The sequence below is a fragment of the Aythya marila genome (genome assembly GCF_965140915.1).
Source record: "Aythya marila genome assembly, chromosome: 1".
Taxonomy (NCBI): Eukaryota; Metazoa; Chordata; class Aves; order Anseriformes; family Anatidae; genus Aythya; species Aythya marila.
This window is the reverse complement of record NC_139042.1, coordinates 94,593,219-94,737,397: the sequence shown is the minus strand read 5'-3', so window position 1 is coordinate 94,737,397 and position 144,179 is coordinate 94,593,219. Positions and strand designations below refer to the sequence as shown.

Below are 144,179 nucleotides of genomic sequence, written 5' to 3'. Positions count from 1 at the left end.
AACTTATTACCCTGTACTTCTTATGAGATGCGAAATAATTAGGTGCATTACTGGAAAAAATAATCAGGACTTGCTCATTTTGTGGACAAAACCTTAAACAGACTTGGTTAAAGTTAATAATATCATTACATTAGTAGAATTCAATGATTAATTGTTGCTAGCTTTCAAGTAACATTTTTTGTACAGGCCTCCAGTGATGATCCTTGCACCATATGTCATGATGAGCTAAGCAGAGACTCATGTGAACTGGAATGTGGGCATCATTTTCACAGAGAGGTAAGGATTCTTGTTCTTATCACTTAGATGCAAATGTTTACTCTTTGTTCAGTTGTACAGTCAGTTTACTTCTTACTTTTTTTCCCCTCATCCTCTAGTACCTGAAGTTAAAAACAACAATACATAGTTTTCTGTTACGTACTTTGTGCATGTTGAAAAGTTTCAAGTTTTAGATCTCAACTATGATAATTCATCAGAATGAATTGAAGCTCTTTAAGCTGATCTCTTGATACCAGACTTGGACTGTTTCCTCAACATAATCTTCCTGTTCTTGCAGTGCATTAGAAAATGGCTAAAGGAACATTCGAGTACCTGCCCTATCTGCCGCAATCATGTTCTGTTACCTGAAGACTTTCCTGAGCTTCCTGCAAGAAAAAAATATACCTAAATCTTGTTTTATTTAATGCATAGTAAGATGTAAAGTGGCTGCAGATAAATAACCGTCATGACAAGGAATGGAAATGTGATGCCTAGGAAGAGGCTGATCCCTGGTTTTGCTGGAAAGGACAGCAGAACTCATTCTCGTCCAGTATTTAACGTGTGGCTGGAAGCCACGAGATCCAGGCACTGCCACGGCACCTACGCTATCAAGTTAGTATACTCCAAAATCCAGCACTTCTCCTGGTTGCTGCCTGAATGCGTGCAGCTGATGTAGTTCAGAGGCCAGAATCACACAAAGCTGGTAGTTTTTTTTGGCTAAGGGGTTTAAACTACCATATCTACTTTTCTCAAAGGATGGTTATGCCTATGAACAATTACTGTAAAAAGTGCATGTGGGGTCCTTCAGAGCTGATTCTACACTGAAAATAAATTCTAATATCAAATAAATAGGTGAGCTGAATGACAGACTAGATCTTGGAATAACCATTCCACTACCTTTTCATGGTATAAACAATAACAACTTAACTGCAGGATTCAAATCGGGATTTTTGTGATCATTTTGAATACGGTTCATACAATTTCAACTCCTTTTTTCCACATAAATCTACACCTCATAATTCAGATTGTTTAAATAATGACTTCTAACAACAGTTTGAAGCAAGAAGTTTATTCTTGTCATTCCTTCTGTTTGTGCATCACTGATTTGGAATAATATGACTCAATTTTTTAACGTGAAAATGTCTTAAATATCCCTCATAGTTGAGCTGATCTGTCTAAACTGGAATTAAACATTTTTTATTTTTGATGAAGCAATAGAGTGCATTTGTATTCTGTGTGTGAATGCTGGTTTATGAGCAGTGTGAGGTACGCAATACAAACAGCTCAAAGAATAGCTACCTTACTGCTGCAAAAGTTGGAACCTGCCAGAATAAGTACCCTTTTCACTGTAAAAATTTGTTTCAGATGGCCAGAAGACCAGGGCTAGATAGTGTACACTGGTAGCGTAAACACTGAAAATACAGTGAGTATGACTGTTTGGGTACAAGCAGTATTAAGCTGATTATTTGAGATTAGGTAAGTCTAATGGATCATTTGTTTCCCCAAGTGGAGTATGTATACTACAGAGGAAGTTTTAAACTATCTCGAGATGCATCAATATACTAATTGGAACTTGGATCAGAAATAAAATTACTGCTGCAGCTCACATGGTGTTCTTTTAATGTTTTTGCTAGGTATGAGTTACTGATGAGTAAACTACTATTTGCTATAGGGCTAAGGCACTGTATAGCCAAAGAATTTGGTACTGTGCTGCTCAGCACTACACCACTTGCATCCTTTTCAGCTTCCATTATTTTTTCAGTGGGGGGACAATATATTAATTAGACTTCATCAGTTGTTCACAGAAGCAGCCCAGGTCCTCGCCCCTTAGGCCACTTTTCCAGGGCAGAGGGATCCTTGACCTGCTAAGCAGTGGCAAAGCAGTCCCGTAAGCCATGGTCAACTATTTGGTGTTTTCCAAATAGAATATAACTTAAAATGGGTAAGTTGGCTGTGAAAACAGGTAAGGCAACACTTAGTGTTAACGCAGAGTTAATGAATTGATATTTTTATATGTTCATGCTTGTTATCAGCCAGTCTTGTTTTTTCCCTATACTCACAGCACCAATAGGAGCCCGGGTTGCTAAGCAAGCAGGGTGATTTTTAATCTGTGCTCCTTTTCTCTTCCCTGACTCGCAGAAACCACAAGAATTATTACTGATAGGCAGAAATGGTTTATTCACATCTTTAATAAGGAGGCCTTAGAGCAGACAAAAAAAAAAAAAGAAACATGATCTATTTCTAAGACGTTTAAGACTAAGTTTTTATGGAGATGAGAAGTCTCCAACTCTTTAATGGTAAGTATGTGTAGATAAGGCTACTTCATTTCCAGACTAGGACAAGGTACAGCCTTGCTCTGCCTACAATTCCCAACTTAAGGATATACACTGTGTGCTAAATGATTATTGCTGCAGTGTCAGGATGCTGCTGACCTTTTTTCTTTATACATGAAAGGTCTGTGAAATGCTCCATAATTACATTCGAAGTAATCTGGACTCCTCTCACACATTGATACCAATTTCTAATCTGCAATGACCACTTCTAGGCAGCTTAGCACAGATACTGTAACATTAATCCTTGGCTTCCTGTCAAAGCTGCTTCTGGGAGACCAAGAGCGTTTCAGGGAGCAATTGGAGCACTCACTCCAGACTAGGATTTTTCAGCTGTCCCTGCTGGATTTCTGACCCATCAGGCCCCTGGGATCATCATGGTGGAGGCAGAGAGGCGATTGAGTAGGGTGTAGGTAAGAGATCTGCTGCTGCGGATGCTATGGCCAGAGGCAGGATCAAACACCAGTGCATTTTCAAGTAACCTCTGTGTGAAGTGCTACTGCTGCCTCAGCTGTGAGCAGCAGGTGGCACTCCTTTAATATCGTGCAGACTAGAAGCAGGAACTTGTTTTCCAGTAATCATCCTGTGCTGGTTCTTGATCTTGCACAAGTGTTTATTTCCAGTAAATGGGGGGTGGGGCACAGTAGTCAGGGAGTTGGTTTTTTTTTTTTTTTAGTATACATTAGACTGTTGTAAGACATTAAAGTAACACCTTAATTGTTTTCCTGAAGTATAGCTGATACCAAATCACGGCCAAAGCCAGAATTACATTTTCATGCTTGGCAATGCTGCTAGATAAAGCTATAGGAAGTTGGTTTGGACAGTTTTCTTAATTCTTTTTAGGTTGTCATCTTGACACTCAAACTTGATGTAATTCTATATACTCAGCCTACCTCTGTTCCACACAAAAAAATTATGAAAAAATGACAGAAGAACATTGTGGCTGTTCTGTTGACTAACGAACACCAAAATCCACAACCTGTTCTTGGGAAGGTTAATTCTTGCTGAAATGGTTTTCCCATCTAGTGCCTGCCTTGACAGTTTCCATGTACCTTTAAGATGTAGTATTAGAAATGTTGTAATGTCTTTCTCAACATGAAACTGTATCTTACCTTCACAAATGCCTCTCCTGGTGTTTACAGTTCTATGTTGATCAGGTGACAATATTAACCTACCTATTTAAAGACTGAATCGCCTGTCTCCCTTGGAACGGTAACTTACATCACGAGGAATCATATCCTAAAGGCACAAGGGCCACAGCACAGAAGTTTATGGAGTTTTTCCCTTACTTGGTACAGTCTGCCCTCTGAATGGGATGGGTCTGCAACAACACAGTGATGCTGTTTGTCATCTAAGTCATTCCTTTTTCACCTCATTCCTTTTTTAAAGCTGAAACATCATTAAGTCTAATAAGAGGAAAGATGGCAAAATGCCAAGAATAAGCATGTTCTTAAGCTAAAACCTATGACTGATCTTTCTTGATGCTATATTTTACATATATAGCAAAGGTGAGATAAGGCCACGTTTTTCTAATCCAGGGAAGATCCAGTGCAGTGGAGGTAGAAGTCAGCTGCGAAGCACTAACTTCTATTGTAAGCTTTCCTGCAATACAAACTCATTCCCAGTTTGACCAAAATACATTTGGTGTTACTTCATATTATTCATTTCATATCTCTTATTTCAGTCATTTTGTGGTATTCATCCCATGACACTACTATGCGTTGTTGTAGCACAATTTATTATAATTTCAAAGATATATATTATTCAGTATTATATCACCCTACCCTACCCTCCCCCACCATCTCTATACAGTATATGGAACAGGCCTAAGTTTAAGAGGCTGTTAAAAGACTTTAGAACAAGTGTTGCATTATGAAATAAGCAGTGAAATTTATTACAGATTTCTGCAAGTTGTAGAAATATCCAGAAATCATTCTTACATAATTTTGCAGGCAGAAATGGGGGAAGAGGTGGCTGTTGAAGTCAGAAAGATACTTGATGAGGCCCTTTAGATAGATTCATCCACACAGTCTGTTGGAAGATGAGCACAGTCTTTGGGAAGATCTATAGACTGAAAGCCCAAGAACTATCTTCCAGGAGTTTTCAGTTAAAAAAAAAAAAAAAAAAAAAAAAAAAAGATAACGTATCACTTGGTCTCTGAATAATTTCATCCTTTTTCAATAAATCGTTAAGTGAATCTTCCTCTGGCTATTTACATCCTGCAGAGCTTCAGAGGGAAGTTCTCTGTGATAAGATGATCATCGTGCAGAAGGACAACAATGTTCACTTCAAACTCTGAGGGAAGGGGAAAAAAACAGAGTTCCATTTAGTAATCCCATAACCTGCACTGTCACAGTAGGGTCAGGGCAGACAGTTCCTGCTCTCAGATGGTCACTTCACTGGACTCCCCCGAGCTATTTCAATACTCTACGTTTTTCTGTGGCCAAGTAATACAGGAAGGCAGGGCTGAACCAGGTGCTCCAGACAGAACATAGTCACCGGCACCTGAGACCTTGGGTCATTCCCCGAGAGCCCTGGCTGGTTCTCATCTTTGGGATTCCTCCAGATTCAGTCCCATGTCACTGAGAAACTGCCTGATGACCAGGAGGCGGCATGTCAAAGTTCAGACATCTGCTAAAACGGACTTTGGTGTGAGATACCTTACCCAGAAAAATATGTATTGTTTAAAAGCATGTAAAGTGTAAGAGGTAGGGAGCAGACTCCTCTCCATGCTGTCTGCATGTAACAGAAGGTTCTAAGGCATTACAGAAAATGAAATTAAACACCAGAAGACAACATACCTGCAACCTATGAAAACAATTCTCAAAAATTCTCTACTCTTTAAATATTATATTGTGTTGTTCAGAAACAAAATTGGTATCGGATCTATAAAGAATTCTAAGTGGAGACAGAATTCAAAGACTGTTAATGAGTGATGGAAACCAAAGATAAAAGAGTTATTTCTGGTTTAGTTCTATTTATGAAAAGTTTTAATACAGATATGAAGATGCTCAAGAAATAGGGACTACTCTAACAGTAGCCATTTGTCACTGTACGTTACTATTTAATTGCTAAAGATAGCAAAAGTAGAGTACAGTATCATTTTGTGAATAATCACCGTACATAAGTGCAAAAATGCTCTTGGGGGAACAGATAATCAGGTAGCCAAAACTGAAAAATTACCCATGCATATTTGTGCAGGATGCACAGCAGAAAATTAAGAGGAGCTTCAGCTGGGAAAGATCCTCAAGGTAGGGACTTACACTGTAGGGACAGCTACTTCTATAGCAGCAACTTCAATCTGATGCAATGCAATACAAAAAGGAGAACCAACACACTCCAAGAAGATGAAGAGAAGCAGAACAGGTGGGCAAGGAGAATTTCTGAAGTACTTGCTTGAGCAAATGAGAAGAATCCTAAATTTAATGTGTTTGTTAATGAAAATGCTGGATTTAGGATAGAGTAAGCAGGAAGAAGTGGCCTGTGTAGGTCAAGAAAGCCAAGTCTGCCTCACTGTTTCTATTTGAGTCTGTGAATTAGGAGAATGGGAAACAAAAAGAAAGAGAGGCCATGGAAAGAGGGATTGTCACTGGTGATGAAAAGGAGGAAATTATTATCTTTGCAATTTACTCTTCTTATTCAACATTTGATTAACACCTGATTTTTTGGCAGAAAAAAATTACTTACTGCTACTATGTTTCTTCTGTCCCTATACCATGTAATTCTGTTAGTCAGAACTAGCATAATAGTTTCAGAACTGATTTTAATCGGAAGTATTTGGTCTCCAATTTCTCAATCTATATGAAACACAGCAAAAGAGATGTCCTTGGTTTTCTTCCACAGCATTTTGTCCATGGTGCAAGTTTCACCTGCCAGAAGCTAAAGTGAAACTAAAAACATTTCTAATGGAAGATGTAAATACAGCTCAAGATCCTACCCACTTACCAACTTTGAAGTTTGTTGTTTCCAGCGTGGGGCAGGTGAACAACCTGGGGAACACCATGTATATAGGAATGGGCAGGCCCCTGCAGACATCCCCATCAGCGATTTGGATGTTCTGTATCTCTGTGGCATCTCTGGCGTAACCTTCTGCACACCCTGGTGAAAAAGCAGGGAATTTAGAGGGGGAGGAAGGGAAGGCAGGAAGGCAAAGCAGTGTCCAAAATTCAAACGTAGAGATTTACCAAGGAGGACAATGGGGGCACACAGACAAACACCACAGGGAATGGAATGGGACGTGACCTTTTGCCCTCTAACCTGTGAGTTTTCACATTAGCACTCCAGACTAGAGGTCATAGAGGTTTAACTGAAATTAATGTTTGGACTGTGCCACCTGAAGTGCAAAACGATTTTTTGCCAGTGTTTTCAATCTTCTCAATTGTATGGCTCTTGACAGTCTTGCATATTTAGGGTGAAAGTGCAGTTGGTAATTGCTGCAGTCTGCTGTACACGCTCCGTTTACAGAGAAACTTACCACAGGTTTCCACGCGTACTAACTGCAGCTCAATACTTTTCACTGCAGCTTCTGCATTCTCCACTACCAGCTCCCCTGTTAGCGGCTGTGTAATGATGCAGTTTGTAGAGTTGAGGTGACCTCTGATGAGAAATTTTGGAAGTGAGGCTCTCTGGGAAGAGGGGGAGAAAAACAAACAGAACTGTAAGCGCAGGCCAGGAAAATGACTCCTTGTCTTTCTGTCTGTAAGGTAGTTATCAAAATACATAGGAAGGCCCAAGAAGCTGCAAAATTAAGAACTAAAAAAATCAGAAATGCCTCAAATACTTGGTTAATTTAACTCTTCAAATATGCATCCTTATGGATATGCCTTATGATATGTCCTACTACCCTCCCCCTGACATGCACCCCTACTCCTTCCGTACACAGGAGCATTTTTCTTGGGACGAGCTTACAAAACTTGGCTAATTACAATATAAGAAGTCAGGAAACATGTGAAGGAGGCATACTGGCAGGCATTACCAAGATGGTTCGGTCAAGTCACTTTACCATGCTCTAAAGAACTGCATTCTCGTCCCATTTCAATACAAATTATAATACAGTCTATGGTTTCAGTAATTTTCTCTGCCTTTTAAATTTCTCTCTCAATGCCACTACTGTGGGAGAAGACAGGCATTTAAAATGTTCATTTAACACAAGATGTACCATACTGCTGTGTATCAAGACACCAACTAAGAGACTGGACAGTCAATGAGGAGCTTAACTTCAATGCAGGATCACGCTGAACCCTGAACAGCAAGCACATTTCCTACTCTTTATGCAGTGAGTTGTTAGAACAGCTGATTGAGGATGACAGTCTAGAAACTACTTTCCATAGAAAAACAAAGTGGGTTTCTGCCCCCTTGTGCCCCGTGTTTTAGGCCAGCAGGCATCACATATTCTCTGCCAGCAGAGTGACTCCTCATATGCCAGAAGCTCCCGTTACACTTCAAGTTCTGGCAGGAAGCATACTGAAACAGTCATGTACTCTACCCACATCCTCAGCTCGTATCTCACCATCCAGTTTTCTTCAATCTCTTTCATCATGCTGCTCTAACCTTCCCCTTCTTTTGGAAGTGTTATCCTCTCCCTCCTTCATTTTCTGCTATCGACATCTTCGATGTTCGCCCCTACCTTCCAACCATCTGTTTACGCGTGTTTGTGGTGTCCTTGCCCATGTAACTGATTTTCCCTTTTTTCTCCCAATCTTTTTGCTTCTTAGTCCTGACTGCCAGAAGCAATGGCAGAATAGTTCTCATCAGCTATTGTTTAGGCTGTTTCACTCACAGCCAGCACCTCTGCAGAATTCAGCTGTTCCACTCGAAACAAATCTTTGGGTGAAGGAAAGAGGAATTTTCACGTGCTTTGTAAATGTAACTTCATCTGGGTGTTATCTCCTAATGGAAATAGCAGAAATTACATCCCTGACAAAACCTCTCTATAAAATACCCAAGTCCTACAATGTATTAGTAAAATGCCCTTTTATTGTACAAGCCCTAGCAGGTTCTTCTCATTACTACTATTAGTAAAAGTAGACTTACTTCCCTGCCAACAGGGACATCATATAACCATCCCCTGAAGTACAGTGGTCAGGAAGCTCAGAGACAGAGATAAAAGGAATTTGCAGAACAAGAACTCAAGGCCATTTTCTACAACCCTAATCTACAAGATTTAACATAAATAAATAAATGTGTATTTCCCCTAAAGCCTTACTACTTTTCTCAGTACCCTTCATATTTTATCCTAAGCTAGCTTTACACGTACCTCTCAGTGGCAGCCACTAAAAGAACAAGAGGCTACAGACAGAAATTGAAATACAGGAAGTTACGTTTAAACATTGAAAGAAAAATTAACTGAGGGTGGTCAAATACTGTAGTAAGTTGCCCGGAGTGTTTGCATGTCTCCATCATTTGCGATACTGAAAACGTGACTGACATGGCCTCAAACAACCCACTCTGAATGACTGCTTTGAGCACAGGGGCTGAAATAACCCATCTCCAGAAGTCCCTTCCAACTGCAGTCATTCTCTGGATACACAGAACAAGCTCAATGATGGCATGACACAACAGCTGATCAAGAGCTCTGCTTTGAGAAACTGGAAAAATAGGTGGAAATTCACAAGCCCGGAATTAAGATCAATGGAAGTCAAACTGGGGATGCTGACGGGAGAGCTACAGCAGGAAAGTATTCTTATTAACAAAAAGAGCACAACAAAAACATCTGGAAAGACAAAACAAAGGTTTCAATGGACAAATGGAAAACCATATTCAGAAAGCTAACTGACCAAGGATGTTCATACTAACTACTGTTCATACTGGCTTCCCGAAGCCACAGAGTGCTATTAAGAAAAAAAAAAAAAAAAAAAGTATAAAAATATACCCTTTTTAAATGATCTTGCTACAGACTTTTTTCTCTTGCTTCACTGCCATCTTTCACTCAGAAAGATGGGAAAAAAAATTAACCATTACTGAAGTTCCACCTTACTTTCATCACCACTACCAGGAGAGAACAAGCGGAATCACTCTATAGGAAAGAAAAAAGAGTTGATGATGCACAAAGTATTTATTCATTCTTCTCTTGTTCTCATTCAGAATCACACACACAAAAAAAAAAAAAAAAAAAAAAAAAAAAAAAAAAAACCTTACCTCTTTAACGTTCTGCAAAGTTTCAGGAGTAATTGTGAAGTCTACAGGGCTTGGCGTCAGCTTCCCTTTCTGTGACTGTAATTAAAACAATTAAACTGTAAAGTGATTTACAATATACAAACACACTCTAAATACTAAAAAAATAAAACAAAGTCAAACATCCATCCACTGTGTTAATTTTCAGGATTGTCTTCATACTGCAAGTATCTATCTGTATAACAGAAGACTGAGATTTCCTACCTTTGTTAATAAATAATATTAAGATTTGTCTCAATGCATTACTAATCTGAGTTGCAGAAACACAGCTCTTCAGACTTGGGTTACTTTGTGTTCACCATTGCAATAAATCACAACACACTTCCCATTTGTAAGTTTTTGGCATAAGCTCTGCCTACACTGAAATAAAACAAACAAAAAACAAGTGGCTGACTACTCTAAGCCACCTGGAAGAGAAAAATGTGCTACCAATCTTCTGAAACATAAGGGATGTTGCAGAAGAAGATAAATTTCACATTTCTGTATTTACAAATAATTACATTTTCTATGTCATGTCTCATGTTCCCTGCCATTATCAATACTTAGCAAATTTTAGCAGGGGAGAGGGGTAAATTTTAAGTGAACTTGCTCCATTACTCCAAATATGTTTTATGAACTCTCTCTCCCTCTTGAAATCTCTGAGCACTCTGAGCTCTTTTTGTTGGCCTTCCAGTAACAGCTCAGCTCTGTTAAGCCATCCTCATATCACTAGGAGATCCTCAAGTGATGGAATCTAGTCTAGCACTGATTTAATGACTTAAGGGTTTCAGCTTCCTTAACTGTAAAATAAACAAAACTTGGTCCAGGTTAGCTTTCCGCACCAGAGAAGCAATTCTGGGGGCACATTATTATGGTTCTATCACAACAGATAGTTATCACAAAACCAAGAAGTCAGTCTTCACCTAAGTGGCTCAGTGGGCCCTGAGCCCTGCTGAGATGAGTCTGTACGTTGCATCAGGAAGGCAAATTTCACTTGCCGTTCACCAACCTGTCTCCATCCTTATCTCAGAGAGGTGCACTGTCTTTTCCTTACACATTTAGAGTAAGTGATCAGTGCTATATCAGTTATGAGAGACCCAACTGTATGTGACTGGGAGCTGGCAGAGCACTGCAACACCAGTGAGCTTAGCTTGAAGTCTTAGGATTTACCCTCACTACTCAAGAATTTGAGATAGCTTCTGCTGCCCAGCTGCAGGATGGAAGATACTGGCAAAAGGATTGACTGTTTTCCCACAAATGACAAATTCTGGCAAAGAATAAGGTTAGGGGAAATGGTGCATTGAGCACGGGCAGTGAGAATTATATGTTCAGTAAAACCTCATTAATTCACCCTGACAGCGAGGTTTGTCATGATTTACTGACTTGTGATCTAAGAAGTGCTGTAGTGGGAACAAGAAATAAGATCAGGAAACCGCATAATATAATTTGTTCACTATTTTGACAACTGCGACTTACTTATAATATAATAATGGACTAACAAAAAGTAGCATATTTTAGAAATTAATGAAATCTTACCAACAGGAGACCTCTTTATAGCACCTAGCTAAATATGCGACAAGAGTAGTACGGAACTAAAACAACATGTTTCCACCATTACTCATAAGACAGCCAACAGAGTCTAACACTTTAAGTGTCCTGTTAAAGCATTCTAAGGAACAATACAAACAGTATGTTCTAGCAAATTCTGGGCGGAAAAAAAGAGGTATTTAATTAGGCCTGCACAGTCTGTACTGATATCAGATGCTCTGAACATGTGTGGCAACATAAACTGAAAAGATTAAAAAAAAAGACAAAACCAAAACAATAGGAACTTCCAACTAACAAGCAGTACAGCATTTCTTGTGAGACAGTCAAACCTCATCCTAAAATGACTGCTGCACAGGAGAAAGACTGTCTCCATGTCCCTGACTGCAGCATGTGGATATTTGTTAACCTGCATATCTCAGCATATCGCCAATCACAGGCTTATATAATGCAGGTGATTAAGCTGACAAGTTTCTTATTAGCAATTTGATGCAGTCCTAACCTCAATACTTTGACTCAGGGCTCTAAATCATAATTCATCATCTGAATAACAGAAATTAGGCATTGCCTCTCCACCAACAAATTCCCACTTCGAGGACAGGCATTGCAGGTGCCCAGAACCTTTGGCTAAGATAGGTTCAGATAACCTGAAACCACACCAGTGTTTCAGAACTGAAAAGAATGAATAAGAGGATAAACTCAGTGCAAATCCTATTTGTACCATTTTCTTTAAATGAAAAGAGAGGTGTGTTACTCTAATCAGGAACAAGTGACACCTTACAACTTCTAGATACTTTTGTTATGAACATCTTTTATATTCATACAAAGATACCACATATGCTGCTATTACCAATTGCTTTACTTAGTTTTCTAATCTGACCTCCAAACTTCACTTAAAATGAAAAAAGAACCCACCAAAAACAGACCACCACCACATAACAAAACAAAAATCCTGCTCACTTCATACAGTTAATGCAAACCCCACTTACCAGCGAGTGGACGATGAACTCACAAGTCTTGGTTAGGTCCTTTGCCAGCAGAGAACGCCGCATGTCGCACCGTAGGGTATACTGCCAAGAATGGGGTGGCAAAGAAAAAGGAAGAGAGCCTTACTTAAGAACTTAAGATTTCCTCCTTCTGTTAACTTTTATACTTAAAAAAAAAAAAGTGCAAAATGTTGCTGTTATTAATATTTAAAGCATCGTTTACAAGAGATTAGTGAGCAACGTATATATCAGTGATACGGGGGACGAGGGGGGAAGTACACAAAAAGTATACAATGATTGTAGATGCTCCAAAATGAAAAATAATTTGTGTTTACAATCCCATCATTATTTTCACATGCTTTTCCTATCTTCTGTCTTAAGACAGGAGAGTGAGGGACTAATTCACTGACAGAGTAACATTCTTGTATGGCTTGAGCACCCAGACTACATTCAGTTAAGACTGATGACTCCACTGCTTCTCACCACAATTTGGATAAGTGATCATCAGCAAGATATATTCACAGCCCTTCTAACTTAAAATTCAATCTTGCAATAAGTTTAGCAATGATAACAGTTGTAATCACAGTTAATAGCGAACTGTCTTTAAGCATATAGTTCAACTTAAAAGCAGCAATGTGTAAGGTTAATTTTGCTGTTAAATGTGTAAGGTTAATTTTGCTGTTCAATAACTTGCTGCCTATGTCCTCTCCTTTCTTCCCTACAAAGGAAACCATAAACCAATGGTTGAAAAATAGTTATAAGCTTCACTGTATTCATACACTTCAGCACCTACAACATAGTCTATCAATGTCCTTACGAGATAATAAATTGTTGGGGGTGGGATATTTTAGGGTTTTGTTGTTTTGTTTTATTGCGTGTTTTTTGTTTGGTTGGTTTTATGACTTTTAATTCCTTCTTTAGAGATGACAAATAGGCAAAAATGGGTATGCTCAGAGTGAAGGTCTCAGCTTCAGAACTTCTAGTTTTTATTGAACAGCACCCTTAGTTCCTCAAATGAAAAAATAAATAGGCAGTGTACTATTTATAGTCCTTTTTTTCCATTTCTTGATTTGGACAGAGAACAAACACAAAGTAGTGAGAAGCAAATGAACACTTCCATTTGATTTATTTGAAATTAGCAAAACATTTTAAAGCAGTTAAAACCCGATTTGTAAAAGAGACTTAACGTTCCCCAAATTTATCTATGCATCTTTTTTATCTGGTATCAGATAAAGGTTAAATAGCCTTGGGAAGGACCACATTTTCCTCTTCAGGGACAGAGGGGAAAAAAAAAAAGACTCAGGCTGGCTGAAATCTAATGATCAACCTTTTAATTACAGTCTATCCTCAGCTTGCAAAGAGAAGCTATGCAGATGAGAGATGGAAAGAAAAAACAAACAAACAAACAAACAAACCCACCACATACACAAAAAGAAACCCAGCCAAATATTCATGATTGAAGTGTATCTTGAAAGACCTGATATTGATCATAAGCAAGTTATCAGGACTACGGAAAGCAAGTCAACCACTTTTGCACCATTTTCTTGTACCAACCAGAAACATCAGATGTTATCCTAGAAATCCAGGATTGAAAAAAGATATGGGAAATATTAGAAAAAACATCAGAATGTAGAGAAAAAATAAGGGACTTTTTTCCATCCTGTGTGCTGCCAGGAGTATATAAAATTAAGGTAGTCACATAGGAAGGGATGAAACAGCCTCAAGTTGTGCTGAGGGTGGCTTACATTAGATGTCAGGAAGAATTTCTTTACTGTAAGAATGGTTAGGCATTGGAACGGGCTGCCCAGGGAAGTGACAAAGTCGTCATCCCTGGAGGTATTTAAGAGATGTGCACACATGGTGCTAACAGACATGGTTTAGTGGTGGACTTTATCATGTTCAGTGATGGTTGGACTTGATCTTATGGGCCTCTTCCAACTTACATGACTCTCTCCATATAATTTGAGGTTTAAGCAATATCCTTCTGGATACAAATGATGGGAGGAATAAAGTAAACAATGGAAATACAGGGTAAACAAAAGGCTTTGAAGGCTTGACCTATAAAAGATCTTGTTGCAGGATGGGTGAGAACACAAGAATAAGAGGTCTAAGGCTTTGTGTATGAATGGAAACAACAAACTTTTTTTTATTAGTAGTTTATATACGTTCATCAACATAAGTACATTCAGCTTGCTTCTGAATTGTCCAAAACTGTTCTGCAAAAATGGTAAATTCTGATGGATACCAAAGAATTTCAGACATATCAATTCAGAGTTTACAAGTAACATAAGGCAAAACTAGATACAGGATAGGAAATCAGAACTCTGAAAGTTGCATGCCAAGTCTTCAGACAAGGCTTTCCTTGCCAAGGCTAAAAGAATATTATCTACTTGATAAAAAGGATGCTGAAAAGGAATGAAAGACAGGATGAAAAGCAGGATCATTATTTGCTCCATAACAATGAAAATAACAACAACAAAAGCCCCCGTGAAAACCTCACAACAGGCAAAACATACTCAAACAAGACTATCAGGAGTTTTATTATGGCGATAATGATTATTCATTCAAAATATACAGTCCACAGATAGGCACAGAACTCTTTCTTTGGTTTGTAAATCTTCCCCATTAGTACAAAATCATGGTACTATCTAGATGCAGCTAGTGTGACTGGATTAGAAGCCAACCGTACAAACCTGTGATAACAATATTGAGAAAGTATGCTTACAGTATAAAATCTCAGTAACATCTTCAAGCATAATAATAAGATCTTGAAGCAAAATACTAAAATTAGTAACTAAAGATGCATGTTAAGCAAGTAAATCTGAAGGCATAATCTCACTAAAACTTTATTTTAAAATCCTCATGGAAAGGAAGATCTAGAAAGACTGCAGACTGGAGCATTAGTTAGAAGTATTTTGTCTATGAATTTTCTATCACTGCTACTTCTTTGTATCCCAAGAAAATAAAGTCAGGTCTCAGGAGTTTTAACAAGAAAGGAATGCCTAGTTTTACAGGTCTAATCCTCCAGTTTATGCTCCTGCTTTTCTTTCTGTAACTTCTGATAGGCTTATAGGTTTTTGTTTGTTTGTTTTTAAAATCCCAGACTTTTTAATATAATTGAAAAGTCTGGAATTTAGCTTTCAGTTCAGTTAAATAACTAATAGTGTTACACTATGTCATCAAACCTAATACATCAGTGTGCTACAGGAAAAGAGTGTTTTATAATCCAGTGATTCTTTATCAGCATTGTTCTGAAAGTTTTCCATTTCATGGATCCCTTTCAAATTTTTCTTGAAGAAAAACACAAAACACTCTCCAGTAAGAAGCAGCAACGATTAACACAACATTTACGTTCAGAGATGGCTGAAAAATAGACTTTCCCTCAAAATAACAACCCATTTATGGTGTGGCAATCTTTAACCAAACAAGGTCAGATTTCAGAATTGTTTTTCCACAACACTCTGCTAAAACCATGTTGTACGTACAGTTTGGGGCAGGAAATGTTACTACCCATCTCTACGGGAAAGCAAACAACTCATGTTTTTTGAAGATGCTACAAAGTCTCAACACTGATTTGAGGCTTCCTTATGAAATTACTCAGACACCTGGGCTTTTCTGAATAAAAAAATAAAGCCACCAGAGAGTGGTGCAGCCCTTTTTCCACGAAGGGAACAAATGTAGTGTGTCTACAACATCAAGGGGGTAATCAGTTATGTTACAATAGTTATGACTTAAGGTACTTCAGGCAACACATCCCACTACTGTTCTGTTAATGTCATATTTCTTTAAAGGTTTACTCCATATAGAAGGCCTGAAACTGTAAGTGGTGGAAAGATTTCTTCCAGTTAGAGGATGCTTCTTCAAAATGAATGCAGGAAAACACACTCTGAACATTAGGTAGCTTTGTTGCTGTTGGATTTATGCCCATGTCTTAAGATGGATCTGGTAAGTCAGATACTAAAAATGAAGTATGCTAAGCATTATTAGCAGTAATTCATTGGTCTGCTATGCTAACAAAACCTCACTGATACTAGATAAACAGTACACATGTTTATTTTTTTGGTATGCACTGCAGACTGTTTATGTAATAGGAGATGCAGCTTCTTTCACCAAAAATAATAATAAAAAGATCAGAACTAGATGCAAATATCATCCTGAATGTATTTTTATATTTTATCTGCAAAAGAATATTATGAGATTTAACAAGCATAGTAAATATGTTTTATACTTCCTCAACCCAAAACCCCAGTATGCTCTTAATTCTCTCTTGTACATCCCATATTACACCCGATCAGTTTCATTACCACTGGCTACCTCCAATACAAGGCTTAAACCTGCTGAAAGGGGAACAGATCCTGCAGCAATTTATAAAAGACATTATAACAGCAGACTTCAGAAATCTCAAGATGTTTTCTTTGCCACTTTTAACGAGTGTTAGCACCTGTGGAAAGCTCTGAATCCTAGAAACTCGAACTGAAACAGGCAGCAAGAAACTACCTACAAACTAATACTTGAAGTTTAACATGTTTGACGTTTTTTAATGTTAAGTTACATCTAGCACACATGAAAATGTCTAGCATGCATCACAAGAACACTGTAACAATAAAAAGAAGCTTAAAAGCTGTACTTACTTCAAAGGATCTCTAACCTTTTGCTCATTCTTCAAATTAATAGAAGCAAACATATATAAAGACTAGCACTATGAAAATAAAACTACCAGAAAACTTCATTCTCAGCTTCCATGGAACAAGAGATACTGCAGGTAACAAAAGCTCAGATTTTCTTTACAGGTATGACCGCCTTACCTGAATATTAACGAAGACACCATGATACGTCTCATACAGAACTTTGTTGCCCTTCACATGCAACGGAAATTCAAAAGGAATTTCTGTCTTGCCACTGGGAAGTTTCCCTGGTTTTACCATTTCAATAGTGCTGTTAATAATTTGAATAGGCTGTGAAAATAAAGATTTAGTTTGAAGCACAATGACAGGTCCATCATTTCAAAATGAACCAACAACATTACTGAACTCTTAATAGACTCCCTGAATTTCCCCAAATTCGGGTATTTCTTCCTGATATGCAGCTCTCCAGTCTTACAAGGAATATAAATATTACAAACGCTTTGCAGAGGAAAACAATTTGTGATCTATTTTATGGTTGCATCAAATTAACAGCTAAACATACTCAGAGAGTTAAACAGCAGAGTCCCAAGCATCCTGGAAAGCAAAGTTCCATTTTCTAAATTATGTCCCCCGATAGTAGCATCAGGAATCAGCAAGTATACGTGCCTGTTGAGCAGCTAAGCAATCCCCCTACCCTGCTGCCCACCTTTCCCACCCTGAAGATTTATATTGAGGACTAATCTCTCACTGGAATGATGGCTAGCTGTGATTTGGCATTTGACTGGGGAATCCTCCTAATCCTCATGAAATATGCATACATAAATACAGAGCAAAAGCAGCAAGACTAGTACGCGAGAAGGAAACAGACTGAATATCCAGTACAGTCCTAGGCTGTATGTAATACTACAGTATTAGTGTTTTTTTTTCATTCAAGGTTTTTGTTTCTTGCAAACAGTTAAAGTAGCTTCAACCTCTCATTGATAAGAGATGCAATCTATCATTTTACTTTTCCATTACTTGTATGTATTTGCTGAGTTTAAAACCTGCAAGAGCTGAAAGAGTAATTACTGTTCTGACATTTAATGAGACAAAAGCTATACTTTCCCTAATTAGGCTTATTCCAACCTGTGCTTTTAACAAGAGAAGGAGAAATGACTGCACCAAGCTAACTGTTCACTCATGCTGAAAGAAGCAGCCTAACTTGCCCTGCCATGTGGCATTACTTTCTCTTGTGCCAAACTAGACATTCATCTGGCCTATCCATAACATAATGCAATTCAGATCAATTAACCAGATTTATCAGAAATAAATATGCCCTTTCCTGTTCTACTGTTTACTACTCCTGTTTACTACTCTAGTAAATTAAATCAACCAGAATGAGCAAAAAAGAAAGCAAAAGAAGCAATGCTGAATGAAGTGAGGGGGTTAAATGAACTGAGCCCATCTTAAGGGTCATCATAGTGGGAACCTTATTTCTCTAGCTCAAAATAAAGTTTGTATTTCTTTCTTAGAAGGGAGCTAATCAACAAATGCGGACTTCAGACTAGGAAAAGGGTACTACACAGCTATAGAGGCATACTCATGGTAGCTCTGCTTGAAGATTACGCTTCTTTTGTCTCTGAACTTTTAATTGTATTTTCCCTCTACTTTGCTGAAACAAACAATCATCTATTGCTTCTACTGTTTTCCGATCATTCATGGTCTGATTATTCACACTACAGACAAATTAACTGTGATACAAATGAAGGCTTAAAAGATCCTACACTTAAACTATGCTAATTTAGGCAAACTATTTTTGTAAATATAGCTACACTGCCTCTAGACATAGCCAGCCTTGCCTTCAATTGATATAGTCATGCTTGCGTGGAGCCCAAGACAACCTGACCTGCTGGATTCCAAAACCCACACTTCCAAACCTGGAGGGCAGTACAGAGGCCAGGTCTTCCAGGTGCTCTGCAGTCAAACAGGTTGGGTGCAGCATCATCCTGCACAGAGGAACCTCTGCAGGTCCTCTACCATGGCCAGCAGCATGCAACCTCAGCAGCTTCTGCAGAAACTCTTGGTGTAATGACTGATCTGACACCCAAATTTGATTAAATTCAGTCACTGCATGATGCTTCTCTAATGCATCCTCCAGTAACCTTACTATTAGCACTATCAGCCCTAAAGGAAGTTCTCCTGTCTGTGCAAGTTCCTCCCTCAAAATGTCACCATATATTGCTAGGTAATGCTCTGCTTTCTGTCATTCTCATTCCATGAAGTGCTATGACCATCTGTAAGCAACTAGGGAAAAAATTAAGAAAATACAGAAAAGCTCCATGCTAAAAATATTATTCAGTGTAAGTCTTACCTTGACGGAGTTATAGAAAGCTTCAAAGACACCCACACTTTTGGCACTAAGCTGCAGATTTACTGATCCTTCCATTGTTAATGAGATACCTTGGTGCTGGACTGTGTCCTTACTTGTTATGACCACAACTCCAGAAAGAATTTCCTAATGGGAGAAAAGACAACATGAGCACATTTGTTTAAAGCAATTTCTTCTATTGCTGTTACTCAGACAGTACGCTAACCAATTTTCAAACAACTCAAGAAAACTGTTCCCAGAGTACAGTCTAACCTTGTTAGAAGAGACAAATATTGATAATGAAAGCAACGTGAGGAACAGACTGTTGTACTTCCAGTTTGTTTTCTTTAAAAATATGCTCTTTTTCCTTGCAGAAGTACTAGCCAGAGCTTCATTTGCTTTCCTAAACTTTGACATTTTCCTGTCCAGGCAAATGAAAAATAGCCTCCTAAATAACTGTAGGTTCAGTTGGTAAAAGTTAGGTTCCATTTCCAAATTCTACAAGGAATATGAAAAGCAGGATGGTTGGCCAAGGGAAATGGAAGAGAAGGCAGAGCTGTAAAAGAGATGTCTAAGCCAAGGACAAGGTTAACCCCAAGAGCAGTACAGAACACATTCATAAAGAAACAAAGAAACCACACAGTTGTTTGCCTACACAAGCCTATTTCTACTGGGCAAACAATTTCAAAGCATGTCTGAATCCAAGGCACAAGGTGTATGAGTCAAGAGATGTGTCACTTATCCCATTAAGAAAGTAGTTGCACAAGACCACAGCATCAATTTCAAGGATCGGTTTAGAAGTTCTAATACTGAAAAAAAGATTAACTGCAGGAGAGCAATACGCAGTTCGTATCACATACCCCATAGTTTATCCTTCCCCTACAACAGAGAATCCACTCCACTCCACTATTCCTCGTCAAACGCTCATACACACCTGGAACTAGAAGAAAGTTATTTGACAACTTAAGAAAGTTTCTTAGGGCTAACTGTGTCTTCTGCTCAGTAGTAGTGCTCTCTGCACCTTCACCAGCCTTGCAAACCAGACACCAAACTCAGGACCACTCAGTTCAAACAGCAGTTCAGACTGACCACTCCACACTTGACCAGTTACAATCAGTCTGGTTGTATCCACACAACAGATGCTATTTGAATAATGCAGCCTTTTGTCTTTCCTGGTGGTAGGGCATGACAATACAGGGAAGAGGTCAGGTCGTTTAAGGCAGAACTGGACATCAGGCATCACAGCAAAGGCTGACACTCCTGAGTAGAGGACCTGCAGCAACTGGGAAACGCCAGGAGCTGGAGGCACAAAAGGACAGTGAAGAAAAGCTGACCTAAATACCATCCTGCTTTGCGAACAGGCTTTAATTAGTACAAGCAATTAGGTTATTGCTTTGAAAAATGAGTACTGCTGCACTGGAAGGAGCAAGGACAATCCTGAACATATGAACTGCTTCACTAAATGAAGACAGGCTCCTATCACACAGCAACAACCTGTCCCAGAGCTATCACCTAGAGAGCTTCACATAAGAAGCTTGTGTGTATTTAGGGCAGAGAGGAAAAGAATTATGTGAAGTTAAATATGATTTTTTCTTCTAACATCCAATAAGTATACATTATTCTCCTACCATCCTAATAAATATATAAAAGGAAAACTGCTCAAAACTATTTTCTAACTTGCAACTTTAAGAAATAAAAAATAAAATCACTTGTTTGAGAGAGAGGGGAACATAATGAAAGAGCTTCTATAATTTTTACCTAAGTTGCTTATATGCAATCAGGCTATGTTTCCATTTGACGAGGGGTGGGAAAATCTGCAGTCTTTTCTCAAGAGTTACTTTGTACTTTTCTGCGTGTAAACACAGTCCTCTCTAAATACAAAGCTGTCAGTATACTTCCTTCCAAAAAGTACAAATCAAAGAACATAAACTTACCAACATGCTCACATACTTAGAGTCAGCAGACAATTTACAAGAAAGCTTTATTTTTGCAAAACCAAACATGTAAACTTTTGAAAAAGCTACACAACATCACTAGGCTAATTAGCTCTGTTTTCAGTCCACACCAAAAGGGATTCCCTTACCTTGAATACCACAGGACTAAAGGCCCAGAGGAAGTCACCACTGGCACTGATCTCCAGTCATTACAATGCAGTAGCTTACTGTCAGTTGCTTTTGCTCACTTTCCACCTTTGCATTCACTAGGGATTCCTTCACCATGTGCTGACAAAACTTTGCAAGTTGGAATTACACTAGTGCAGTTCTGCAAAGAATTATTCACCTAAAAAGGGTCTCTATCCACAAAAAGGACAGAATAATATGCAGAGCAGAATCATGAGGTACGCATGCTACACTGTGACCAAAACATTCCTGTGAGAAGATCATCCCAGGTTCATGGTCCCAAACAAGCATTTAGTTTTCTGTTGTTGGTTCTTCACCTTTCAAATATGCACCTGAAGCTACCAGAAAAGCTGACACTTTCAAAGTCACAACCAAAATGAACATCTGCTTCATCTAATCCAACAGCATAATCCTTTTTTTTTTTCCTGTAGTTCTTGTTTCTTGAGGAGAGTTATTGAGTTTGGCTGGGACAATTAGGAAGGATCTTCGTTCAGTACGATGAAGCAGTGCATAACATAGGCCTCTGAGTATCAGCTATACGGTCCTAAGCCATGCTCAGACTTCTGACTGAGCTAGGCTGTTATTCAGCATCTTTAAACTTGATGTAAAAATTCAAAGGATAAAAGTACACACTATACTGTCCCTCAGTTGTTTGGCAAAAATTGCTTCTAGTATTAAAATACATACTGATTCCGATCTGCCTGTTCACGCTGTCAGGCCTGCTTGCTAGACTAATGAGCTACAAAAAATACCTTTTTTATCTAGATACTATGTACTTCCAGATTAGAACTGATCACTTTTCAGAATCACTGATAAGAAATATCAGCCTAATTTGTTTTCGAATGTGAGGTAATTTTGAACAAAACAACAAAACCAAACCGAACCAAAGCACAAGGCAGGCTTTCAAGGCCATTTGAAATCTGTCATCATACTTTTTCAAGTGTTGACAGCAGCAGAAGACATCATATTGAATGTCTTATCAAAATGTTTAGCATTTCTCTAGTTCCTTTTGATATTAACTGTACATCCATGAATTGAGCTTGTTGTTGGCCTGGCAGAGCTGAAGTGCCCCATCAGCTCATTACCAACACAGCGCTTCAGCTCCCCGTCAGATTCCTCTTCCCCCCTCACAGGCCTTTACTTTTAGGTCCCAGGACAAACATTTGGCAACTTTATAACTGAAATTAAGTTCATCTAAGTCACATTTACTAAGTATTCCTGATCATTTTCTGTCACATCTATTACCCAACAAACCCACCTGCAGATCTTAACTACATATTCTCCTGGTTCCTTACAGAGAAACCGACAACATTCAATAGAAAAAGCCTGCTATGCCCAATGAACAAGACATTGGATGCTTTAAAACCTCCACATTCAGTTTTACAAGTCATTTTGCTGTTTTAGAAAGAGTAAAAGGCCTCAGTATGGGCAAATTCTGACTTAGTATGTTTTGGACTCACTTGTCATTAAGTCTTGGCTGACATTAACTATGGCACCCTTCTTAGCACACTGCATTTTTCAGCCCACAGTTCTTTTAATTATCAGTCTTGGACTAACTGCCACAGTTATTCCAGCCATTCTGCTTGGTTTGCCAACCAAAACGCATCATTAGTTGTGCCTGTCCCCTCTCATTCTCTGAGCATTCCTGAGTTTATTGAATGAGCCTCAGAGCCTCGCAATTTTCTATTCAATTAAAAAACGAAAAAAGTAAAGTCTCCAGAACACGAATCTTCTGTTCCTGTGAACTTAAACACAATTTTTCTTAAATCCCCCATCCCCTAACAAACCTATTACTCTTTTTGCTCCAGGAAATGGCAAAGTTGTTGTTTTTATTTATTTATTTATTTTTTAACCTACAATTTAAGGTCACTTGATTAAACCAGGTTTTCTGAAATTGAAGTCTAGAAAAAATAAAGGTATTTGTTTGCTTAGTTCCTCCAATTTCTGATGATTATGAGTAACTAATACAGAAATTGCTTACCATTTATCAGAGCAAGTTATTTTAACCAGCTTTCTAAAACCAGCAACACAACCACAGACTTCTATGACGTGTGACTATTTTATAAACGTTATGGTTTTGTTTCGCCCACTTAAAGATTAACAGTTAAATACAGAAGCAAAAAGAAATTTAAAATAACAGTTATTGCCTTCTTGACTACCTTGCACTAAAGAAAGTGTTAGGAAGTGAAGAGACTTCAACTTTACATGGGAGATTGTTTGGGAACAATGAAAAATGCTTGAGCTCAACTGGATTTAATAAAACCAAGGTCACTGTACCAGGATGAGAAGTCATCTGACCCAACTCAGTGCAACAAGGAACAGTAATTTGAAGATTGGGTTACACAATTATTTCAGCACCAAATTGAAATTCAAAAGGTCTTGGCTTTATGGGGAAAGCCTACAGTGAAACATATGTATCACTCTGACCTTACAAAAAGCAAAAAATAACAAGTTATTCAGACTTGATTTTCCTGGCCAGATATCCATTTTGAACACATTCTTTCTTCTTTACTCACCAGCCTTCCGATATGTCTGATATGCCTTCTGATACTCAATATTTTCCCCTAACAAGATTCGATGGATTTCTGCAATAACATTAAAGGTAAGTTTGTAAACTTTAGGAGTTCCTCCCTAGAAGTTTATATTAAAAACTCCTACACCTTCAGGGCCTCAATCAGTATGGAATCTACCACAATGAGATCCTCTGAACAATTACGTGTTGTACATGGGTCTCTCCCACATCTATTTACCCTCATCCTTTCCCTCTTGGAGGCAATAAAGCAGTACAGTAAATACCCTCAGTAGCTTGGCTTTTGCTAGCTGACATACATACAACAGATCCAGAGATGCCAACCACTAAAAATCCCTGAATATTTCACCTAAATATTTCTGAATCCCTTAGTATTTCACCTCTTGACATACAAAACCAGAGCTTGAATGGAAGAATCAGCAGCCGTTGCCATTGATCTTTGATCTATTATCACCTAAAAGCGCAGGCTGAGATTCTTCAGACTGGTCTTCATCAACCCAATTTTGTTTTGTTTATCTATTTCCCTACTCAGTTGGAGCTGATCCAAAGCATCTGATCTCCATTTCATAGACTACCAATTGCTTCTTAAATGAAGAAATAGATTGTGCTAGGCAGAACATGTCTGATTCTTGCACAATGAAGGGAAAACCTACAGGCTAGATTATATCACTTACTTTCACATAACCAACATGTGGAGATGATAGAGAAGGCAATTATACGCTATCACATGCGTACACCATTTAGTTTGCTGTTAAGGCCAAAATGACCCTCAGCATAAATACTGCTTGGTGCTTTTATAATTTATTAAATGAAAAAGATCAGAATATTTTAGCTATTACATACCAGCTCTCTAAGCAAATGCTCCATACCTACTTAGGAGTGCAAAGCAATCTTCTTTGTCTTTACAGCAGTCCGCTACACACCAAATGCCTTTATAAATCACACAAAAATTAACATAAGGCACATTAAAGGTACCTTAGCTATCCCTCTGCTTAATTGCACAGAACATTTCCCTGCACGGACAAATCTTGTCATACTTATGCAAAGCTATCTTATAAACTTCCTACAGCTCACAATTAAGACATCTCTCTACTGTCACCTTCTTCACATCCGCACAAGTCCATTTGGATACTAATTATCAAATATACTCTGTTCTACTCTATTTGAGAAGACATTCATAAGAAAAACAAAAGGGGATATCTGATTCAACAGATTATTTTTTTAAAGAGTCACTCCAACCAAATACCATTTCCCCAACCTGGCTCACTGGCCAATACCCTCAGCACAAGACAGGCAGCAGAAGCTGAATGACTGCAGAAGTGAGTTGCACCATGAAGTTACGCTGAATCAATCACAGTCTTACACAAATTATGACTTAGAAAGCTCTCAACAGTGTTTTAGCAATGTTTTGTGCTGTTATCTTGTTATAGGCCTAACAAAAAGGCCGCTACACCAACACACAATTGAGACATCACATTTTTTTGTATCCAAACGCAGTTTTAAATGGGTTTAGACAACGGAAGATCAGGTCAAGCCACAGTACCGCTGTTGCTTTCAGATGAATAGCTAGATGTTGGGATGAACTATGACCTTCACTACAGGAATCCCTTCATTTTCAAGTAGCACTGATGAAAGTGTATTTGGGGGTGAAAGCTGACAAAGACTAAAAGTATTATTAGCATAGCTGATGTCAGTGAAGTGTACAACCATCAGTAAATTTCTACAAAAAACAAAGGCACACATATTCCATGCCACATTAAAGGGAGATTTGTAATTCCTTTCTGTGCCTTCGAAATTTCGATCAAAAATTCATGTTGTACTTCTAGTGCATGGCTCTTTTATCACTGTGCTTTCACACCATTCAGATATCCAAACTTCAGACCTAGTTAATGAAATAAAATTATAAACCTTTTCACGTGGAGTTACAGCAGAAGTGACAGATTTACTAACCATAAAAATCTTACTTAATTTCAGCTTGAAGACAGAAGAAACATCCTTTTCTTGTATTAAGAATACAGATCCTATTCAGAATGACATAAAGCAAGCCAAGTAGAGAAACTGAAGAAGAACACAACACTACAATACCAAAACAAAAGGATTAAGATCATTGTAATAACATGCAATGCCAAAATGATGCCGGAGAGATACAGAGGGTAGCATTTACCACCGTGACACCACACCTGCAGATTTATGTTGTTCACATGCTGATACCAGTGCTGGTTGTGAATGCCACCTCTTGAGAGTTGATGGTGGCAGTACCGATTTTCCATAATCTTCCACTCCAAACTGATTAAAGTAGCTTCCCAGCATTGAAAACACTCAATAAACTGAGACGTGCTTTAGATCTAAACACCGTGACAGACGAGCTTGTAGCATAGGGGGACAGACGCATGGGTGAAAAGGATTTGGGGTGCAGTAAGAGTGAATGGCTGGACTGCCACACATGAAAGAAGTGAGCTGGAAACCTCTGATTGACGATATTTTATTTCTAGAAAAAGTGAGCAAACACGAGCCAGTGATATTTTTTTTATTAATTGAAGTGAATGAAGAATGAAAGGGAAAAAGGGGGGGAAAAGCCCCCGCGTTCCTTCAAGTGGCTGCAAAAGGGGAACTCTGCAAAATCGCTTTGTAGCTATCAACAACTGTGTCAGCGGGGAAAAAAATTAAGAAATGAGGAAAAAAATAAAAAATTAGAAAAATCAACTAAGAAATATGAAAATAAATGAAGAAAACTGGGAAAAAAATAAAAATGAGGAAATAAACATAAAAATCAGGAAATAAACGTTTTTAAAAATCGGGAAAAAAAAACAGGAAATCAGGAAAAAAATATAAAAAAAAAATCGGAAAAGCAAGGAAGGAGCCGTGATGCGGCGGCACTCACCCCGCAGCGGTACACCTTGTTGGCCCGCTTGATCTTGATGTCCAGCGCCGTGCCCATGGCGGCCGCTCCCCCTCCCTCCCCTCCCTGCCCCCCCCCAGCTCCCGCCACTTGCTTCCGCCTGCGGGGCGGGGCGCGGCCCATCCGGGGCCCCCGTGACGTCACTGACCAGCTCCCGCCCTGGCGCTTCGCGGTCGCCAGGGCAACGGGGCGGGGCGGGCAGCTGGTGACGTAGGGTGGTGGTGGGGGGGGGAGGATGCGCAGAGCGCATGCGCAGGGCGCGCTAACGGTCGGGGGGAAGCTCGGCGGGGGCGGGCCTCGCGCGTGCGCGGCCGTTGCGGCGGCCGTTGGGCGCCTCAGTGGAGGAGGGGGGGGCGGGGCGGCCCTCAGGGCGCGCCTAGTGCGGGCGGGCGGACACGGGGACGGACAGACGGACACAAGGACGGACAGACAGAGGGACGGACGGGCAGGGCGGCGGTCCCCGTCCGCCGGTGAAGGCGGGGGCGCCGCAAACATCCGTGCGTTGAGGAGCACGGAGGCGGCGGGAGGCTGAGCGTCGGCAGCAGCGGTTTAAATTCATTAAGCGTTTCCCCTGGCTACGCGGCATAAAATAAAACAGTCTAAAGCACGCCTTAAAGCAATGAAAAAATAAAGAACTTGTACATATATATATGGACTGAATTTGTCTCTGTTAATAATTACGGGTGTGGTTTGGCCTATGGTATCTCAACAGCATTCCTGCCTGCTCTGGCAAAGCTGTCTAAAACTTGTTTGATGAATTTCTGGCTATGTCTTATAAAGTGAGAAAATCCACCTGAAACTTAAAAGAAAAACAAGTATCTGGTCTGGTGAATGTTGCAAGTGAACAACCGATGCGCAGGGTCATGCATCTGCAGCGAGGGAAACTTAAATCTCCCGCAGATGTGGGCCACAGATGGGTTTTTCCTGTGATTTCAGTGGGACTGGGACTTGTCCATCGGTGGTGTCTCAAGTCCTGAGTGAAATCTCTAAAGCATGAATCTTTTACATATTTTAATGCCTTATCTAAAGTCGTTATTACCACGTTAAAAAGTGAGGGCAAGCATTTAATGGAGATGTGGCAAACATGAGCCTTTCCAGCTTCAGAGACTGCCAGCTCCATCCTTACCTTACCTTGCATGGTGGGAGTTTCCTCCTTCACTCTCAAATTGGTGTTTTTTGGTGGCAGATGTGGAGGAGAGTTGTGACAGGTTTTTTGAGCATGATCAAGAAAAACTACACTAAAAGCCTGAACAAAAAGTCCTGGAAATGGACTTTTCAGCTATTATAAGCATGCTGTACTGTAACTAGTTTGGATCAAGCACACAGCTGCATGATAGAGATGCATTTGTCTATGGAGTTGTCTTCCAAGTCAGGTGTCAGGTGGAATGGCTGGCACACCAGAGGCCCATGCAGCCATTCAGAGGGACCCAGACAGGCTGGAGAGCTGGGTGGAGAGGAACCTCATGAGGTTCAACAAGGGCAAGTGCAGGGCCCTGCACCTGCGGAGGAACAACCCCAAGCACCAGTACAGGCTGGGGGCTGACCTGCTGGAGAGCAGCTCTATGGAGAGGGACATGATGGTGGACAAGTTAACCATGAGCCAGCACTGTGCCCTTGTGGCCAAGAAGGCCTATGGGATCCTGGCTTGCATCAGCTGCTCATCGGTGGCACTCTGGATGTCTGAACCTGGTTTTCTTGACCTGAGCTTGAGGACTAATCAGCATTTTCTTTGCTGCTCTCAGTAAGAATAAAATAAGAGTCTTGAAGGCATCAGTGAATGAATAAACATTTGAAGAATTCTGAAGTAATCTGGATTTTAATTTTATTGTCTTGCCATAAATAACTGCCCTTTTTTAGCAATTGATATTTAGAAGTAGTAATCTAAAGATACATTTTCTTAGCTTCAAATAGTTGAGAAAATAAATACAAGTGCTGGAGGTACCATGTCCTAGCAGCAGCATGCAGAGAGATCGTTCCCGAGCATGAATGGGCTCCAGAAATGACAGGGGGAGGCATTCGCAAGTGACGTGAAAAGGATGCAAAGCTCCCGAGTCTGCATTCGGTCCTGTCAGCCTTACGAAGCCCAGATGTCTCTGGCCTATCCCCCCCACCCCTACACTTTAGTATTAAGAGGGATGCTGTAAGGAGGAAGACCATCTAACCACTGTGCCCCCTTGCTACTTAAGTGTGTTAAGTGAATTTATTTAATTAATGTATTTATTTTTAACCCAGCAAAGGGGGATTTGAAAGGAAAGAATATTTGCCCAGGCAGTGTAGTTGTCTTCTGAGTGCGCAGATTTTCTGCCATCACTTTCACAATCAAGTGTTTATCATTCTTAGGAAACCTTTTTAGAGGTACTCCAGTTACTCATTTCTAGGAACTGGAGCCTCGTGTCCAGAAAAAGCCGCGGCTGGTACAAGCTGTAGCTGCGCTCCTGCCTAGCAACACGGCTCATCACAAAACAAACCCGCCCGCAGCTCCCGATGAATGCGGTGGCCAAATACGGTCTCTCTATCGATAGTTCAGCACTCTCAGTGCGATCCCTCGTGCCAGCACCGGACCGTATCGCCTTCGTCACCGCGACCTCTGGCTCAAGGTATGCTCTGTCGGTCCGGTGAGGCTGCTGGCTGAAATGCAGAGATCCGCAGATGTGCTCGTCGGTGTTTCGAAATGTCTGGACTGAGCTGATACTGGCTGTAGTGATCAGAGATGCCCTGGCCAGTTCAGAGACAAATAACATCCTCTACTCCTCAGTTAATCTTTCCAAAATCTGACACTGATTTTTACTGTTACTGTCTTGTGATTGTCCCTTCTCCTTTTAGCCAGTTTTATTCCAAGATTAGAAAAAAAGGGTTCATCATGGCCAAATCTAACTCTGAGGGGATGATTGTGAGTCACCAAGTGGTCGTCTCTTATATTATTTGCTTCTGTCACGTTACTAGTTATAGCCGTAGCTCTAACTATTCATAAATACTGATATATTTTGATTGATCTAAGTCATAAATTTTCTTTATTGATTATTTACCTCATACAGGATTATTTTGGAAGGCTTGGAAAGCAAAATCAGTTAACCTGTTGTTCTAGCTTTACAGCAAAGACTTGAAATTTGGCAGTGAGCCTGCTCATTGTCAGGAGCATGCTTCTTCCTGCCCCCTGCAAAATCCCACGGAAAATCTGGACAAATGGTGAGACTGAAGGAGGGGTAACAGGCTGCTCAAAGGGATGGTGCTTCCCGCAGGTGCAATGCGTGTGGCTGACTCCTCCACGTGGTGATGACAACTGGCGTCGCTCCGAGTCAGTTTAAGTAGCAGTGATGCGGATGAAGATATTCTCAACCAGCAGACGAGTGTGGGAACCACTGCTGCTCCATACAGCAGAATCCAGGAGGGTCTTTTGTTGCTTTCTTCAGTGTCTAGGAAGTCGTAGGTGCTAGTGAGACTCCAGAGTTACAGAATCATATGTTCAGTAATTATAGACAGGGTAGCAGTCTATAATTACCAGCCTGCAGTCCTCAGGTGCTCTCTATGTATATGCATTTTAATGACAAAATCATAATAAATATTTCTGTTCCTTGAAGTAGTTCTTTTATTACCCCTTCTTACTCTTTTTTTTTTTTTTTTTTTTTTTTTTTTTTTTTTAAACATGGTTTTATTTAGGAAATGTGAACTGATTTAGGAACATAGTAGCTACTGTCATGAGACATCTCTTTATTACCTAATTCATGCATTACTGTTGTTGGTTCATGCAGTGCTGCATTCTGCTGCACAAACAAGACTAAATAGATATATTCTGTTTGTTCCTGTATTTAGCACAAAGAACTAGTCTCAAAGGGTACATACTTTGCTTTAATTCATCCTGGATGTATTTCTACTTGTGGAGTTAACCAAACCCAAACTTCCATTTGAACTTCAGTCACTGTTTTTAAACTTTGCTGAGCCTGAAACAGAACTGAATCAGGAAATTTTTCTAAAAGGCAAACCTAAACTGAAACAAAATAAAAATTACATCACTTCAGTAGAATGGTACGTACGTTGGTTTTCTGGATTTAACTGACCTCCTTAGGGATACTGTTTTAAGAAATTTAAAATATTTTAAAATAAAAGCTTAAATTGTTTAGAACAATCAGGCTTCTGTATTTGCCTCAACACAAGGCTGATATTTATGCATTAACAAGTACTGAATTACAACATTTGTAACTTTTAATAAACAAATTTTAAATTAAATTTAGAAAACAGCAGCATACTTAAGGAATTTAGTGGGTGAAATTGTACAGGTAATACAAAGTCATACCTGAAAGCTGTCATCAGAAGAATATAGAGTGGATACTACTGAGAGAGAAAAGAGATGATTTAGACTAACAAAGCAGTCATTGCAAATATTTATTTATCTCATTTTTTTGAAATTTTTTTACAGCAAGACAAGGTTTATGTAAGCATATTCTTGAGGTACAGAAAATAAAAAAATAGGAGTGGAAAAGCCACTCTTTACCCCTAAGTAACACAACAGAGCTAGCTGAAGAAAGGACTGTAACTGATCCACGAAACAACAGGAAGCATACTTCAATTCTTTACCTTTGGTGCAGAAATCATACCAAATACTCTCATTGCAACACAGACGTGTTTGGTAGGGTTTCTGAATGCCTCAGAAACAAGTTAATCAAAAAGAAATAAAAACCTTTACACTGCATATAGGAGCTGCATACACATTAAATTTTATCCATATTTTCTGAAACACTTTCCGTTGCACAGAAATTTCTTTTTATTAAAAATTATCCTTCAGAGTTTATCAATGTTTTAAATATTGATTTGGCACCGGAGAATGAAACAAAAATTGATATCAGCAACTGATATCAATACCCTCAGCTGTTTACATTTCTACTGTGACATAAATAGGTTTTCAAACTCCAAGTCTAAAATTAAATTTATGGATTAGTTTTTATCCACTGATGTTTCTTTATGGTAGTGGTAGGGAGTATGCAACTGGGCATGCAATGCAAGGTATGTTAGTGACTGGATATTTACAACCATACTTTTCTGATTGGTGGACTGCGGGACTAGCTGAGGTATTAAATAGGTCTTTTTTTTTAGTTTTCTTCTTGTAAGTTAAAAATAAAAGTATGTAACTGGGTCCCTAAAATAGTTTTTTCATTTGGCATATTATAGATATGGTGGCAATGAGATATCATCACAAAACGCTGAGTGATACCACGCCTTTTTAGTGACATACTTGTCTTTATGTTTGGATGGCAATATTTTAAAATGGGGTAAGGGATACTATAGAAATTATTCTTAACTTCTGTTCTTAATGTCTCCGAAGTAGTCATCTGCTCTTTTTAAAGGCAGTAAGGCAAGTATATGTATAAAATTCTTCTTAAAAACGATGCTAGCGTTCAGTTTTATATCCTTTTCAACATTGCGGAGGCAGATCCTCAGCTGCTCTTTGAGCTGGACTTGGCATGACTAAGAATGTCAGAGGAGGAAGAATCCTTTAATGGTCAAGAAGAAAATTTCTGTTGACAGGAAGATGCAAAGTAACTCTTCTGCAAGGTAAATCCTGGCCTTTAGGCCTATTCTCCAGTATTCAAGAGAAACCTAGTTTTCGTCTTCATGCTAATAATGGGCTACTCAAGCTTCTCAGAACATAATAAAGAAAGACATAAGAGGAAGCCAGCCCAGCTAAAGAACAAGGTAAGGGAAGCCATTAGAAGCAAAAAGGAAACCTCCTTTCTATCCTTTGATAAGCGTTTTGGAAGATAGATGGGTTCATAAATTCTGTTACATTAATAGCATGAAGGAGATAAGAATTGAGTCTGAGGAATGATTGCAAAGCCATGCAGGCAAAAAACTAAAACAAGCAAACAACAACGACAAAAAACAATCCCTTTCCAATTAAGTGTCAGGAACAGGAGGTTTGCCACAAATTGGGTAGGGCCTGTGTAAAAGGTGTCAAAGAAACACCTAGAGAAAGCAAGGCCATAGGAGAAAATACGACGTTTATGTTTTCGCATCTGTATTCACAGCGCAGGGCCTTAGAGAAACCCATGCCAGCACTTTCCATTATGGGGAATTCAGCAGATTTATCTCAAATTAAAGTACGGGGCAGAAAAGGTGAGGGAACAAACAGATAAAATGCAAGCAAGACATCGTGGGGACCAGATGGCCTCCATCCAAGAGCTCTGAGAGGACTCAGGCGTCAGAAAGCTGAAGCACTGACTGCAGAGTGTGACCCCAATTTTGAGACCCCTTCCCCTGCTCACTGTGTGGGGAATGTGCCAGACATTTTCAAAAAAGACTTCAGTGAAGACCCAGGCATCCATACACGATGAAGCCTGTTGTGTTGTCCAGACCGGGCAAATAAGTAATATCTGTCCTGCATAACAGAACCAGCAGATACATATGTAAATGTGACATGCTGAGGAAGACACAGCACAGCTTTTGTTACGTTACGTCACATCTTGCAGGTCTTTGGTGGACTTAATGTGTGTGGACAAGGGACAGCTCATGTTTAAGGGCTACCAGGATTTCCAGTGGCAATGAGTTCCCCAGACAAAGCTTCATTTAAAATAAATGAATAAATAAATATATTTTTTTTAATCACAGCTTTTATGCAATAAGAAGAAAAAGGAATGGATCAAAAACGTCTAAAAGATAGGAAACAGAAATAAAACAGAAATAAAGGTCAGTTTTCATAGAAGAGAGATCACAAGAGGAGTCCGCAGGGACCTGTGCTGTGACTTGTGCTGCTTAATGTATTCATAAATGATCTGGAAAAAGAGGGTGAGCAGTGAGATATCACAGATTGCTAATGATATTAAGCTATTCAGGTAAAGGAAAGTTAGAGGACAAATTGTGATGAAGTTAAAGGGCTCACTGTGAAGAGCTGAAGAAAGACCTTACAAGACTGAGTGACTAGATAATAAAATGGCAGATAAAATGTGAGGTAGTGTACTTCACTTTCAGCTAAATATAAAGTAATGCTCACGGGAAACAAATCATATATACAGTGATGGACTGTAAGCTGGCTTTCCGCTCACAAATGAGATCTTTGGTTTCTGATGAGTATTTCTGTGAAAACATCAGCTCAGTGTTCCCCTCTACGCAGAAAAGCAAATCAAATATTTGAAATTATCAAGAGAGGAGCAGAGAACATTGTAATGCATTCGCCTCTGTATCAATCCATAGTTCACTGCATACTGAGTAGTATGTACAGTGCTTTTCCTCATGTCTCAGAAAGGGCATAATAGAGCAGGAAATGATTCAGAAAAAGGTTTGGCAAGGACAACGCAAGAAACAGAATGGTTCTGGACGAGGTATACCTGCGGGCTCTTCTGTCAGAAAACCGGGTGACTGAGACATGACAGGGGTCTATAAAATCACCAGTGGCAGAGAAAAGACGAATGGGGAGACACTGTCACTGTGTTTTTCCAAGCAAGGAAAAAGGATATTAATGAAACTGGTAGGAATTATGCTCAAAACAAGAAGAAGGGGTGTTCACAGGAGGTTAAGCTCTGGAAATCTTTGCTGTGAGATACTGTAAGATGCTGCAAGATGCAAAGTGTAGGAGTTAAAACCCAATTGGACAAATTAACAGAAGAAAAGCCCATTAAATATAAGGGCTGTTAAGGAAGAAAACATCACCTACCATCCATATCACAGAAGCCTCCAAAACTCAAATTAGTGGACCCTGGGAGTGCTTGGGGACAACACGCAGACCTTGTTATTAAAATGGGCATCCTCTGTTGGCTGCTGCTGGAAACCAGATGCTAAACCAGACAAGGTTTAAGCTCCTAGTGTAGCAGTTCTTCACGCAAATTTCATAGGAGAGATTCAGAGGCAGTAAGATTCACCATCACGAAATGTTTCAGAGTCACGAAAGATTAGGAGAAACACCGATGGCTTCAGGAAGAAAAATATCTTAATCCATATAGCAGGAAAATAGTGTCAAAAACAGTTAAGCGGTGAAGTAGGTCACCCGTGTGTAAATAGCTAACACTGGCCCTCTGCAGGGGAGGAGTGCTGGTATCTGCGGGTTCTGCTGGTGATCTCTGGGACAGCTGTTAGCTACAAAGGCCTATCACCGTGCAGGGGGAGAGAATTAACTTTGAAGGCAAGAACAAGAAAGAAAGAGCACATGGTAGAAGAAAGGCTATCTCCTTGTAGGAGAAGAGGCTGCCTCAAAACCCTTCTCCAAAAAGAAAAGGAAAATCTTCGCAGATTGTTCCGAAGCATTTTGTTTTTTCAGGTGGGCACAGCTGTTGTGAGAAACAGAAAAGACAAGGGTGCAACTGTGGGAGGCAGAAATGCAAGAGGGAGCATGACTGTTGGATGAGAGAGAGAAAATGCAATTTTCTCCCTTTGTGTTTGCAAACTCAGAACTTCTTTTAGATGTATGGTAAGGTATAGTGCAATACTATGTTGTAGCCTAATTAAAACCTTGTTATTCAGTTGCATAAAGGTAACTTGAAAACAGACTGTACGGAAAACACTCATCTTACCTCCGCTGTTTGCAAATTCACCAGACTGTAATGCTTGCTGAGATCACCTCTATTAGCTAAGGTTATAGCTGAGTGTCCGTTCTTATCTCTTCTTTCATCTTTAAAAAAAATCCTCTTTCAGTTGGAGTTTTGGGTACATTGTTTCAACTCAACAATTACTGGGAACTTTAAGGAAAACTGGTTATTTTTTACTTACATGACATGTGGGGAAGCACATTTTCCATCGGTCTCCAACTGAAACATGACACAAACATAATGCAAAAGATGAAATTGGCTTGTGGGGCCATTACGGAAATGAAAACACTCTAAGTCTGAAGAAAATCAAATTATTATTTTGGTGGTGCAAATATTTAAAATTAAAATATCTATATTGATGAAGTAAAAAGCGGTATTCATTCAGGGTGGTATAGCTAAAGTTGTTTATAGCTCGGTATAAATATTGATATACTATAATTAGTCTAATCACAAAGTTCTCTTACACCCTTAGTAACGGCCTTAAAGGACTTTTTGGTTCTAACTGTTGAAAATATAGTTGACATTTCTGTTGCAAATGCTGCGTCATTTTGGTGGTGGGAACTGCAGTCCCCTGCTGTCCGAGTGGGGGACTGGAGAGGTGACAACATTTAGAATGATTAGGCTGCTAAACTGTGATCTGTGTATAAAACCTGTATCAGACGACAAACCTTGACACTTGAATACAAATATACTTAATTTATGAGTAGCTTAATGCCATTTGAAGTGATGTGTGTTTATGCTTACTATTAACCACAAAATGAAGCACGTAAAAGCACTGTAAAAGCACGTAAAAACTGCAAAGTGCTCCTGTTGGCTCTGACGAAGCGCTGACTTCACACCTTTTCTCTCCAAACTAACTGTGGTTAAGCCACTGACAGAATTTTGTGATACAACTGGAAGCTGTTGCTGCAAGCCCTGTTTTTTGTAGCTAACGAGACTCTGTTGGGAAAAAGAACAACAAATGCTTGGAAACTTTCCCTATTTCAGAAGGAACTTATAAGCCTTTTTTTTTTTTTTTTTTTTTTTTTTTTTTTTTTTTTTCCTTCAGTAGAAGACATACAGTGACACTTGTCTGTTGGGTGTAACAAAATTTCATATTGTCCCTTTGGCTAAGAAGTAGATGACGCTTAGGGCCATCTGGGATTTGGGTAAAAAATAATGACACAGAGCTGGGGTATTTATCATAATTTATTATACACTGATCTCACTGCCCTGAAAAGCAATATGAAAAAGACAACTAAAAGTTCCTTCTTGTGAAAATCTAGGATAGAAATTTTTTTTTTTGCTGCTGTTTTCAGCCTTTTAAACTGGCATTTCATCTGCAGTTGCTTACATATTCCCCAAACTGAAATATTACCCTTCCCAAACTAACCCCAACCTCTCCCTATTCCTTCCCCCTTAAAAAAAAATAAAATATCAGTCTGAGGCAACACCCAGGGTAGAAAACTTCTTCCAAGTAGTTAAAGCTTGGCAAACATATAAACAAAGGAAAACAAACAAACAAACAAACAAGGATTAGTTGGATGTTTGCCTCAGTCTGAATGTTCTGGAGGAAAGAAAAAAAAAAGTCCAGAAAGGTTTCAGCCATTTCTCAGAATGAAGTGAGGAGGAGATGTTATTTAAAATTTCTGTAAACCCCTTAGTGTTTTAACTGAAAGTGTAGTTCTCTGAAATCAGGTCTTAACAATCAATACAGATGGTGCCCTGGTGTGAGAGAGAGACTTTTCTGTTCCTTTCACGTTACGGGTGCTCAAGGCTCCGAACACCATGCAGGCAAGTGCAGCATGTTCATAAAGCAGTGGGCTAATTGAAGTTGTCTGTTCCAGCGTTTGGTGGTATCTAAATTCTGGGCACCCGCTGCAGGGAGAACGTCTTTTTCATCTCTTCAGCACTTCTGCTGCTGAGGTCCAGAGGAGAAAAATATCTGACCGGATGTGAACAGGTGAGGAACAGGGTTACCGTGGGCAAGGAGATGGGTAGAAATGGGGGGAAGAAATATCTCTGGGGTTTAGGAGTCAGATGGTACTGACAGCAGGTTCAACTTCAGCAAAAGAAGTAATGGTAAGACTAACCGTGGGCCGCCAGCTGCTTTTGGTAAATACGGCTCTTGGTACACTCTTGGGTTAGTTCTGTCTTTACAACTTGCATAGAGCCTACATGTATGAGATTTTGTAGTGTTAGGACCCTGCCTAATTTAATAACAAGTGTATAATTCTCAGCCCTGAGTCAGACCCAGAAATGTACTGTCCAAAATGACTGTGTGGGCCAGTGGAAAAAGGCAGATTAACTATGGTAAATGCCACCAGCCTCTGGTGGCTTCTCTCTTTTGAGCTCCTGCACAGCTACCAAGGCCTAACACACCTTCGCTTCAGGTAGGGACAATGGGAGGAAGGGAAATACCTGCCCTTTGGGGCCTGGCTGCCGAGCCAAGGTCACTGCATTGTTGTGCTGACTACTTGCTGGGCCTCTTCCCATGCTCCGGCTCGAACACGACATCTTATTGCATCTGGTGGAGCATCTGACCAGGTTAGCCAGCGTTTCAGTGCATTTGTGAGGTGCTTGTTCTATTCAGTGGCCACTGGCATTAGCCTAGCAATTAAGAGCGGCATTCAGAGCAGTTAAGTACCAGGAAGCGAGGGTTAGCAATTATAAACCAGAAGACCTAAGTAACATAGTGTTCTGTACTCTGTTTCACTAGGGAAGGAAACTCTACGCTCTGTCCATTCCAGATATAAAGTACTTGTGTAAATCCGAGCACTGTTTTTGTATGCCTCCCGTAATTGGCACTGTGTAATTAGTACTTTGTTAAATGAGTATATTCTAGTTCTTCAGAAAATGTATTCGTTCAGACTTCTGAGTGTCAAACATGGGATTTACATTCAATACTGATACACCTAGAATAAACTTAAAAAAAACAAACAAACAAACAACAGAGTTACAGTAATTTTTTATATGCTTACATTCCTTTGGACTCATCTTGGCCACATACAAAATGTACATACAAGGTTAACAGTCCACAACAAAACAACAGCTTAAAAATGAATGTATTTGTGAGTTCCTCTGTTGTGGGATTTTGGTATGAACATTCACAAGTTAGTTTTACATACTTTGAATCTTCTATGTGCTTTTCATTTACCTTTGTTATAAATCTTCATTAGAAATATTCAAAATTATTTTCTGCCTGAGATGTAACTATAGTAGACCAATTTCACACAACCCAGGTAGTGTCTTTAAAACACCCCTCTGTCAATAAATGCAAACCTTGGTTGAAGCTTACTGTGAAAAGACGTGCTATGGCATGTTGGTTGGAAGGGTGAAAAATATGGATTTGAGGCAGTTTTTCAGCTTTTGTTTTTCATAACTGAATTTTATATACCAAGAGATAAACTTTATGTGCTGTGAGCATAACTGCTGTGTGCTAAGCTTATAAACTTGATGATGTGTGCACTCATAAGCATAACAGTCTGTGCATTCACAAATTTGATGGGCCCTACACATAAAGATATTAGCTATCTGGATTTATGTTAATTTCATTCTCCAGAAGGGAAAAAAAATTATAGGCAATGCACTTAACAGAGAACAGCAAAATGGTTTTGTGCAACCACTGGCATATGTAAGTTTCACGTACAGCTGCTGATAAATTAAATCTTTTGTGGATACACTTTCACATCTCTACAGACTTGCCACCTTTACCCAGTCCGTGCTACAATTTAAAAATTACAGATTTTTTTTTTTTTTTTGTATAAGAGTTTAAAATACCATTTTTGAAACTGCCAATGTGATTGCACATAACCCAACAACAAATGAAACAGTAGCAGAAGTCCTTTTTCTCCTCCTCCCACAATCAGGTATCATAGCAATTATGCCAATGACACACTTCATCCTCAGTTACACTACCAATGCTTGCCAGTATCCCATCACCCCAGTATAAAATACTTTTTCTCATACATGCATATCATATAACCGTATCCACCTTCCACAGTTAGTACTGGTGGTAGAGAAGGTGAGCCGAGGAGGGTCTATACTATTTACAAACAATTCTATTTACGTAATAGAAATAGTGGGATGCCAGTAGGGGTGGATAAAATCAAAATCCCTTGCATCATGAAAGCCAAGACACCGCCATTTTAGTGCCAAAATGCAGATTTAGCCAGATATCAAAAGTAGATCCAAGACATTATCAGAAATGGACTCCAAACATATTGATGCTGATAACACTTGACCATGCTGAGGCAATCAGTAGCCATGACTTTGTCAGTGTGTAAACATATCCTAAACAAGTCTGTGTGACTGCATGAGCTTCCGATAGCTGTAGCATATTTGTGTACTAGCCACGCATCTTGTGTTGTCATGGCTGCGGTCAGTGTGCACAGCCTGACCTTAACTGACCTTACTAAAAAACGTGACAATACACCATCGTGCAGAGGGAAGATCGCTGATAAGGAACAGCCCAGCTCTCTGTTCTGCAATCCGTATGGGCCACTTCTTGCCCAGAACATGTTGTCAAAATGCAGGCATCTGGCCCACCTCATGTTTTCTCGTACTGATTTGGAGATGACTCAAGCCAGTTTTGCTAAGGTCTTTTCACAAACATGTCTGTACTGAATAAATGAACAGTCACACCTCCTGGCTTCAGCTGATGAAGAAAAAGCATGCGTTATCCCAGATCTGCAGGGGGGGGAGGAGGACCCCTTGCAAAGTTTTATCATTTCCCGAGACCTGAATGCCACCATTTGTGGCACTCTGCCCTCCCGGGACTGTTACAGGCGGCCTGGGGAACCTACAGCAGGAATACTTCAGGGATATCCTCACGCCAGCAGAAAAACCCTGCCCGGCAGCCGACGTGCTATTTTAGTAGCTCTGCTCTGGCAGGGCTGTCCCTGCGGGACATGACACCGCTGGCCTGGTTGGCCTCACCGCTGGCATGCAGAAGCGATCATGAGGTGGGCAGGGGCGTTCTCATAAGGTCAGCACCAACCGTGCCTGCTGCCTCGCCAGCTCCCTGGAATAGCTTGCTGAGGTGAAACTGCAGGCCCCTAAAAAGCGTGCCCTACAAAAAAAAGGAGTGCATAGCAATTAGCCTACATTAGTGATGCCACAGAATATGCTCCAGGACCAAATCAGTGTGGATAGCCCGGGAACTGAGGCTGAAAAGTGTGTTATAGGAAAATAATATATACAAATATGATGCGTTTTACATGCGTAATAGAAAGAACAAATTCATTTTATTTTGGTTTCATAAGGCTGAGTCAACAGCCTCTTGATTAATCCCCCACTCCTTCTCGCATCATAATTTTTTAACTCCGGGTAACAAACTGATGACTTTTTGGCAGAGATCTCAAATGAAAGAGGCTCAAACAAGTTTTGCCAAAAATTGCTGGCCAGGTATGGGATTGATCCTGATTAATTCGTTAATCATTTCACACCATGGAAAAAGCTGAACTACAAACTTAACTCTTAATGCTTCTGTTTGGTCTGCCAAGTGGCCAAACTGCACCCACATCACTCTAAATAAGTCCCAGTTCACGGCCACCTTTGCTCAGTAGGGTCACATGCTGGAGCTTTGGGGTAGTTCACAGGGAGGTACACAGGGAATCTGGAAGCCTGAAATAAAATCTTGGTTTGGGAGGGGACAGAGGATCTGGGAGGGGAAAAGAATAGATAACCAAGCATTACGGCTTCTACTGCTTGAAGAGCAATTTCTTAGCATTGCCATAAGTAGTGAGTTCAGAGAAAGGTAATTTAAGACTTGTCACAATATCTTTTTCTTAGTTAGCAGGAGGTTTTATGGTCATGTGTGCAGGCACCTAACCAAACGCACTTCTGAGAACTTTCACAAACAGATTTGTGAAGTCAGGACACTGCAAGCATCGTGAGTTGGAATTACAAAGACAACAGCCCTCCAGAGGGAGCACAAGAAGCTTTCTCTTGACATGAAGAAGAAAGTTTTCATTTTAGCCAGCAAAGACACACATTCTGCTGTACAACTACAGGGCAAAGAAACTGTATTTTGCATCACTGGATGGGCTTCAAAAGAAACTGCCAATGAAGGACCTAATTTTAACAGGATTGGGGATATTTTTTGACTATTACAGGAATTTTCTACAGAGAACCAAAAGCTTTACATTGGATAGGTGTAGGTAGTGTCAACTGAACTATGTTAAAGTTAGCACAACTAAACACAAATTCTTGGGAGGAATGTGCATTGTGTTGTACTAGCCCTTTTAGATATGAGTGAAGCTTTATGATTAAATTAACAGAATGTCTTTTTCATCTTTCCAAACACAGGGAAAACAGATCCCTCTAAAAGTTGGAAATTGAAGATGCAGAGGAATTCCCAAAAGGGAAAGGCTTGAGACTGGAGCACACTTTTTACAGAGTCACAGATCTTCAAGATGCCTGGTTTTGATGGAAAACTGTTCTGCACTCATACAAATTTATTTACCATGGAAAGTGGTTTCAAGAGGAGTTCTCTGATACAGCTTTAAAGTACAACTTTGCCCTAATTTAACACAGCCTCTTTCGCAGAGACTTCTTCCACCAAAAAACTTTGAAAGAACTTTGCAATTGGAGTGGTGAGGAAGTTGTTGTATTCAGAAGAGTGATCTTCAGCCTGTCTCTTCATAGAGCAAGAACAGCAAGGAATACATGACAACCATTCAAGAGAATATTAGAAAAAACTCAGGGAGCTGCACTTTTTTTTTTTTTTTTGGTAGCAAGCCTCATCCGGCAGCAACAGCAGCAATTCCAGGACCTTCTGGTCCAGAGGCGTGCCAACCTACACAACATGCAGTACTGGCTGTCAATCCAAACCCTGTACTATCAAAGCCAGGCTCTGCTGATGACTCAAAAGCATATCCATCTACATTCAGATAGGTTACCATGGCAACCTCTCTGGCCTAAAAAGAGATGGACCACATTAGTTACTTAGCAGCACCTTTTTGACAGGCGAAACACAAGCTGCTCGCTCCAGATGATGGTTTGATTTAGGATTAAGTCTGTCTGAGAGCTGCTGTGGCGTTCTCTGAAGTGTTAATGACGTAACCCAGAGAGAAGAACTTCTCTGGGGACTTAGCTTCAGATTGTGGCCCAGCACCAAGGAGATTGAGCTATATGGCGGCTTTGCCTGAGAAGCACAAGTTAACAGAACAGTTGACATAACCTTTTTCCTACAGTGTGAAGAAGTCCTTTCTGAAGATCTTCTAAGATCAGCCCAGTCTGCTGAGCTAAGGAGGCCACTCTTGCAGAGGATATGCAGGACACAAAGGATTATTTGAGTTGCCGCTGGCACAACGCATCTTCTAGGCTGAAGCATCTGTTCAAAGTACAAATATTAAGCCCTGGAAAGGTCACAGTCCCTATGGCTGATGCAAAAGAAGCCTGGAGTTCAGAAAGAAATGCACACGCTCCAAAGGAAAAACTGCATGGCTACAAGGGCTTGTTAGGGTTTAGATCACAGAAGGAAGACTTCCAGAACCTAGGGTGAAGAGGGAAATGGACCCCTCTACTCAATGTCACAAGACTGAGAAGAGAAAAACTGGGATATATTGCCCATAACCACACTCTGCTGTCATGCAGCTGTGTGGCTGAAACAACAACAACAACAACAACACTGTATCTATACTTGAAGCAGGAGAAAGACGTGGAGCCAGGCCAATAGGACACTAAGCATCTTCCGTAGGCGTACTTAGCTCCTTAACTAGGAAAACTGCTTCATCCCAGAAATGGTAGAAATGGTCTTACTGATATAATGTGTGCTCAGAAAGCCAGAAGGATAACTACTGACACGGATATATACCTTTAAATCTGTGACTGGCAGAATGCTGGGCTGAATACCTAACGTGCTACCTTCAAACACCGGTTACCTGAGATGTAACTTTCCTCACTCGAGTTATGAAGTCCTGGTAAGTGGCAAGAAGTGAGGAAGGTTCTGAAATGATTAATGCCAGGTTTATCACATCAGTAGTCTATCCACTTCTGTACTACTTCTTGTACAGCAGTTTCCACTACTAGAAATTTTAAAGAAAAAATGAGAGAACGAGAAGACCTGACAAGTCTTTACTACTCTTTACTAAGTAGAAGCCTTAAAGCATGAATGAAATGTAATTTTCCCTCTAATTTGTTGATCTCTATTCTATTGCTTTGATAAAGGAGAAAGTAAATATGAAAATACAAGTATTTATTTATGACTTTATATTTGTCTGTTGTACCATATCCTCTTGTTTTTCCTTTAGATGACAATTTTTATTTTTTTTTTCCTAGTACCAACAATAACAGCCATCAGTCTGTGAAATCCCCTGTTTCTACAGCATGCTTTCTGTTGTAGCCATGCACCTTTGGGATCTTTTGGATCCTTTAGGTTCCAATTACAACCATTTCTGCACTGGTCCTAAGTCTACTCTGTTGACAGCATAGATGTAAATGCACACCATAAAAATGGGAAACAGGAAGGATTGTATTTCTCACTATACAGAGAGAGAGACAGAAGGAGAGGCAAAATAGTCAACCAGGGTTGACTGTAAGGTGAGTTTATGTCCCATCAGGATACTGTAATTCAGTGTTTTCAGAGCTGTAGATTGCGTCACATTTTACCTACTGGACTAAGAAAACTTTTATATTGTCTTGTTTTCTTTCACATCTGTTCTGTTTCTCAAGTCTGTAAAAAATAATAATGTTTCTCTCAAATCTTATTTCTCCACGCTGGATGCTTTCCTCCTCTTTTTTTTTTTTTTTTTTTTTTTTTTTTTTTTGGTGTGTGTGTCTGTGTGTCTGTGTGTCTGTGTATGTACTTTTTTCCTCATTTTTTTTTTTTTTTCTAAAGAATTCTACTTATTATTGTTCTTTTTGATGCCAAATATTCAGCTTTCTGAGAGGTTTGTCTTTTTGGAAGAGAAAACCAAGTATTTCTCAGGAGCTGGTCTTTGTATTCATGAGAAATATATACAGGCTCCTGATTTAAAGTGGGACACTGAAATGTCAACCTATCCTTAGAAGCTTTTTGAATGATAATAAAAATAATATAACAATTCCCCTCTTGACAGTCCATTCTTTCCTAAAGAAAAAAGAAAAAAAGAAAAAAAGATGTGATAACTCATTATTATGTGGAACAAAGTAGAAAGAATTAGATTTGAAAAAAATGGTCATCACCTTTTAAAGGACATTTTATCTTGGCCCAAGCTGTTACATTCCCATCTCAGTAAGCTTGGGTACAACAAACAAAATAAAAGTAGAGGACTATTGAGCACAAGTGCACACATGCATGAGAACATGGTAATATTTTTAAGTGTCAGAAAACAAACAAACAAACAAACAAACAAAAACCAAACACATGAAAATTACACCACCACCACCAAAAAAGGTACATACTGTAGCATACTGTAATACAGTAACTGGTATAAGAAGTTTCTGTGAGATTCATAGTTACCTATGGTGAGCAACAGAGAAATTGCCACAGCACGTTACCATTCACACAGAATGGCAAAGAGGTTTTAGTGTAAAATATAGTGTGTGCATGTATAGCGTGTGCATTTTAGTGTAACGTATCGTGTGTGCACACATCTTAGGCCAAAACCTGATGATGCTGATGTAGGAGTCCTTGGGTAGAAGCAGGTGATTCTGCACCTTTGTTACCCCACAGAACGTGGGTGTTGGCTTTCCTCTACTTGGGCTAAGAGCTGTGCTCTGATCGCACGCTAAGGCAGAGGGAGAAGTGTCAAAAGTGGCTCAAAGCAACCTCTCAATTTCTGGGGGGAAGAGGGGGATGAGAAATGATTGTTTAACACCTTCCATGGCTTTAAGGTGCAATTTCATGGGTGGTTTAATCCAACCCAAGGCTGTGCTGTTACTGAGTGGGGTGGTTTCTCAATTCACACTGCCACACTTCCAGATCTCCTCGGTATCCGCGTTTATCCTAGTCATACAAATTTATTTACTTTTTATTTATTGTGTGGCTAGGTGCTTCAATTAGTTTGTTTCTGATGTAAAAAGCGGCAGGAGGACTGAATGGCTGGAAGTGGAGAGGCAGTGGGCTGCTATTTTCAGCAGCAACAAACTTCTAGCTTGGTCAAACTGCTTGTGATACTGTGTTTGTAAAGCGGTGATTAGGTTTTTGAGGGACTTTGGTTGTTGCTGTACCTGATTCCCCACCTTTGGGCGTTTAATTTCACCTTTTAAGCTGAAAGAATCTAGAAGAGGAGAAAACGCTGATGGAACAGGTGTTGGTAATGTGGCCTATTTTCCTCAAGGAGGCCGGCCGTGAACTAAAACGATTAAAATATCACAGGATGGAATTAAAATACGAAATAAAGGCCGTACTCTACTTTTTGACCCTGGCGGGCATTTATGAAACGAAACGAAACCCAACAGCGCGTAAAGAAGCCCCGGCGAAGGTTCGGGCTGGTTGTGCGGGCTGCCCTCACGGAGCACACCCACGGCACGCCGCGCCAGGCAACTTTCGGGGGCTCATTTTGGGGCAGAAAACCTTGATTTCGGGGGCCGTGAGGGAGCCCTGCCCGCCCGGCGCCCCCTTCAGGACGGGGAAGGCGCCGCCTCCCCCCCCGCCTCCCCTCCCCCGAGAGCCGTTACCGGCCTCGCGCCCCGCCCCTCCCCCCGGCGCGCCGGGGCCATCCCGGCCGGCAGCGTCACCCGCCGGGGGGCGGGGCGGCAGCGGTCGCCATGGCGACGGCGGGCCCCGCCCCTTCCCCCTTCCCCTCCCTCCCCACGTCAGCGCCGTCTCCCGCCCGGGCGGGGTGCGCCGCGTGATTGACAGTTGCCCCGGCAACGGGCTCGCCCCCGCCGCCATTTTGTCAGTTAGCTTTTTTTTTTTTTCAAAAAAAGCTTTTTTCAAAAATAAAAAAAAAAAAACACCTTCCCGCCTGAATCGCTTGTGTGATAATTTTATTATCATTATTATTATTGTTATTAGCTTCCCTTTTCCTTTCGCACCTTGCCAAAAAATAATAATAATAAAAATTGGGGAGATAAATCGTGCGCGTGTCGCCATCCGCCCCTCTCTTCCCCGCCGTCAGGCGAGCAGCGGAGCCCCCCGGGGTGGGCACGGGGCTGGGGCTGGGGCTGGGGCTGGGGCTGGGGCTGGGGCTGCGGCGCCGGTTCGTGAGGAGGAGGAGGAGCGGGCAGGCAGCGAGGGGGAGGAGGTAGCGGCTGGCAGGCGGGGGAGGGAGGGAGGGAGGGAGGGAGCGAGGAGTTCCCGGGGGCTCGGTACGGCGCTGCGCTTCCCCCCCACCCCTCCTCCTCCTCCTCCTCCTCCTCCTCCTCCTCCTCCTCCTCCCCCGCCCGCCGCTGTCCCCGCGCTGCCTGGCCGGGGCTCAGGCCGCCGCCGCCGAGCCGCTCCGCTGTGCCCCGCTCCGCTCCCGCTCCGCTCCGAGGCGAGGCCGGGCCCCGCCGCTGCCGCCGCCGCCGCCGCCGGGCGCTGCGCAGGTTTGGAACGCGCGCCATTTTGTGAGCGATAGAAAACCCAGCCCGGCCGGGCAGCGCCGCGGATCCGCCCGCCGGGCCGGGCCGGGCCGGGCTCCCCCCTTCCTCCTCCTCCTCCTGCTGCTCCTGCTGCCTGGAGGAAGGCTCGCAGCGGGCAGCCCCGGCCGCGGGACGCTGCCTGCCGTGTGCCCCCAGCCGCGCAGGGCCCGAGCGCGGCGGGGCGGCCGGGCTGCGGACCGACAGGGAGGCGCCGCCACCGCCACCACCGCCGCCACCACCGCCACTGCTGCTACCGCTGCACCGGGCGCTGCGGGGAGAGAGGCCTCGACCGAGCGGGAGGAGCCGCGCACGGAGCGCGGGGCCCGCCGCCCCCCGCACGGGTAAGCCCGCAGCCGGCAGCTGGGGCCGCCTCCCGGCTCGGCTCGGCTCAGCTCGGCACGGCCCGGCCGAGGGGGGCGCAGCGCGGGGCGGGGGGCAGCCCCGCTGCCATCTTAGGCGCGGAGGACGAGGAGGAGGAGGAGGAGGAGGCGGCGGAGCCGGCAGGGCCCGCGGCCTCTCCCCGCCGCGGCCGGGGATAGGGAGGGAAGGAAGGAGGGAAGGAGGAAAGGAGGGAGGGAGGGAAGGAGCTCGCCGCCATCCCCCGGCCCCGCTGCGCAACGCCCTGCGGGGGGCGGGCGGCGGAGCCGGGCCATCAGCTGGGCAGGCACCTGTTGTGGCCCCGGCTGCGGGGGGCTCCCCCCGGGGCCGCAGCGGCTGCGGGAGGGCTGCGAGCCTGCCCCCGGGGGCTGTCACCCCGCCGGGGGGGGCAAGGAGAGGGAGGGAGGGGAGCCCGGGCTGAGCAGGCGGCTGGGGGGGCTGCCAGGGTTAAGGGGAGCCCACCCGAGGCTTGCCCTGGCGCCGTCCGCGGCAGCAGAAGGCACGATTGGGAGCCCCCCGTCATGTGGAATGGGGAAATTGTGGGGTTTTGCGATTTGGAGGCGCGGGCGGCTTTGAAGTTGTCGGTTTAGCCCGTCCAAGGGCTGTGTTAAGGGGGTTCTTTGATGGTGTGTCTGGGTGGCTGCTGTGACTTAGTTCTCCCATTGCTCCGCGGTCATTGGGGGAAATAAACATTCATTGTTCTGTAAAATTAACAAAGGCAGAATATCTGGCTGCAAAATAAATCGACAAGCGTGGTTTTGACAACCTACTGTTTTAATCCCGGGGAGAGCGCGGTGGCTTTGGCCAGTAGGTACACACAGTCGCTTCTACATGGGCACAGTGGCGTTGTAGGGACCTGTCTAAGGACAAGTTAACAACTTGTTTTATAATTGGATTGGTGAAACTGAAGAATACGTCGATGATGCCTGGTGACAAATAAGCAAATGCGTTGTTCGTGGTGGTACTTAGTTATCTGCGAGTAACTGAGCAGAATCCAACTTACCTCCTTGGATTAGTGTAGCCCAAAGAAGTTTTGGCAAAACTCATTTCTCTTTTTCTGTACTCCTCCCAACCTCCGTAGGTTGGATATTTTTGGAAAATTAATTATACTTGATAGAATTAAAATAATAACACTGAAAAAAAATCTGAATTTGAGCTAATATTTGCTAGCTACTATCTCTATATTTTTAGTGAACTCTATATGTGTGTATCTATATAGACTATTCTTGTAGGCTATGCTTAATGCTTTTGGCTTATATGAAGTATTTGGAACCAGAGCTGTTTTATTTGCAGTCTGAAGTAGAACGCATGTGATAAATTTACATTTATTTTGTGAATTAAAAATTGTATCAAAGTTTGTGAGGCTTATTGAGTTGAAATGTTGATTTTTTCTTTTTTTTCAGTGGACTGAATAACTTGTTCAAAATTGAATATAGGGCACACGGACTTCTTAAATCACAGAAAGAGGGCAATTCCTTCTCTGAAATGGTTGCGTACATATTTATACATTACAGTAGTTTAATATTGTCTCCAGGCAAAGGGGTAAGGAAGTCTGCTCCGTGATCGGTTCCCGAATCAATGCTCAGGTGGGTTTAGGACGCGCCATTGGAATCCCCTCCCCCATGCTGGACAGTTACAGAGAAGCAGCACCAAGGATAATTTTACCTAATAGCAGCCAAGCGTTCTCTGTCTCAGTGTCAATTTATGGGTAGCATTCCCGCACTTGTGTAAAATAAGGATGTAGTAATCAGGAATTTATCAATTTTTAAAGTGTGCGGGTTTTGTGTGGGCTAGGAATTAACACATGATGGCCATAAATGACTTCTAACACTGGTAGATGGTTTACACAAAGTAGAAAAACATGACTGGAGTCAAGTAAAAACTGTCTCTCGTCTAAGCTTTTAAAGTAACATTTAACTAGGACATCCTTCCTAACATGTATGTTGCATTTTAAAACTCTTAATTCCAATAGGACCTTGTAAAGAAACGTGTTTGGCCTAACTGTTTGGTTAGGCTTTGCCTTAATGACCTTACCGTGAGATTTTTGTTATTTTAGCTCAAATGAGTTAGTCAACACCTTAAAATATAACGTGAAAAAGTCCCTTCCCATTAGGTTATGCTAACGTGTATGAAGCTGTACCACCTGCTCGTGCGGTAGTGTGCAAGAAGACCAGTTAATACAACTCATGGAAAACTGTACCTTTATTTGCTATGATGCTCTTTGATGATTTTACCTGAACTGAAAAAGGGTAGTGACTCTTTCCAAAGAAGCAATTTTCTTGCTATAATTAAAACCTCTCTTCAGTGTTCCTCTTAAAACCTCTTTATTTCAGGTGCCTTTAACCCTGGCTACAGGACTATAGGTTGAAAGTTGCTGTTACAACTCATGTTCTTGAGAAGGAATTGAAGACTGGTATATATTTAGTCTTCCTGTAGTAATTTTTGATGCCATTTGGACAACTACTTCCCAAAGTGAAGTCAAAATCTTTCCTGGTATCTTTGTTTTATGGGAGCATGGGAGACTTGTATAACTTCTGAAATCCTTTTGTAAATAGATCCTGTTGTTGTAGAATAGGATTATTTACAGAGAACTGCTACTTTTGTCTTCATAACTGAATACAATAGATTATTTGTTAAGTTACTTTACAATTCCATCTCTTTTCCTTTTTCAGTAAGAGTTTAAGGAACTTTTTTTTTTTTTAAATGTGTAATAACTTTTCTGCTAATCAGACTCAAGTCTGATTAGTCAGACTTCTTTTTTGCTCTAAGACCGAAATAATACAAAAGCCTTTCTGAGCAAATGTTTTTCTTGTAAACTTAAGACTGGGGGAAAAAGTCAACAAGGCTTTGCAAAGAGGAATACTCTCCTTTCTCACCTCTGGATCCTTCAAGAGGAAAGTTGTGGGAGCTATAGTCTACTGAAGTTTAAAAACACTGGGAAAAAAACCCACCACCTTTGTGATAACTAGAAACAATTGTTCCTTCTAGAAAGACACATTCTGTATGTACAGTTACATAGTACCCTCTCTTGGAGGTGACACAATATACCCATAGAATTGCAGTGACCTAATCATTAGTTGCTCGTAACAGTTTGATATCCATAGATTAATCTTTTTCCTTTATGTGGAAGGGAGATAAAATTCTGGTTTCATTTCTGTTTTATCTAAGCATATATTAAAAAATAGCTCAATTGCTTTTGCCAGTACAAATGTATTCTTTTTTTACTTTAGTGCATACATACCCCAGCTTTACTAGAACTTTAGCTCCATTTCCTCTAGTACTCATATTTTTATGAGTCTGGTCCAATATCTGTAGGTGCTTAATTATGGCTTGCTTGCCTGAGAGCATGGATCACAAAATCAGCCCCTTCCCTTCCCTTCCCTTCCCTTCCCTTCCCTTCCCTTCCCTTCCCTTCCCTTCCCTTCCCTTCCCTTCCCTTCCCTTCCCTTCCCTTCCCTTCCCTTCCCTTCCCTTCCCTTCCCTTCCCTTCCCTTCCCTTCCCTTCCCTTCCCTTCCCTTCCCTTCCCTTCCCTTCCCTTCCCTTCCCTTCCCTTCCCTTCCCTTCCCTTCCCTTCCCTTCCCTTCCCTTCCCTTCCCTTCCCTTCCCTTCCCTTCCCTTCCCTTCCCTTCCCTTCCCTTCCCTTCCCTTCCCTTCCCTTCCCCTGTTGATAAGGATGGAGGTGGGGAGCCCCAACATGAAGCACAGTGATGTTATCACATCCTCATTCATTCCCAAGTGTCCTGTCCCTGTGATTTACAGGAGAGCACCAACTGAAGGGCCAGGCAGCTGCAGCAGACAGTTCCCAGTCAGCTTAGCCCAAGTCCCTGCAGTATGAATACCCTGGAGCCTCTGAAGTCTGGGCAGTGGCTATTTCAGTTAGCTTGTGTTGCAGACATAATCAGTTTAATTTCTTCTCCGATTTTAGCATTTCTTAAGTTTGAAAGCAGTGAAAACGCTTCAGTAATTAAAATAGCATAAGCTAGCACTTATTCAGAAACTTACTCCTTTCAAAGTTTCTAGGATCTGTAGCCCTAAGTACCTGAAAGTGAAACTGTAAATGAAAGTGAAATCAGCTCAGCTAAGTGCCACTGTTTGTTCCAGCTGTGAGAAACCAAGCTTTCAATTTAGGTATTACATAAAGTTCCAAAGCTTTCCAGTTTTCTTTTTTCTTTTTCCCAGAAACAAATAAAGACAAACTGTGATTTGAGTCAGTTAAAGGAAAGGTTAATAAAGTAGTAATACGTCTACATGTTGAGTAGTTTCCTCTTTCTCTTCAATAACTGTTTGGACAGTGAAATAAGAGAGCAATGGACGTGTACAAATTGCTTTCTGATGGCAGAGTTATTCTTTCAAAACAGAGTTGAAAAAACTCAGAGTGAATTTTGAGTTACTCAAAAAACCAAGCTAGTAGAATGGCTGGTTGGCACAACCATCGTTAAACGTATTTTCGTGATTAAATCCAAGGTGCCCGCAAAAGTTTTAAATCCTAGTGACCCAAGAACCTATTGTTCATCAGTTTTTTTGCTTCCTGGCTTCGAACACATGCAGCTAGCATTTTTGTGCATTTGAAATCCTGTTTACCTCGATGCGCTCAAATCCTCGGCGGTGTCACTGTGAGCTGCGTAAATTACTAACAGCTTCTCATGTGCTTTGCCAGTGGATGTGGTGCTGAGGAGCCAGCCGGAGCACAGCACAGCACATCCACTTGCTTTACAGAGGGAACAGCTTAAACTGAAGGAAGGGGTAAGAAGAAGAAGAGTCCTGTCAGGTAGGGAAGTTAAAGTGTCACTGCTTACTCAGATCTTTGTTTCCCTGAGCACTGTGGATTTCCTTACGCTGACTTCTGGTCAGTCCGTCCAGGTGTAGTTGCAGCTCTTTTGGGTACTTAGAAATACATAACCATATATATACACACACAGTTTTACAGGATGTATAAATGAAATACATCTAGGGTATGTGTTTGATTATAGACAGATAAAATTTTAATATACTCTTGCAAAATCCAGTTAATATGGAAAGCTCAATGAGCTCTCCTTGAGCATGTCTGATTCTGGTTTCTTTCCTGTTATTCTTTCTTTTTTTTTTTCTAATTTGTGGATAAGCAGGCATTAATTTACTGGTATGCCAAAAATTGCAAGTTAGTGTTTGAAATCCATTGATGTCTTTGTTGATGTTACAAGAGGTGATTGTTGCTTGAAGATCTCGGCAGTTTCCCTTTCTGTAGAAGTTACTCATAAGTCCGAGAAATACTGGATCATACTTGTGAAATAACACAGCTGAATATATATTTTTGCACTCTGATCAGACGCTCAGTTTAGAATGCGGTGTTCCAGTTTTTAGGGTGACTTTCCTGTCAATGTCATCGTGTGCCTTCAGAAGCTGAGATTTTTATGGCAGGCCTTGCGCAGGCCTGCAAGTGTTGAACATCAGCGTGATGGTATATCTGTCCGTGTCTTCCCACCAAAATCACATTTTTGCTCAAGTCAAGTTCCGCGTGTGCTGAGGCTCCAAACTTACACTGCATTTTTCTTGCCCCCAGATCAGAAGCACTAGGAGGGGTCAGGTAACTCTGCAGTTACTACAGCTTCACACTGATTGACCCTCACGTCTCCTCAAACTTTCCCCGATGGTTTATTATTTTTAATATAGCCTGCATCTTACAAGCTTAGTTTCTAAGTGAATTAATGTCTTCTGTGAACTATGTCTACTAGAGACAGCATCATAAATGATTCATTTATGTTGAAGGCTGAGTGGAAAAAGTCTATGTGATACTGTGTTAAAAATTATAGTTGAAGGTTGTATCATAGTTAAAAGTTGTTTGGTCTTGCGTTGTACTACTTGGAGACCTTAGCTGGGATCTGATTTCCATTTTATGCACTGTACAGCGTGAAGTAAATATTATTTCTTTCTTAATTTGATGTAATGACTTTGAGATGCGTACCCCTTCATTCCTAATGCTCTCTTGTGCAGCATGTTGTTATGGCGCTGTGCAAAGGTGTGCACTTGTGGTTTGTTCGCTTTTCCTTCAGGTGAATAAGAGGCTGGGAGTGGTTGTAATTTGTTAGTCAGCTGTTGTACAAAAGTTTAATGATAGAAGGGCGAACGTTTAATAATGTGGAGGTGTGAGTGGAAATCATTAACAATATCTGATGTCCTTACAAGAGGATTTCTCTCCTGGCTTTGTAGGGTTTGTTAAGTGATATTTTCACCTGTGTCTTTGACACAGTGTGCAGTCATGACTTGCAGTTCACAGTGTCCATATGACTCTACTTTCAGTCTTTTTGCCCATCAAAACCCTCATTTACATATCTCTGTGGAGTTAAATCAGCCAGTCATGTTCACAGCATGGTCATTGTATAACTCCATAGGCCTAGTGTGAAACCCTGAGAAATAGTTACACATGTGGAAACGTTGTTGGAATAGAAATACTTAGCTGCTTTACCTTAGTGGTTAATGGTAACGTTGAAAACTTGTTTTCATGCTTAAACCAAGACCAGCTTTGCTTCATGCAATAAAGACTTCTGCAATGCTTTTTTTTTTTCTTTTTTCTTCTTTTTTTTTTTTTTTCATATAAGCAGTCATTAGATTTGGAGTGCCCCTTTCCTTAAGGCGATTTGCATACTACCACTCTTGCAGCAAACTGAACTAAAGAATTTTGCTGAAATATTTGTGAGTTATAAGAAATTCATAAAGGAAGGAGAACTTACTGACATCTGTATGCAAGTCAGAGCTGTGTTTGTCAAAGGTTTTCTGTTATAAAGTATAAGTCCAACCCACTCCCCATCCCGGTTATAATGCAAGGAAGTAGTTGTGTACCTGAGTGAGGGCAGTTATGGCATTCTGGCTCTCTGCTAGATGTTCTTAGCGAGCATCCAGTTATTTCAAGACGTGGAAAAATAAGTTTAACATTTAGTTCACAAGGTTCAAGCATTGTGTTTGGAAATCACTCTTTCTGCTGCGTAATTTGCAGAAATATTTTTTCTCTAAGTGAGCTGAGCTATTTTAAAGTGTTTGTTTCAGCTTAGCTACTGTTCCAATGGGGTTGAAATAAAAAGGTAAAGTGTATACAGTCATAAAAGGGAATATTGATCTCCATGTTTCATATCTGGAGGAAAGGGTAGTATGTATGTGATAAACTCCCATTTTTAAGAGGTCTTCTGAAACTCTGGCACTGTATCCACATGGTGCTTTGCCTTTAGCAACATCAGGATGATCAGTGATCTATGATTTTTGTCTGATTTGTGTGCATGCAGACTGTTTGTAGGGTGTGGGATTTTAATGTAGTAGTTGATAGAAGGAAAAAACTTTAAAACTTCCTAGATTCTTATTTAAGAAGCATCTAAGGAGAAAAAGGAGAATCTAAATTGGAATAATCCCTGTTACTAAACATTTTCCTAGTAGTTAGAAGTTGATAGAAGACTTGTGTTCTAAAACTTATGAGCTCTTGGTGTGTGTGTGTGTATATATATATATATATATCTATCTTCACGCTGTCCAATGTAATAAAGATTATTTTGAATTCTAACAACAAAAAAAAATCACAATCTTTTCTTTTTCTTTCTTAATGAATTTTTTACATCAGGAAAATGTTTTGCTTGAAATTACCAATTTTTTTTCCACTGTGAAAATGATTTCCTTGTCCTTAGTTTACATTTGTTCCCTTTTAGTGTGTATTTCTAAAATCTCTTATGAAAGGGAGTGGACTCAATTGACCTTCTCTATGCCACTCATCATTTTAGGTATCTTTGTGATAACTTTTTTTTTTCTTTGAAAGTGTCCTCCTAGGCATACATACCTGAAATGGTGTTTTGTCATGCTATTGGCCTCGCTCTCTTTTTGTAAGATTTTGAGTCTTCTAGTTCTTACTAAACTTCATCGAGATGTGAGAACATGCAATTATTTCAACACAAGAGCTTGGATATAAGTTGAAGAGTTTAACCTTTAGACTTCCATATGTGAAAACTTTGCCCTTGGTATCTTCTGATACAGGATTCTTCATGTGCTTTGCTTTCGCTCTTTCTCAGCATTACTACTACTATTTTTTAAATCTTAATCTTTGTATGTCTGAGGAAAATTTAGTTCGTAAAGCAACCTGAGATCGGTGATATGAGGTGAGACAGAAGTGTAAGCGTACAGTGGGCTCAGGATACAATTTCTAAGCTACGTGTTACTCGCTGTACATATTCTAGAAACTCTGAGCTCCCAACTTGACAGTGCCTTTTTATTTGTACACTAGAGGAAACAGGTACTCACTGTATTCCATGTGTTGTAATTAGGGTCCTTCTCCTTACGCTGTAATCATGTATACCTCCGTGGAGTTGTCTTTGAGTCAGTTATTTCCATGAAAATTCCCAAATTAAGTCAAGCACCCAGCGACAAAAATGGGAAGATTCTCTTGCTTTTAGTGTGTTGGCTCTGTGTCCTAGTGGAGGTCTGAACTTTATTGTGCAGTAAATATAATTGTGGTTGTAACAGGATTTTTGCTTCAGTCATGGTATGGAATGGGTAGTGCTCAGAAAAGAAGCATCTCTTCAGATGTAGTTTTCTGGTGTTGTTTTTAGGTATAGGTTGATGATAACTGCATGCTGTCCAGACTTTGCACTTAGTGTGGGGTTTGTGACTTTCTCATAATCTCGAGCATGGATCAGAGTCTAGCAAGTGCTAACAGATTCTTTTAGCATCTTGTGAAAGCAATGTTTTTCAGTGATTAGACTTCAGAATTCACAGAATCATCTACGTTGGAAGAGGTCTCCAAGATCACACAGTCCAACCTCTGACCTAACACTAACAAGTCCTCCACTAAACCACATCACTGAGCTCTACATCTAAAGCACAAGGAAAGTAATACTAGAACTGGTACTAGAAACCCCTTTCAAATTATTATTTTGTGTCTTCCTTATTGGCAACCTTTTTTAGGGGTGACAGTAGGGGTTCGGTGACTTTGGGCATTTTGTATAGCACTTCTTGTTGCTTTCCAGACACAAAGCAGTTTTTGCCTCATTACCAGGAGGTGAATACCTGCTTAGGTAAGATACTTTTCAGCGAGGGAAATGAAAGGCAAAAAAGGTAAAGTGACTTGCCCTGAGTTATACAGTGACACAAAGGGTGGAGCTGAGGCTGAGGGGTTTAGGCATCTTATGCCTTAGTAGCAGGATGCAAGTATTTACAGTTGCATCTGACTTGAGTTTATATTCCGAGTGCCTTGTAACTCAGAGAAGCAGTCTCTTAAGGTTGGAGAGTGACTCAGCATATCCAGATAGTGGTCTGCACATGGAACTTAGGATCTGTGTGGAAATTCGAGGGAATTTGAGTTAAAACTCATTTTTATCCCAAAGGGAGTCTGTCTTTTTTTTTTTTTTTTTCCTCTTACAGTCTTTTGCCCCATTTGATAACATCCTTCAATTTCTGAAAGCACTGGTGGAATATTTTGATAAATAGTATCGTTTACTGTATAGCTGCCATTTACTGTGTAGCTTTGTTTTCTGTGTGCCATCCTCCTAATGTACATCTGTTCGATGAATAAAATAGCATTTGACTGTGGAAGATTGTGTTGCAAACTGTGAGACAGAATTGTATATCTAGCCCACCTTAATTTAAACATTTCCTAGCTTCTTAGTCTTTGATTTTATGTCATTTACAAAACTTTTTTCGTACAGAAAGAGAAGTATATGGTATTCATACAATTTGTATAATTGAAACATCTCCTTCTTCTTAGTACACCTCGGTTACCTGAGCTATCAGGTTAACTCCAGCATTTGGCAGGACTGATTTCTCAATCTTGTGGGTCAGCCACTTGAGAGCAAGGAGTTTGGAGAACAGCGGGTTACCCGTGCAGACGTATACCGGTTGTGTAAACCACACTCCTGTGTGCTTTGGTTTGGTTGGCTTTCATGAGGCGAAGTTGGCTAAGTTTCTACGACGTGACTTCCCCAGAAATAATCTGTGCTCCAGTTTCAGCTGGTCAGACTTGTCGGTAGTAGTGACACAGAAGAGAAGCAAATTGACAGAAGCCGATGGGAGAAGACTGAAGCTACTGGTCTTCTGGTGCTAGACCTTTGTAAATTTGGGAGGAATTTGGAAAGATTTCATTACGTCTTTTTATCCAGAACAATACCATCTTCCAGCATGAGACAAGGCAGTAGGCCGGTATGTAGTTTCGGTGCTGAGAGAGTGCTGCAGGGCAGCACAGCAAAGAACGGCACGTTCAGAGGAAAACACGAGCAACGTTGATTCTCTTCACGCTTTCATCATACCTTGCTCTCCCAAGAACTATACCTGTACCAAACTTGAAGTAATAGGTAAAGGAGCAAAATTACAAAAAGCACCACTCTTATTTTAACATTTCATTGACCAGGGCTGTGGGACATGAGCAGTATTTAAATCTGATGGCGTTGTTTGTGTTGTTTTTACTGCGTCAGTGTTAGCAAACTGATTGGAAGTTCGTGCTGCAATATGTACAGCCACTGAAGCACTTTGGGTTGGATTATTGAGAGAGTTATTCTAAGGCAAAGTGTGCAACAAGCAGTTCTTTGAAGGCAATTACAGCTTAAGCAGTTCCCCTTCTCTTCAGATTCTGGCTGCTTGTTCCCACCTGCTTTGTGTTGGCACAGCTGTTTGTAAGACCAACCAGTGAATCAGACTTGGAAACTGAGTTGGCTGAAATACATAATTTTATATATATAACATTTGGGTGTGTGTGGGGGTGGAGAATCGGGTTACTTTTCAGCCAGATCGGTTCCTAGACCTGGTATACTGTGCTGCTGCTGAGACATTTGACAAGATAATGGAATGGGCTGTGTGGGTGGACAGGAGCAGGGTGCCTGGAAGAGGCCAGGGTTGGTTAACTGGCTCTGAGAGCTCTGTTACTTAATGGAGAACATCATTCGGAGGAATTTTTGCCACCCCTCCTGTAGTAAATCACTGCAGTGACAGACAGACAGACGCACACATGCACACTGCAGCCCTCCCCGCCCCCTCTTCCCTCGCTCTGTGCCTCTCAGAGTTTGGCTTGCTATCTCCAGCTTCCGCGCTCCTTCCCTCCCTCTCTCCTGCTGCCCTCTGACGCTCTCCGGCTCGCCTGCGCTCTGACACGCACAAAATCTGCCCGACAGCCTGACTCAAGAGCAAATTCTCTCTCTCCTGCTTGCCCTCTTGATACACCTCTGGTTTCTTGCACTCTTCTTGCTTGTGTCCATCTGCTGGGTCTTCCTCACTCTCACTTACTCCTTTTCTCTTCTAACTGGTGCTTATGCCCTTACTGTCTCGCATCCTTTTTTAGTGCTTGCTCTCTCAAGCTCCTCTTTTCTTCCTTCCTTGCTCAATCTTTCGGTCACTCAGTGTTTTCTCATACTTGATCTTTCTCACATTTTCTCACTTTCTCTTTTTCTCTCCCTCCTTGAGAGAACAACACTTCTGAGAGGAAAAACTGCTTCAACTTCTAGGGAAGACAACCTCTTAAGAAACCCCAAATTTTTATTTATTATTTATTTTTTCCAAACTTTACCATTAAAACAACACGATATATAGATTTCTTCTCAATTTTGTGCTCTTCTAAAATTTGAACTTAAATTCTGTATTGCCATAAGGCAGATACGGGCACACAAAATATAGATAGTTACTACTTGGACAAATGGAAAGATGAATTAGAGTTTCTGAAGTTAATGTTCTAATGAAAGGTATTTTTCTGTCTTTGTAGGATGTGAACATAGTTTATTGATAGCAAAGGGAAACTGCAGAGCAGAAAAGTTCTTATTTATTTATTTATTGGCTCTGCTGTACAGAGGAGACACGAAAAATGTTTCTCCTAATATTATCAACACGGGCTGGTTATGTTAAAACAAACAAATAGAAAAACAAAAAATGTTGAAAATTCCATGCTTGCTTGTCCTCTTAAAAGTGACCAGAGCTGCTGGGATTATGTTCTTGTTTCATTTCTGTGCATTCATATAGGTAATATTTTTGTTGCACTTATTTACATTTTGTTGATAACCATTTACCTGTTAGTTGGGGAAGTACTGCGAGTGTTGATTCCTTATATCAGAGGTGAAATTTCATCTACAGTTTAGTAATCCAAAGGTACTTCAAATAAAAACGTGGAAGATCATATAGTTGCTCTTCTAATAGGGAGGACAAATGTTGCATTTTTTGCGTGGCTTTTTTTCTCCTCCCATCTCCTTTGGTTCTCTAAGCCCTTGGGTGAACTGGAGCCAGGAGTACCTGAAAGCTGTAGTATGCACGGCGTGCTTTCTCCACACACAACCTGATGAACATCATCTTAACTTTTGCATTGTTACATGAGGGAGCACTAAAACATACCACTCCCTGAGCTTGCAGATTTTTGTTTTGTTAGGGCAGCTGCTCTAAGTCAGGTTATAAAGCAGCCTGCTATCAGGATATACATGCTAATAAGCAAACACTACTCTGGATTACAATAGCTGCCTTTGCAAATGTTCATTTGCTTCCTACTTGGTTGGTAAATAAAAGTATTACTCATAAATGTTATATCACTTCAGTGACTTGCCTGATTTTTTTTTAATCCCATCCACCTTCTGTTCTGCTTTCGGTCTTGTTCTAGTCTTCTTTTAAGTAAACTTTGTTCCTTGTACTTGTTCTATGTGCTTTTTTTCATGAGTGAAGATATTCAGCGGTAAACAGTGTGGTGTTGCTCAATTTCTAGGAGCAGTTGAGGCCTCTCAGTCAAATAAAGATTTAGATACTTCAAAGTTTAGAGAACGTCTTCCCCCTCCCTTATTCATCAATCCATTGTATTTCTCATAAATTTTTCATTATTCTGCATTTCAAAGCTGCCCACTTTGGCTACCTTTGTACTTTAGGATGTCATCTGTTTCCCTCTCAGGAAAGTGAGGAAGACCACTCAGTGTTTTCACACTGTCTGTGGCAGATGTCATCTGTACAGGTTAGCGTGTCTCTTGCTTTTTCATGGAAAACCGAGGCACCATGAAGTTCTCCATGCTTTCTAGTAAGTCCAGTAGGAACCTAACATGAAGTTGTCTTGAGAAAGAGCCTCTCTGAGCAAAAGAGGAAGGTTAGGCCTTGGCTGCTAGATCCGCGTAGGAATGCATCTGAACAACTCCTGAATGTCAGTTGTGTACGTGGTGTTACGAATGGGGAAAGAGTTCTCTTTCATGACCATCTTGACAGCCCTGTTTTCATATTGGGTATTTCTCTTTTGCCTTGCACTGGAAACTGCTGTATGAAGGGCTGCAGAAGTGAGTCTGTGAGGCTGCAACTCGTCCCTTTGGTGCACCTGATGTGAGCTCTCACTCTGTTGCTCCTCTCTTTTGCTATGCCCCTCTGATTTCATACGTTGCTCAGAAATACGGTGTTCTTAAGGACACCTCTTGGCATCATCCATGTAGTGTGTCAGGTCACACTCGTGACCTTTTAGTTGGGCTTTTTCATGAAATGAAAAAAAAGAGCAGCTCTGTATCAAAAGCTATCTTTTTACAGCAGTTCTTTTAAAAAGCACAGCACATGGCTACATGAAACACACCAGTTCAGTAACATTAGTAGACAATTAGGGAAAAATTCTGTTTGAAAAGCGGCTTTGTTTTGGAGTCTTTCCATCTAGCAGGCTATTCTTGGTAGCCTGCAAGGACTTCAGTCAGACAGTAAAGATTTTCTTTCCTTTATATTTCCTGGATACCTCAGACATGGTGATCTTGAGTACTGTTTGGAGGTCTGTGAGGTCAGGATTTCAAAGCCTTTTGTTTTTTATTTATTTTTATTTTTTTTGTCCTCATTTCCTTCCTGCAACCCACCTTATTAAAATCATTTTAGGAATTTTTATCGGGTAAAAGCACCGCAGTAAACCGAGCTCCCCTGGACAGAACCCTAGCATCTTCTGATGCTGGTGGGGAGACTATTAAATAATCAGAAAGATGCATTATCTTTGCATGTCTTTTAGCATTACTTAAATGGATAATTTTGTCGGTGTTAGTGCCATGTCTGCTTCTTGAACAACTGACAGATAACTTGCATTTGAAGAGCATTAGCTTGATTAGTTTATGCCCAGCATTTGGATGCTGGAATTGCTGGAGTTCATATAAACAATCCCAAAGTTTCAACTTCTTCCCTTTAGCCTTTGGATTTCATAAAACCCCGGTTAGACAAGATTCTTCTGAAAGGCTTCTATGAGAGTTTTTCTCCTAGAGGGAATACATCTTGATGAGAGATGCATTTTAGACTTCTTTCTTACGACTGCTATCAGAGAACATTCAAAAATGAATTCCGTACACCTCCTTCATAGTGACTGCCCTCGGAAGGGGATTCAAAACATTAGCTCAAGTTAGCAGGCTAAGCTTGGTCTCTACATTCAGGACCGTAAGTTCAACAGTTATTGAAAAAAGAAAAAGTGGAAAAAAAAAAAAAAAAAGAGTTCTTCTGAGTTCTTTAAAGCCTTTAGGGTATCAAAATGTGGCAGATTTCTTCAAATAATTTAGCATTGTGCCTGTGTGTGAAACCTAGTAAGCGGACCTGAATGAAGTTGGTTTTCTTTTTGGTCAATCAGTGTTAGAGCTGATAGAGGTTTGGGAAAGGAAGGAGTGTGTCAGAATGCTGTCCCCCTTCTTTTTCTCTTTTGTAGCAGGAAATGTTGAGATTTGTTTAACGATCGTGCGCTCCTTCATCCTTGGTTTTAACCTTTTGCTGTTACGCGAGTGAAAGCAAACTCACGTTTGTTGTGGGCTGTGTTTGTGTGCCGGTGACACAAGGTGTAACCTGTTGCCAACCTTACAGCGAAGTCTCTGCAACCTTTTGTTCGATTCATAAAACACTTTCCACACTAGAAAGTCCTCGGTTTTGATATCGATAGGCAGGAAATAATACAGGTTTATACAATTTTAGTGGTGATTGGCAATTCATTTCACTTGATGAAAGCATGTCATGGTTTCCTGGTCTTTGAAGGCTCTTGAGTGACTAGATCTTTTTTGTGGGCTATTCCGTACCTTCACCAAAGGGGGAAGGCTTGGTGAGGAATGACTGCCTGAAAGTCTAAGAAAGCTGGATTACATTATGATGAGTGTGCTCTGAGCTTAGTGATATTTTTTTTTTTTTAATAGAAGACATAACAGTGATTTCTATCTGGCCCAGCAAACATGCTGGAGTCTCTGATGAGCTACCTGCAACCATATTTTATAGGGACATAGAGCTACCATGCGTATTAGATGAAATTTCTATTCAGTGTGATGATAAACGTACCCCAGTAAAGCTGTTGCTGGTTGCTGTGTGCCCACTGTCTGTGCTGGCTTCTCTCCCTGTGTGTGCGTGCAGCCCCATCCACGTGTTTATATGACTTGAATAGGGTGTTTGAATTCTTCCTAATGACTCATAATGCCATTTAAAACGCTCCAGACTTCTGCTGCCTACAACCTGTGCAGCACGGCATATCTCGGGATGTATCAAGATTACGCTTAATGGCAGGGATGGAGGCTAGCAACACAGTAAAGCAAGACCTCAGAGTTTAAAATCTGAAAAATAAGTATTTTGATTTCATCACAAGAATACATGAAAATTTACTGAAGTTTAATTCATCTCCTTCTTCAATGAGAGTTTTCTAGGTCACTGGTTCCTTAACTGGGGAATAAGGCCATGGTAAATGAGCTACAGATGGAACTTAAAACCATGTTGCATTGTGTTAAGTTAAAAAAAAATTGTTGGCATGATTAGTATTTTCTTAAAAAAAAATAAAATAAAATAAAACTTTGAGGCTGACAGTGGTCTGTATTCTAATAAATGTGGGCTGTAGTTCTGGAGTGAATGATGTGAGGTAAAAGTGGAATCATTTATTTATTCATCTTTATTTATTCATTGCGGTGAAGGAACAAAGAGGGGAAAACCCATTTGTGCAGTTTTTTGCTGATCTACTTAGCCTCGTCTTTACCGTAGTTTCGGAGCGCCTCGTGATGCTGTGTGCATCGGAGATTACCTCACGAGCGTGATCCAAGAGTTACAGTAATTTCCTACTTCAAAGGCGGCTTACGAGACGGAGAGGAATTAAGCTCCATCCTCTGACGGGCTTGGGGCTGTCATCGTGGCAACACCTACCTCGTCGGTGCCTGGGTGTTGCAGGGGAAGCAGCAGTCAGAAATCAGGGTAGGTTTTGTGACCCAGCAGGTTTGCCAGCAGCCAAAATCAGATGACAAGGGACTGTCCCCGTCCGCTTTCTCCCTTGGCTGTACATTTTTTTAAGTTCTCTTTCTTGGTGCTTTGGCTTTACTTTTCTGTGCGGGGCCAGCTTAAGAAGCAAAGTACAAAAGGCTAATGATATACATAAAAGGTAAAATCGTTACTGCCAGTTTAGCTACCTAACCTGTTTCATCAGGAGGTGGAAGAGCGCCAGAAGATGAGCCTTGCCTGTGACTCGGGCCTTTCTGTACAGCAGGAGCCCCGAGCCTGGTCAGCCTGTGTAGCCATATGCTTAGCGTGGAGGTGTGTAATGGGACACAAACTGAGCTAGCATCTTTCTGGCAAAAAAAGTGCCTGACAGAGATGTGAACAGTATTTGGTTGGGTTGTTGAGTTAACTCGTTTTGCCATATATTCAGTGTGAAAACTGAAGCTTTGCCCAGGAAAGGGGCAGAACTCTGCACCTGGGGAAAAGGGAGCGGGGCTGTCCTTCCTGGTGGTGGCAGCCTGTCAGAGTGTAAGGCAGGACTTCACCTGTAGATCCAGCATCGTGCCCTAAGCACTCAGTGCTTTAAATGTTTTTCAGAATGGAGTTTTAATAGCTCTTACACTTCTTGGGGAAACTGTCCAAGCCATCCCTGGAGGATATCCCTTCTAAATTAAGAGGTATTTTGTAGATTGTACTCTTCTGTAAGATGCTTATGACAGATTCAGAGTTCTTTATTCTGGAATTAGGCATGTGAATTATTTTTAGAAAGCTGTGGAAATTTGTTTTAAGCAGGTCCAGAGGGAGCTGGGAGTACCATCATTTCCATCACTTAGACCTCAGCTGGTAGAGCATGGGAGTGAGCTATAAATGAGCCCCCATTCAGTGTCTTCCTCAGGTGAAGTGAATCCAAACTTGTTCCTGACGTGCAGTGAGAATATGTCGATCACCTGGCCTTTCACATGTTCTTGGAGACTGCCCACAAGTCCCACTTAATTGGTACAAAAGAGAATCAAAGAATCACAGGACAGGGGAAGAAAAGGAAACACGACTCTCCAATCCAGCGATCAGTGCGCTTACCTTAAAGGAAGAGGAAGAAGAACGGTTCGGGGTTTAGTCAGTGCTTATGCCTTTTACAGGAAGTGGCTCCTGGGTAATGTTTTGTTTTCTCAATGCAGACACTATGTGAGTTACGCAAACGTGGGGCAACCACCAAGTCAGGAGTGCTGAGTGATATGCAAATAAGACGTAGGGAGTGTGGGAGCGCGTAGATGGGACATCGAGCAGTCTGCAGCAGTGGGGTAATTTTCAACTCACTCTTCAGTTATTTCTGAAAGAGCTTTAACACTAATTTTTATAATGAAGTTGATTTCCTGAAGGACTTATTCTGATAAATTGTGTATTTACATTTGTTAACTCAGAAAAGAAAAGTACCCCATGATGTTCTTTGAAATGCATTTGAGTGCAGTTCATAAGGAATAATGGCGTTGTGCTCTCGTTCGAGGTGTCCTGAACTCTGAAAGCAGTGCTTTTCTGCAGCTCCTCCAACCTGAGGTCTCATAAGATGATAGAAATAATGTTCCCTATGCGATTGCAGCAATAATCCACGGCAGAAGCATTTTTGCTTCAGAATTCAGATACCTCCTTTACTGCTGCATTGGTCAAACTGAGTTAGGATTTAAGGCATGCTGTAGAAGTCTTTGCGTATGTAGGCTAGACCACTGAGAGCTGAATAGTAAGGATGCCGGATTTTACTGTGATGAACGTTTTTTTTTTGTTCATTTTGCTGTCAGAGGAGTTTGTAGTTGGCAGGCCTGATTAAATTTATTTCTTCAAATTTATTTATGTAGACTATTATGACAGACACGAACTATATATAGAAGAGCCTGTAAGCATTTCCCTTGTGTTCCAGAAGCAGAGGTGGGGTCTGTAACTAGTGATATCAAACCAGATGTGAGCTGTGGTCTTCGAGGTGCTTCGTGGCAGTTTGGCAAGAATTATCTGACGTACGCGACTTAGGCTGCTCTTTATTTCTCCTGGATTGTATTTGTAGCCTATACAGAGAGTTTTATTATAGGTGTCTAAGGTTTGTGAGCCCTCTACTTTTGCTTTTTAGTCGACAAACTTGTTTGGTTTAGATAATGAGCTATTTAGGCAAGGATCTCCATTTAATTGTGTGTCACACAGCGCCTAAGACGATGAAGTTCTCCCTCCGTAAGTAGAATACCCCACTTTCTCTTTCAGCACAGTGCTAGAGCGTGGCTGCCTCACTTCCAACACCAAGTACTTGGATTTGGGGTCCTGACTTCGGAGCTGTCAGGCTCAAAGGTCCAGGCAGCAGAGACCATACAAAAACACAAATGAAGTTCTCCCTGACCAGGTGGTAGCACGCAGAATGTAAATGCACTCCTGTTTGCACGTGCTGAAGAAAAAAGTTAAGTTTTTATTTACTGGGGAGACTTTTAAGGTGAAAGTTAAACTCGGGCTGTGGTGTTGTGCAGAGCTAGCAGGAAACTGATAGCAAAAGGTGAATATTTTACATCATGCTGAATTGCGGAGGTGACTCAACGAGGCTGGGGAAGGTGCCAGAGATGGGCCTGCACTGAATGGCAGCAGGCAGGGAGGGCAGTGGGGGGAACACAGCAGCCAAATCTAAATCAGCTTTGGCTTTTGGGCAACTGCAGCTCGAGAATTCTTATTTTAATGAAGTAACTTAGTTTATTCATCATCATATTTGAATGCATCTGGTTATCATAGAGCCTGACCTTGACCACTGTAAATTTACTTTAAAAGCTGGTGAACTTCATATGAACCGCTATTTGAAAGCATATTGAAGATGATTTTTAAACATGGTGTGTCTGTACTGGCATGTCTGGTAAAAGCTGAAACCTGGTTTTTGGTTTCCAAGTTAGAGAGAGCTGGAAGAGCAGTCATGGTACCTGTAGTTTTGGAAAGAAGCAGTTTCATCTCTTTTTCTTTTAAACAATGTAACTTCTCTTTTACATCCGAATTTAGGGAACCGGTTACTTTGTTGATATCCTAAAATCCTGGAGGTAATCCTAAAATTCCCTTCCAGCATCTTTTGACATTGATTGATCTAATTAAAAGGCAAATCTGAGTTCTGTAAGCGAATGTAAGTTGTGGTTAAGTCCCTGTTTGTACATTTGCACCTTTGTGTGAGTTAATTGAGGAGAAAGGCAGAAGGGCTATTCCGTATTTCACTTCAGTATTGTTCTTGGGGTCTGTAGAAATAGCAATAATGTGTTGAAATTTTGAGTTGTGCAAAAAGGGAAAAAGGACATCCTTCCCTTTAGAAGAATATGTTAGAGTTACTTTTAGGAACAGCCATTTGTGAGCCAGAACCACTTTTGTTGCTGCTGCCAGCCTCTTAAATCAGCCCCTGCTCCCCTTGTGGAGCAGCAGCATCTGCCCTGTTTCTGAGGTGCCGAGTTTAACAATTGTAATAATAAGGTGAAGGTTGTGAACTTGCCTGCATAAAAATCACCACCTGATGATAAGATGGACCATGTCTTGTTTGTTACCTTGAGAGAAGGAAATAAGAAATAAAAAAGAGAAAGTTAAGAGCTGAGGCCATCCTCTGTCTAATTTCAGGCTTCTTAAATAGTTGTACTGCAAATGTGTTCGCTTTAATCATTCTCCTAGTCACTGGCCAGTTTGTCCTCAGACTCATGTTGTGGCTGAAGCCTTGTCAGGAAGATGCAAGATTTGGGTACCTTGTTGGTTAATTTTTAAATGCTAGAAATATTTTTTTTTTTTTTTTTTTTTGAAAAAGTTTACATTGAGTTCTGCAGCACTTCCAGGGTGAGGAAAATGTGTTTATAACTGAATAAATCTTTCTTTACATGTTCCTTTTAGATGCATTGGATCAGAAATGTACCTGAACAATTACTGAGGAGGAAAAAAAATAATCTAAGTGTATGAAGTCTGACAGATGCATTAAGGAAAATGGAGATGTTTGAGAACAGAATACTTTCATTTGGTTTCTTTGGATACAAGGCAGAAGTAGACAAGTGTCAGTTTTCAAGCTATGATTTAGGCTGAAAGAGTTAAATGATTTGTTGTATTAGAGTAGAAAGTTTATCAGCAGTAATTCTTCATTATCACTTTTCTTATCAGGAGTGTACATGCCCTGGCAGAAGATACAGGGATTCGGGGGTAAAGTCTGCTTTAAGACCCAGGCATATGGCTCACATATGACTAGAGAGCACCTAGCTGTGTGTATGCGTCTTCTGTCTAAATCTCTGAGATAATGAAGGGCAAAATTAGATTGTGGCACTGCAGCTGTCAATGGGAGCTGTCCTCTGGGGATCAGTTAAGCAGCAGTTACTCCGTGGTGTGTTTGGAGAGGTTGAAAAGTACTAGAGAAGGCACACAAACCAGTATGTTGTTCCAACAAGCCACTTATCAGCCGTATAAATAAGTACTATTTGCAGAGCTAACCGGCAGTTTACAGGTAGCTGTTGTTTTGTTTTAATTTCAAAAACTATAGGTGTGCGTATTGCTATGTAGTAAAGCAATTCAGAAGCTTTCAAGATAAAAATATTACTGTATCAGGGCAACCAGCATCTTGGTTGTTATAAATATACTTGAAATATGTAACTACAGATTGCCTTTGAACTAAGGTGGGAAACTATCTGCTGGAGAAATAGTCTTCCTTCATTTAGACATGCCATAGAAGCTGTACAGGTGATTTCCTAGGGATCTGTGTAAGTATATAAAGTATTTTTGCAACAGAGTTTGTTGTGGTCTGAGTCAGATTTTATAGTAATTATTCTAAGAAATTACTTTAACAGAAGGGTCAGAAACAATGTTGATTAAAACAAGATAATGACCTATGAATTAGTTAATTTCCATTTCCTGTTACATGTACCTTGCGGCTTGATAGGGAATTTGTCATGCTGCAGGGCAGAATTAGAAAGGAAAAAGAAATTAAAACAAGGAAACAGCAATTACAGCAAAACCCAGTAACATCTGAATTCATTAGGTATGGGTCACTTAGAAAGCTGGACTCCATTGACTTGAATGTGTCCTGGTGTTTTGTTTAAAGCCCTGCTGGCCATACTGTACGGCTCAGGTGTCCGTTTTATTTTCTCCTGTATCTTGGAGTTCTTTTTTTTTTTTTTATAGTTTTTTAATATCAGTTTAATGGCAAACTTTTGGAGAGGAACTGTTGTCTGCACCTGTTGAAAAATATGGTTTTATGTGATTAAAAATTTTATGTGATTAAAAATCACATAAAGGCATTGCAGTAAATCTGATCTGTACATGCAGCGAGGAACAACCACCCTTCCCTCACGTTCCTGTGGCCATGCAGAGTGCGTGCATGTGGCATCTGTACGTATGTGTGCTGTGGGTCTGAGCCCTTGCAGGTTTTGAGGGGTAAAAGCATTTCAGTACACATCACTTGCCTGGAAAGCACTGCAAATGCTGTCCCAGCTCTAGGATAAATAGGTTGAAGTAGCTGCACTCCTGTCTTGCCAAGTCCCTGAGAAGTAGGTGGTCTGTTTTGTAGATAAAAGGGCAGGAGAGGATGGAAATAATAGTTAAGGATCACTAAATGGGAAGAATAGGAAGCTGTATGTAACAGGTAGGTTGGAGTAAAGATCTGTAAATTGAGTGGTTTGCCACTTTCTGTGGATGTATTAGTTATTCCTTTAATTCTTTCTTTGCATACTGGCATTATGGCTGGAAGAAAGAAAGAAAAAAAAAAAAAAAGAAAAGTAGGAAGGTTACACTGTCTTGAGACTTCTTAGATTGAAAGCTCTAAACTGATGGATGGCAATACGTAGTGGCATACGTGTTGCTTCACATTTCTGAAGTTCTTTTCGCAACCACGAGGAGCAGAAACAGCTCACTTCATTTACAGAAGACTATGTTTTTGGGGACATCAACGGAAAAATCTCTGCGCTGAAAAGCATTCACAATGATGAGAGCAAATTAAACTGGATAAACTAGTTTAGGGTCCTCATAGATAATCTACTTTGAAATATGACTTTACTCACATGAGTCTGTTTATTTCATGTGCTACATATTAAAAAAGGCTCCATTTCTAAAAGAAATTAATTTAATCTTTGCACATAAGATGCCATCGTTTAAGGAAGTTATAGTTAGGAAGCATGTTAACATGAGAAAGAAAGTACTTGGTTATAACAGCTCAGTGACATCAAACCTTTGTGGATATTGCAGGGGATGGATGGGCAGCTCCTGCTGTAGCATCTCCCTGCTTCTGTTGGATGAGGGAGCGCAAAGGAAGTAAGTAGAGTGGTCTGACTTTGCTGCTCTAAACCAGGTAAAACTTAACCATGTCCATTTTGCTTAACGCTGTTATATAGGTGGAAACAAAGCAGTTCCCCACTGTGGCTCCTTGTATCGTCAGTATTGTGAAAAACATTTTAAGTTTGTACTTCCAAAAGTTAATGTTTGAAGTCAGAGAGAAAAGAAATAAACATATGCAAGTTATCTAAAAAAAAAAAAAATCTGATGTATTTTAACTTTATATTAGCTTGTGTTTTTAATCTTATTTTTTTTTTCCCCTCTTATACTGTATCACTTTAATGCTCCCTAAAACCATAGGCTTGATTCCACAGACAGCGTGAACAACCAGATTTTTAAAAAACAGTTCCCGAGTTGTCTGGCTGTATGGGTCGAGTATCATCAGCTCAAGGAAAAGAGCACATCTTTTAGAAGGGAGAGTTAGGTGTTCCTATTCATAAAGAGGCCAGGTTTAAAAAAGTGTGTGTCATAAATCGGGTGTTTTGGAGATCCAGGTTGCACCCTGAGGTCTCACCTCCTTAAGGCTGGTGCGACACCGTTCTGGGTCTGTCTGCAGTGACACGAGGTGCACCTCTGTCCCTAGGACTTTGACAGCATCACTGGCTGAGGGAGCCCCTTTGTGTCCCGGCTGTTTGTCCGTGCCTCCAGGCTGCTCCTTCAGTTTCGCTGCATGCCCGTAGCGATGCAGGTGAGAGAACTGGCACGGGTTAAACACGGGGGGCGTCTTTTCTCCTGCTCCCTAGGGTTCCCCACCCGGATCAGCTCCCCAGCGCGGGTTGCGGGGCGGCTCTGTCATAGTAGCACTGTCTCAGCCAAGCAGGTCGCAGCAGAAAGGATACGGGCTGCTTAAGCGGTGCTGCTGCCGAGAAGAAATTCTTGCTGAAGTGCAACTGTAGTTCTGCCTTTGCCAGATCCGAATTTGGGTGAGAAACTCTGTGATTTCAGCAAAGCTGTTTGCACATGCTTTCACACTTAAAGGATAGGGCTTCTTGCATCACATGGTATAAATTTAGCATAAGAGTGAAACCAGCCATTCACAGTATTTTCTTTTTTAGAGGAACTAGTGCTGTTTGGAGCACTGAGAATCACAATTTGACAGTATACAAGAATAAGGATGGTAGGGTATGTTTTGTTTTAGATGTAATTGTTTCTTAAGTGTCTCGCAAATGTTGATCTAGAAGCTAACGCAGTCTTCTCGTTTAGCAGTGTATATTTAAACCCCTTTGGTAGTGAAAAGGATAACACAAGCTCTTAGGATGAATGGTGTGTTAGTGAAGTTTAATATAAACTAAGTTTTGATAGGTGCCTTCTTGTACTGGCTGGAGAGCCAGCCATGTACAAAAATGCCCTTATCCCATAACTTTAATGTTCCACGTCTGAAGTAGGGGTTAAACGAGCAAGTGAAGGTGACTGTACTTGTGGTCCTGTTGGATATACTAATGAAACCGAGGACAGGTGACTGTAAAACTGCAGGAGTTTATTGGGTTTATATGCTGAAGCCATATGTACTTTTAATTGTGTATGTTACTTTGTGTGATTGAACGTGAGGAGTTGTACTGAGCTCTGTGTAATACTTCAGATATATGAAGCCTGATATGCAACAATATAAGAGAAAGGAAAAAAAAAATGACATCACATCTGTTTATCCTAAGTAAAGAGAAGCAGTAAATACTACTGCATGTTATTATTTTTTTTTTTTTTAAGTTAACATTTTAAAGATAACAGAAGATAGCTTCTTAACTGAGGATCTGAATTGCTGTCCGGAGCACTGGAGATAGCATTTAAACCGCGCTGTTTATACTTCAGAAATGTACAGCAACTAAATTGTGTTACCATAGCTATCCTGCAGTTGCTCTTAATTGACTGGATTTCACAGCATGGCTGAGGCTGGCAGGGACCCCTGGAGGCCACCTGCTCCAAGCCCTGCCCAAGCAGGGCCACCCAGCGCAGCCTCCTGGGCTGCACTCTGTGCCCTAAATCACCTGTGTGTCTGTATACCCAAACAGGCAGGGTGTTACCACTACAGTAACAAAAAACGGGGGATGTGCAAACTCCAGAACAGCAGTTCTGGAGCTCCTCAACTGTGCGTCTCTGGGAACTTGTCCTAAAAGTTGACAACAACTAGCTAAATTCCCTCTGGGATTTATTTATTTATTAGAATTCCATTAGTATTAGTTTTAGTTCACGTTTTATTGTGCAGTATTTTAAATAATGTACCAAATCTGTTTGGTGAACCTTTTCCCCTGTATGTCTTGTGTTCAGCAGCATCATTTATTGTTTGTGGGTTTCAAGAGCACGCTGTTGAGATGCAGACTAGCAAAAGCTTAAGAAATTGTTATTTTAGTGCTTTATGTATGTCTCTCTCCATTGTATTCCAGCATATTAACCATCTCAAGGTAATCATTTCAACATAATGGCATATAGTTCAGGATAATTTCACCAGTAAATAAATAAATATTTGTGCATCTCAGCAAGTATTTATATTTTATGTTGCTAGCAACAGGCTTGCATTTGCTGAAGGTCAGTGACCTGAATTATGTTCGTCTCAGACAACAGTGGGTGTCAGAGATTTCTCAAGTAATACTCATGAAGTACCAGAGAAGTTACAAAATAGCCTTTCATAGAGGAAGAAGGAACTTCCTGAACTTGGCTGGCATTAGCACAATCTCCCAATTCTTCACTAAAGGTTTCATGTAGAATTTTATAATGCAGTGATACCAAATAAGGACAACTAATCTCTCTAGGAAGTGTTTTAATTAGTAAAATATAAAAAGTAAAACCCTGCCCAGCAGACTTATCTTTTAATTCAAGCTCTTAGGTGTTCTGTTATTGATGTTCTGAAAACTGTCATTTCAAAAGACTGCTTCATAGATGGATGCTGGAAATGAAACCAAGATTGTAGTGAAAACGTGACCCTTTTAAAAAAGGTGTTTATGGTTGTTGCTTTTAACACTTTGTTCCACCCAGTGCAAGGATGCAATCTTTGAATTGTAGATGCTTTAAATTAATATCTATTATATAAACTAGATATTCAACACATTATATGACTTACCTACGTTTTTAGGTTTATGAAATAATGAAGTTTAAGAAAGCCCAACTTGCTGCTCTGCTCTGCTGCTCTTAGATTCAGCTGAACTGGATTCCTGTTGTGTTCATATGTTATAAAATTGTCCCCATTTGCAAAAACTCACGATCTAATTTGATATCCAGGCAAACACACAAAAAAAAAAAAAAAAAAAAAAAAGAGAAATGGGGAAGGATGATGACACCTCTCTAGAGAGAAGTTAATAATGGTTTTTGCGCTTAATTGTTAGGTTTTTATATGTATGTCTGCTCTGAAACCAGCTTTAGTTTACAGTGAACCTCATGGCAAGTGAGTTGGCTATTAAGTGTCTCCAGTGAAGGAGAGAATGCTGTTGAGGAATACGGTGGGATAATGCACACATCCTCAAAAGGCTAATGGAGAAACTCAGCCTCTGGTGTGAGGAAAAGTTAGGGACAGGTGAAAGCTTGGTGTTTTTCATAGTCACCATCTTTACAATATGGAGTACGATCTGGGATAAAATATGCCTGCTCAGCACCTTCTGTTAATTTAACTAAATATTTTGTAGTAAAGTTCAACTCTACACTTGAAATTATTCATGAATGTGGAATTGCTTTGAGTAGGAGGGTAATCCCATTATCTATACCTTGAAGAGTTCAGAGGAGCGTTGTGTAGGTAAGGGCAGACGAAGAGCAGAAAGCAGCTGTAATTAAAACAGGAAGCGAAAGCTTGAAGTACAGTTTTAGCATGGTAGCTTCATACGCAATTGATTTCTAAGAACTCTCTCTTCATTTAAATAAACTACTTCAGTTATTCTTTTGCTTGCTGTACAACTTCCAATAATTTTCTTTTCAACACCTTAGTCATCTCTTCCTCTCCTTCTTTAATCCCAGTTCACTTCTGTTAGGTACCAGTCAGTAGATCAAGCTGGGTTCTTGAAGCCCAGTAAATGTTGTTACTGAGGGGATCCATTTCTTTTCTGGTAGTGACCTTGCAGATTGTGTGATGAGCAGGATTTGTTCTTTGTTCTACATCATCAGTTTATCATCTAAAATGGGCAGCCCTTTTTATGGGCTGTGTAAAGGGCATTTCAGTTTTAAGAAGTCAGCAAAGCAGAGGCATGATAGAAGGCAGTTTAAATGTGTTGCCCCTGCAGCTATTATGTGGTTTGACCGTGTCTATTTCAAAAAGAAAAAAATAGTTTAAAATGTTACCCTTTTGTGTTATCTGTGCTATTGGTACAGTCATAGAAACTCATTATCTTTGGTTTGGGATGGTGTTTTTAAATTATTATTATTTTTTTATATCATGGGTCCCTTCGTAGAACACAGCACTACGACAGGCACCCACCTGCCTCTCTGCTTCCACAGTACTTGTCCAGTTCTTCAGGCTGTGGTAGTTGTCCCACTGATGGAAGAAATGCCTTGGTTTGTGATGGGCATGTTCTGCTGGGTAGCTATGAGGTGGGTGGGTGTACAGATTCCCTGTTAATGAGCTGTTAATGTCTTCAGTTACATCAGCAGCTCTTCCTTACTGCCTGTAGCTCTAACTTAATCTTCTCCATTCAAAAATGATTCAGGTCTCTGTGTGATACCTTTCAGTTTGGTTTCTCCTTTTTTTTATACCTTTGTCAATCCTTTGCAAGGCGGATACTTTTCAGAGTTGGTATTATAAGTGATCTTAAAAGCAGTCGAGGTTAATTTACAATCAGCATAAGGCAGAGCCTCCCAGATGGATGAAGTTGGTTCACTGCTGTGACAAAATAAGCTGTGTGTGAAGTTTGGTAGCTACAGCATGAAATTCTGTTTGCTGGATGGCACATTGTTATTAAATGGCTTCTTTTTCTTATATTTCAGAATAGAAAGAATATGCAGTCTGTTTGCCTGGGACAGCACTGTGCTGAATGTTGCTGGAGTTGCCGTGGGTTTGGTACAGCACTAGGCTGTTGGAAAGCACTGGAGATGTGCTGATGTTTGGAGCTTACCATGCCTGTTGCAGGACTGGCAGAAGTCTGTATGAATGCTCTACAATCTCTACTGGCTGAAAATCAGCTGGGTTTTGGACAAACTATGTTTGTTGATAGTTTGAACTACACTGACACTACTGAAACTGGCCTTGTGCTGAGGTGAATGAGAAGGAATCCTCTCTGTATTTGAGCTGCAAGGTGGTAGAGACAAAACAGTGATGTTTCCAGGCCTCGCAGCTGCTCCTGGAAAGGCTTTCTCCAATACTAGTTTCTACAGATACCGCAGTTTAAAAAAAAAAAAAAAAATCTTGGCTAGGGAGAGCTTTCAAAAATGGCAATACAGATCTTTGGCTGTGAGACATCAGTGCAGGCTGGACATACCTAGCACTTAAGGATTTTTGCTGTTTGTTTAAACCTGGTGACTGTTTAGTGTACAGAAGAGCTTGGTCTTCCTTCCTCTCTTCTTGTTCTTGAGTGTAGGTAGGTGACTGCTCAGCTTAGCTGGACTAAGCTTAGTGCAAGCCACTCTCAGCATCTGTTTGTGTGGTGTATACGTTTAGCATAAGTACCAGGATGAGTTTTTTTTTTTTTTTTTTTATCCAAACTGAAGCAATTTAGGCATGTAAGCACCTAGTTTGTAGGATCCTGTGTAGCCTTAGACAGTACTCATCAGCCTTGCCAAGGTCATGGCCACTGAGGGTATGGCACTGACGTTGGAGGTGTCTGTGGAATTTCATTAGTGAAAAACTAAGGCTGTTGGTGTGTGATGGGGGGTGGCCAGATCTTGTTTGCTCCCTCCCTCTTTTGGAGGCATGACAGCAAGAATTTACCTGCTCATAAAATAACAACCCACTGCAGCATGTACTGCTGTATGTATCGAAGAAGTAATTTGTACTGGCTTACCCCCGCCCGCTTTTGTGTGTGTGTCACTTCTGTGGCATGGTGGCAGAACTGGTAGCTGGGCTTAGGGTAGGTGCAGTGCTTACACAGTTATTGTTGGTTAAGAAATGAATGTGAAATTCAGTATTTTCTGCTCAAATTGCAGTACCTACGTGCGTTTCAGGCTGGAAACACTTTTCTGGAGTTACATGTATATCTCAGGAGGTGTTTAAATTGTAATAATCTAGACTCTACAATTTAATGAGCTGTTAAGCAATTTGCCGAAGTTCACTAAAATTCTCATTTATTAGTGAATTTTTTGATGTCTGCATCAGTTGTATAGTACCAACAATATTTCATTGGGAGCATCTGAAAAGCAAATCATTGAAACTACTTTGACCAGGGGTTGGTTAGGTGGTGCTTTTTGTTTTTCTTGCATAGTCCCACGGTACTTTGTAAGTTCCATGAGAGACTGTTCCCTGGAAACTCACCTTTTTATATCTCCTTGTCACGCAGAAAGTTGTAATTTTATCGTTCTGAGCATTTGTTTTTTTAAATTTTGTGTAAGATGAACCTAATTCAATGTCATAGGAGGAAAAATGGGGTTGTACATTGTAGACTTACGTGCACTTACAGTTCTGTAGCTTGTTGATTTGGCAAAATCCCACAGTTCAGCCTTGCAAGACGGTCTTTGTAATGTCTACCTCTACTTTTAGGATGTTTTTGGAAAACTTCATTTTCTGTTGGAACTTCCTAGGTTTACCTCTGTGGTTCTACCTGATAGCTAGGATTGAACTAGGTGTTATGTGAATCCTGTAGAAGAGAGGTTTACGTTTCCTGAGGTATCTTACTGGTTGTATTTATACTTCGTATTTTTTCTTCATTTTTCAGTGTTGTTTCCTGCTGGACTCCCCCTGTCCCCACAACCCTACAGGATGATATGAGACTTGAAAGAAGACGATGCATACAGGTGAGCTTATTGTCATGGGCTTTTAGAAGGGAAAATCTTTGTTGTTGAAACACTTTTTCATCCCCTTTACTTTTTCTGTACCCCCAAAACTGTATCATTCCAACTTTAGTAGAATATTTAAGAAACTGTAGAACTTAGGAAATCTTCTTATGAAACTTATGAAAACTTTTTCGTAACTGACTAGGAAGATAATGGTTTCCCTGAATGGAAATGAGTCCAAACCTTAATGAAAAAAGGGTTTGCTTTCAAGGATGCTAACTAAATATACTGCTTTTCATCTTTTCTTCTTTGTTATTACCTCCCTTTTAATGCTGCCTGCTTACCAAGAGATGTATGTCACCTGTTTTGTGACACTCTATTTCCATCTTTCCTTAAATTCCTTTTAAAGAAATGTTACGGATCCATCTGAAAGAGCATGCCAAACAAATAGCTAGGAGTTCATTATGCCTCACGTATTTATGTCCAGCTACTGTAAGACTTCTCAAGAACTGAGGATAAGATCTTTGAACATCTTTAACTCATTACTCATTTTTAAAATTGATGTTTTAGGAAGTTCTTCTGTTTTCTGGTAAGCAAAATAAGGCCCATGTGTACTTGCAGATTAAATAACTTGTAACAGTACTGTTTTGCTGGAAATACTTGAATATTTTTTTAATATTTTGACATGAAAAATCATGATCAACAGAAACAGAGTAGAAGTTGGGTTGTACAGGAGGATTGGTGTAGTTCTTTATGCCTGTGTGTCCATATTTAAGTTGCAGAACAATGTAATGCTTACGTTTTGGGGCCCGTGACAAATGAAGTGCGTGTAAGACAGGTCTTGCGTTTGCTGGCTCTGCTTTAAAACCGTTGAATCCTTGAGGTCAGGAAAAAAGCTAGATACGTTTACGTATGCATGCAGATCATCTCCTGATTGACAGTTTTCAGTTGCATCAGCTGTTCATGCATAAACAGCTTTACAGGGTATATTTACATGGAGTATGTTGGATTAAGGCCAAGATGCTGTAAGTGGATATTGCATTCTATGAAAACTAAGCATTTGTTCATTTCAGTTGTATGTGAGTAAATTGTATGTCGATAAGTCAAGTAAAACTGGTCCTAAAAAGAGTATAAAAAGAGGTACGGCAAAGAAGAGGAGAAAGAAAAATATTCTGAAGGGATGATATTTAATTTGTTATGTATACGGAGGGATAGCAGTTAAAGTCTTAAAAGTAAATATTTTTGTGTCCTGTAAAATTTGTGGAGCTCTCTCAAGTTGGCAGTCATAGCAACTTATTAGTTTGTATGTCATTTGCTTATTGCTGTGTAGATTAAAATATAGCCCAATTTAAATACTGAGAAAGAGGTTTGAAAGACTAAAAGTATTCATGCCACAATGGAACAGAGAGATGATGATACAAAGTAGAACCTGTATACTGTTTGACAGGGTTAAGTTTAGTATTTTTACACATTAATCACATTGAAAGTGCTAAAGTTTTATTTTAAATTTTGGTCAGGTTTTCTGATGATGGTGAGCTTGTAGAATTACGAGCTTAAAGAATAGAAGTGTATACGGGATTTTGAAAGGCAGTGTTTTTAGTAGTAATTCTATCTACTAAAGCCCAAACTCTTCATTTAGAAGTCTCATGATAAGTACAGAGTGAAAGTCAGTGGTATCTTGACAAAGACTTTTGGACTTCTGATGTGCCATTTAAATTGGAAATCAAACAAGTAAGATTGATTTGCAGCTCTCCATTTATTAGGAGAGCCAATAGCCGTATGTTGGGGTTCTAAGAACAAAGATGATTTGTATGCCTTGGAGTGAGAAAATGTACTGCAGTTATTCTCTGGTACAGTAACAGCAAGAGTCATGTGATGACTCTGATACCTGCTGCAAGTTCAAAGTAGCTGGTGAGAGCGCAGGCCAGAAATTGAAAGGTTTTGTGGTTACTGAGGGTGGTTCCTTTTGCATCCTTAACAAGGCGCGGCTTCTGAGGGTGACTGATCTGGGGTTTCAGAGATGCTTGGTAATGTTTAAGCTACCCTTGGGTAAAGAATGAGAGCTTGTATAGGGTAAATAAATAAATTCTTTGTTACAGTGGGCATCACTTCATCTCACTGGAAACTGACCTACTCAAAAACCCTGGAATTAACTGCAGCATAACCAAGGAAAACAATCCCCCTCAGGAAGACCTATTTTTTCACTTTTTCCAGTATCCCTCATTATATTGTTTCTTTTCTTTTAAAGATGGTGATATGTTTCATTGTCACAGAAGAGAGAGAGATTTTGCTGTGCTCTTAGCACCTGTGCTATGTAGGACACAATCAGAGAAGGGAACTGTTTGGAGGGCTACAGGACTTACGTGGTTTTTCTGTGAAGTACTTTGCAAAAAGCAAAGCTGGGCATTCAGTTAATTATAGGAAGAGCTAAATTTATATTTCAGACGTGCTTGTGCATCACAAATATGTGATAACAAAGGTAATGCCTTAGAATGAGGTTTATGTTAAAAGTGTATTTTCAGAATGTGTAGTGTTCTTTTTTTTTTTTTTTTTTTTTTACTTCTTTGAGAGTTAATCTCTTCCAGAGCAGTGTCTGAAAAGTTGGAACCGTAAGTGCAATGCTATTGCTGCCTTTACAGTGGTAGCTATTATTAATACTACAATTATGCTGATAATTGTATTAGCAAGTGTTTACTTTTTATAGTGTGGTAGCATCAGATTTGGGATTGTGCTGCGTACTTACAAGCAAGGATTGATCTTGCATTTAAAAGAGTACATTTTAAAATTAATTGCCACGTCTTGTGCTGCACCTGCCAAGTAGAGTAGCACTGTGTGGTTATTTTTGTTGTTGCTCTTGGTGCTTTTTTCCCTCTCTTTGTAGAGCTTATCTTATAAAAATGAATTGGTTTTAAAACAAAGAACTTCCTTGTTTTGGCTTTGATTTTTTTCTTGTTAGCTGTGGCCTAGGAATATATAATTAAGAATAATTAACTGTCTGATCTTTTAAGCTTTTGAAGAGCTTACAGCCTGTTGTCTTTTCTTGACCTATGCCAGAAAAGGACTTGCCTCTCAGTTGAGCATATGAGGGACCAGTGTGAATCTACTAAACCAGATGTATGAGATCCAGAAGGATCCACTCTGAAGGAATGAAACACCACACACCAATTCTCTCAGAGTAACTGCTAACAGTTACTGTTGGAGAAGCGTTGTTCTTGACAGCAGAAAGGAAGGAAAAAGTTGCATGGCTGCATGTCCTGAACTGCTTTTTGGTGGTGATGAATTTTATATTAAAACACAACAGGTATTTCTTCCTGATTTAGGTCTCCCACAAGATCATTGAGCATCATTGGGGTATTTCTGTATGCTAAGGGCAACAAGAAAATAGGATAACTTATCAGTTATGTTTTACATAGATTTTTTTCTATAATATTTTGTCCAATTCTTGTGCCTACATGATATCATCCAGAGATTTCATCATGTAATATAATTAAAAAGTGTAGAATGGTTATTTTATCTTTGTGTGCTAGAATTTATCGTATATTAACTTCATTTTGAACACATTCACATTTTCATAGATGTGTATGAAAAACATCATGCATGCTGAAAACATCAAAATAATTGTATCAAATTCTTCTGTTCAGCGTGAAATTATGTTGAACACATCAGAGACGTTGACATTCAAGCAAGTGATAGGGAATGTGAAAATGTTATATTCATGTTTGAAGAAACATTGGAAGTGATCCTATTGTTCTTAACCTTTTTAAAATAATGCTCATGTTTGGAATATGGGAAAAAAAAAAAAGCCCATTCCGATACTACTCAATAGCATTGGTGCTAGATCAATGAAATAGTAAATGCTTACGTTGTAGCTATTTTTTCCCTAGTTGCTTATTAAAATCTAACAAATGCAGAATAAAGACTGGGGAAGTTCTTGGATCAGGATGACTCTTGCAAGTATTCAGGTGTTAGTTTTATGTAAGAGTAGAATGAAGATTTAGAATTGGGCCATGACTCACGTCTTATATTCATAATAATTCAGGTACAGATTTCATTAAACCTATGGCTGTTTTAAAGAATGCTTCATATGTGAGTATTGAAAGCAAATATACAAAAAACTCTAACTAAAAAAAAAAAGTCATAAAAAAGCATAGTCCGAAGAAAACTGTCTAATATTGCTGCTCTGTATTTTGAAGTTGCCCTGCTTTACATTATACTAGATCTGCCATTCAGCCTCTGAGGTAGCTGTAGTGGTGTTTCAACTTTTTCCAGGAAATTTCAGGAACTTACTAGGGCATCACCTTTTTCTCACTTACCTGGATTTAGTTGTTGTGGAGCTGATGAATGTGCCAGTATCTGTGGTTCCGCTTAGGTAACTGCATACCTGGAGTCCCTTTTGTGAGATGTACATGCAGTTGGCATAAAACCAGAATCGGATTAAAAAGGAGCAAATGTTTGGCCTGTGAGCTAATTCCATGCTGAAGCATGGCATGAGCTGGTTCTGGTTTTGTTTCTGGTTGGTGACTTTTATTCCAGTTGGACTGATTCTGTCAGTAACTTTGTCACATGTTTAACTCTCTCGTTGTAGGCAGTCAGTCTCGGCTATTCAGGTCTTGAGCGTGCAGGTTTTTTCATTTTCATCCCCCAAAAGGAAGATGCAGAGAAAATAATGTAAGAGACAGGGCTGCTTATTAGCAGTATTAGTTTTAAATATAGATGGCTGGTGAGCTCTTTGCATGAGTAAGAATGCTTTTAGAGTTAACCACTATTTTTACATAGGTAACTCCCTTAGCAGGAGCTGTTTGTGCTGTCTTTCTGGCTGTTAGCTTTCTGCCAGCAGCTGTGAGAAAGCAGGCAGAAAGGGGTTGAACACAGTTGCTTACTGCAAGGCAACAGTTACCATGCTGAAAGTGGAAGTTCTGCTTTTCAGAGATGGAGTCATTGACCTCAATGAATGATAACCTTGAAGTCAAGAGACTAGATTAATGCTCTACTTTCTGCATCTGAGATCAGAAATGTGAAAACCTGGACAGCTAAAGTTAGATTCCTGCATCCATATTTAAAAAGAAGTTGCCTATTTAGAAAAAAAAAAAAAAAAAGTTTTTCCCCTCCTCCAAAACTGCTTAGTACCTGTGATATAGAAGATTGAATTTTTCAGCCTCAGTCCTCCCCAAAGAGGAAACAAATGATTTAAAAAACCCTCACTGTTTCTGGGTTTTGTTGTGGAAGCCTGCCCTTATAGAGAATGCTACTTATTTAGGAACAGAGTGAAACGTCTAAAATAGAAAATCTGTAGAGGTTTTGGTTTTTATTTAATTTGCTTCCCCTTAAGAGAGAGCAACTCTGATAGGTTTGAATTCCTGTAGAAAGTTACGTGTGTGGTTGTCTCGGGTTGTTCTCCCTCTGAAGCTATCATTTGTGCCTTGCAGCAGAATGAATCGAAATTCTCGTTCTTAGGCTGTTTTTTAGGGGTGGTTGACACGAATACTCCGTGGGGCTTGGGGGCCCTTGATGGTGGAGCCAACAGCAGCTGCCTTCCTTGGAGGAGCAGGGAGAGGCAGGGATGCAGAGTTCAGCTGCTGTAGCTGATCCTCCCTCTCCTGCCTTGCTGGAGTTGCGGTGTTGTCGGCTCAGTGTGCTATCAGGGGAGAGGAGTCAGAGCAAGCGTGCACTTCAGGAAGCTTCATGTTGCTCCATAATGCTTCAAATGTAAATGTCTTAAAGATACACAGCTATAGTTTTAATATCTTGGAACAGTAATTGTGTATCCTGATTTATGTGGCCATCTTGTTTTTAAAAACAAACTTTTTTTGAAGTAACTTTCAGCAAAGTATTAACTGACAAGGATGTTTCCTCTGAATTAGAATTAACAATTCAGCTTTAGTGATACTGCAAGGCTGAAGTTTATTTCTGTTACCTATTTCTAAGAGCAAAGACTCGTTTAGACTTGAGCATATATTTGATTTTGAACAAAAGTTCAGATTAAGAATTATGATCTTAACTATTATAAAAGTTGTTGTGTGTAAGAAGTGTTTGCCTATTTCCAGCATTTTTGCTCAGTCCACTGAGAATGTCTGCGGTCTACAGTGAACATCATACTACAGACACAAAGTCTTTCTGAAGGCCTTAAAGTCATCAGATGAGCAGCTGTAATGAAAAGTCACCTGTGGTGTCGGCGTGTTCAGCTCGTGAATGAGAAGGAAAGGTTCTCGTGGTGGCCAGACCGCATTTAGAGCTGTTAATGTACTCGGCACTGTGCTACATCACGGTGACTTTCTGGCTATGGCATTTGCAAGTGTGAGCATTTGTGCCTTATGCTTCGTGCTGTACAGCAGACAGAGCTTTCTTGTCCCGTTTGTGTGCTTGGAGAAGCAAACTTCTTTCACGAAGTGATTTTATTTGCCTGGCTTGGAGGCACTGGAGTGCTGCTAGGAGTGGGGCAGGGGCTGTGAGATGACACGCAGCCACGTGCCTCCTGCAGAGGGACCTGCAGTTTCCATACAGCGGGAGCTTCTTCCCTTGAGCTCAGCACCGGGCAGTGCTAGTTCGGGAGCTTGCCCTTTACAGCTTTCTAAGAATCATTTCTCAAGTGTTGTGTTCCTAAACTACATCCCGGGGTTGAAATCTTTCATTGGTACAAGCGCACAGCAATAGCTTTATTTGGGTTTGCTCTCTGTGGAGGTGGAGTACCCTAAACTCATCAGTTTGGACTAGTTCTAGCACTAGACAAGCTTTAATAGTAGCTTGAGTTAAACATGCACTTCTCTAATTCCTTAGTGCCTCCTATTTTATAAATTATGCACTCCGATGTAAATGTCCTCTCTCTCCATCTCGTAAGTTATATTCTTTAGGGCTTAGGTTTCAAGATACAGTGCATGAGGCCCTAGGATGGCTGTCTTAAGAGCCTGTCCTTAGTAGTACTTGGTAGTTCCTAATGGGGATTCTGCTGGTGCTTTTTTATCATGCAGGTAGGATGGAGGAACTATGTAAATACTGTTCATGTTTCTTGCTGAAATTGTGCATTGTGGTATCTTAAAAACTGCTGTTTCTCTGTTTTTAGTCAGTTCAGTTCAACCCTTGATACACAGTTATTAGTACTTTTATATTAAATGTTACTTCAGGCAGTGGAGACCATGCTCATTGCATAGCTTGATGCCAACTGTTACACCAAGCTGGTATTACCAGCTTGTGGAATAAACATAGTATCGTCTAAAACTTGATTGTGGAGCTTTTTGCCTAGGTGTATGTAGGAAAGTCAGTGTTCCTCTCACCAGGTTTTATGATGATATCTGTCTTAATAGGCAATCAACAATCCATACTTGTTAATGTGGATAATTCTATAAGACAATTTAAGGGCATCTTTATCAGATGTTTTATGTCACTAGATGCAGTTCAAGCATAATCTACGTGGGTCTAGTTAAAACCTTCTCTATTAGGGAAAATAATTGAACTTGGAAAATAACTTGAAGCTGAGAATGTTTAATTCTCAGGTGTTCATCTTGATGTTCTAATTTCAGAATTGCATATTTGTTGATGAACTGTTACGGGCAATGATTAGATTAGAGAGCAAGAAACAATTATTTGCTTTTATGAATGGTGGTAAGACATGAAATTTGCTGTTTTGACCTTTCAGTTATCTTGGCAACAAAGTTAGTGGATAATTTGCACCACAACATATGTTGATCGACTGATGTGATATTCTGAGGCCTTGTTTCTGAAGCCCAGCACTGCATTGATACTTGGATCTAATTACTGTTGACATTTTAGTGAGTTAAGTACCTAAAAAACTTTGAAGATCTAGATTTCTTTTTAGATTGAGGATAGGGACATCTCTCTACTGTATTTGCTATAAAGATGGAACAGGAGGCAGTAATTTTGTTTCAGACATAGAGGTTTGTTCTTGATTTCCACCTTGCCTCCTGCCCCCAGCCATGGCAATCTGTTGGTGCCTGTGTTTTCATAACAAACTAATTATTAAGACTTCTTTAAAAAACTGAGGATACATGCACAGTATTAAGCTCTGTTTGTACCAGTTAGTTCTAGTTCTTCTGTATTTTTTTTTTGTCATGTCTCAACTGTATGATCTTTAAGATTTTATTTTATTTTAAAGTCTATGTTCCCTCAGGTTGGTAGCTTGTGCTAGAGCTGTTTTTTTTGGTTCTTATATTGACTGTTTCAAAGAAATTCAGCAAATCTTAGAAGAAATCTTTACGAACTTACTAACATTTCATTGTCTTATTGAATCCACTTCATGTGTGAACACAGACTCCAGTGTGAAGTTTGGTACACAATCCAACACTGTTACCTTGTCTTACTGCATCTTTTCTAACATCTCAGAATTTTTGTATTCATGTATCTTGCTTATTTGAGGTCAATATCCTGCAATGATCTTGCCACTTGTTTGCACTGCCCCAGAAATATAATGCAGAAGGATCAATACATGCGCTCTCCAGGAAATGCAGTAGACTGATCAGGTCTGCAAAGGTTGGTGAAATTGATTTCATTCTTACCTGGTTTGTGGACACAAGCTATGTTTTACCTGGTTATGCAGGCAGTAAGGCATTTGAATAGAGAAGAAGCATTGTGATGCTGTGATTATTGTCCAGTTCCTCAGGGCTTTCTCACCAACCCAGAGGAGTAAGCAACCATTTCTGACAATACATGAAGATCTCTGTACAGACAACAGAAATTATAAGAAGCCCAAGAAGTGGGATGAATACAACCCTATTTTGATGAAATATTTCTTTATGGTAGCTTAGTGTAGCTAGCTCACTCATCTTCATGCTTCCTCAAGGACATTGAAAATGTTTAGATGGCTTGAAATGAGATTGCAAGCTTTCATATATTTGTAAAAGTATATATGTTTTCATCTGTCATTAATGCAAGTTTTGTCGTGCTAGTAGTGTCTCAGAAATAGATAAAAATCATTCTATGAGAGATGGAGCAAATGTAAAAATGATAAGTGGTATCTTAATGTGGAATATTGGCCTGTGTATTAGATCAGCCTATTAAAAGTATTTAAAAAAAAAAAAAGGAGACATTAGCTAATTGAGAGTATTAAAAAAAAAAAAAAGGCTTGGCAAACATTTGTTTACCTTCCTCTAATATGGAGGGTTTGTGCTGGCTTGGAATGCAAGGGTGAGTTTGCAGTTTGAATTTTTTCATTTACTAAAGATTATCAAAGCATCTTTGAAAAACAACAAATCTCCATTATACTTTCATTTGCAACTTTGTTTTAGGTAGTGTTTCCTATTTTTATTTTAAGTTGATGCTGTAAGTGACATATATAATAACTCCTTAAAGATTGTAAGAAAAAAAAAGGCATTGATTTATTAATCAATTTCCTCTTGTTTCTTAAAGGTAAGTTATACATCTATAAACTTTTCTGTTATAAAATTAAGTAATCATTCTACAGTGCTGAGTAATTCTTGACATACGTGTGTAAAATATTTCCATACTGTATGAAGTGTATTGCTGGTGCTTAGTCTCAGGTGTTTTACAAAAGGTAATTTTTTTTTTTAAGCTAAATGTTCACATCTCTGAAGTGTTCTCCAAAATTGCCATTTTGATGTGTCAAAGGAAAACTTTGATTCTACCAGATGATTCTGGCAAATAAGTGGAAAAAAACAAAACAAAACAAAACAAACAAACAAAAAACCCAAACACAACGAAGTAGTCTTGTGCACTTGAATTTAGACTACTTTGTGAAGTACATATATACATGTTTGCATGTATGTTTAGAGCTTGGTGACCCTCATTATCAACTAATTGTTCTTGCCCTTTGATCTCACTGTGCAGTTGTTTGATAGAGCATTAGCCTTTTATTTATTTATTTTCCCAGTCTTTCTCTGGTTTCACTACTTGGAAGGAGATTTTCTCAGGACAGATAAGTCACAGTATTTGTAAAGTACACAAAAAGGAGGTGCAAGAGCAGATGTAGTCAGAAGAGATTTAAGGAAAAAAAAAAGCTTACAGACAAAAATGCGCAATTCTCTGGTAGTAAATTGCATGTTCCCAGTCACTGACCCCATGGAGCAGCACACACATCTGTGCTAGTTAACTGTCCTAGCCTGTAAAACTGGGTGGCTGCCTGAAAGCCGCGTATTGGGAATGATTCCTGGAACATGCTGACTGCCACACATTCCCGGGAGTTGCTGGGGAAGAGCTGTTAGTTGGAACGGATGCTCTGAATGCCCTAACGTTGTACGAGCAGAGCCGGATTGTTGTCCTTTTGCTCGGGAACCCTCCTCGGCCCGGCTGAATCTGCTGTTGTAGATGTACACAGCTGCTGGTTCCATGTGTATGGGACTTTAAGTCCACTGTTCTCTGCTAGCCTTTAATGGGCAGAGTTCCTTCTCCTTTCCCTTTGGACTTACTGTCATGGAAGAACATCGCTTGGTCACAACAAAGAAAATGCAGTCATCCTACCTTTTGTTATAAATACAGATGTATATAAAAATATATATGGATATAACCATTTCTTCCTGACCTGGAGACGCAGATATTCCTTTGCTTCATTCTCACTTACAAAGCCTGAGAGAATTTTGTGTTGCTTTCCTGTAGGGTTTCTGTGGAAGTTCTGTGTTCTCCCATCTTCTGACAACTTGTGTCTGTAAAGTTGTGCTTGTTCTTTGTCTTGGCTGAGTTTATGAACTTTATGGGTCTTCATGACTTTTCTTCTGAAGAAAAGAGATTTTCCTTGGGAAAAGAAACCGTTTCACACCCAAATCAATTGGTCAATTTTCAAGAGAAGATTCTGCAACTTCGGTTTAGAATGCCCTGTTCAGCTTTGTATTCCTACAAAGATATTAGTAGCAAAAGGCCCTAGGCAGCAACTGTTTGAATCTTGAGAAAGGCAAAAATTAGTTGTGTTTTTTTGTTTGTTTGTTTTTTTTTTTCCTCTATGTCTGGAGGCATGTGGAGCTCCAGGGGAAGGCAAGAAGCGAAACTTCATTCTTTCTTGGGAGAAATCCAGACTCTATCGGCTGCCATCCAACTGCAAAAATTCTGACACTCTGTTCAGAAAAAAGTGCCACCAAAATGTAGCTAGCTCAATATTCCACTTTCTCAATTGAAGGCAGTTTCCTTAAATAGAATTTGGGAGCTAAGTTTGTCTAGAGCAAAGATTTGGGTTAAAAACACTGCCAGATCTATAGCAGCATCTCTCTACTTGACATCTTTCACTCTGGCTACAGGTATTCAACTCAGGTGCATTGGAAACACTCAAAGTATAAAGAAAGTTCAGGAGTAATTAGTGTCCTGTAACTGTGTGATCTATAGACTACGTAACTTTAGTGAAAAATGCAGTAAGAAGAGGAGAGGGTTGGCAGAGAAGAGAATTTATCTTGCCTTGCACAAATACACTTGCCCATGACTTATATCTTGGTTATGCTTTAAAAGAATTTTAACACAACGATGTGTTGTTTTACGTTGTACCCTCCTCCCCCGCAACTGACATTAGTAGCAATATCTTTTAGTCATCAAAAATCCACCTTATCCGTGGTAACAGATTACCAGTAGCTTTGCCTTTCCAAGAAGCTGCAGTAAACCATTAGGAAGGTGGTTAATCTCCCTCTTACCTAAGCCTTATGATCAATTTAGAGAAAAGTGAATTGGTGTCTAAAAAGAAAGTCTATCTAGCAGGCTACTTAGGGATTTGGTCTCCTTTCAAGATTAGCTTCATAGTTTTTTATCTAATGAATCAGCTGAATTTCATCAAAGATCAGGTAATTAGGCATTGCACCTTCTGGATTAATGAGACCTCTGACAGATCTTCTCTTACCTTCCTTATCGAAGTCTATTCGAAGATATCAACTATCTGCAAGAGTTGATCAGTTCTTGAAAAAGAAGAAATGCCTTGGAAAATCATTAGAAGTGGGACGTATATGCATATATTTGTATTCCTATTTAAGAGCTTGTCAAAAGCTTTGGTTGTGCAGCCTTACATCTGTGGTAACCAAATGACAGAGCTCCATGTTATCTCAGTAGGAATTTTGGTCAGTGGTGAGGAAAGTTCTGTTCCATATGTGAAACCGTGGTTGTTTGGTTTCTTTAAAAATGACAGTAGCTCTGCTGCTGTCCGTGATAAAGAAGGATAGGAGAATGTCCAGTGAGAGAGAAAGGCAGGTTGGGAAAGATGGAACTGGGTGAGGGGGGGGTGGAGTGACACACACTTTAGGTGCTCTAAGATTTACTTCTGTATTTTGCTATTTCCCAATAAAAGTAATGTAAAGTTTACATTCTGAATTGATGCACATTAGCCCAGACATATTTACTTGTTATTTCATATTTATTTGTTTTGCATGTCAAGGTTAGATTATTTGACCGTTTTTTCCTCTGTATCATCACTATGCTAGTATACTGAAACTTTTTGACCATGGATTTCTGTAAATAAATCAAAGAATGTTAGTGCTTCCCACTGCAGAGTTCTTTCCTGTTCCTTCAGATATGATATAGGAAACTTTGCAGTCTGAAGGTGAAAACTTCATCACAGGCTCCTGCAGCCTTTTCTACTCCATCTGGACACCTTCTCGTGTGAACGGGCTCCCCCTTGACAGAAACATGCGCTGCCTCCTTTTGGAGTGTGCAGTGTGCACAGGAGCAGACCTCTTGGCTTGCTTTATGGTCAGACCGACCTCCCTTTCTCCTGTGAGGGGTTGTCCGTGTCTGTTGGGCCTCCTGAGAATTCAAGAGACGTTAGCTGTAGTGTCATACACATGAGTATGGTAGAGGTGGCCCGTTTGTAAGAAAAACCACATGTGCAACTAAAACTCAAAATTCTCTGCAGCTGAACTCCGGGCCACTCTGCTGACAGTTGGTGTGTCTGTAGAAAACACTGTGCCGTGGCCAGGTGTGAACGTGCTTGGGGGTTCCCTGCGGACGTCCTCTTCCCTTGAAAATCTATGGAGGTTGAAGTGAAGCTGACTGGGGACTTCATGGCTTGTAGGAACTTGTTCCTTGTGCCCAAGGAGATGGTAGAGCATTCCTGCTCTATCTGAAGCCATGAGTGTATCAAACAATCGCCTCCTCCACGGTCTTTGGGACATGCTTATGTAGGAACACAGGTTGGGCTATGTTATTCTCTGTCTTCTCAACAGTTGTGCAGCACACAGTGAAATAATTGCGCATAAAGAATGCTGTCTCTTTCTTAAGTCCTTTTAATCAGGTTTCTTCATCACTAGTCTCTCTGCACAGCTGTACTTTTGCATGATTCCCATTTAGTAGCATAAAGCTTAAATGCTGCTGGCGTTTTGACACATTGGATCGCTGGCTAGTCAGCTCAACCAGCACTGCAGCACTCTCAAGAGTCTACCATGCTTCCTTCTCGCAAATAACAACAAAGGCAATTTTGCAATCTCTGTCCACTCCCTTTAGTTCCTAGTCATATTTGGGACAGGAAACCTCCACTAGGAAATCTCCGTTTCCCCTTTAGTGGGGGAGAGGAAGAAAGAGGGCAACTTCTCCGTGGTGTCTATTGGTGCTTGTCGGGGCTTTCAGAAGTTGCTAAGATGTGTAGCGTTTCTGCGAAGTTCTGTAGAAGTCTTCAGGAGCCTGACTGAGATTGACTGACGTTTTGAAACGGTTTTCTGCTAGCTTGTACAGCAATGCCAGTGAGCAGCACCGCATCGCTTTCAGCCCAGATGCTTTGGCAAATATCAGCTTCATGTGTTGCCACTGCTTGGCATAATGACTGATGCTACAAAGCAGTAGCAAGTGGTTTGGATTTTTTCTGCTTATTCTGCACCAGCTCCTTATTTTTTGCAGTGGCTGTGGAGCATGATAAACAATATTGCTCTATTCTTTTTTTCTGGTAAGGATTTTAAACTCTTTGGGTGACTTGGTAAAAAGCGGTGCTCAGTGGCAGTCTGCCGGATGAGGATACTAAGTTACCCAGCTCATTTTCTTTTAGACATCTTATAGCTGACAGAGAACTATGCTTTGATTATATTTCCCCCCTGAAATTCATCACTGTAGTAGCAGAAAGTCCTATTACTTTGAAGATTGCTTTATAACCTCTCTGATTAATGCTCCTGCTGTCAGTAACATTCCTTCTGTACCCCTTTTCAGGCATCTTTTCCCACAAAAGCTTAATATAGGCAGCAGCCTGATATGTCTGCTTTTTCAGTCATGAGGAGGCGGGCACTTCAAAATGCATCCCTCTTACCTTAACATCTACTTGCTAGAGAAGAGCAGTTAAAATGCACATCTCCAAGAGAGCATTTGCCAAAGTCCTCGCTTTTGGTAGCTGCCTGCCATCCATGAAGCAGAGTGTTTTGTCAGCAAGCGCTTATATATGCCCATTCATTCCACAGAGCATGCTATGCATGGCTGAAGAGATAATGTGCCTTATTACAATACTGCTTGGATTAGAAAGTTTCGTTTTTAGAAAGGAATTAGAAAGATGGTGGGTTTTTGTTTTATTTTGCCTTAAAAAAAAAAAATGACGAGATCTTATTTCTAAATCAGTTACAATTATGTTTCATTCTCTTATCTCACAGAGAACACACTTTTAGAATTTACTATAACGTTGAAGCTTCGATATGCATGGGTACCTAACCTTTTAAGACAAAGAGATTCCATGTTAATTGTTTCATTTTCTTCATTTGCAATGCCTAGACCTTAGGTAAAACGACATGTTAGGAGATCACAGTTCTTTTGCGTTGCAGTACAGTCGTGTGCGATGCCTATAAATGTCATGTTCAGTATGTACTCGTGAACTGGAAGGGTGCTCTGACCAGACCACTGGCGCAGTTGTGTTTGAAACTCCGTAAGAATTAAAAGCCTGCAGGGGTTAGAACTTTGGTAGCGTTTATGCTACAAACTGAACTTGTGATGATCTTTTCACAGAACATAGTCATTAGCCGAGCCCTGAAGAATTGCTTGTCTGTTTAGCGTTTAGAGTTCAGATACGATTAACATTTTTACATAATCCCCTTTCCGTAAAAACATTCAAGACTCATTTCTTAGGTGAAATGTTCTTCCTCTGCACCTCTGTGGAGGCAAAAAGACCCAAACCAAACTCAAAGCTTTATCAAACCACCTGGTCGTGTTTTCTTTAATGTAGTTTCATGTCCTTCAGGAAATGGTGGAATTAGTTTTTTATTTTTTTTTAACCATTTCTGCACAGCCTTTGAAGTAAGTTTTCTTTTCTGGTGGCCAGACAGTACTTCGCTGCCTGCCTTCCTTCCCATATTGATGCTGTAGATGCATCCAACAGGTTGCTCTCAGTAACTTGTTTTGAGAATTGGCATATAAAGCCAACCAGAGCAAAGGGAAGAAAGGCCTAAGTGCTACAATTTAAGCAGGGCAATAGGGACACATTGTCGTTGCCTTATGCATCTTCCATAATGCCCCTAGAGGAGAAAGGTGGAGTTTTTTTTGGAAGGAGGAGCTGTGTCATGGCAAATGAACTCCAAAATGAACTCCATCCTCTGGTAACTGAGGTTTTGTAACCAGGTAATAAGATTTACAGACATGTTTAGATGGAAATGTAGACAAAATTTGAAGTTTATCAATTTGTACAACTTTGGTACTTGAATAATGTTGCTGTAATTATTATTATTGATTTGAAAAAGGGACATTTTAATAGTTAACTGTATTTTTTTTAAATATGTGCTGCTTAGTTTATACTAAAACCAGTGAAGCATATCAAGGAAATGTGAGTTATACTTGTAAAATATTTTTCTAAGATCATAGTATTGTCCTAAAGGTATACCAGTAGAAGTTTATTTTTTTTTTTTTTATTTGTTCTGTTTTCAAACTTATGCTACTTTGGAGAAATTAATTTACAGAGAACCTTTGAGGTTGTATTCTTGTTTGGATTAATGAAACCTGGCATCACTGTCTTTGGTGGTTGCTAGTAGCAAGCATGTATTCAGCCATAATGTTTTTTTCCTCATTGAAAGCTAGTACTTCAAAATGAGACAAATCAAAATAAGTAATAAATAATCAATGATTATTTGATAATAAATAATCAAAATAAGTAAACTTAAAGGTGTGTATAACAAATACAGAAATTACAAAGGTAGGAAATCAGTCTTTTGAATAAGTGCTTTGGAAGAGTGAGGCTTCACTGTACTTGTGAAAACATAGCTTTATTTTTGATTTTAGTTATATTTTTCTGTAACTAGATAGATACGGAAATGTTAGAGCTTTCTACAGGGGAATGATTGGTTTAATGATTTAAGAAATCTGAAGGCAGTTTCTCAGGAAATAAGGACTGGCTTGAGATGTCTATTGTAACATGCCGGTGTGAGAATATCAGCCATCAAATTGTTTACAACACAGTAAAAAAGTGATTTAGTTACAACTTCAAACGTGTAAATATTATATAAAATAAATAGTTCTGGTGCTTCCAGTGTACTTTGGAGTGAGTAAATAAACTTTTTGACTTTTATATTTTTTATAAACTACTATGGATTAATATGAACTGCATGTTTATGAGTTTGCAAGTATTTTTTTCTTTAAAAAATGTATCAGATTAGGAAATGTATCAGAATATCTGTTATTAATACAGAATGTGAAAATAGTATGCCATCTCCAAATAGAAAATAACTGCTATGTTAGCAGCCAAAACTAAGTATGTACTATCAACTTCTGTTTGAGTGAAATAAACTATTTTAGGATCATACATGAAATCATCCCTGGAAGGCATTCCCTTGAATACTTATGCCAGCAGATTCCCCACAATCACAGTGTAACCTATAATGGTGTAGATTTTTTTTTCTTTTTAAATTTGTCACTTAAAGGGCCCTTTGTCTGTTTATTTAAGTCTACAAAAGGCTTTTATTTGACATAATCAATTAAAGTATCCTGTTAAATTTTTTTGTCAGCATAGCAATCCTAAATAGAGTAGTATAGCCAATCTGAAATTAGTAAAACAAGAAGATTGGCAGTATCAATAGGGCTATGCATTATCCAAATCCTGCAAGTGGAAGGAGGGGACAGAGGCAAGCATATGTTTCCAGAATTTATGCTATGTCAAAATCATTTCGTTATTACAGTTAGTTTTACTTCAAAATTCTCAACGCTGTATAAAATGAAATCAACCTTAATGGTAAACAGCAGAATGCAAGTTGGATTGACATAACTTAGTGAAATAGTTTGAAAATAAATGTGACTATTTAACTGTGCTGTAGAGTTAGATTTTTTTTTTCTTTTTGTAAAAGAATATTTTTCATCAATTCATAGTACTGTATTTATTCAAACTACAAAAGCACTTTCAGATCCTCCCCCTCTCTCCTGAAAGCTGTTTTCTTTGGTCAGGTATTGAATAATTTATATCATGTGAGACTATTGCACATGATGTATTCATCCCTTGTTTAGCTCTTACATTAATGGTTTGGCATGCTAGCTGTACATTGATATGGTAGATGCTTTCCATTTTTTCTGTACCAACTGTTTAAATATATCTTGTGTCTCAGTAACTACAAATGGGAAATGACTTGAATTATTCTATTTCCCTTGATGGTTTTTATGAGTAGGAAAAGATTCCTTTTTAATATATATGTATTTGTACTGTAGATTAAAGGAGAGCTTTAAAAATGATTCACTTCCGTGCCAACCTTATATTGTGTTCAGCTGGAAATATATGTTGAATCTGTAAAGTAAAGTTTAGACATTGGGCTACATGTTAGGCGTTGGCATTGCTTAGGTACAAAGTTTTTGATGTTTTTTGCCTCTTGTACAGGTTGTATGGTGTGATGTGTTGCCATGTAGCGGATAATTTATATACTGTCTTTAGTTTTGTACTGTGAACTGGAAATTGTAAGTAATGTTATTTGTCGTCTTTAGAGGCGGGGAAAAGACACTGCACAAACTCAAGGAACTCTTCTTACTTAACTGCTGATAAAAGTATTTGAGAGGGCAGTTGAGCAGACTAGGAGAAGGATTAGTGCTGCAAGATACTGGCCCAGGATAGATTGCTTGGAAAATCTTGTAAGCCGATGGTCAGATAACGCTCTTCTGCTTGCTGCTGCTGCACTGTTACAGGGTATGCTAGATGGGCATAAATCAAAGAGCAGAAATTTAGTTAAAAAAGCTAAAATGAGATAAAGAACAGATTGAATTGATTTTTGTGTGTGTCAGAGGGGCTGATGCACGCAGTAAGACAACTTAATATATTTTGGACACATAAGGAAATAGTACAGTTACTATTGATAATGCTTCTGAAATTTTAAAAGTTTCCAAATTTAAAATTTTCCAAATAAGAGAGCCAGTAAAACTTTGATTTTTGTTAGACTTGGTCTCTGGAACCTACATTTTTGGCACTGTTTTTTTAAGCAGACTCTGTGGTTAACAGCTGAAAAGTATGGGGTGTCTACAGATGCATAAGGAAACGCGGAGCCCCTCACCTCTCTGGCAGTGCCTCTGGCTAGTGGCTGACAGGAGTCCTAGCCCTGCTCCAGCTGCCTGCTGGGCAGAGCAGTGCCACAGTCCCTGGGCGGCTTCGAGAAACGCAGGCAGTGGCTGCTGGTGCTTCGGCTCCTGTACCTGCTCCGTGCCTGGATAGCGGATGTCAGTCACCAGTGTCAGGCGGCTTCCACAGGCCCCTGAGAAAAAGAAACACACAAACCCGCATCTGACAGGTGAGTGAATCGCAGTGATAACGCCTTCACCTCACCGCCCGCCTGCAGAGAGTGAAGTACAGCAAGCACGCGGTCGCCTGCGTGTACCACGGTGCAGAGCCAGGCTGTGCAGCCGCATTATTCCTCCTCTTCTGCAGAGAGGCAGTCGCTTCCAGAGCGAGTCTGTCAGGCGCTGCGTTCAGATTATTCTCCATTGTACGCGGGGCGAGGGACAGCGCACATCTGTGTGTGGGGGAGCCGGGGCTGACGGTGGTTAGGAGCTGGGATCTGGGGGATTCGATTCGCCCTGCCGTGTGCAGGGACGCTGACTGGGTGACGTTTGTAAGTGATGGGCGAAATTGGCTATTTCTCATGGCCGTGCTTACGTTTATTATGCTCAGCCCTGAACCTGGCACTTCTGTTTAGTCAAACGCCCCAAAACTCATTTATTTAAAAACAACAACGCTCATTTAAAATCTTTCAGCGCAGCAAGTACCGAAGGAGGCTCTTCCTTCGGTCTTTGAGACCCCAGCAGTTTATTAGTTGTGAAAATGGGGGGTGCTGCGCCAGAGGCAGCGCGTCCCGCCCGACACGGTGCGGCAAATCCTGGAGCTGCTGCGTGAGGCGACCCAGGGCAGGGCGAGGCTCCCCTCCCTCCTCTCCCCTCCCCTCCCAGCCTCCCTCTGGGGGTGCGCGGGGCTGCCCTGCCCTGCCCTGCCCTGCCCTTGCCGCGGGCGCCCGGCGTCGCGCGCGGCTCCAACCGTCGCCGGCCGCGGCGGTTGGGCTTTGAACTTGAAAGCGTTAACAGCGCCTTGGAAGCGTGACACGGCTCCATTTCGCCTCTCGCTTATCGCCCCGCTTCCCCATTGGGCGGCGGGCGGCAGCTCTGCCCTGGCAACTGGGGGGAGCCATTTGCATAGCGCCGCGCCATTGGCCCGCCCGCCGCCCGGCTCGCCCAATCGTGCGGCGGCGGCGCGCTGGTAGGCTATGCTAATTGCCCGCTGTTGCTGGGGTGCCGGGCGGTTTGCCGCGCGCCTCCCCGCCCCGCCCCGCCCCGCCGCATTGTGCCGCTGCCGCAGCCCGCAGCTGCCCCTACCTGCGGCCATCTCCTCACGGGGGGACAGCCGCCTACCTGCGCCTCTGAAATAGCCCTGTGTGTGTGCGCACCGCGGTGGCGGAATAACGACATAAAAGCTTCACTGGGATAGCTCGGGAAGCACGGAAGGGGTCTCACACAGCTCATTCCAAGCTTAATTCACCCCCCGTTCTTAATTAAACGGTGAAAGAACCAGAGCTCTGTGGAAAGCCTGGCTCTGGGAACGTTCATAAAGTCAGCTTTAATATCGGTGCTTTCTAAAATGCAGTAACCCCTGCTTCTCAGATAGCTATCTCTAGGCGGTGTGAATGTATAATAACCTGTTTCTGAAACGCACACCGGCCTTGTGAAAATGTGTGGGGTATTCGCATCCCTCACGTCTGTCGCTGTGCCCCCCTCAAAAGAAAACCCTCAGCTGTAACTGTCGAGCCTGGATTTTTTTTTTTTTTTTTCCTGACCTCCATATCATCCCTGCCTAAAGAGTATTGGGAAATGTGGTCTTAAAACATTGTCGTCGCTTAAATCTGCGTCTGGTTCCTTTCTGCTGCTTTCCCAACCTGCTTTGTCCTGCTCAGTAATGGATTAATTCACCTTCTGCAGCCCTCCCCAGTCCCTCCCTCTGTCTTCCTTAGCTGCCCAAATTATGGGCTTGCTTCGCATAAATGCTCTCATTCTTCCTGTCCAACTCAGTAAAATTGACTGTAGTGTTAATGGACTATTTAATTTAGTAAAACCATCTACATATGTTTTGTATCCTTTTTTTCTTCCTCCCACCCCCCCCCGAGCGTAGGTATTAACACGTCAGAGGGTTACTACCACCAAACATTTACTAATAATGGTGGAAATTACTGGCATTTTTTTGACATGACCCTGTCGTCAGCAGATTTGGATTCCTTTGATTCAGTTGGAATTGAAATTTTGGTAAAAGTGCTTCAATTTGGGAACTACTTTTTCCCCTTGTTTTTTAATACTTTAAAAATTTTTATAATTGGTTTAGTTTGTTAATACCAAAAGAACAGACGGCATTCTCCAGAGTTAACGCTTAGAGTTGACTAAGTGAGCTGTGAGAGCACTGGTTCAGATGAGCAATAGTCTGCAGTCATTTATGAGACAACTCACCCAACTCACCACGAAGACCGAAGCTAGACCAAGTTGGAGTAGCTGATTTTTATTTTGTTAGGGTTTTGTTTTACATTTTCAACTGTTTTGTAAACCCTACAGAAAACTGATAGCTGAGGTAAATCTAACTTCTAGTGCATTTATGAAGTTAAAAATCTTAAGATAAAAAGTAATTTGTGTGAGCTTGAAGCGGCGTTTGCTTTTGAAGGCTTCTGGAATGTGAGTTTAAAGGTTCTTTTATAGCATGGAATGACTTCATGCAGTCATGTAATTTTAAACTTTGTCACTAAATTTCTGTTGTCTGCATTACAAGGTTACCGTGACTTATAAACAAAGTATTCTTTATCCTTTTCTCTTTTTTACTTACTGATTTGTCAGAACTCTCTGCATAAGCAGTATTTCCTCTTTGTATCCATGTCTTTCACAGGTTGCATTGGGAACTGATTGAGAGGTGTGGGCTTTTCAGCTACATTAAGTATGCTTATGTAGTTGGGATTCAGTAGTAGTTTTAAACTTTTATTTGGAATAATATTCATACTTCATTCTTTATTTCTGTTTTAAAAGCTGTTACGGACTTTCAATGTGATTGTAAAATAGTAGAGCGCCATTTTCCACTGTCTACATCCACGCTGTTTAAATGGCAGAATTTTCATTAAATTACAGAACTTGTAAACTTTATAACTGTAGGCATAAGTGCATGAAACTTTAAAATAAGCAGAGGTTTGTAGAGTGAGAGAAAAAAGAAGTATCAGAACACTTGTCTTGGCATATTTTCACCAACACTGATGTCCTCTTAAAAATGACTGTTTTGTTGTTTTGAAGATTTATTTTTTTTTTCCTTTTAAAGCAGATGTTAGTCTTTTAAAATATGTATTGAATAATTAATAATTAAGTATTGATTGCTCAGCTATTCTGATTCACATATTTCATTTGGTGTAATACAAATGTCATGTTAGGCTGAATCATCAGCCAAGTTACTTGAATTTGACCAGTGTTTCTCAGGCTACGTGTTTATGAAGAGGAGTTAGATGGAGTTACAAAGTGGTAGGAAAACTTCTGAAGAGCATGCAATATATATTATGAAAAAATAAAAGCTTCAATAAGAAATATGTTGGTGTGTATAGTTAATAGAGAATGTTTCTTCTTTTCTACATATTAGAATATCCTCTCTCGGAGGATCACATGAAGATGTGTCAAAAGGGAGCTTAAAAAAATAAACCTGACCCACAACAGTAGAATAAACAAAATTGCTAATCTGAAGCCTTTCATTCATTTCTTCATGTCAGTATTGTTGCCCCTTTGCAGGAAGGCAGCCTTAATTTTTGTGACTATTCAGCAGAGGCCATCACATGAGGATGGCAGGTTCATGACAAGCAAAAGGAGGTGGTGCTTAATGCAGCCTTAGAGTAAACTGTGGAGCCTTTTGCCATGGGATGCCAAAAGCTGAAATGCAAAACAGTTGTTCAGCAAATCTGTAGAAGAAAAGAATGAGCAAAATATATTAATAACAAAGACTCTGGTTCACATAACTTCTGGACCGGAGGCTGGAAGAACATGCCTGGCGCATACTACTTGCTGTGTTGCTGTCCTCCAAGGTGACTGCTGTTGACCACTTTCAGAAGCAGGATACTGATTTGGATGGATCTTTGTTTTGATATGTGAAGGAATTCCCATGTTACTGCCCTGATGTTTGAAAGAACTATGCTGCTTTTTCGTCCTTAGTCTAACATGGAGCAAGCACCTGTTCTTGCTTGGTTCTGAACGTGAGCAGAAAGGAACATCTCTTTCAGACCTCTTATTTGGCTGGGATTATTTTCAAAAATCCCAGATTTTTGAAACTTCCTATAAAACTTCTCCTGTCTAGAGCTCTGTTAAACAGATTTACCGACTAATGTATGTTCCTAGTCTTTATAAAAAGTCTTTATATGAAATCAGAAATTTAAAATCATGAAACCTTTTTGTCTTTAATCTCTGTCTCCATGTTTTTCTGTAGGTAGAATAAAACCTGATATCATAAGAATACTGCAGAAAAATTATGAATTACATGGGCACAACAACAACTACTGTATACAGTATATATGCAGACAGAACAATTTTATTTGGGGCACAGTCTGAAGAGTATCAAGGGATATTAAGTTAAATACAATGAAAATAAATTGTATTGTGTAGCAGCCTATTCAGTGAGCATTACTTCCATTCCGCCTTTTAAAGTAAATAAGGGTATTCATGTAGCTAGATAGTATCATAATTTATTTATATAGAGGCACTAAATTAAAACTGTGGAAGGATTCTGGAGTTTCCGAACTTCTGTGCACACCACTCTTCAATTTTAATGTTCTTTCAGTCAAGTGCGTACGTAGGTGCAAGTATGTAGGTCTGTGTGAAGTCCTGCACATACAGGTTCAGTTCTCACTGTTTACTTGTGGAGTTGTAGATATTTTTTTTCTTTTTCCAGATTTGCTCTTAGTCAGTCTGCTTCTCAATAGAAATTTAAAGTCAGAGTTCTCACAGGGCTTAGGATTTTGACTGTGAAATTTAGTGTACTTTATTTCCTTTAGGTTTTAGCTGAGAATTTTAGTGATTGTGGGTTTCATTTATCTTAAAAAAAAAAAAAAAAAAAAAAAAAAAAAGTATTTTTACTTTCACAAAAATTTCTTAGTTCTAGAATTCTCGATCATACTCAAAGTAATATTTATACATTAATGAAACAGATTAATAGTGTTGCCAGTGGATTAAATCATAAGCTTCTCTGTTGTCTTCCAATTAAAAAGCTTTATGAGTTTAAGAATTTCCTTCTCTTTACTTGTTGTGGGAGGATTACACCGAACAGTGGCATTTAGTCTTTCTAGGTTGATTGCACAGGACTTTTGAAGTGGTAGAGGAGAGGATACATACCTCGGTCTCTCCCAGTCACAGGTCTTAGCCGCAGTATTTCTACAGCAGAGTGAACTAGTGTCCCTTGAAAGGCACAAAACCAATAGAGGGCATGCACAAAATTCCTGTCCAAAGTCCACCTCCTGCCACAGATTGTCCAGGGCAGAGGATAGCCAAGGCAGGCACAACAAGGTCCGAACAGCTAATGAAGCCTGCTCTTGGCCTGCCTTTCTTGCTCCCCCTCTGCCAAATGTCCAGACACATGGCCGACAAGTCATGTCAAAGGTCTGCAAGCTGTTGGGAAGGATGGCACCCAGAAGTAATTTTTTGTCACCTCCTGAACACTTTGTCTTAGCTGCAGCTTACTCCATTTGGAAAGAGCACGGGCAAGAAGTTTCAGTGGCCCGGATGCATTGGCCTGTCGGACAGGGCTGGAGAATGTGGTTGTTTCTAAGTTTAGGGCTTAATTTTGCTCTGAGCAAAGGTAGCATTTGGCAATTCTGTACAGGGAAGTAGACTGAATAGTTATTGTAAAATAGCTTCTGAAGTAGCCATTCTTAATAATATAATTCCTCCACAATAATATAGTTCCTCTAGAGGAAGGGTATTTATAACGGCGTTGTTTGTTCTGCAGTTGCTGCTGCAGGTAATTTCCCTTTGTTCGCCGGTTCTCTCACAGCCTTCCTCATTCCAGAGCAAGCCGAGTGAAATCCATGTACCCTCAAATTCTCATGTGGTCATTTTAAGTGTAGTGCATGAGGACAATAGGCAGAACAGTGCTTCAGTAGAGTAGTAGTTCATGTAGAGTTCAGGTTGGCATTTGCTTATTGCTTAAAAGATGATTGATCTAAACTACAAAATCACAGGTGTTTGACATTTGCTATGCTTAGGCAGAACTAGGGTAGGTCTAACTTGTCTTAAATGCACGTTCGTTTGGACATAGCTCTCAAGATACAGGTGTTTGTATCTATTGCTAATTGCTCACTGCCTGTTACAGGGTGTGCTAACAATGCAGAGGTGGCTGCATATTAAAGAAAAGCAGAAGTCAGTCTTCTCAGTGTTTCAGGTTTGTTTCTAAGGGGTGCACTGAATAATTGCTGAGGTCATAATGCCTATTAGTAGAAAAAAATAATGCGAAGGTGGAGGCCTTAATCTGAGTTGGCATTGCAGAGATTGGAAAGACACAGATTTGAAGTATGAACCAGTCATACAGTATGAAGAGCTGCTATGTTTGGTCTGTGGTGTAGACCCACAAGCTCTTGAACTGAGTGTAGAAATGAGACTACCCATTGTGGTGAATGATACAGTTCACACTTTTATTCTCTGGTCGTGTTTTCCGGTGTGTTCTCATTCAACTGTGAACTTACCCCTGAGAAGGAATACCTCAGCTACATTGCTAAATGACCCGAATAGTAGATAGCAGAGAGTAGGGAAAGGGAGGATGAGGCAGAAGGGAGATGTAAAAGGAAGGTCAAAATATTTAAGGTCAAGGCTGTGATGTTTATGGAGTAAATGTTGAAGAAAGAAGGAAGGGTAAAATAAGGTGAGTTGTGCAGAGGATGTTTGAAATGTTCATATTTCAAAACTAGAGGAATCCACAGTCCAGGAACACACACACACACACACACACCATTCCCATTTCCAATTTAGTTCTAGTTCTACATTATTTTGGTTGGAAAAGTGCTGTTGCGCCGTGCTTTACCAGTCCTGGCTTTCTGAATACGTTAAGAAATCCTGCCTCCTCCTGAAGTGGAGTTGAACAAAGAGGTGGGAACGCTGGGCAGTGTGTTTTTTATCTGACAGCTAAAGCATTCAATGGAAGTAGTAATCACTGCCTGGAAGCCAAATGCAGAAGACCTAGGTGCAGAAGGGGTTATGAAGTTGCTGTTATTTTCAAGGAAACAGTTACCAGATAGCAGGTTGGTGGCAAGTTCTCACATATGGGGAATGACTATGTTTACACTTACAAAAGAATGAAATAAAATGCTGATGTGACTTCTGTTGTTTTTCCCTACTTCACTTTGCAGAAGTCAGTAGATAGTGGAGTATGTTTAAGGCTGTCACAAAGGTTGTGTTGTCGCATTGTCCTGGCGCTGGGCACCGCTGAAAAGAGCCTGGCTCCATTTTCTTAATGGTCTCCCTTCAGCTATTTACAGACATTGATGAGGTCCTCCCTAAGCCCTCTCTTCTTTAGGCTAAAGGGTACCAGATCTCTCAGCCTTTCTTCATAGGATAGACACTCCAGTGCCTTAATTGTCTTTGTCATCCTATGTTGGACTCTTTATGGTATGTCCATGTCTCTCTTTTACTGGGGAGCCCAGAAGTGGATGCAGCACAAGTGTGACCTCACCAATGCTGGGTAGAGGGGAGGGATGTTAGAATGGTGACGTGGTTTGGGTTGGAAGGGACCTTAAAGATAATCCAGTTCCACCCCCTGCCGTGGACAGGGACACCTCCCACCAGACCAGGTTGCCCAAAGCCTCATCCAGCCTGGCCTCGAACACCTCCAGGGATGGGGCACCCACAGCTTCTCTGAGCAACCTGGTCCAGTGCCTCACCACCCTCACAGTGAAGAATTTCTTCCTTACATCTAATTTAAACGTATCCTCTTCTAGTTAAATCTATTACACCTTGTCTGTTGCTGATAAAGATTCCTTCTCCAGGTGTTGTATAGGCCCTCTTGAAGTCCTGGAAGGCTGCTATAAGGTCTCCCCAGAGCCCTCAGTTGCTTCTCCATGCTAACCAACCCTGACTCCCTCAGCCTGTCTTCTCAGGAGAGGTGCTCCAGCCCTCTGGTCATTCTCGTGACCCTCCTCTGGATTTGTTCTAATATTTCTGCGCCCTTCTTGTGCTAGGGACCCTAGAGTTGAACACAGCACTCCAGGTGGGGTTTCATGAGGGCAAAGTAGAAGGGGGAAATCACTTTCCTTAGCCTTCTGGCCATGCTGTTTGTGATGCTGCCCAGGATGCAGCTGGCTTTGTGGGCTGTAAGTGCACACTGCTGGCTCATGTTGAGCTTCTCATCGACTAACACACCCAGGACCTTCTCCTCAGGGCTGCTCTTGATCCATTCTCTGCTCAGCTCTGTTCATGTTTGGGAGTGCCCCAGCCCAGGTGCAGGGCCTTGCACTTGGCCTTGTTGAACTCCATGAGGTTCACACAGCCCCACCTCTCGAGCCTGTCCAGGTCCCTCTGGTTGGCATCCCTTCCCTCCAGCCTGTTGGCTATACCACACAGCTTGGTGTCATTGGCAAACTTGCTGAGGGTGCTCTCAATCCCCGTGTCTGTGTCACCAGCAAAGATGTCAAACAGCTCTGGTCCCAACACTGACCCCTCTTGTTATTGATCCCTACCTGGACATGGAGCTGTTGACCTCAACTCTTTGAGTGCGACCATCCAGCCAATTCTTTACCCACTGAGTTGTCCGTATGTCAAACCCATGTCTCTCCAATTTAGAGACAAGGCTCTAATGCGGGACAGTATCAAACGCTTTGCACAAGTTCAAGTAGATAACATCAGTTGCAGAAGGCGGCCAGATTTGTCAGGCATGATCTGCCCTCAGTGAAGCCTTGTTGGCTGTCACCAGTCCCCTCCTTATTTTCCATGTGCCTTAGTGTATTTTCCAGGAGGATCTGGAAGTAATTCTATCAGAACTCATGGATGCATCTCATCACATCCCGTGGACTTGTGCACCTTCACGTTCCTTAGCTGGTCTTGAACCTGATCCGAGGATCACCTCCTTCAGTCTGATGGCATCACTACTTCTTGCTGTCAGCCAGTTTCTTCAGCATGTTGGGGTCCCACTGGATGGCAGCATGACCCTCTGGCTTTTTTCTGTTACTCAGTTCATTTTCTAATCTGGAAGTGAAAAAAAAAATAAAAAAAATCCACCGTGGAACAGCTGGTGTGGGGTGAATAATTTGATGCTAGTATCTTTTTTTTTTTTTTTTTCCCTTTCCCTTCTCTGGGGTAGTGAGTTGAGTTGGTTCATGGAAGTCTGTAACAAGTGCTGGAGCTAGGGACATAACTAAGTATCCGCATAAAGGTGTCAGGGCATCTTTTTTGGCAATAAGCTGTTAGTTTGCCTCAGCTGTTGAGACTACCTCCTCTTTATTTGATGGCAACTGTCAGAGGAGGCTTCAGGTTTGTAGAAGGCAATTGGGAAAAAAATCATTTGGTAAGGACGAAATTATACCCAGACCTAATGTGTCTGGTCGTGTACCAGACCTTAATGTGGATTAGTCTCTATTTAACTGCAGAAGAGAAGTTATCTTCTGATTGCTTTTCCTGACCTTTTTGATGGTGCTTATTTGTCATTTTGCATCCCTGGAGGTTTAGCTCTAATGTATAGAGTCTGGAGTTGGCTGTAGTTAGTATGTAATTGTTTTCAGTGTTGAATGCTACTTCTTACTGGCTTATTCTTGGTCACCCTCCGTGTTTGGAAAAGGAACATGAAACACTGTGAATGTATGTAGATTTTTATTATCATATGTGAATTTGATATATAATCTTTGGGCTTTTTTACAAGGCATAAAGTATGCATGATATGTCCTGTGTTTAGCCCAGGCACTGACTGCATAGACCTTCCAGTGTGCCAGCCATAGGGAAAACTTTGGTTGAAATTTTCATGTTTTTAGACACCAAAGTTAAAAGACCACACTGCACACATTTTGGAAAACTCTTTTAAAATGGAATTCTCATCAAACTACTTAAGAGATCTGCTTCAGAGATCTGCTTCCACTATGCAAAGGTGCTGCGTTAAAGAAATAAACCCCACCTTCTTCCATATGATAGGCCTGCCCATTTCTGCAGTATCTGTATTTTCAGTTAGTTCCGAGTTATGAACCTCTTGAAGTTATAATTTAGTTTTTCTCTATTACCACATTTATGCTATTGGTCCCCTCGTAAGCTTTTTCTTCTGGCTGTCATTACAGTGTTTTGCTCATACAATGGCACAGGATTTTATTAATGCTCGCTTCTTACTCACTTGTTACTTTCCAAAGACGGTAAATTTACAAAAGACAAAAAAGTTACTCTTGTTATTAGTTATGTTTTGCTTATATTATGGTCTATGGAATATGACTAATGAAATACAGTATTCCGAACAGCTTCACTTCAAAGAGCTGTTACATTTGCAACTATAGGAAATTACACTCTCAAGGCTGAAACGAGGGATGCCTTCTGGAGTTGGACCTTCTTGTCATAACAAGTTCTGATACAGTCTCATCAAAGGCAAACAAATTATTTTGGCTTTTCAACTATGTGTTTTTATGCTACTCCTTGACCTAACACATAGGTAAGCCCTATGGTTTAGGTAATTCTACCCATTGCCAATCTGCAATGTCTTCCCTTAATTTACTTCCTTGCTTGGAGATCTTGGCATGCTTGTTTTCTGTCACTTTGTTTCTTTCCCAAGTTGCTTCTTCATGTGCTATCATTTCAGGATACAGTGGTTAGAAAAGAAAATTGATGACTGACTAGAACTTGTTCCTTAGATATCTCTACCCTGTAGTATGGATGTGTGGTGCATATGAGCTCCGTTGGATTCTGGTGTCAATGGATTGGTTCATTTTCTGGATGTCTAGAGCTCCAGAACTTTGGGGTTTGTTAATATTCATTAACCTCAGTTAATATCCATGCCAAGAAATGCTCTTTCTTCTAGAGCTGGCTCCTCAGCCTAAAACTAAAAAGGTCAGGATTGCTATTCTAGCCAATTCTTCATTCTCCCCTCATTTCTTCCTGATGTTATTAGGTGTTTCTCGGCACATGGCAATATAGAGTAGTAAGGTTCTCTTGGGCTTAGTGTTTTGATTGCAGGTATCATGGAACAAAGTCTGAAATCTAATGAGGTCAAATGTTTCATCAAGGACCATATCCTGGACATTGCTAACATTGCTTGTTTTTTGATGATAGCTAACACTGCTCTCAGGAAGAGAAATCTGTGAACTTCTGTGTCTCTGTTTCAGTGACAGTAAGAAATTGTAAAGATGGAAATTACTTGGCTACTGATCTTTCAGAGCATATAGTTAACGGTTCTTAAACTTTTCACCCAGGTGGTTCTTGCTTATTGCTTTTTTTTTTAAGGGTTGAATATGGCCATCATCACAGATACTATTAAAATGTCTCTTTCTTTGGTATAAGAACATACTATATAACCAACCAGTTTCTACTTGTCTATTTCTAACAGGCTTCAGTTCATCAGGCTGTGGGCAGGCTCTTTTATTTAATAGTGCCCCCTTTTCTGAAATTCAGTGTTGCTCTCTGAAATTGTTTTACATTTCTAGCAAAGAGCAATAGCCTTATAAAAAGTTTCTTGTTGGAGACTATTTTGATTGATATACGTTGACATCATTGTTTGTGTATGACTTACCCCAAGCAAATAGTTAATCACAGACACTGAATGTCCAAAAAAAATTAAATTGAATGAGTAAGTTATTTGTCAAACTGGTTCTTAGTGAAGCTTTCTTTGTGATTCAACAGTCCAATCTCCTTGTCATAAGTCATGAAATTGATCTTTCTGGGACACTGCTGTTGAATTAAGAGTTGATCCATGTGACAGTCTTCAGTTTCGAAGACCAAGGATGCTACAGCCGTATCATCCTGCTAGTGGAATCAGGAGGGCAAGGGTGTACCTGCCTCAAAAGTTTAAAGCTGATGTGAAGCAAGCGTTCTTTTGGGGGCTAAGTATACCTCTAACCCTTTTCTATTTTTACTTTTTTAATTTAAACCGTGTCCAGTGCATTATTTGTTTTATCCTCAGATTTGTTGTGATCTTTTGAGTGAGTGTCAGAAGATACCATGGGGTCAAAGGATAAATGAGAACTCTGTGCATGGGATTTTTGTATGTGTGAGTTTTCTGCTTTTCAGGGACATGTGCAAGTGAAGATTTTTTAAAATTAAATTTGTTTTTATTAAGTTATCTAAGTATATCTAGTATGCTATTGGGAAACTTGCCCAGGGTTTCAACAACAACAACAACAAAACAGGAAATAAAACTTTACAAGTAGAAGTCTCTAAAATTTATTATAAGCTAATATTTTTGACTATCTGATGTAAGTATTGTTTTGACTTTGAATTCAGTCACCGCAATGTCAAATTGTCAAATGAGTTTTTTATTTTCAAGTTAAGCAAAACCTGTCAGAAATAAAAACAACAGAAATCAGACATACCAAATATCTTCTGAGATGTATTCACCCCTTCTTATAGCACATCTTGAAAAGTTAACGTATGCTGAATTTACTGTTTAATTTGTATAAATGGAAGATTAACTTTGATTTTCTAGTAAAAGCAGAATTTAAGTATTAAGAAAATAATGTGAAAAGATGTACACAGTTTATACATGATCCAAGTGACAGATGTAAAGCAACCATGCTATCTTTCAGAAAGACCAGCCGATATGTTGGTATCTTTGCATATGTTTTCCCTCGTATTGAAGTATGAGCTTGTGAAGTTCATCAGAAATAATTTTAGATTTAAAAAAGGTGGCAATCTGTTGCCCAAATGGTAGGTGGACATAAGATATTACTTGGAATGTTGCTTTACAGAAAAATATACAAATGTTTTTAAAAGTTTACACTCAAATATTTTACTGGCATTTTCACCATCTTTAAATGTTGGAGGACAGTTTCACTTTCAGAGCTTACTAGGATCACAAAGCAATATTTAATGGATGTTTACAAAATAATTAAGAGTAATCTATTGTGCATAGAATCACAGAATCACAGAGTGGCTTGCGTTTTAAGGGACCTTAAAGACCATGTTACCCAACCCCCTGCCATGGGCAGGACACCTCCCAGCTGCCCAAAGCCCCATCCAGCTTGGCCTTGAACACCCACCTCCAGGGATGGGGCATCCACAGCTTCTCTGGGCAACCTGGTCCAGCACCTCACCACCCTCTGAGTGAAGAATTTCCTCCTAATACCTGATTTAAATTCCCCCTCTTTTGATTTAAAGCTGTTACGCCTTGTCCTGTCACTATGCTTTCTGACAGAGTCCCTCTCCAGCTTTCCTATAGGCCCTGTTTAGGTACTGGAAACAATGTTAAACTTACTTAGTTCATGATGGTTTTAGGTCAAGAACTTCTTTATCTTGTTTCTGTTTGCATGATTGTCTTGATTCTTTGTGTTACTAGAAGCAACACACTGCACACAAAAGAGTTGTTTTCATATATCATAGCTAATTTGTGATTTTTTTTTTCTTGCTTTGGTTAAGTGTTTGAAGATTTAATGAAGCTTTGAGAAATATGTGGGTACCTGTGGGCAATGTGGGCTTGTGTTCATCTTCTGGAGCAGGTTTTTTTTAGCATTTTAGTAGTACCGAATTATAACACTTATGAACACCAGTTACCTGTCAGTAGGTATTTCATGAAATAATTTTACTTCACCCATTTTTAGTAGTAGTGATTGTACTGTACTTAGTTTTTCTTATTTATAGATGTTTGATTATTATTTCAAAGATAATAAATACATTTTTCTAAAATGATCTTAGTTTAAAATGGCGTTTGATTTCGTCCCATGCAGTTTGTTTACTGCCCTACTGGGTGCCGAGTCAGTGACATGCTGTCATTTTCAGTATTTTATTTTTTCTTAACTTCGAACAGGTGGTAAGTTGAGCAGTCAGTTATTTTTATGGAAGTCAAACTGAAGCGAGATGTTCATCTCCTGTTTTCTGCTGATGATATTTTCTTGCAAGGTTTCTGATTGTAAAGGAAATGGGGTTTCCCCTTGATGGTTAAGGAGATTGCTCATCTCACATTTTGCTTCTAAATTTAATGTTTACCAATAATTGTGCTTCCAGATTTTAGATTTTGATTCCACTCATCTTCCTTCAGTAGTGATGTTGGCTTCAGTGTGCCTGGCTGCTTTTCCCATCCTGTTCTCTCGTAGGTTGTCCCACTATGGCATCCATTTAGAGAGTTTTTCTCCTCTGGTGTGGTCAACAAAAAGTAAAAGGATCGATGTTACATGTGGATCATGCTAAACTTTCATTAACAAAGAAAGACGACCAAATTGTACCTTAATTTTGTCTTCTGCTGTTGGAGAGCAACGATGGTACAAGCAGACTATCAACTGATTAAATGCCATGTATCTAAAACAACAGCTGAGAAGTGTTGGATCTGTCCCAGTTAGAGGCAGTTTCTGTGCCTGTGGTATTTGGCATTTTTAAGTATGTTATGGAATATAATACCTCGGCCGTGCAGTTTGTCATTCTCCTGCAACTTGACACCAAGCGTGTGGCTTGTCTCTTGCTTTGTGGTTAATTCTTGCAGCCTGATTTCACCTTCCCAAAAAAGAATTAACTGAAGTTACAGTGCTTGCTACCTGTAGTTCAATGAAACTCAACAGTAGGAGTCAAAAAGCTGAGAGGAAGCACAGAGTGCATTGGAAGAAGAGTGGAAGTTAAGAATGTAGGCTAGTGATCTAAGTAGTTTGTAGGAAACTGTAGCCATTGAGGCCAGAAAGTAAAAGCTGGGCACTAGCTTTTCTTTTCTTTTGGTACAATCAGTCCAGAAAGTTTCTGTAAACATTTTGAAGACAGAATCTTGAGCGATTTTCTGCTTTTCTTGGAAATAAATCCACATACAAGATTCATATCTTTGAAAGTAATCCCTGCCAAAGTCCAGTTATGACACATAGGTGAAGATGTTAGAGATGGGCTGTTAGGGATAAAAATGAATAAATGATTAATGAATGATGTGTCACAATTGAAATGGAAAGAGGTACTTCAGCTAAACAATCTTCATATGAGGATAATTTCTGGGTTGATTGTGTATGACAACTCTTGCTTATATTAAAAAATGGTGAAAGTGCTTATAAACTCTTTGAGCTAGGAGATGGAGACCAACTCAGGTAAATATTTTAAAGCCATCGAATTTGCATTAAAAACCTGCATTGTCTTTTTACAGGAGGAGAGACTTCAGCATGCAAACCTTCATCTGTTCGGCTTGCACCATCGTTTTCATTCCATGCTGCTGGCCTTCAGATGGCTGGACAGATGTCCCATTCGCATCAGCAGTACAGTGATCGTCGGCAGCAGAACATAAACGACCAACAGGTTTCTGCCTCATCATACACTGACCGAATTCAGCAACCTCTAACTAACCAGGTGAGTGATAGCCAAAAAGTAAGTCCTTTTAGATGTAGTCATTCTTACTCTGCAAAGTACAGGATCAAGGCAGATGTATTTTTTTTAACTGACTAACTCCTGACTCTTCAAGGATGGGTGGACGAATCGAAAGCTGGTTTTAGATATCTAGTACATATTTGTCATAGTTATTCTAGTTCTAATGTTTCTGAGATAAGAGGCGAGGAAGATCATCCAAGTCAAGTGGAAAGAGTCTAATAGAAGCTTTGTTCAGTGCTGTTTGATGTTAGAATGTGATTGTTTTATTACTTGATTTAATGCTGAGTGTTTTGATGCAGTCAATGGTTAGTATGTTTGAAATAGAGAGGGTTGCACAAAACACACTTTATACTAGGAAAGATAAACTTTTTATAAAACAAAAGGAACATATACAGCTATGATAGCACTGGGATTTTACTACTACTACTTTACTACTTACTATCACAAAGAGATAAAGTGAGCATAGTTAGGAAGAATGATTACAGGTGCTTTTGAGCTGTCAAGATCGATGTTTTTTCCTTACTGCTTTTTTGGGTTGCTAGAACTGCTGAAGTAGCTTCTTAACTAATAGCAGTAGTCACAAAAGTGAGCATCTCCCAATGTAAAAGACAAATCTTGCTTTCTTTAAAGGGGCACAGCCCAGTGGTGTAGACTTCAACACAGATGGGTTTCAAAGCTTAAAATCCAGAAGTCTGTAAGTTGTAGCTTCAGAATTTGATGCAGGGTAATGAGGCATGTTCCATTTAAAAAGGATGGAGAATGAAGTCTTTTGCTGCTGCCAGATTTATGCCTGTTCCTCTGTCCAAGGTGGCTTTGGTAGAAAAATCTGCAGTACTACCAAGAGATACTCTGTTGGTATTGCTCTGTAGGATGGAACTTGTGCAGAAAAAGATTAGAGGGAATGGAATATTCAAACTACATGCCAGGATATTTGATACTAAGATTTGGAGAGCCATAAAGACTAGGGCTGTGTGAAGAATGGAAAAGTGAATAGAGCTGGCAAAGGATGTTTTTACTTTCATATGAGCCACTCAGTAGGAGGAATAAATTTGGTCATATGTAACAGTATTTAGCTTGAGAAATCTGCAAAGATTTTTTATGAGACTTTCATTAGCCTAAAGGTCCCCCAAAACCTTCACAGTGAAGTTAGTGAATCAGTCTGCCAAATAAGAAAAGTTTCTGTGTTCCTTAAACCTTTCCAGGGTACTCACCTGAGTGTTATAATCTGGCATCACATCTGTGAGCTGTAGTGTACGTTCGTGCTTAGTTATTTTGGAACCGAAAAGCAAAATCATTGAACTTTAAGATGTATCAGCACCCTTTCTCATTTTTGATTGCAATGGCTTTAAATGGTAGTTGAATAATAGGAAGCTTAAGAATAGCTTTCAGAGAGTAGCCAAGAATTGTAGTTGACCAAAAAAATGCAGCCCACCAAGAGGTGGATGTAAATACTAGGGAAAAGGTGGTGATTGGTTCTGGCAAAAATGATCAGTTGGTCACCTTTAGGTAAGGACAATCAAGTTGTCTTTGCAACATAAATAGTATGTTAGATTTTTTTTTTTTCCAGTTCCATCCTGTTTTTTTTTTTTCCTGTACTGCAGCTTCTGTATTACTATTTTACTATAACTGCATTGAAGTCCTCATAGTCCTCTGCCTAAGCAGCTATGAATTGAGCTCCTTTAATCCTTTGCAAGTAGCTTTTAGTTCCATGGACTTTGATTATGGGCAACTTCTTGAAGTCTTCTGCCTTCTCGTTTTTCACAAGTTTTTTTTGTTTTTTTTTTTTCAAATTCTTGTGATTCTCCTACCAGTATGTCACATAGAGAGTTATGGAGGTTCTCTATGGGCCTTTTTTTTGTGGGGGGTGTCTCAATGTCTCTTTGCATGTGTTTCTGGTTAATCTCATCTGCAAATCCAAATTCAGCTAACATATTTATTCTAGTGACTCAAATAATCTGCTCTACACCTTGTCTCTCTGCAAGCAAAATTCTCCTTCGTTCTTTTTCATAGCTCTTTTGTTAGATGTCTAGCTGTCAGTTCTAGTTCATCTTGATTAAAACCTAACTCTTATTCTTGTATCTTCTTATAAAAGCTGGGAACCTCCATTGTTGAAGGTTTTGTACTTACATTTATCCACTGCCGTGGACAACACTATCATGTGGTCTTTAACTCAGGATGAAATCTACATACCATCTAGGTTTTCATGGGTAAACAGTACATACATCTTACACATTCTTTCTTGATGACTCTTCTACAGAAAGCCTTTTTATTTGTGGTATTGCCTTGAATGGTCTGCAGCTTGCTTTTCTCTGTCCTGCATATGTCACTTATGAACAACTCTTGCAGAGATCATTTTTTGAACCATCTTGGTGTAGTTGCTTTGTTCCTCTGTTGGAATCCCACCATCAGCCATTAGTTCTTTCTGTTGTCAAGTGCTCGTCTGTTATTAAAGCCTGGAACACCAGATTGGCCTTTTAGTGATGGCAAACTCTACTCTCATAATCATAGAATATCCCGAGCTGGAAGGGGGGACCCATAAGGATCGAGTCCAGCTCCTGGCCTCACACAGGTCTACCCAAAAATTCAGACCATAAGGTGGTATATGTCAGTTTTCAAGTACATATGGTTAAAGGAGATCATGTTTTTGATTTGGGCAGCAAATGTGATTTAAAGAATTTGACTTACACTTGTGCACAAATACAAGAACAAAAATGACCCTGTGTTAAATAGGGAGTGCGCTGAATTTCTGTTGCAGAGGGCTTAACAGGTTTGTTTAATTGCCGTAAAAAACAGCAGAAAGGAAAAGGCAACTTTCAGCAGATCTGGGAAGGATAATTCTTAAAGCGTAGATCCTTTTAATGCGATGTCTTGCACCCCGTTAGACAAGAAGTTAGGGCTCAGCTTCAGTTTCCCCATTCCCTGACCAGCAGCCTAGGCGACTGGCTCCGCTTCGGTGCCACCAGCTGCAGCATCCTAAATGTAGCCGGTTTGGGTGTAAATGCCCGCTGTGGAGACATCAAGCTGCCAGCCCTTTTGCTGGCCACACCGGGAAGAGAAGAGAAGGGAAGGGAAGCAGGGGTCTCTGGCTGCCCGGCAAAATCCTTTCCCGAGCTCCGGCCACCATCTGCTGGCCAGAGCCGAGCACTGCACTGCCAGCCTTGGGTGGTGCAGGTGTCTCCTGCGAGGGAAGCCTGCCCTCCCCTCTCCCAAATACTCCATGGTTCGAATAAAATCAGATCTCGCCGAGTAAAAAGGCTGTTAAATAATTTGAGGAGCCATCCCAGCGTATCTTTGAGAGGGTCTTGAAGTGAAGGAGTTGGGAATGCACGCGTCAAAAAGGCTGGTTGCTGCATTTTGTAAGCAGGGTATTTCCTTCCAATCCTGACAAACCTGACTCGCTTAAAAATACAACCCAGGAAAAAGTCTTGTTTTTGGGATCCTGAAAATTTATAGAACGAATATATAGTAAAATAGATAATAAATATTTAACAGCATATAGTATTTTCTCTTAGAAAATAAGTTTCTTCAGACTGCTGCCAGGTGATAAGGGTAATGTTTGTCAGTTGCTTAAAGTAGCTGTTAGCTTTGGCATTTAGAACAGCAGCACATGCTGGAAGCAATGTCATTTTGATAAATAGCAAAGATTAAAAAACTGTAGAATGGTTTGGGTTGGAAGGGATGTTAAAGACCATCTAATTCCAGCCCCCTGCCATGGGCAGGGACACATCCACACCTCTCACCAGACCAGGTTGTCCAAAGCCCCATCCAGCCTGGCCTTGAACACTTCCAGGGATGGGGCAGCCACAGCTCACAATAAAGAATTTCTTCCTTAAATCTACTTTAAACCTGCCCTTTTCTAGTTTAAATCTATTATGCCTTGTCTGTCGCTGTACTCCCTGATGATAAAGATTCTTTCTCCAGGTTTCTTACAGGCCCTCTTTCAGTCCTGGAAGGCTGCTCTAAGGTTTCCCTGGAGTCTTCTCTTCTCCAGGCTGACCAACCCCAACCCTCTCAGCCTGTCTTGATAAGAGAGGTGCTCCAGTCCTCCGAGCCTCCTTGTGGCCATCCTCTGGACTCATTCTAACAGGCCCATGTGCTGGGGACCTCAGAGCTGAACGCAGAGCTCCAGGTGGGGTCTTATGAGAGCAGAGCAGAGGGGGAGAATCACCTCCCTCACCCTGCTGGCCACACTGATGCAGCCCAGGTTGTGCTTGCAGCCCCGGAGAAAGCCACATTGCCTGGCTCATGCTGAGCTTCCTGTCAACCAGCACCCCCAGGACCTTCTCCTCAGGACTGCTCTATAATCTGTTTTCTGCTCATCTCTGTTCATGTTTGGGAGTGCCCCAGCCCAGGTGCAGGGCCTTGCACTTGGCCTTGTTGAACCTCACGAGGTTCACACAGCCCCACCTCTCAGCCTGCCCAGGTCCCTCTGGATGGCATCCCTTCCCTCCAGCATGTCTACCGCACCACTCAGCTTGGTGTCATGGGCAAACTTGCTGAGGGTGCACTCGATCCCACTGTCCATGACACCAGCAAAGATGTTAAAAAGCAGTGGTCCCAATATTGGCCCCTGAGGAACACCACTTGTCGCTGGTCTTCACCTGGACATGGAGCCGTTGACCACAACTCTTGGAGTGCAACCATCCAGCCAGTTCCTTACCCACTGAGTGGTCCATTTGTCAAATCCATGTCTCTCCAATTTAGAGACAAGGATCTCATGTGGGACAGTGTCACGGTCTGCCCGTAGTGAAGCCTTGTTGGCTGTCTCCAGTCACCTTTATTTTCCATATGCCTTCGCATATTTTCCAGGAGGATCTGCTCCATGATCTTGACAGGCACAGAGGTGAGATCGACTGTCCTGTATTTCCCTTGGTCATCTTTCGCTTTTCTGTTTTTAAAAATGAGAGTTATCTTCCCCCTTTTCCAGTCAGCAGAAACTTCAGTGGACAGCCACGGCTTTTCAAATATCACAGACAGTGGCTTAGCAACTTCTTCTGCCAGTTCCCTGGCGACCTGTGGATGTAACTCATCAGGTCCCTTGGACGATAATCTCCCTTATGTTTCTTTTTCTTTTCTTTCTTTTTTTTTTTTTTTCATTTTATTGCCAACTGAGTCTTTTTTTTTTTTCTTGTTCAAGTTCTTGTAATGATTTTCATTCATAACCAGATAATGAGGAAGCTAGTCCTTGAATTTTAATTCATTGTTTTTATTCCCACTCTGTCCTGCTTGTGTTTTGATTTGTAATGGCTTGCGGACCGTATTCTGGTATTTTATGAATCATTCACAGTTGCAGATTAGAGGTTAGGAAACAGTAATGACAATTTATCCTAAAGTTATATAAATAATGTTTAGTTATATGTTACCCTTAAAATATTATTTACATTATCTTTTCTTACACCTATTGCTTAATGGTTATGGTGGCTGAAGCTTACTCATCTCATCTTTGGCAAGGAACAAATAACAGGAAGATATACTTCAAAGCCAACCAGATTGCTTTGTTTTTCCATTTATTTACAAGGTTTAAATTACAGTTAAATACTTCCAGCTCTGTTCTTCTCCACCCCTGTGGTCAAGCTTAAGGCTCTTACTTCCCAAAAACTGCTGGATGGTGAGGGTTTTCTCTGTCTGCATGCTGGGCCTGCTGGCAGGATGGGGTCCTGCCCTTGGCTGTGTGGTCTTACCTCTCTGACAAGTGCCAGAGCCCGCTTCAGGAAAGCAGTAAGAGGATGTGGCCTGGAGTGAATAGAAAAGATGAGATCTCTGGGACCTTTCCTCCTTTAGCAGAAAGAAGCAGAAATATTTCTTTGTCCTGTCTGAACTGGTTGCATCTTGAGAGTTCAACGTAGCCTGATCTTAATAACAGATAAGAGCTTAAAAGTTTTTACAACTTCAAACAAGTGTTTCTTTTGTGCTGTGACAATGTTTATCTTCATGGATACTCAGATTGCCCCAAACTTTTTTCAGTTAAGTACAAAAGAGTAGAAAATTGATTTACCTGATAAGGAAGTTGAGTTGAGATTCCTGGGTACAATTTGGTAACAAATTCCAGCAATTTAGCTTTCACAAATCATCTGGGATTCAAAGGTCAGGCTGACAGCTAAACATTTTTGTTTGTATAAGTATCTGAGATCACTTACCACCTGCAAAATTCTTGATTTTGCTGACCAGATCGTTGGATGGGGATTTTATTGATTACAGCTAGATCATTAGAAAGTTAATGTGCTCAAGCAGGGAGTAGCAAATTCTTAGTTACGTCAGCTACCTAATCATTAACGTAATTATTAGTGATGGCCAGACTTCACCAGAGACTGTAAGGAATGTGAGCATGCATTTCATTTCAGTAAAAGTATTTCCCTTACTTTCCCTCTATCTCAGGTTTTTGTTTAGAAGTAGTTCTATGTTCTGGCAACAAGAACTTCATTTTTGTTTGCTTGTTTCCCCCTCATTTCTCTAATTCTGTCTACCACCCTCTTTTTTATTCTTTTGAAAATGGTTGGGCCAAATCAGGCAGTATAAAATCTTGGAAGATGAACGTTTTTCACTTGCCATTTTTATGTAGTTATTTAACTTACAGCTTGCCGGCTGCTAACTATTATTTTCACCCATTAACACATTTATTTAGGGAAGGAAGCCAGAAAAGGAGGGAAATACAGAACAAATCAATGATGGAAATTCTGTCCCTACCTGCACATAGTTCCGAGTATAGTCACTTTGAAAAGTCCTGGATATCTCTAGTCCTCTGGCACATGCTTTTTTTTTTTTTTTTTTTTTTTTTTTTTTTGCCTTAAGTCATTTTGCTAAAAATCTGGTTTGCTGTGTATTATGTGTTATGGAGAAGTTGGAAAAGTGTTACAGTGGCTCGTGGTTATATCAACTCAACATCTGTTTTGTTGACCCTCTGGAGATACCATCTATTATGTGGCTGTCTGCCATGACAAGGGATTAGCGTCAACTTCCTATCTTATATTGTTGTGATGCAAGAAGAGTTTTAAATAGCAAGTGGCATAGGAGATGAGACTGGTCTGTTCATGTTCAGTTCTTTAATATGTAGGTCATAACTTCTAACAAGAATTCCAACTGTAATCTTTATAGAATAAAGTCTCATTTCTTCTTTTTGTGAAATGAAACTTGTACAGTATAGAGCCAGAATCCTTCCCCCCCTCCCTATGAACTTAGTAGGTTTTTTTGTTGTTTTGTTTTGTTTAATATATGAATTAGAGCATTCCATTAACAGGACATATATATCTGCTCATAATTCCCCTTAATCAAAATGAAATGCATTTTGCAAGAAGCAGTGCCATCTGTTTTTGGATAACAAAGCATATGCCCAAAGAGAGAGAGAAATGATACATAGAGAGTGCAAGTTGTCTGTTCCCTCATTCAGGAAATCTCAAAGACTATTATAGGTAAAATAACACACTTTAATTAAAAGCCAGGGTTTATTTTAAAGCATGTTTTATCTCAAAAGTGGTGTGAATACATGTAAATGGGGTTCTTAGTTGCCTTTTTTGTGTGTTTATTTGATTCTTCCTTATTTAGACTAGTTACAAGTTGCTCTCAACAGGTAAGAAAAATCAAATTTCAGCTCCTTACTTGTAGTTTAATTTTCATCATGCTGCCATTCCAGGTAGCTGTGCTAATGCTATGAAGGCATCAGTGTGGACCAGTCAGAATGCAGTGGATATTTACTGACATACGTAACTGTAATTAAAGTAGTTTTTTGTCTCTCAGTCTTGAAATATCTTTTGATTTTGTTCAATCTTCAGGAAGATCTGAGGCTGCAGTGTTGCTGTCTGGCCACCAGATAGAGACTGGAGCTTGCAAAATAGGATTTTTTTTTTCTGTCATTGAATGTTCTTTAAAACCAAGAGGGAAATTGTTATTACCCAATGATAAAGAATTTATAAGTGTTACTGTGTAAAATGGATAATGAGAGCTTTGTTCCATAATCCTACATCACCAGGAAAGAACGGAGCAAGAATCTCAAGAAGAATCTTGGAGGAAGAAGAAGGGAATGTTAAAAATTTTGCAGTATAACAAGGGCAGGAAGAAAAGGTCAACTCCCTCTCCTCTCTCACCCAGACTTTCTTAAGAACCCAGAATAGCAAATTAATATCTGTTATAAAGTCCATACGGGTCAAGTGAGTCCTCAGAAATATATGATTGTCTAAACGCACAATTAAAAGAACAGTTTTCAGTCAGGATCCTGGCTATGAACGGCATAAGAGGTAGCCTGCAGAGTTTTAATTATTTGTGATTAGGGAACAGCATTAAAGTATTATTTTTTCCCCCTAGCATTGAGATTAGATTTTTTTTTTCCCTAAGTAAGGAAATTTGACTTCTAAATTAGAAGATAAACACGAACATTTCTTGTACAAATTCCCTTTCCAAGGTAGAGTGATCTTATGTCTGAATTGTTGATCTGAACTAGTGAGTTCTTCTGTCCTGAGGCTATTTCCTCAAATCTCTAACCTGCAGTACCGGGGACTGTGATGGTCGTATCAGCTTAGGTGGGAGAGTAGTCTCTGCAAGTATTTGTGCACCGGTTTCTTTTACCAGCAAAATCTACGGATGTTACTATGTTCCAATAATTTCTTTCAATCAAGTTCAGAAATTTAAGGGAAATTCCTGCATTTCACAAGCCTGTGGCAGTGATGGTTGTGATTAGGACTAGATGCTGTTGAGGTGTTTAGTGATGTGGTGCAAAAGAACCAAAAATGATTGTATTTAGGTGTGATTTGTTTCATGATTAACATCTGTTTGACAGATGAGAGGAAGGAACACAAATATTTCGGAAACGTCAAATAGCTTGTTTAGAAAATTTTAAAACAGACCTTCCTGATGTATACAGAACGGTCACGGGCTTGTAGTCAAAATGAATTAAGGGCTTAATTTGTTAAAGCTGCTGAAAGGAAAGTGATGGTAGGAGGCACATCCAGAAGTGAATGGATTTGAGCAAACATCTAGGACGTACGTGGCTTGGGTCAAAAGTCCCTGAGGAAGGTTTAACTGCATTACATTTTCTCTGAGAAAGTCTCTAATCAGAAAGCCTGGAAGTCAGCAGTCTTGCATGGATGCAGAAAGGTTATGTAGACATATTTTGGGTGGTGTGCATCAGGACTGGGAGTTGCAGTTCAGGCTCCGCTGAGCCTGTAGCTGTTGGGAGTCCCAGCCTTGCACAGATGCAGTAAGGTTGGCTGGCAGCCTCTTGGCTTTTTTGCTCTTTTTAGCTCTTGAGCTCATTCGTCTTCCTTCTCAATCTCTTGTGCTCTCTCTCTTGTTTTTCTTAGGTTATTTCTGTATCTGCTTGTCCACAGGAAGAAAATGCGATCTTAACTTTCTAGTGTGGCATTGTCTGGGTACCTGGGTTCAGATACCCAGACTCTTTATTACATCTGTTTGTGAAAACCTTTCTGGGTCACTTCACCATATTTCATTTATTTTTTGGGTTCTTGAGCAAAAGGAAATAAAAAAAAGCTATTTGCACAGCCACAGTCAGGAGTATTAAGCAGTACTTTAAAAGACAGAGGAGCAGTTGTACTTTTCCAGTTCCTTTATTAGTTCAGCAATACTTATGTATAAATCAGTTTCATTATTTTTGTTGACAGCTTATGCTCTTTCCGCAGCTCTGCGGGAGGCTGAGTATCAGTTCAGCTGTAATGGGAAGCAGCAGATGAGATTAAGCACTTGGAAGTGAGGAGAGTTATGAGCCTAAGCATGTTTGCTGGTGTGAGATGAGGTGATGTGAGATGAGAGCTGGATGGCTGAGTGTGGTGGTGTGCACTCGGCTAGACCTCTTAGCACTGGGTATGAAAGGAGCTTAACATGTGAAACAAGCCAAGTAACAGAACTTGCTGTGTGGTTTCTTGTCATTGGGAAGAGAAGGAACAGAGAGAGGCAGGCTACAGGGGACCAGTCACACCGACTAAACCCCTTGCTCTCTGTCCCAGCTCTCCTTCTGACACTCACTGTGAGACAGAGGAGTTGCCAGAGCTTGTCTAGTGGCACAATTGTGCTGTTAAGTAAGTGTATGTTGAACAGGTTTGCCAGCTTTAGCCAAATGGCATGGTTTCTTTAGAGTTTTTATTTATTTATTTATTTATTTTTCTTCACTGATGACACTAACTGCCTCTACCTTGACACTTGGAACTTAGTCTTTCAGAGATTTCAGACAAGTCCCAAGGAGGAATGGATGTCGTTTGGTAGATCCAGAAGCTATATGGGATGTGTTAGCAAGGAAAAAAGAGGCACACAACTGTTTCACACAGAAGTCCTATCTCTTTAGGAAGCCAATATCAAAAATACACTACTGTTGAAGATGTTCTTGTTTTAAAAGTAGTCAGTGTTAGGAAACACCACTGAGCAACATACACACCTTTTCAGGGATGTTGTTTAAACTTGGTAGGTATGGTGTTGGTGAGCGTGCTTTAGATTTCTTTGGATTTATTTTAAATTTTTTAGACTAATCAAGGCAATATCATTGCCTTGATACTGCGAAGCATACTAGACCTGAGTTTCTTGGTTTGGAATTTAATGTAGTTTTAATATGGCAAATTGCCACAGTTCTCCAGAAGGCATACTCGTTAACTTCCATTTGTGGTTTGAATGCGGCTGTACATTAAATACACTTACAGCCCATGTATCAGTCGTGAGGTAAAGCAGGAATGTCAGCATGTTACTACTCTGTGTTATCAAATGAGACGTATTTTTAACTAAAGAAGACTGTTTATAGGGATTAAGCCTGTTAGGTATACTGAGGAGAGGTAGGCATCTTGGGATTTATTTATTTATTGTTGAATATATGTATTAAAAAGTAAGTGCACTAAATGTTATTTTCTTTGATTCCTGTATTTGCCTTTCTTTTCTTTGTCAGCTCAAATAAAAAAGATGTTACAATGAAAAAGCTCATTTCTGTGAAGATTATCTCAATTTGTTGAAGTTATTAAATATAATTGAAGTTGATGCTTATTTCTAATATCTAATATTATCATATTACAGAGGCGAATGCCCCAAACTTTCCGTGATCCAGCTACTGCTCCTTTGAGGAAACTCTCCGTAGATTTGATTAAAACATACAAGCATATTAATGAGGTAATGGCTCCAGCTATCTTTGTTTTGTGTATTGATATGAATTTGTTGTTTGAATTATGTTATTAAGTACATTTTCTGTCAATTTTACTGCATCTTCTACTGCCATTGTTTTGGATTCTTTCTTGCAGAGTGAACTGCTCATTTGACCGTACATTAAAGAAATTGTATATTATTTTATTAGAGCTTAAAATGACTGCAAAGTACAGAAGTATTTCTATACCTGTTACATTGTGTCCCAAAAAAAGTTTGTTTCTGTTACATGTAGGACAGCAAAGGAGAGAGAGAATCTAGCCTATTGCCCCCACTCCCTTGTTGCCCCCCCCCTCCATCTTGAGTAATATCATTTTTGAAGTTGTTTATTTGAAGGATCCACAATACAAATCACTAACATTTTTGAAATAGAGCTGGCTTGATATAGCTCTGTATTTGCAAAGGTAACTGAGTAAGCAATATACTTTTCATGTTTAGGTTTACTATGCAAAAAAAAAACGGCGGCATCAACAGGGCCAAGGAGATGATTCCAGTCACAAAAAGGAGCGAAAAGTTTACAATGATGGCTATGATGATGACAACTATGACTATATTGTAAAAAATGGGGAGAAGTGGATGGATCGTTATGAAATTGACTCCTTAATAGGCAAAGGATCCTTTGGACAGGTAATGTATATCAGCTGTGCAATCTGTAATTTGTGTGAATGATAATATGCATATCATTTAAAGTGCCATTCTTATTTCATTTTGAAATTCAGCTCCCTTTTTCTTAATTCTACTATGCTGAAGTGCCTGCTCAAGGCATTTGTATTTTGTGCTGTTTCTTGTTACCACATATAATGTTTGAATATACTTCAGTATATTTAGACTGTTAATGTGCTTTGCAAATGAGCAAATCTTCAGCCTTTTGTCATCGTTTCACATTTTTAGCTATTTGTTTTGGGTTTTTGTTTTAAAACAGTGGTCTAATGCTAGGGATAACCTATTCTTTACAGTAAAGTTTGTTTTTACTATTGGTATTTGTAGCCAAGGCTTGAAGAAAAAGTCTGGAAGGAGGATAGAGCTTTTCTTTTATGGAACTTTTATTTTATTTTATTTTATTTTATTTTATTTTATTTTATTTTATTTTATTTTATTTATTTTATTTTGTGTTCTGCAAGTCATTTTACAATATTGTTTTTGTTGATTTACTACTTGCATTTGGGTACAATACTTGCCTTAGTCCAGCTCAGTGAAGCCTTTGCTCTGTTTTGCAACGTCACTACAATAAACTCCATGTTATCAGTTGTGGTTTTGTTGTAGCATCTAGGAAGAAAATCAACTGGAAAGAACAAAAGTTGTAAAAAACTTCTGTAATTTCTGGTATGTTTAAAAAGGGTTTTGCAGAATTTTGGAAAGTGAAGCAGAGAGATGACTTACATGTTTGTCTTTTTTCTTTCAGGTTGTAAAGGCTTATGATCGAGTGGAACAGGAGTGGGTGGCTATAAAAATAATAAAAAATAAGAAAGCTTTCCTAAACCAAGCCCAGATTGAAGTGCGACTGCTTGAGCTTATGAACAAACATGACACTGAGATGAAGTACTACATAGGTATTCAGATATTTTTCTTATTTTTTATTTCATCAAATTATTGGTATTTTAGGTTTTAATATATAGTGTAGGGTGCTGCAACTAATGTTTTTGGTGCTAACAAAATGAAATAATACAACTTTTAATCATAGTTTTCAATGTAAATTACCTTGCATAAACAGCAGATTGCTTTACAGCAGGACTAGATTTAGAAGAAAAACATATAAAAAGTTTTGGGATAACAGATAATATGAAATAAGTAGTTTTATGGCTAGCTTGTTCATTATTTTTTGATTGTGCTTGTTTGAAAAGCTCAAAATTTCATGTAACAAAACTGAGATAAAACTTCTGTAATAGTTAAGACTTGCCTGTTTAGATCTCAGAAAATATTTCTAAAGCTTATAATTCTGACTGTTCCTGTAGACTGTCATGCTATTCCTTGAGGTTATTATCGTAATGCTAATTGAAGTTTGTAGTCATGATGAAATAAGTTGGTCAGCTCAGGTAAAAAGTTTATTAAATCCTGTCTGTTCTCTTAAGTGGAGTATTGGGCAAAAATGTGATGGAAGGACAGCATGTTGTAAAGAGAGATGGAAAACTGTGAAAGATAATAATTTAAGAAATGAAACTGACTTTAAACATTTTTATCTTAGTTTGCAGGAGTTGAAATACTAACAACTATACTCTTCAGGTTTGCATGTATATGTTGGATCACTAATTTTTCTTTCTGCACTTTATAAAGAAACCCTTAAAATAATGTTAATACACATGGCTGTTAAATTATCTGATGACTATTCAGTTACATTTTCACTTTTTTATGGAGTATTATCTTTATAAAACATTTTATGTATACAGTTTAAAAGTTTTTAGTGTATTTTTAACTCTATTAGGAACATGCCTATATAAAACAGAAACTAAACTTTGCACCCTACTATATCAAAAAGATATTTCAGGAATGTAAAAGACAGAAGCAGTTTCAGATTAATATGGGGCAAATAAGAAGACTATAGCCAGTGCTGAATAAACGAACTCTTGAAGTTTTAGATTTTTAGAAAGTGTATATCACCACATAAAATGAGATTTGACTAAAACTTTGTGTATCTAACTGTGTGACTTAACAAGAGATGGTTTAACATAAAGCACAGTATTTAAGCAAAAAAAGAAAGAAAAAAGATAATTTCAAGCAATAGAGAAATGAAATCCTGCTTTTGTTTAGCAGACACAACTAACTATAATAGTTTTATGCTTGTATCCAGTTGATTTCTGAATCTGTTAAGATACATTTCAGTAGTTCCCCTTTTCTTTTTATCACGGTATTTAACAAACACTGGCAGTGTTAGTAAAGGTCAAAAAAAAAAAAAAAAGGGCAAAGAGATCATGTTTTGAATGAATACCGTATATTGCATGAGATGCCTAAACTGACATCTATAGGTGCTTCACTTTACCGTTGCATAGACTTGCAGGTGCATGGTGCTGAGAGTGGCTGAATAATGCTGAAAGCATTGCAAGTATTACAACACAGTGTGTGGTGTAAAATGAAGACTTCAAGATGTGTGTGGTTAAGTTAGGAGACTGGACTGCAGGATACAGATTTTTACCTTGATTTTTAATGACATAAAGTGTAACTGCTTGTACTTCTGCCAGGTCTTCTCTAGTAGCTTCTAGAGGAGTGTAAGAATACATTACGGTATTCAAGTTTCAAGGTAGCAGAGCGGAAGATAAATGTTCAAATGTGATGTCTTCACTGCAGGAAAGGTTTGGGAAGTTCAGCTCTTACCCAGACTATTTGAGCTGTGTGACACTGCAGGTGGTACTGGTAGAGCTGGCCAAGTAGCTTGCTGGTAGTTGAAAATTAGTCAGAGTATGTGCTGTTTCTTGCCAAGTTGGCAGGTTCAGCGAGGTGCTGTGGGGAGGAAGGGGTATATGGTGCAGGAGGACCACAAGGACATGAAAAGGTGCTGGTGCTTTTGTGGTGGTAGGGTATTGGAAATACATTAAAGATGAGAAAATGCAAAAGGTCTAAACAATGGAAATAGACAGGAATTGGCATCAGGATGGAAGCAAATGATATCATTATAGGTTAGTTGTGAGGGACACGTGAATAACTGGATAATAATAATAATGAGGAAAATAAAACTTGCTGGGACACCATGTAATTACCTTAACTGAAAGTCTGAATGCTGATCGTGCTAATATTGGTTCAAGATTTTATTGTGACAAAGAGGGGCTGTATTGCTGTTTATCTGAAGATTGCAATTTTTTTTTTTTTTCCTATTCAAATTTTCTTTTGCTTGCGGAGACCAACCTGAATAAGAACCTGGCAAACCCTGCTTGCTTCTAAACAGATGATTTTTTTTCACGTATTTCATGAAACTGATTGATTGGACTTGGATTGGGTTTGTTGCTTTCATAATTTTGAAATTATGTCTGGTAGAATATAATGCCTTTGGGATCGTGATTGATTTTATTAATTGAAGTAGTCTATTGAAGTCATGATTTATAAATTGCAATAATATGTTTTAAATTACTCTGGCATTCAAATAATTTCTCTGTAAATGTAAATTTCAAATGTAAAGGGAATTACTAATACATAATTTAATCCAAAGTGTGATATCTGCTTTATTGTTGAGAATGCTATTGTATGTACACTTTTTTCCAGTCTGCTTGGACTTAAGTACAATTTTAGTTTTAGGAGGGTGGAGAAATGAACTCTTCACTGGAAAAGGCCCAAAGTCTCGTGATTAAGATTGTTTTGTGCTCAATTTGTACTGCTGCTTGTCTTTTTTGCTGATGTTTTTACTTAGATGGGGCTGTTGCTAATTTATTGAAGACAAAGATTAGTTGTGAATATCACTGTAGTCACCCACTTAATCTGAATTTAATGTTGTTTGGAATTCTATGTTATTGTTATTTACCACGATTTTTTTTTTTGCCTTTGCTAATAGGGGACTGATATATTCATTTTGAAAAATCTCTCTTCTATATTTTAAATCATTTTTTTGGTTAATGTAGCTTTACCGAGTTACACCTGAGGACACTTAAGATATATGAAGAAATCCAACAACCCATACCCTGGGCGTAGTAGAAATGCTTTATAAATAATAATAGATCTAGAAAAAAAACAACACAATATTATCTTACAGGTCAATCTCCTGCATATTGACTGAAACATTTAAGCTTTGTATTGTAATTTGTATGTAATACGTACCACACAGCATATGTATTAACCATTTTCTTCTCTTTTTTAAAGTGCATTTGAAGCGCCACTTCATGTTCCGAAACCATCTCTGCTTAGTCTTTGAAATGCTGTCCTACAATCTGTATGATCTGTTGCGGAACACCAACTTCAGAGGTGTCTCATTGAATCTGACAAGAAAATTTGCACAGCAAATGTGCACTGCACTGCTTTTTCTGGCGACTCCTGAACTTAGTATCATTCACTGTGACCTAAAACCTGAGAATATCCTGCTCTGTAACCCCAAACGAAGCGCCATCAAGATTGTTGATTTTGGCAGTTCATGTCAACTTGGACAGAGGGTGCGTATTGGTAGAAATTCTAATTAAGCTGTTACTGGATACATGTGATAAACTTTCCATCTTTCTTTTCTCCTTGATTATATTCTTACGTGATATTAATGCAAGTTGCATCATCACTTGATTGTAGAGGTCTGCAGTCGTGCAGTGCTCTCAAATATAATACTTCTTTATTATTTTCTTATCCCATGATGCATTTAGTTTCTTCCACTTTAATATGTTACCTATTTAGAGTGCCATGGAGATAAGACACTATCTGTGAGTTGAGACAGTATAGTATAGTATTTGGCTCTTAAAGATACTGCTTATAACTAACCCCATTTTTACAAACACTTTAGTAAAACTGTGGGAAGATTGGATTGAGTTCACTGGTGTTACTACTATGAGTAAAGATGCACACATGCAAAGTGTTTCCAGGACAAATTGTTTTCTTTATATTAGGGTAGATTTAGCCTAATCAATAACTGTCCGACATATTTGTATTTGTATCCCGTTGTTTATGTACTTTGAGGATGAGTGCGTTTTTTATTTGAGCTGTTAGTTTCTGTCTAGCATAGTCAACTAGCTCTGTATTTACTTCAAGAAACATTAAAGTATATACAACAGCTATTAAAACCATAAGCAATTATGCTTGGATGCCAAAGACCGGATTCGTTAGGAAAAAGAATCGTATTCCTCAAATGTTTAATTTGCACTGACAGTTCATTGAAAAGTTCATCAGGACATACTGTTCATTGTGCACGGTATAGTCTAATAATACCAATAGACACATTTTTGGTTGAATGAATCCTATTTTTGATGGAATGATTGACTGCCAGTATTTAGGGTACCTTAGCTTTATTTGTTTGCACTGAATACAGATTGTTAGCTAGAGAGGTAAAGAAACTTCTGTAGACAGAAATTAGACTTCCACTTTTTTTTTTTTTTTTTTTTTTTGCTTCCTTGAAAAGAGGCTTTTGAACCTTGCCAGGTCAGCTGTGTGCCTGTCCTGTGGTGGTTTTATCTATAAATTTATGAATGATAATCCTTGATATTCTTTTGCTTTGAGAAAACTGGGTATTAAACAAACAAACAAACAAAACACCTGCTAAATCAGACTTGCTGTAAATCTGCAGCAATTGCAAAAGAGATGTCAGTTCAACAAATATGAATAGTAATAAAGAAGATGATATCACTTTATGAAGAGAATTAAAAAACTTAATGGATTGACTGAGTAGAAAGTAGTGAGGCACAAATTTAGGATTAATACAGTTCATTTTCTCTATTAAGTAGAGATATCTGAGCCTAGGAAGAAAATGAAGGGAAGACAAATGAGATCTAGATTGTATAGGTCAATAATAAGATAATTTTGAAGTGCTAGGAAGCACAATTAAAAAAAAACCTTTGTGCAATTTCACAGAAAAGTTAACTTAAATGGAAGTAAGTAAACATTGGCACCTTTGTGGAAAGTGCTTGATAAAATTTTGTGTTAATTAAAATATAAAGTACAGTTCTGTTTGGAATATTTTTCTTTGGTTGCTTTCTTTTTAAGGGTTTTGGAGTTGTTGTTTTTTTTTTTTTTTAAGATCTTTGTTTTTTTGTTTGCTTTGTTTCTTTTTGTATATGCTTATGTTTAAGCCAGTCTTCAGATCTAGGATCAAGACTGAAATTTCTGACTTGTGAAATGAACTGGATAGTTGGGGGTGATTCCAGCTGGAATCACCTGGTAATTTCATTTCATGACAACAAAATTGTTGATTTTGATTTTTTTTTAATTGTTGGTTTTGTCTGAAGTGTTATGTGATTCTGATGTGGCTTCTGGAATAGTTTTTATTTGAACGTTACCAAACGAAAATTTTGTTGTACAATTATCTGTAATTGCATGAGATTACACTCATCAACTGTAAAGTGTTGTAATTGTGAGTGAATTTGCACTTTTTTTTTGTGAGCAAGAGTTAGTATTTTTCTAATAATTAACATTTAAATATTTTTTATAAATTTGTAATATGCTTTTAGTATCACTAATACCTTGTCTTTGCTTTCCCCACACTGGAAGTGTATTTTATTGTAATTCTGTTTCGTAATATAGAACCATAATAATGCTTTTTGGATGCTGTGTATTATCTTCAAATGTTTTTATTTCAGATATACCAATATATCCAGAGTCGTTTTTATCGATCACCAGAGGTGCTACTGGGAATGCCTTATGATCTTGCAATTGATATGTGGTCCCTTGGGTGTATTTTAGTTGAGATGCACACTGGAGAGCCTCTTTTTAGTGGGGCAAATGAGGTATGCAGCTATTATACAGTACAAGTAATTTGATCTTTTTTGTTCATTCTGATAATGATACTCATCTGTTATTATAATGGTTAAATTAGGGAAGTCTAATAATTCTAAAATTCATAAACATCAGTAATAGCAATGTCTTTTGTTAGAATTCTAAATTGCCTGGTAATAACTTTATGTTTTTGGGTTCACTTCTACCCTGATCTTCCCCACAGCTCCTTGTTCACTAATTTATTTAGTTAATATTGAATTTTTATTAAACTTGAAATTAATTCAGAACTTAACTGGTGTGGGTAGTTAACATATGCTACCCACGTGACTGTAGAATATTGGACTCCATTGCACTACTCATCAATATGTCCCATGTTATTCATAAATATTCTTCCTGCGGAACAGGTGGATCAAATGAATAAAATAGTGGAAGTTTTGGGGATACCGCCTGCCCATATCCTTGACCAAGCACCAAAAGCAAGGAAGTTCTTTGAGAAGTTGCCAGATGGCACGTGGAACTTGAAGAAGACCAAAGATGGAAAAAGGGTAGGTTATATAATTAGGATGACAGTATGGACTATCCCTTTAAAAAGAATAAATTAAAAAATGGTGACATATTACTTTGATTTACATTGTCTTACTAAAAATGTAGCTTTATTGTTACTGATTATTATTCTGAGTTGTAAGACGGGTTGATTAAGTAACACTTTCTATAGTGTTGAATAGTTTCTTCCTTTGATTTGACTGCTTCACTTTTATGGCGTGTTTAAACTACGCACATCCAAGGCTTGGTGTGTAACTTGATTTCAATTAATTTCTAATTTCTTAACAGGAATACAAACCACCTGGAACTCGTAAGCTTCATAATATACTCGGAGTTGAAACAGGAGGACCAGGTGGACGTCGTGCTGGGGAATCGGGTCATACTGTAGCTGACTACTTGAAGTTCAAAGACCTCATCTTAAGGATGCTTGATTATGACCCTAAGACACGAATTCAACCTTACTACGCCCTTCAGCATAGTTTCTTTAAGAAAACGGCAGACGAAGGTACCAACACAAGCAACAGTGTGTCTACGAGTCCTGCCATGGAGCAGTCACAGTCTTCAGGAACCACCTCTAGTACATCTTCAAGCTCAGGTGAGGTTTTCTTATTAAATTATATTTCCTAATCGTGTCGAAGGAGTCTGTCCCAGATGACAGAGTTTTGTTTGGCATTTGTTTCTTGGCTGGATCAAGTAACTGCTCCAATGAAAAGTTATAAGTAGATTTACAAAAATTTGAGTGATAGGTCCTCTGTTTTTTATCTTGAAGCTATTTAAATCTTTATGCCATCATTGTTGTACAGCTTACTGTAAATTTTGTATCTCTTGTGTTGCTGTGACTTTATAGGTGGATCTTCTGGGACAAGCAACAGTGGAAGGGCACGGTCAGACCCCACACACCAGCATCGACATAGTGGTGGACACTTCACTGCTGCTGTTCAAGCTATGGACTGTGAAACACACAGCCCACAGGTATGCACAAGTAGAGCTTTGTCTGATTTATATGTATGTTTTTTTTTTTTTTTCCTGAGAATATTAAATCCCTAAAAGTAGTTGTATTAGGTTTACATGGCAAGGTTTTGGAACTGGGGAGGTGTAGGGGTGGCCTCTGTGAGCAGAGCCCGGCAGCTGCCCCATGTCAGAGCAGAGCCAGCTCCAGCTGCTCCAAAAGGGACCTGCTGCTGGCCAGAGCTGAGACAGGGAGTGACACTGGGTGGGCCTCTGGGAGAGCACGTTGAAGAAAGGGGAGGGAGTAGGAAAAGTTGCACAACAGCAGCTGGGAGAGAGAGGTGAGAAAATGTAGAAATAACCCTGCAGCCCCCAAGGTCACTGCAGCAGGAAGGCAGGAGGTGCTCCAGGTACAGAGCAGCAGTTCCTGTGCGGCCTATAGAGAGGCCCCTGGTGGAGCAGGCTGTCCCCCTGCAGCCCATGGGTCCCATGGAGCAGATCTCCATGGGAGCCCATGGAGCAGATCTCCATGCTGCAGCCTCCCGCCTTGGAGGACCCCCCGGTGGAGCAGGTGGATGTGGCCTAGAGGAGGCTGCAGCCCATGAAGAGCCCCCACAGTAGCACGCTTGTGTTGTGTAGTCTCCTTCTTGGGTAGTCCTTTGTATTTTTATTATTGTATATTTGTTAGGTCATTCACTTAGTCAAAAGTACTGTAGGTAGCTGTAAAAATTTCCAATAAATTCTGTGGATGCAAAGGTTTTGTATGAGTTGCAACATGCCAGATGGGGCTGTCACCTTATACAGGGCGTAAGGGTACACAGAACTACGTATCTTCCAACCCAACAAGTCTAGCTTGTACTTCAGTGAACTCCTGCGCAAGTTCTTACTTCCATCTCACCATGTTCATATGCTTCACCAACATTATGGCTGGTGAATTATGAACTTTATTAGCTACAAATGATTCAGTAATTTCATTTTCTTAATACAGATTAGTGGTAGTGCTAGGTTAATGGTTGGATGTGATGATCATGGAGGTCTTTTCCAACCTAAATGATTCTATGATTCCATTCTATTCCGTTCTATTGTATATTACCGTAATTTGTTCCTGGAAGAGCATTAACCGAAATGTTGTAGTGATTTACCCTTTCTGTTCATCCCTTTTAAAGTTGTAGAATCCTTTTTACAGGCATTAAGCAGTAGCCACCATGCATTACAGTCATGAAAAGAAGAGAATATCATACATGCTTCTTTGCAACTGACAGTTTCTTCTTCTCCCAAGTAGACAATTTAGTTTATTCAACAAATGGCTGTGTAGCTAGATCTTGCTACTTTAATAATCTTTAATCAGCAGTGTTCTTCCAGAGGTGTGGGTAGTACTCCTCTAATAGTGTTGATAGTGTTCAAGATATGAACTGCAACATACTAATTTAGCATGCTAAATGTATCCAGAGGCCCTAGTCACAGATTAAGGCCTTAATGTTTGTACAACACCTAGAACCAATGTGTTGTTTAAAGCTGCTTCTTTAATTTGGTAGTAAGGTCACATATTGGACTTTCTTTAACTGTTTATTTGGAAAAAAAAAACAATGCAACCTTTTTTTAAAACTATATGTAGAAACATGCTCTTTAACTACCTAATTATATTTCTAGACTAATTTTGAAACTGCAAGGATTGGTTAACTGACTCAAAAGTTAGCGGAAACATTAATAGCTTAATGTCTCTCATAAATGGATAGACTTGATTAATCGTTCCACTTTTTGTTTCGCCTGTTAACATAGGTTCGACAACAGTTTCCTCCTCCAATTGGTTGGACAGCCACTGAAGCTCCTACACAGGTCACTGTTGAAAACCATCCAGTTCAAGAAACCACCTTCCATGTAACCCCTCAACAACAGAATGCATTACATCATCATCACGGAAATAGCTCTCACCACCACCATCACCACCACCACCACCACCACCATCATGGACAGCAAGCCTTGGGTAGCCGGACCAGGCCAAGGGTCTACAATTCTCCAACAAACAGCTCCTCCACCCAGGATTCTATGGAGGTGGGCCACAGTCACCACTCCATGACATCCCTGTCTTCCTCAACTACTTCTTCCTCTACATCTTCCTCCTCTACTGGTAACCAAGGCAATCAGGCCTATCAGAACCGCCCAGTGGCTGCTAATACCTTGGACTTTGGACAAAATGGAGCTATGGACATGAATTTAACAGTCTACTCTAATCCACGCCAAGAAACTGGCATAGCTGGACATCCAACGTACCAGTTTTCTGCTAATACAGGTCCTGCTCATTACATGACTGAAGGACACCTTGCAATGAGGCAAGGAATTGATAGAGAAGAGTCTCCCATGACAGGAGTTTGTGTTCAGCAAAGTCCTGTGGCTAGCTCGTGACTAAACTGAAACTAAGTTTGTTTCTTGTGTGTTTTTATAGAAGTGGTGTTTTTCCAAAAACAAAGTGCAAAGCTGCTTGAATCAGAAGGAGATAAACTCACTGAACCGCTACAGGAGGGCAAAGCTGACTATTTTTTTAGACTTGAAAAGATTGCAAAGGGACAATGAAGTTTTTTTTTTTTTTTTTTTTTTTTTAAGAGCCATGTCCGGACCCACCTTAATGAATAGCTTAGTGGTGTTCACCTTTTGCTTCCCCCATTTTAACTTGCCACAACCTAGTCATAGTTTGTTTTTTGGGGGGAGGGTGTTTTTATTTTTTTTTCTGTCTCATTCAACAGGGGGCTATTGTTAAAATGTTGGCTGTAGTTGCAAACTAGTTTCTTTTTAAAGACATTGCACATGATTTATAAAGAGGCCCTTTGAAGATTTTGGGTGGGAGGGGAGTGAGTAATATATATATACATATATTTTTTTTTAGTTCCCCAAACAAACATGGGCACAGAAACGCAGTACTGTAAGGAAGAGGGACCTTCAGATTACACAAATATATATCCTTCAGTTGTAAAAAGGGACGGTTGTAATGGAGTTTGTAAGGCACATTAAGCATGCTAAGTGGCGGTGATCAGAACTCTCCTTATCTGAATCTACTGAGGATCAAAGCAGCAATTGTAATGGGATTCTGTGCGTCTCATATTTTGGAGACCACAGTCAGTTAGTATTGAAATATGACTGGTTTCATAACTAAGGTGCACTGAGAAGCAATCAACGGGTCGGTCCTGGCCAGTCGTGGGGAGGTCTAAGTGGTGGTCTTTGGGAAAACCTTTGGCCTTATGGATTTGGACTCTTAAGTTAGAAGAGCCTACCATTTCAGATGCAATCACTTTTGGACATGCTTTTGCAGACAGTCCTTAATGCTGAAAACACAGAGAATGGGTAATTCAAGAGGCCTTTCTTTTAAAATAGACTTTTGTGACCCACTTATTGTAAGGTATTGCAAGGTCACTTTGCGTGTGTCATAAAGTTGACTTCCTTATTGGTTGAAGGTCACAGGAGTAGTGGTTTGCGTTTGATGGAAATAGCTACAACTGTGTCCCTTCCTGCTTTTTACTTTTTTCTTTTGCTTTTTCTTGGCACGTGGTTTCTCCACCATTACTTCTGCACAAAGACGTCTTCTGTTCATCCTGAACATTTTTAAAAATGCAGAATTTTATGTGACTGCTTTTTTGCCTCACAATTATGCTGTGAATTTTACAAAAATTTATTTTCTTTTTTGATAATTTATTGTACCAAAGCTGTTTTTATAGCACATAGATGTCTGTAACCAATAATGTAGCAGTTCTGCACTTTGACACAAGGTGTAACTAGACCATTTTTAAATGTCAGTTGAGAATTATGGCTGTACTATTGCTTAAACAAAACTGGAACTGTTGTTGAATTCATAGCCAATACATTTACAGCAATCTGTGTACTGAACATAATAGATTGACATCTACTTCAAGACTATAACATCTGTTACGTTATAAATGTGTTCAGGCTTCTGAAGGTAAAAGGGACACTAGATCCAGAAGCTATGAAACCAGCAGTTGATTCTTGTATTCCTTATTAACATAATTGTAAACTTGAAGGCAAGACCTTGATTGCATGAACAGGTCCAAAACAATAGTCTGAGTAAAGCAAGACACTCACATGAGACCTGAGGTTAGCAGGCTGTATTTAACAGGTGCCTAATTTTTGGGTAATGCTGCCTTAATATAACACAGTCAGCTTGGCAGTTGCGAAATTTATGGGCCCATTCAGAGATTTAGTTGTATAAATAAAAGCTCAGTGAAAACCATCTGAAAGAACGTGGGCAATTCAGTGACTGCCCATCCCAGATTAACACTGTTTGCCCATTATATATTACAGAAGCAGTGATCTACCTCTGCCAGTAAGCCCTTTTAAAAGTTAATTCAGCAGAAAATTCAGAGTTCACACTGGTCAGTTCCACGTGGCTAAGTAATATTTTTCAGACTAAAAGGTGGACTTTTTAATATACTTACAGTGGCAACACAGCAGCTGGCTACCATATAGATGGGAATGAATACTTGGGATTACCATTTTTTTTGTAAATCACTTTTTTTTTTTTTTTAAATCAAGTGATCCATATTTCTTTTGTATCGACATGTCAACCCTGTGGATGAAAGTGTTTTTTTTTTTTTTTTTCCTGTTTCTTTTCTTTTTTTCTTAAACTCAGTAATTCAGAGAAGTTTACAGGAATTGGAAGGATGTCACCTTAAAAACAGGATGCTGAGTTCAGCAATATACAAAGGAATCCAGTACTTGCTGCTGTCTAGGAATATAAGGGTAATACGAAATCTGGGTAATTTTTGTGTGCGTGGGTTGCCACACCTTAGCAAGCGCCAAAAATGAAGCAGTTTAAAAAAATATCTGCATAAAGAAGAAACCACAAAATCCAGTGCTTCTGCATACTGTGTTATGTTACAGTCCAGTTTTGTGTGCTTTACTACACAGTTTGGTTACAGGACTTCTGTGCATTGTAAACATAAACAGCATGGAAAAGGTTAAATACCTGTGTTCAGATTGTAAGATCTAGTCCGGACTTGCTGTGTATATTGTAACGTTAAATGAAAAAGACAAGCCCTTTGTATTATAGTCATGCAGTCTTATGTATGATAAACAGTTGAATAATTTGTCCTCAGACTCTTTACTGTGCTTTTTGAAAAAAAGAGTAATTTAAGAAAAGAAATGTAAACATAGTAAATCTTCCTATGCAATTAACCTACTCCAAGCCATGGTATGGTAGGTATGATTATACTATAATATGTAAATATCAGATACATTGAAACAGACTTAAAAATATGAAAGTAAAAGTTGGAGGCGTAATGGATAATTTTGAGTTTTTAATTGAAACAGCAAGGTATACAAATCATTGATGTATGAACACAGCTCTGCTTGATTCTGTTTGACTGTATTTGTAGTTTGAGTTGTTTATATTATCATCTGTTAGTTTGAATGTTCTTATACGCACTGCAGCTTTCTACCTAATACAGACTAGCTGATTTTAAGGCCAGAAGTGACCATGGTAATGAAATAATCTGACTGGCATGCCATTCATTATCTCTAGGATTCAACCTAGTTATTTTTGCATCATGAAGTCTGTATCTTTTGGGTGCAATAGAACATGCTTTTTAAAAAAGATAGCCAGTTTCCATATAGGTTCTTCAAGCGTGAGGATTTCTCCATGTCTCCTGAGTGATTCAGCTAGTTCATTTTCCATGCTCGTAGTCCTCCTTTGGTTTCGGAACTGTTTAGTTACAGCTGCTGGCCACCGGATAGCTAGCCGCCTATTAGAAGAACTAATAACTACTCTAGGTTTAAACTCTTTCACTTTATTCACATAAAAATATGTTAACTTTAATAACCTATGTAGATGGAGTTCCTTATATCTCTAACTGTAAAGCTTTTACGGCTCTTCTGAAACTTCAGATGTTTTCAAATCCATTCTAACGCGTGGACGTGAGAACTGCATACAGCATTCTGGTAGTAACTTCGGTATTGCTGTGTGCGTGTAGTATGTGCAGGTACATTCTTGAACCTTTCAGTTTATATCTTCGCTTGTTTGTTTATACCTCCAAGGATTGCATTTTAAAATCTTTCAGTCTCAGTTATTTGCATTAAAAGATTGTAAATTTTAGATGATTATCCATCATGATTCCTAAGTCCTTTTCAGAACTGCTGCTCTTCCAGGATGTAGTCTTCCATCCTGTAAGTATAATGATGTCTGAATGGGACTGGTTTACGGAAGGCTTGGATTCACCTATAGATGTGACTTGTCTCTGTTGTTTATCACTCTACCATCATCTTCATTAAACCATCGATAAGCTTATATTTTATTAACTGAAAAATCTTAAACTGCTTTGAAGATAAATCCTGTCAAACATACCTTTTTTAACGAGGGAATTATCTAAATCCATAACCTTCTGACACAGAGTGTTTAGTATGTTCTGTGTTGATTTATAGATCAAATTATGTTTCAATAAGATTGTTGTATGGAACTTCGAACTAGTATGGAATTATCTTTCCAGTTAAAATGGCACGAGTAACTAACTACAAAGTAGAGTTATTGCTGAGAATTGATCTCATGAGGATAGTTTGTATGTGATCCAGCATGACTGTGGCGAGTGATGTATTTTTATTTAGAAGAGTGGATATTAGAATTGTGCAATGTCTTATGGCTGCCAAGCAAAGAAAGATGCCTTGCCAAATTGTAGTTTCCTGTTATATATCCCTGTTTCTTTTTTTTTCATTCTATATAAGCAACCTCTTGTTGAAAACTTTGAAACTGGGATTTATTTCTCCACCTCGCAGTGACAGTTTAACTATTTGTTCCCTGTTGATTAAGATGCCTTGTTTTTATTTCAAAAATTCTCCGTATTAGCCTTATCAAATATATATGATCTGCCTAGACCCGAGAGGATATGCACTTTCTGTTGTTTATCATGTTTTATGCTAGATGTTAACAAAGCATCACTGAGTTCAATCACAAAACAGTCACTGTGACTATCCTGGAGAACCTGAACGATGCGAGGATGTGATATGCTTCATAACCAGACAAAGGTTGAAGTTAAAATTGTGCACTTGAGGCTCCTCAGCTGAATGGCAGAGAGAGAATTCAATCACTTCAATCAATGTTCAGAGGTCCTAGAGGGAAAATGAGTCTTCATCAGGGATTTGATTTAGAAGAGGGTAAGTGTTAGAATTGAAAGGTTGTTCTGTGTGGAAGGGAGCCTAAACAAGACGGGTAATAGCACAGGGAGGGGAGAGGAATACCTTTAGCTAGAGAGGAATGGTGCAGACCTTAACTGAAAGTGGCTGAGACTTTTTTAATGCAGATCTTGTATTAGGAAGGCATGTGAGGGAACCTAAAGGAAAAACTTTATGGCCATGATGAGTGAAGATTAACACTTCCACTTGAGTGGAAAAGACTTTTGTCACAAAAGTTTGGATTCCAGTAGTTAAAGTGAGTTATGAAAGTGTAGGTGTGTATTTTGTTGCAAGGTGGGTTTGAATCCAAACTGTTAATCAAGTCACTAGTTCACAGAAATGAAAGATGAGATGAGTTTGCTATAATTAAGAAAGGGTAAATTGAAGAAGAAGAACTTGGTTTCTGACATCAGACCAAATGAGGATATGGTGGACAGAACAGGCTGGCAGAAGCAGCAGTAATGGAAAGAGTGGGTTGTCAGCATGGAGGCATCTGGCGGTATTTTAATTCATTTACTAACTAAGGCTGAAATGTATACATTTAAAATGTGCTGAAAACAGCCTAGTGAGACCTTAAAAGAGGCAGACCACAATAGATGTTAAAATTTCTAGGACTGTAGGGGAAAAAAAATAAATAAGCAGTGTATGTTGCTGAGTGACTGATTATGAAAAATTGATTTGTGTTTAGTGGGGTAAGAGTGGAAGTGAGGCTGACCAAAGACATCCTAAATAAAAAAAATAAAATAAAATAAAATATTGCCACAGAGTAGGAAGGGCACGAGGTTCTCCCAGTGTTTGAGCTTGTGTCCTGAAGGTGTTTTATGTGGATCCAGCTTAGGTCCTCATTCCAAAGGCAAGACCTCCTTTGTTTCACAACAAGCAATTTTTCCTCAGAGGAACAATGCAAAGCATCACAACTGAGTAATGATAAACAGTGTCACAGGAAAAAGATGCAAACCTCAAATATCAAATTATCATGGCAAGAAAAACAGTCCCAGTTGTTTTGGTCTAACAGAAATATAAACTTTTTTTTTTTTTTTTTTTTTTTTTTTTTTAAATCAGGGCTAATAATAATCTTATTTATAAGACAAAAGACCATTACAGTAGAAATGTCCTAAGGCCTTTCAGGAACATTGCATTGGAAAATTTGGCTTTTTAAACAAAATTCCAAGAACCCTAAAGAGCAGATGCATCCTGAGGCAAGTTGGTCTGAATTTCAGTAGGGCCAGTACTGACAACCCCCCCTGCAGATCACGCTTTTCGGACAATAGAATGTAATGTGGCTTTAGGTGAACAAGGCAATGCAATTAAACTTCTTATGTAGTACACTGGGATTCTCTTTTCTTTCCTCTATGTCTTCGTAAGATTCACTTCTCATCTCTGGTAAGTAGGGCTGCGTCCAGCTCTTGGTCTTTTAAGCACTTCATAGGAACAGCTTCAAGAGGAATTTAATTTCTGCTTCCCACTGGAAATGCAAACTCCAGAACCCTGGAATACAATTGTCATGATGTCTGGGCATATGTTTCAGTTATAAGGGCGTTATATTTTCTAGAACACCACATCTTAATTGACAAGCTTAACTTAAAGCTGTTCAGTTAACAAAAAGCAAAAATGTTTTGTCATTTTGCTTCTGTCATCGTTTTGTATGCAAACAGACAAGCCTCATGGAATTGCCACGTGTACCATCAGGCAGCATTGCAGCCTCTCTTAGAGACATGCTGGTCTCCAATGCAAATGCTCTTTATAGTATATATACAATGTTCTCTTGAATACATCAGCTATTTGGCTTCTTGTTGGTGCAGTCCCCTTCTGGAGCCTGCCACAAAACTTTCTGTGAAGACTTTTTTTGCTGGTGGAGCAATGGATGAATGGATGAATTCCTTCTAGAGGAAAAAAAAAAAGTCTAAATGATTGCTTTATTTTATTTTTTACATCATGTATGCTTTACATTTTAGGGTTTTGTACAGAGACCACCATTTTAAATTCAAAGCATTTTGTTACAGGGTGTTGAAGTTTGCCATGTTTGACTGTAGGACACACTTGTTGTCTTAACATGTCGACATCACGTTTTTCCATTAGTTTTTCTGCATAGTGCCAGCCAGTTCCCACTGCTTGAGGCAATGGTATGGAAGTAACTTATAGTTTTGAAGACCTGGCTTGGCGGCTTGCTTTTTGGGTATTGGAAAAGGAGTTCTGGCTCCGGTAATGCTGTGCAGACTTTCTGTAGTGTGTGTGTAAAGAAATTTGACTTAATTTTCAAGACAATCCACAGACTAGTCCTTAAAACTTTACTGATGGATGAGGAAAGGGTTAAAAACACTTTCTCAAATCCAGTTTTGTGTTATAAGTGTAAATCTGATCATCAAAAGAGAGTGAAGAGATGAGTCTTACTGAGCATTAGCTTGAGTCTGGCAAAGTCTGATGGATTGTAAGAATTTCTTCAAATTTCACATCTTCTGGGTATTCCACATGGTCCTGAGTAATAAAAAGAACAGTAGCACAGTCGAAAGCAATAACCAAATCCACCTCCTGTAGCTCTGCCCATGACAAGTGGGAGAAAAGGAGATTAGTGCGACAGATGTCGACTGTCAAAAGACAATAAATTGGTTAGGGACTGGAAGATGATGTGTGGAAAAATAAAAGCAGAGTTAGTTTGCTCTGAAGCAAGCAGTTGCAGATGTAAAGCAGAAAAACTCTTCACCCAGACTGTCTTCTCCAGAATCTCTTCATACCACCTCCTGCAGTGCCTCAATGCCTCTCCTTGAGGTTTTCCTGCCAACCTGGAGCTCATTCAGCATGTTTCCCAGCATAAAACGTCAACTGCTGATAGGTGGAGTCAATCTTTTTGAGACTGCAAGGATGACGATAGAGGAGTTTTTACAAGCAGGCAAGAAGGCTAGTCCTGAATGGAGCACATCCTGAGCTATTCTGTATGTTCAGTGCAACAAACTACTTCATTTTTTGCACCTGCAGAAAACTTTCAGAGCCCCTAGGGTTGAAAACAAACAGTAAATTTAGTGTTAAAAAACTTCAGTCCACTTCTTGTCTGCTTTCCCAGTCTAGGGCTGGCACAGTATAGTTCCTGTGGGGTTCCTTCTCTTTGCTACGATGTGCCAGAGCACCAGGCATTTCTATTTTCAGCTGGATCAGTCTCCTGCCTGTGTAAAATGTTTCCTTTGCTTATGAAGTAATTTTATCACTATTTTATTTTATTTTATTTTATTTTATTTTATTTTATTTTATTTTATTTTATTTTATTTTATCATTATTTTTTTCTCAAGGGTAGTATTTCTTCCAAGAAAAATGCTGTACATGGATTTATTCTATACTGTAAGGTAATACCCTGCTCTATGTAGGCATCTTGCATCAGTCCAGCAACTACACAGAGCTAACCTCCTGTGTGTTTGTGAAGAGGCATTTGCTCTGTAAACAACAAATGCTACGAGTAGGTACGTTGGAGTTGCAGTGCCTTGAATTCAGTTGTGTCAGTGGGAGTCACTTTGAGATAGTGACTTGAATCGAGGAGGGGTTGTGTCCCGATACAACCTCATGGGACAAGGCAAACACATCCAGGAATCTCTCAGTAGCCCAAGCTTTGACAATCAGAGATGCCACATTCACAGCTTCCTCATGGCGAAAGTGAGAGGCTTTTCTCAGAGTTGTTTTGAAGCAGTAAGCATACTAATATTGAATGAAACCATTTTAAAATCCTTCTCACTTTCTTTTCAGTAGCAACTATATTTAATGTCCCTCTTCAGAAACAATGCCTTTGTTTCACCTCTTTCCTCCCAGCCCAGTTCCCCTTCTTTTTCTCCTCCCACCCTGCTTCCCACTTCCTGCCCTTCTTACTCACTGCTTTTCCCTTCTCTTGCCATTGCTCATCTTTTTTTTATTTATTTTCCCTGCTTTTTCTTCTTTCTGCTTCTTTTTCCTGCTGTTCTTACTTTTCCCACCTTTCTGCTTTTATGCTTATTTTCCCTATTTTTTTTTTCCTCTTGTTCCTTTCCCATCTTCTTTCTGCTTTCCCCTTCATCTTTTGGCTCCTTTGACTTCCTCTCAAGATTTTCATGTTCCCCCCTTCTCTTCTTTTTGGTGCTTTTTGTTCTCCTTTTCCCTGCTTTTTTCCTTTGCTTTTACTTTTCCATTCTTTTATCAGCTTTTCAGGGTCTTTTTTTTTTTCCCCCTCTTCATTACTTTTAACTTGTTTTTACTACCTCTCTTCCTTGCTTATGTTTTCCTCTCCCTCTCCCACCTTTGTTTCCCTCTTTGTTCTCCCTTCACTGTTTTTTTTTTCCCCACTGCTTTTCCTTTCTGATGCTTTCTCAGTCTCTTTTCCCTTTCTTCTCAGTGCTTCCTCTGTCTTTCTCTTCTCTTCTCCCCTTCCTTTTTCAGTGATTTTGAGGTGTTTACTTTGCTTTCCCATCCTCAGTTCAATATTTTTTATGTTTCTCCTTTCCTCTTTCCTCCCCACCTCTGTTTCAAATACTTTTCAGGTCTACTCCCCCCTCCATACACACACTCACTGCTTTTCCCCTCACCCATTTTTCCATCCCTTCCATGCTTTTCCCTGCTTTGACTTCCTCTCAAGCTTTTCATTTTTTTTTTTTTGGATGCTTTCCCCTCTTTTCTCTCATGGACTTCTTTTCCTTGCGTTGACTTCTCTTCTTTACCGTTCTTTTCCCTTCTCTTCTTTGGTGTCCCATGCTATTCAAGATGCTTCCTTCTCCCCAACCTTCTCCTTACTGCCTGAACTTCTTTTCCCTATTATATTAACCTCCTTCACCCCCTCCCTTTTTATTATTTCCTTTGCTTTTCACTGCTTTGACTTCTTTTCATTGTTTTTTTGTGGGCATTTTTCTGGCATCTTCTGTTCTTTTCAGGTCTCCCTTCACCCCCCCCCCCCCCCCCCCCTTGCTTGTCACTGCTTTGTCTTTTACCTGCTTTTCTCTTCTCATCTTTTCCCCGCTTCTCCCTTCTTATCTTTCCCCTGCATTTCATGGATTTTCTTTCTTTATTTCCACCCCCTCCCCCCTCTTTTTTATTCTTGTCACTGTTTTGATTCTTTCTTTCATTGCTTTGCCCCGCTTTGACTTTTTTTTTCTGCTCTGGCTGTCACTGCTTTGACTTACTTTTCACTGCTTTTCAGATATTTTCCTTTGTTTTCTTTGCTTTTCATTAGCTTGACTTTTTGCCTCTGCTTTTCCCTCCTCATCTTCTTGCTTTTCTGTCCTTCTATTTTGCTTGCTCCACACACACTTTTCAGTACTGTGACTTTTCTCTGCTTTTCAGATATTTTCCTTGCTTTTCCCTCTTCCTCTCCTCCCCTATTCTACACCTTCTGTTCTTTCTTCCTCCTCCGTCTCAATTCCTCATCATCTTTCCCCATCTCTCTTTCTCCTTTTACATTCTTTTCCATTCTGTCTTCTCCCTCCCCACCTCACCCCCTGCACTTGCCACCACTTTAATTTAATTTTCACTGATTTTCAGATCTTCCCTTTCTTTTTCCCCTGCTCTTCTGCCTGATTGTTGCTTCTGCTTTCCCCGCTTTTTATTGCTTTTACTTCTTTTCTGTTCTCATCTTTGCAATGCTTGTCAATGTTCTGACTTATTTTCACCACAGCTTCATGTCTTTAATTTTTCTCCTGATTCTTTTTCCTGCTTTTCACTGCTTTGACCTCTTTCTCCCAGTTTCCAGATTTCTCCTCTCTTCCCCCATTTCCCTCATACTTCTTTTCCCTTCTCTTTAGCTGTCTGTCTGCTCTTCACTGCTTTGACTGTTTTTCACTGCCTTTCAAATCTCTTAATATTTCCCCATTTACTTCCCTTCTACTCACTGCTTTGGCTTTTATTCCCTGCTCTTTTGTCTTTTACCACCCACCCGCTTCCTTTCCTTCCTTTGGTATCTTCTGTCACATTTCCCTGGCTTAACTTTTTTTTTCCCCCTATCTTTTTCCTGTTTTGGCTGCTTTTCCCAGCTTTTCCCTGCTCTACACTGATTTCTCTATGCTTTTCAGGTCCTTTCCCTTCTTTTCCCTTCTCTATTTTCCCTGCTTATCACTGCTTTCAGTTCTTGTAGCTCCTTGACAGTGCTTTGACTTCTTCTGGCTGCTTTTTAGGGCTTTCCTGCACCCCCTGCTCCCAGGTTTTGCCTTCCCCTTCCCTGCTGTTCATCCCATTGACTTGTTTCCCTGCTAGCAACTGTTTTAACTTCTTTTCACTGCTTTTCTCACCTCACCCTCTCCCTTCTTTTCCCTGGTTGTCATTGCTTTGCCTTCCTCTCCCTTGCTTTTCTGATATTCTCCTTGCTTTTTCCTTCTTTTCTCTGCTTTAAGTTAATTTCACTGTGTTGCTATCTTCTCCTTTCTTTTCACATCTCACATTTTCATTCTTTTGCCTACTTTCCACTGCTTTTTACAACTTTTTATTCTCCTTTCCCTGGGTTTTCCCTCCTTTTCTCTGCTATTCAGTCTCTTCCCTGCTTTGGCTTTTTTTCAATTGCTTTTCTGGTCTTTTCCTTTCCTTTCCTTTCATTGCTTGTTACTGCTCTGACTTTCTTCCGTTGCTTTTCAGCTTTTCAGGCCATTCCTTCCTCCGCTTCCTTTCCCCTCCCCCCCCCCCCCCCCCCCGCCCCATTTGCTTAATTTTTGATTTTTTTTGCTGCTTTTCAGGTTTTTTGTTCCTCCCCACCTCCTTTTTTTCCTGCTTTTACCTTATGCCCTCCTTTTTGCTGCTTTCACATAATGCACAGCTTTTCAGATGATTTAGTTCCCCTTCTCTACTTTTCCTTTCCTTGTCTTTCACTTCTCTAACTTCGTTGGCTGCTTTTGCTTTCCTGGTCTCAGGTTTTCCTTATTTATCAGTGTTTTGGTTGCTTTTCCTTGCTTATTGCCT

At 39.9% G+C, this 144,179-nt stretch overlaps 3 protein-coding genes across 7 annotated transcripts in view; 2 read left to right on the top strand and 1 right to left on the bottom strand.

Annotated features, from left to right (window-relative positions):
- Positions 1–1,840, top strand: part of TTC3 (tetratricopeptide repeat domain 3) — a 62,803-nt gene extending 60,963 nt beyond the window's left edge. For all 4 annotated transcript variants that reach the window (XM_082781447.1, XM_082781448.1, XM_082781446.1 and 1 more), the window contains exons 45-46: positions 187–276; positions 554–1,840. In XM_082781447.1, coding sequence (XP_082637573.1) covers positions 187–276; positions 554–664 — 201 coding nt within the window. In that variant the 3' untranslated portion in view covers positions 665–1,840. The remainder of the gene's footprint in view (positions 1–186; positions 277–553) is intronic.
- Positions 1,841–4,386: 2,546 nt separating this feature from the next.
- Positions 4,387–26,842, bottom strand: VPS26C (VPS26 endosomal protein sorting factor C). The gene is made up of 8 exons (XM_082756690.1): positions 26,772–26,842; positions 19,244–19,387; positions 17,074–17,223; positions 12,272–12,352; positions 9,723–9,797; positions 7,060–7,210; positions 6,531–6,683; positions 4,387–4,880 (listed from the first exon to the last, which is right to left on the bottom strand). The coding sequence occupies exons 1-8, from the start codon at positions 26,826–26,828 to the stop codon at positions 4,798–4,800; spliced, it is 894 nt and encodes a 297-aa protein (XP_082612816.1). The 5' UTR covers positions 26,829–26,842; the 3' UTR covers positions 4,387–4,797.
- Positions 26,843–46,606: 19,764 nt separating this feature from the next.
- DYRK1A (dual specificity tyrosine phosphorylation regulated kinase 1A) lies at positions 46,607–136,218 on the top strand. Of its 2 annotated transcripts, none has more exons than XM_082777618.1 (12): positions 46,607–46,735; positions 76,355–76,433; positions 109,969–110,168; positions 121,185–121,277; positions 121,746–121,934; positions 122,710–122,857; positions 126,087–126,373; positions 128,495–128,641; positions 129,035–129,175; positions 129,462–129,768; positions 130,021–130,145; positions 131,901–136,218. In XM_082777618.1, the coding sequence occupies exons 2-12, from the start codon at positions 76,424–76,426 to the stop codon at positions 132,522–132,524; spliced, it is 2,271 nt and encodes a 756-aa protein (XP_082633744.1). In that variant the 5' UTR covers positions 46,607–46,735; positions 76,355–76,423; the 3' UTR covers positions 132,525–136,218. The 2 variants fall into 2 exon arrangements, with proteins under 2 accessions (XP_082633744.1, XP_082633745.1); XM_082777619.1 differs by lacking the exon at positions 46,607–46,735 and adding an exon at positions 47,056–47,112.
- The last annotated feature ends 7,961 nt before the right edge of the window (positions 136,219–144,179 follow it).

Coding starts and splice junctions, on each gene's coding strand:
- VPS26C (XM_082756690.1), bottom strand. CDS start 26,828: ATGGGCACGGCGCTGGACATCAAGATCAAGCGGGCCAACAAGGTGTAC. Junction 19,388..26,771: donor ACAAGGTGTACCGCTGCGGG/GTGAGTGCCGCC, acceptor TTCTCCCATTAG/GAAATTCTTTCTGGAGTTGT. Junction 9,798..12,271: donor AGTTCATCGTCCACTCGCTG/GTAAGTGGGGTT, acceptor TTTTAATTACAG/TCACAGAAAGGGAAGCTGAC.
- DYRK1A (XM_082777618.1), top strand. Junction 122,858..126,086: donor TGAGATGAAGTACTACATAG/GTATTCAGATAT, acceptor TCTTTTTTAAAG/TGCATTTGAAGCGCCACTTC. Junction 130,146..131,900: donor GTGAAACACACAGCCCACAG/GTATGCACAAGT, acceptor CTGTTAACATAG/GTTCGACAACAGTTTCCTCC.